At 44.7% G+C, this 133,765-nt stretch overlaps 1 protein-coding gene and 1 long non-coding RNA gene across 2 annotated transcripts; both read right to left on the reverse strand.

Annotated features, from left to right (window-relative positions):
* Positions 1–20,221: 20,221 nt before the first annotated feature.
* On the reverse strand, positions 20,222–32,912 carry LOC132074688 (uncharacterized). Its single transcript, XR_009418632.1, has 4 exons — positions 32,778–32,912; positions 31,449–31,571; positions 25,927–26,043; positions 20,222–25,298 (listed from the first exon to the last, which is right to left on the reverse strand). It is a non-coding gene; the product is annotated as an uncharacterized LOC132074688 (long non-coding RNA).
* A 16,115-nt stretch (positions 32,913–49,027) lies between these two features.
* SYT16 (synaptotagmin 16) lies at positions 49,028–121,661 on the reverse strand. The gene is made up of 8 exons (XM_059474806.1): positions 121,447–121,661; positions 121,227–121,293; positions 88,432–89,058; positions 66,721–66,977; positions 62,455–62,898; positions 61,221–61,410; positions 50,263–50,378; positions 49,028–49,225 (listed from the first exon to the last, which is right to left on the reverse strand). The coding sequence occupies exons 3-8, from the start codon at positions 88,985–88,987 to the stop codon at positions 49,028–49,030; spliced, it is 1,761 nt and encodes a 586-aa protein (XP_059330789.1). The 5' UTR covers positions 88,988–89,058; positions 121,227–121,293; positions 121,447–121,661.
* Between the last annotated feature and the right edge of the window lie 12,104 nt (positions 121,662–133,765).

Below are 133,765 nucleotides of genomic sequence, written 5' to 3' on the forward strand. Positions count from 1 at the left end.
TTAATATAAGTTCACCTCAAAAAAAAATCTAATGTTTTACCATTTTCAGGAATCCTCTCAGGGCAAATGTACCTGGGTTCGTTTCATGGTTGAGAAGTGTTTGCCTCTGTAATAAATGAGAACTTCAAACCCTCCTGCAGCACCTGAGATGAAAACTACCTCCTCTCTGAATTTCTCTCAACTCTATTAGCACACTGCAGCACAACTGTGCTTAAACCTACACCTCTTCCAAGAGCAGACATTGAAGGTCTCTATAACCCCTGCATGAGGTGATTAATTAGATGATTATTCACACACAGAGCTTAATCCCAAACCCAGGGAGACCTGTGGGAGTTTACTGACTAACGACCTGCAACTTGCTACCTGGAGACTCCCCAGAGATTAATTATGTGCTAGACCTGCTCAGATTATGGGCCTGATTTAAAACATTGCTTGGTATTAAGCTTGCCAACTCTTTCTGGTTTTCAGTTTAACGCTAAATGTTTGTGCTGAAGGGTTCACGTTGTTGCCTCAAGAAGCACTTTTGGAGAATGTTCAAAGCCAACTAGCTTAGTGGTTTCCAAGGAGGAAAAAAAAATTAAAACAAGAAAATAATGTGAAGATGTAGGCTTGGTCCCTGCTGCCAGACCTGGTGTCTTGGTTTGGAAAGACAGGAGTCTGCTAAGGAAGGCAGGAGCCTCCCCTGAAATGGAGAATGTTAACCCTCCCCACCCCTCCAAATTGCTATAAATTTTAAATTAAGGGGCTCTCAGGCAAAAATATGGGAGCAGGAAATAACAGCTCTTTAATAGGGAAGAAAAATAAAAGGATAACATTGCAGTACACTAGAACAACACTGACAGAGTCAGAACTCAAGCTGACACCCTGTGGGTCAGGGTGTTGGTGGCAGTCCCATTGGAATTGTGGCTCAGCCCTCCTGCAGTATCAGGGATCCTGTAGAAAAGGGTGTAGTCATCCTCTGAAGATCCAGTGGAAGAAGAGGCAGCTGCTGTTCCTCTGGGGAATCCAGTGGAGAAGCCGTGCAGTTATTCCAGGATCTCCAGATTATATCCGGGTAGGAATGCTTGGCTCCTCCCTCTGGGCTCACATCTCCCAGTGGGATACTGTAGTTCTTATCAGCCATGCAGGGACATTCAATAGCTGTTATCAGCAGACCTCCCCTCAGAGGGAGGAGTGATTGTGATTACTCAGAGAGAGAGATAAGGAAAACTGCCCACTGACAAAAGATAATCTGCCATACAGATGATAATAGAAAACATCTTGCCTTGCAATCTGGAACACCTGAGGAAAAGGAAAGGATTTTTATTTGAAAACATCTAATTGCACGATGTCAGCATGTAGAAAGGGGGCTAAGAGACACCAAGAGCTGTTCTTTCCTCCAAGATCCACATTTGTGATTTTTGGTATTTCAACTCCTACAATACTGAAAGACCCTGTTCTCAGCTTTCATGGAAGGTGATATTTTCCCTGCCACTCCAAGTGGACAGCACCGTGGGCATTTCCTGCTGTGGATGGGAGTGATGGACCTCTCAGTCAACAACCTGCATCAGTATTTTCCTTCTGCCTGCATGGTGTGGCAGGACAGGAGGTAAAATTACCTCTGAAGGCCAAGGTAACTCACTCAATGGCACCTGGTGTCACACAGACACAGAAAGGACACAGAGAGATGGCCTGAGGCAGCAAAACTCCTCTGCATGAGCTATCTTCTCATGTATATACCACTTGAAGAGCTGTCATTAGAATATTTCTGAGGGAGTTTAACTTTCTGAATAGTCTTAATTGGGTCAGTACATCAGGAGCAGGATCAAGGCATTTGCTCATTTGTAACAGAATGGGTTCATGGCGCAGTGGTTTCTGTTTCAGCCTGTGCTTGGCTTCAGTCCACCAGCTGGACCATAAAATCCTTGCAGAGGGAGGATTCTGTTTCAGCAATCCCTTGGGCTGGAATTTGTGAGTGAAGGTTGCCATAAGACCATTGGGAAGGGTAAGAGAGCATCTCTAGAACAGAGCCTGCCTCACAGCTGGCACAGATTACAGCCTGTGAGCAGCCCTTCATCCCCTGGGAGTCTGCAGCTGGGAGAAGTCTGGAAAGGCAGAAATAAGTGTCAGGGATTTCCCTAATAATAAGGTTACTTATCAAAACAAAGGGTCCAAGCTGGCTTCCTCTCCCAGGCAGGAAAAGAGAAAAAGAAGGAGGTAGTGAGCACAAATAGATACAAAACTGGGGCTTCACCAAAGCTGCTCTTTCCAGGTTCTGGAGGACTTGGATTTTACCAAGCCTCCATTTGCACTCTTTAACCACAGAATCCATGTCTGCAGAGCAGAGGGAGGCAAGGGGAGAACATCCAGCAGACAGATTGTCCTTATCCCCAAACAACTAATGTCTACCTCAGGTGCATGGCAGAGATAAAGATCTTCCTGTAGAACACCACTTAGACCGTGAACAGGATTTCTTTTGCTGTACAAGACACTCATATTGGGTCTACATCCTCCCACCAGCCCCAGAAGGCACAAGACAAAATACTGCAATTATTAAATAGAAGATGCTGGAGCTGTACAGTTCACATCAGATACAGCAGAAAAATACAAGGATCTGAGTGTCCTTGCTCTTCCTTTGCTCTTCAGCCTAAATTGTCCACAAACCCCTTTGGTGAGAAAGGATGTTTTCCTAGAAATATGCTGCAGCATTTCACCGTCAAGTGCTTTGCACTTCCTCACAGCATTTTCCTGTTGAGGGCAGGTCACAGGACTGGGCAGACTGTCCTCACCCAAGACACAGGCATCCAGCCCTGCACTGGCTTCAGGTCCACAAATTATAAACTGAACTGGGGAAAAGTGTCTTTCCTAGATTGTCTTGCTGCTCATCTCCCTGACTTCAAAGCTCGCATCTGTCTCGTGAGGTGAGGATGGTTTCTAACTTTAGTTGACCCAAATTACTCCCAGCCTTCCTCTGCAACGCACACCAACACTAAGCCTTTGTCTCCTGCCTTTGATCACTGCATCTGGGAAATAAACTGGTGTCTCTGCAAAGGAAGCTTTACAGGCAAAGGCACAGAGGTGAAGCCCATGGCTGAGTCACTGTCATTAACAAAATGATTCTGCTTGGGAGAGGCAACAGGGGGAACCTGAGCACAAAACACAACTTACCTGGAAGGTGTTGAGCTTTTTGGCACTCCTATCACACCTAAAGGCAGATCCTCACTTCAGGGAAGAGTCATGCTCTGGTTTTCCACAAGGTGGCCCTGCAGGTAGCAGAGACAAGCTTTCCTAGTAAAAAATGATGCAAAGACCTCATACAGCTCTTCTCAGTACTGGAATGACTTTCAACTTCCTCAGGGGTGGGAGACTGGGACATTCTTCCTTTGTATCCTGAAATCTTTCCTATCCCTCCTTGTCACAGTCCCTTCAACAAACACAAACACTGCAAATACTGAATTAACATGCCATTAATCCACCCTTCCGAAAGCATCGTGGTGTCTGGTTCAGAACAGACCTATGAAAATGATGCTTAGAATTAAAGAATTTATGACAGGATATTTATTATTCATTTTTTTCCCTCAAATTAATTTCTAGTGTACTTTGCAGTTGTATTCCTGCTGAGCAGGGTGATTGTGGTGGTTGTCCTTCAGTATAAGGATGATTTTTGGTCACCCTCCACACTTAAAATTTTGCTGACTTAGCCACAATAGCAAGAAAGTAGCTGAAACTCTCAGGGATACTTGTAACTTTCACTTCTGTTATCTCAAAGAAAAATTAAACTTAAGCTAAAAAACACAGCATCTTGCAAAAGGGCAAGGCCATTTTTAAACACCACAGATTAGCAGAACATAGCACAATCCAAGCTTTTGCCTATTCATAGACATGACCCTCCTAAAAAGTGAGAAAAGGAAGGAAAGAAATTTTTTGTTTTTATAAAAAGTTTGAACTCTTAAACAGCAGGATATTATGTACCTGCTATTAAGCTCCATCTGGCACTAACCATGCAGGCAAGTGACAAGCAAAGACAACTTTTTTTGGGGAGGGTAGTGAGGGGTGGAGAGTGGGGGGGACAGACTGATTTTAGAAAAAGCTGTAGAACAAAAAATTTGTTTGAAGTGCTTCTGCACAGCTTTTTTGTGATGCACTTGCAATTTTTAAAACTATTTTAAGATATGGTGGTAAATGTGTTAAATAGGTCACTGTCTGTGTCCAGCACAGAGATAAGAGGCTGTTTATAACTCCAACTGCAGAACTTTGGCTTTTGAGCTCAACTGGTAACTGCTTACATGGCAGGTCCCCAGTGCTTGCCCAGAAGGCAAAAGTTACAGTCAGAGAAAATAAATAAATCTGACTGCTCTCATGTCCAGCCTTGCTCCAGCTCACCAATATTTCTATACATGGCAGCCCTGGAGCTCTGGGGCACAGACACCACTGAGGAGCACATGAGGAGTGGGAAAGGCAGCCCAAAAATGTTAAAAAGCATTAGGCAAGGAGGCAAACTGGATGCTTTTCCAAGAAGATGATGAGAGAAAGTAGGTGACATTTCTGCCAAAGAGGACTTGGGGTCTGCAGCTGTTCCCAGAAGTGACACTTCTTGTTTGATTCAAACAGGAGCTGCAGGAGGGGTCTGAAGGAGACAGACACCCAAGAGAAGGGTGAAGCAGCACCAGCATTGATCCAGCACTGCCTAGGCCAGGAAAAAACTGAAAACCAGAGTGTTGTGATCCACTGAACTGGTATATTTCAGGGTGGGCACGGCCTTGGTATCCACCAAGGAAAATATTCTGGCCAAAGCACGTGATGGAGGAGCTGGCGGAGTTCAAATGTGTTAAATGGCCCAGCATAGAGATAAAAGGCTGATTATAACACAGCTGCAGAGCTCTGGAGCCCAGAGCCACATTTCAGAGGGTCTACTGTCCTGCACAGGTGCTTTTACATCCCACTGGGGTTACTCCCACCTCTAAGCTGGGTTAAAGACTGTGAGTGAGACATGTAGAGAGAGAATTGTAAAACAAGGTCTCTACTTTCTCTCCCCTTGTGCCTCCCAGAGGAATTATTTAAAACAGGATCCCCAAATTCTGTTCTGGCCACGAAGAATCCATGATTCTCATGGCTTTACAAACTTCCAAGGCTTCACTGTGCTTGGTAGCATTTTGTCACAGGCCAGTAGTGGACCATCAGCTCATCTGTGGGCTGCAGTGCACCTTGTTTGCCATCCAAGAGCAGGGGTTTAATCACCTCTCTGATTGCCCAGGAATTAGCTAAAGCACGACCTACCTCCTGTGAGGGCCAGGTGTAGCCACAAAAAGAAAGGAATCCAGGAGGTTGTGTTGCACCAAAATTCTGAAAGCAATGTGGTGCCTGGTCCAGGAATTCCTGATTTAACAAATAAATCCTGTGGGAGTTATCAGAGAGCATGGGCAGAAATACTTCAGACACTGAAACTGAAAAGTTGCAGCTGGTGGCCGAAATAATCTTGTGAGATGTTTCAGAGAAGCAGGACACCAAAGGATGTGGTGACTATGCAGGAACAAGGAATTAGAGCCATAAATCCTCTCATCACATGCAGCCCTCCCTGACATAAAAATATTACAAAAAATACCCAACAGTGATGCCTGTGGGTGGTGAATGCTGTTCTGGGTCTTCACATTTCTGCTGCTCCTCTGCCCTTTTGTTCCTGCTTTTGGGCACAGCAAAAGAAGCGTGGAAACAAATCAAGAATCAGTCAAACACAGGAGGAGAAAAATCCCTGACAGCAGCTAACAGGAAGCAAAACATATGTTTACTGTCATCTTCCTCCCCACATTTGAAAGGCCACCTCACTTCCAAGGGGGAGAAAAATCCTTTTGCTGAGTCCCTTGGAGGAGAGAGGAGCATCTCATCAGCTGGCTGCTGGCTCAGCTCTCAGCAGTGGCTCATTTTCCTTCTGTGCCACCCTCCCCAGGGCTCTGATGGAGCCTGTGATTAATTCAGCTCTTTACTCGAGTTTAATGCTGTTCCACAGTCATTTTGTGCCTGTCGTTTCTCTCCCGTGGCAGAAAGCATCGCATTCTCATGCATGCCTGTGGGTTGTTGTCTCAGATTGATGGCTCCTTGTGCTGTCAGTCCCTGAAACATCCCTTGCACAATCCACAATCCACATCCTGCCCCTGGCCAGGGGATAGCTCAGTCCCTGATGAACAGGAGGGCAAAGAGCCCAGCAGAGGGATATGGCACTGTTGGAACCCTGGATGCTGAGAATTTTAAACTTTCATTACATTTGACCTGGGGCAATTCCAACATTGATTAATATCACTGAGATTATGGGTGTGTAGTTGGTTAGAAGTGTGTGATTGCACAGGGTGAAAAAACTTAGATTTGGGGTTTTAGTATATGGTGATATATGGGAGCTAAGATGGAGAATTTGGGGTGTGGGTTAGATGTCTTTTTTGCACCACCTTCTTCACAAATCTGGGTGATTTTCTCTAATTGGGTGAAAGATGTCCACATTGCAGGTTTTGGGTGATCATAATTGGGTTAGAAGCATAAATAATATAGATGTCAACTGTTTATTGGGTAATTGGGACTTAAATAGCCTTGAACAGACACCATTTTAGGGCGCTTTCTTGACTTGTTAAGGAGAGCTCACATCTCATGAGTTTGTAATAGATAAGGATATTAAACTTCGGAGTGAGACTTCAAAAACAATGTTTCCTGAGTGTTATTCACCCTGACCTTGGAGCAAGAAAGAGCCTGAAATCCCAACATGGGACAGCACAGCAGCCTAACCCCAGAGCCCACAAACCACAGCCCAGCTTGCAATCCCAAACCCACTTGCACATCCCTGCATGGGGACACAGAGGGAGGAAAAGGAGGAGTGAAGAGCAGAAGTACCAATTTTCACTTCTGACACTCTCATTTGAGCACAGGCTGCTGTGTAATCTCTTTATTCCACAAATCAAACATCATCAACAACCCTCAATTTACCCCACAGGGGTGAGCTCTCCTACCCAAGCACAGGGCATGCAGCCAGGTCATTGGCACAACCACCTTACTGGGGCACCAGGAGGTTGTCCAGCTGTGGAACTGGACCCAACTGGAATTCATCTCAGGCTGCAGAACCAGGAGGATTAAAACTGGACCATGCACCAACTTCAAGCAAATGAAAAATTGCATTTCTGGGGCTCCTGTATATAACACAGCACCAAACACACAAAGCAAGGACCACTCCTATGTACTTAATTCCATCACCAAAAGTATAATAAACAGACCATGTATGTTTCCACCACTTGGTTCTCTGGTCTGTTTCTTTTTTTTTTTTTCCCAAAAAGTTCCATTGGCCACAAGATGAACTTATCTGTGGAATTAATTATCCTGAGACAGCAGCGCTGAGAAACAGAAGTGTAAAGCTCTAAAGTGCTTCAAAAATAGAAAAATATTAAGTCTATTTAAAAAGAAATATCAAACTTAAAATATTATATTTTAAGACAAGGGCTACCTATTCACTGTCACACACCAGTCACCTCAGAGAAGAAATTAATCTCACAAGTAAAAGGAGAAAACCTTTCTGAGAAGCCAACCTTTCCCAAATATAGTCCATCTATATTTTCTCCTGTTTACTCCAAGAGAATAAAGGCTTCAGTTTTTAAATTAGTAGTTTTTACTTCATATTCTGGATACTGTTGTCTCCTGGACAGTCGCATTTAGCAGCTCCACAGCACTGTCACAGTAATTTCTGTGTGAAATCAGAGCAGAAAGTACAAGGGACATTTGGTATCATCAGGATTACATAAACTTTCACAGCTGGAAATTTATCTCAGCTGGGATAGGAACAACAGGGTCATCAGGACATCTTTCCATTGTTGCAGAAGATTTCATGGCATTTTCTTTCATTACAAGCTCACACTGAACAGGTGCTTAAAGATTCTCAGAGAGAGAAAGAATACAGGATTAAAGAAGAAAACCCACCTTGATCTGACAAATTATGAGAGTATATGAAACAGAAAGAAAAACAATATTCAATTAGTTGTTACGGGACATTGTGTTTTGCAAAACATCCATACCATGTGGCAATCATGACATGTCACAGCAACACATTCACTTGTTATGGATGTTTGGCTTCAGCTGCTCACCAGAAAGATGGAAGGTGTTCTCATGGCTAGGAAATGAAAGCCAGCTAATTATTACAACTCACCAAGAGAGACTTTTTAGTGGTGAAAAGTGGTATTTATGCATTTATTTCTGAACTATTCGCTTTCATCTCATCGTTTCTATTATTTCCATAGTATCCAGAAGGAAATCTCTCTATTTTATTGACTTTCTACCAACAAATACACAACCACACATGCTTCTTTTACCCTCAGAAAAGCAATCACAGTGGCCAGGAACACAGGTTTGCCTTTGGCATCACATATAGTCTTTAAATATCTGGAGTTTGTTTTCAGTCCTTGACCTCTCCTTAATTTGGACTTGAAAAAATAAAGTTGGCAGCCACAGAATGTTTGATGGCTTCTCTCTCCCACACAAGTTTGGAGAGTGGATATTTTTTTTTTCTTTTTTTTTTCCTAGTGGAAGTCAGGGGAGTTACCAGGAAAAAAGGAAAAGGTTTTGCTTGCTATGTTTTTGCTATCGTTATTAAAAACCTTGGAGCTTTATTGTTACTGTATTTGATAAAAGATAAACAGGAACATAAACCAGTAACCATGTGGAATGAAAAGAACCCTACTGCTTCTTAGAGGGAACATTATATCCTTCTTTGCATCCTTAGATGCTGTCTAGAGCATAACTAGGCACACACCACATCTGTGTTATGTGCCACCATAATTCTGATTTTGGACAGAGCTTTTTCTCCCTCCCTGCATTTCTCCTTCATCCCCAGGAATGAATCAGCCAGTGATGCCTTGTGAAGGCTGACCTAGAACAGAGGCTAGACAGAGTTAAAGAATGAAGCAGGGATTTATTAGAATAGTAGGGAGTTTAAGAAAAAAGTAGGGATTTATTAGGCTGTCACTGTCATATTTTCTGAAAAATCCCTTTGCCAGGATTCCTTCTCCTGGGAAGCTGATAAGGCTCAGAGAAAAATGAAAATAATAATTATCTGATTGATTCTCTTGTGTTTTGCTGCTTTAGAATGTGGTTGGAGACTGTTTATCCAACAGGTGGTGGTTTGGTTTCATGTGAATTGTTTTTACTTAATGACCAATCACCATCAGCTGTGTTGGACTCTGAGGAGTGAGTCACAAGTTTTTCATCATTATCTTTTAGCCTTTTGATGTATCCTTTCTCCATTATTTAGTATAGTTTTAGTATAGCATTCTTTAATATAATATCAGGCAATAATAAATTAGCCTTCTAAAAACATGGAGTCAGATTCTCAATTCCTTCTTCATCCTGGGGACCCAGCAAATACCACATTAGGCCTCAATGGATCCACCTTGGGCAGCACAAGAGCCCAGCCAGGGCTGCACCCAAGATGGACCAAAATGGTCACAAAATGGACAACCAAACACAAAGTCTCTCACTTTTGTAAGTTCTGGTCCATTTGCATGTTGGAGTTAATTGTCCAATTATAGTTTTAGCTTATGAAGTCCCATCCTTCTTGTTTTTCTCTCTTCAGTCCACATTGTTTATACTCTTGGGTCTGAGATCTGGATCATTTGTCCTTGGTCCCCAGCTAGAGAAGGAATTGTTTTGTCTCCCTGCTCTGCGGAGAGCTCACCATCCCCTCATATGAAGCTCAGAACTACACACTAAAGCAGCACAGAATCTGAAAAATAGAAAAGCTATAACCTGAGGCATCACCAGCACCAAACCCACCTGCACAAACTCATCCAAGTAACTAGTCACCACTAAAATGGTTTCTGACCTTGTCCTTGCTCCTGCATTCCCACCACACATCCCAGACCCCATCCCACCCCTTGCACTGTAAGTCTGCACTGCATCAGTGGAGGTTTGCTTCACAAAAAGGATCCAGAATGCCTTGTGACAGCCACTTGAAGCCATCTGAGCTTTACACAGACCAGATTTTCCATGCAGGCATGTTCTGGACAGCATTAGTGCAATAAAGGGCATTCCAGGGGGAGCACAACCAGATCCTGCAACAGGAATCAAGATGAATTTTAAGTATCAGTGTGAAGGCAGACTGTCTCCTCATCAGTCATAGCACTATAAATATTAATCTAATGTTGATTTAACAGGAATTTCTCCTGGTCTTGATCTGCAGTAGCGGCTCCTAGCATGCAGCTTCCAGCTACAGAAGCACTCAGGAATTCCTGAAGTTACATTACAAGGACAGAGCATGATTTCCCAGGTTTGAGATTACCTGATTAACACTGATCTGTAACACTTGGGTGGCCTCAGAGAGCTCTGCACTCACTGAGAGGATGAGGGTTTTGGGACTTGCATGATCCCCTGAGATCCAACACTACCCCAACACTGAGGGTGGGATTACAGACAACAGCTTAAGCAACACTCAAGGGGACAACATAAACTATTTAATTTGCCTCTTTTCCTGCCTGTGTTGTCCATCCTTTCATATTTTTCCCTTTTTTCTTTCAACATGCAGGTGTTTTTTTTAATACCTTTGTGGTAGAGGGCAAAACAGATCTTTTATCTGTGAAGAATTTCATGCCAGAAATTCTGAGCTAGGAAAACATCATATAAGGCAATGAGGAGCTGTTATGAACCCCAATATTGGACCAATATAACCTTAATACCTCCTGTAGCCATCACTCTGGCACTAGCAGCAGCCAGAAGGGGCATGAGGCTCTCCTGAGCTCAAAGCTGCACTCTCTGGCTCCCTGATCTCTTCCACATGTGTCCTTTTACCTCCTCTCTCCAAAATTACCTGGAATTAGCAAGAACATGAAATATTCTGGGTTTGACAAAGGGATCTGCACCCCAAGCCAACAACTTGTCTCCTGGCACTGTAGGGTGATATATCCAGAATCAATTTTGCATCATAGACTCCAAACCACTGAAACAAACATAAAAAGGCAAGAGTCAAGAAAACAGATAAAAAAAGATTACACTCCATACAGGCCAAGAAATCCCTAATTGTTCATGCTATGCTTTAGAAAATCACTTTAGCCCAGGCCTCACTTAGTGATTGCAGCCCCATTTCAGGCCCAGATACCCAAGTGAAGCTCTGATGGAAGGTTTAGAAAAGGCCTTTTAGCCACAGACAGGGAGATCAATCTGTTTAGTCTCAGAAGGGAGAGAGTGGGAGGCAACCTGATTACACTGTCTTCACATGGAGAAGATAACAGGCTCTTAAAAGGGGTTTTTAATCTAAGAGAGCAGCTTAACAAAATGCTCCTGGCTAAAAGCTGAGTCCAGACCAGTTCCAATTGGAAATAAGACACTTAAAAAAAAAAAACTGAATTAAAAAGAAATCACCTTTTTAAGTGGTTGTGACCACTGGGACAGTCCACTTAGAAAGGAAAGGACAGTCTCCAAACCAAGACTGCATGCTTTCTGGCATTTGTCCTTCTGTCACCCCTTAAGGAGCTCAAAAGGGAAAGCCAGTTAAGAATTTACCACAATTTCACCTACCAGCTCCTTCTGAGCTTATCTAAGCCCTCAAAATAGCTCAATTTAAAAAATATATATATTAAATAATCCTTGCTAACAATCACAATGCAGTGCTATTTAGGTCCACATTTACCTGGACTTTAGCAGCATTTGTGCTTCCATCAAAGCTGTCCTTGAAATGAGTGGACCACCCAGAACAGCCAGTCCAATGTCTTTTCACTATGTTAATGCCTTATCCCAGCTGGTTCTTGCCTGCTGTCTTCCCTTTTGGTGTATGTTTGAACTGGAAAAGAAGCTGTCTTTTGCAGAAAAAAATAAATAAATAAATAAATACACACACACACACACACACACACATGCATTTACAGCCTGCTGCAATTCTGTCCTGTTCCCACAATGCAATAGTCAGGAAGGGCAAGAGGGTGTTAAATAAATGCATGCACAGTGGACAGGCTTGTAATTCACTCCATTCGTTTCATTCATTGAATCATAGCTTGGAAAAAACCTCTCAGATCATTGACTGACATGCTCACCACTACACCTTGACCCTAAACACCACACCCACACATATTTTGAGCACCTCCAGGGATGCTGATTCCTTGAACAGCCTGTTCCAATGCCTGACTGCCCTTTCAGTGAAAAGCTTTCCTAATATGCAGTCTAAATCTGCCCTGGAACAGCTTGAGGCTGTTTCCTCCTGTCCTGTCAATTGTTATCTGGGAGTAGAAACCAACCCCCACCCTGGCTACAGCCTCATTTCAGGGAGTTGTTGGGAGTGATGGGGTGTGATGGTGATCACAGGGGTCTTAGGATGAGGGAAGAGATGAGGATTTGACTCCATGTTTCAGAAGGCTTGATTTATTATTTTATGATATATATTATATTAAAACTATACTAGAAGAATAGAAGAAAGGATTTCATCAGAAGGCTGGCTAAGAATAGAATAGCAAAGAATGATAACAAAGGCTTGTGGCTCGGACAGAGATTCCAAGCCAGCTCACTGTGATTGGCCATTAATTAGAAACAACCAACATGGGCCAATCACAGATGCACCTGTTGCATTCCACAAGAGCAGATAATCAATGTTTACATTTTGTTCCTGAGGCCTCTCAGCTTCTCAGGAGGAAAAATCCTAAGGAAAGGATTTTTCATAAAAGATGTCTGTGACAATGAGGTCCCTTCTCAGCCTCCTTTACTCCAGGCTGAGCCCACCCCCAGCTCCCTCAGCTGCTCCTCACGGGCCTCGTGCTCCAGAGCCTTCACCACTCCTGCTGCTCAGCAGTGAGCACTGCTGGCATTGCTCACACCAGCATCACTCAGGACAGAGAGGTGTGGACACCACCACTCACAGCCTGTGAAAGCTCTGTGTGACCCTGAAGGGGTTCAGCAGGAACCAGCAGAGCTGCATGGCTGTTTCTCCTAGCACCTTCCTCCTGTATTTTTCTTCCAAAAAGAAAATTGTGCCATGGGTTCCCAGAGAAATGAAATGTCTCAAAGAATCACAGAATTGTTTCAGCTGTAAGGAATTTAAAGACTACCTAGCTCCAACCTCCCTGCCAACAACAGGGACACCTTTCACTGTTCCAGGCTGCTCAGAGCCCATCCAAGCTGGTCTGGAACACTTCCAGGGATGGGACAGCCACAGCTTCACTGGGCAAACAACTCTGAAAATATGAATGACAGGAGGACACAAGATATCTTATGATATCACAAGATATCTGATACGACTGTCCCCCTTTCTGCAAGGCTTTCAAAGGGAACACTTGGGTGGCCAAGCAGTGTCAGATCCCATCAGTGATTCTGAGGCATGATGCTGTTTGATTTATTTATCAAAGCTTTTATTTTCAAAGGAGTTTAAAGGGAACCCGGTCATCTGGGAGGGGAGGGAGAGAGACACAGAAAGGTGAGTTCACATCTAGAAAGGCCTTTCAGAATTTGAAGTTCCATGAAAGATTTCTTTAAGAAATCCCCAAAAGCTTTCATTGAAGCAGTTACACACTCCCCTGCCCTCCTCCTAGCAAAAAGCACAAACACCAAGGTGTAGAGGGATTTGTGTGCACATGCAAGACCTGCAATCAATGCAGGAAACTTTATCCATGGAGAACTTTCCTGTGGTTTTAACCTGGCAGCCCTTCCTTGCTTGTTCCTCTGTCTTTTCAGGGGAGAGCACATAGCTACATGGGAGGGGGAAAACAACTTTAAATATCACACCATAGTCTGGAAAATACAAAGCACAATTTTCCACCCCAGGTAGTTTCTACTGGCAAACAGTTCCTCAGGAGTTTGTGGAGAAGAGCCACAGGTACAGCAGCCACCATCGGTGGGGAAGGGACCCTGCTGTCACTTGGTCTCTGCACTGGAGCCCCATTCCTCTTTAGACCTGCAGGGAACTTCTCCAGCAGAGCTGCTAAAATAACCATGGGGTGAAGCCTTTTGTATTCTGAACGATTTGCTGCCATCTGTAGTCCAAGCAGAGCTTTATTCAATCCATGGCAGAACTCTATTCCTTCTAGCTGAATTTCTCCAGCAGCCTTTGGAAGCGAGAGCCCAGAGTGGAGTGAGAAAAAGGGGATGGGTCCAACAGGACAAGCAAAAAAGCCACTCTGCCAAGAGTGAATTTTCACCAGGGCAGGCATCCCAAGGGTTTCCCATCTCCAAGGAAGCCCTACCTGAGAGTCAATCATCAAACTTCCCCACCCTGCAGAGTTAGAAAGGGGACAGGCATGGCTTAAGGCAGTGCCTGTCTTGCTGCTCCTGTGTCTCCAAGCTACAGGAGCTCAAAGCTAGAACAGAAATCTGCAAGATCTGTGTGAAGCTGGAAAAAAAAGGCACAACAGTCTGAGCATAGAGCCCTGGAGAGGCACAACTCTTCAGCACACTGTAACACATCTGCAGATAAAATATTTCACTTGTCAAGCTCCTGCTGCCCAACTGCACCTTTCAGTCCTGGGAGTGAAGCAGGAAAAGGAAGCCCAGCCCATTGCCAGGCTCTGCAGAAAGCTGATCCCAAGGGGACTGAGAAGGGCTTGGGTTTGGAGAACAGAGGGGCTGAGCCTCAGGGAACCACTGTCCAGCTCAGAAATAGATGGCTGGGAGTAAATTCAGGAGATCAAAGACCTCTTCATCTCCAATGTCACTTGTATTTAATTTATGTTTTTCAGCACAAAACAAGCTAAAGCTTTATTTTCACAGCCCTGCTATCCTGAAGAAAAAAATCTCCCCTTTCCCTCCCTGCCTTTATTAGAACTAACCACAAAGCTTCCAACAGGAAAAAAAGCACTTTCACTGCAAACCAGTGAAGTTTGCAGCAGATTTCTCCCAAAAGAAAACAGATTCTGCTTTCCAGCCTTTCCCAATTACGCTGGCACAACACATCTCCTGAAGTGACAGGTGCTCTGGGTTTAGAGTAACCTAAATAGAGCCTGCAGGTAGATGCAGCCCTCCAGTGGTGAAGAGAAAGACACGCAGATATGCATTTTGTGTGTAATGAAGAAAGAATTCTTCTCTCTTTTGGTGGCCTTTGGTGGTGCCAATGCACAGAAAACTGCAAATCCAGACCCAGCTCAAGACATCATTGCCAATCCAACCATTGACTTTGTTCACAGGGTTTTAGGATGAGGGAAGAGACGAGGATCTGACTCCATGCTTTAGAAGGTCTGATTTATTATTTTATGATATATATTGTATTAAAACTATACCAAAATAATAGAAGAAAGGATTTCATCAGAAGGCTAGCTAAGAATAGAAAAAGAAAGAATGATAACAAAAGCTTGTGGCTCAGACTCTCTGTCTGAGCTAGCTCACTGTGATTGGCTATTAATTAGAAACAACTGCATGAGACTAATTACAGATCTACTTGTTGCATTCTACAGCAGCAGATAACCATTGTTTACATTTTGTTCTTGAGGCTTCTCAGGAAGAAAAATCCTAAAGAAAAGATTTTTCATAAAAGATGTCTGTGACACCACCCTAATTGAAGATGATCTCCCATCACCTTTGCAGTGAAACAGAGCCAAAACTGATGGTCAGACAACAGATCTGGGACACCTTGGTCATCCAGGCGTCAGGGAAGGTCATCATTCCCTTCCTGCAGGGTCTAATTCTTACCTGCACAAATCAGGGATCATTTGCTGCTTCTTCAGGTTCTTCAAGAAGTGAAGGGTAAGGGGAGCAAGAGCCCAAAAAAGACAACTTCATTCACACCTTTTGGCTCTGGTCATTGTTGTTTTACCTGATGTGAACACCTGGGCAGAGCCTGGGTCACACTCCCATCCATCTTCTCACCACCAGAGCAAGAAGGCAGCTAACCCTTGTAAATTAGAGCAGCTCCTTGCATCTTATCCTGCTCACACCAGACCTCTGCAGAGCTCAGCAAGCAACACACAAGTTACAGCTTCTTAAGAGAGCAGAGGAGAGAGTGTACACCAATCTAGCAAGATCTGGACACTCTCTGGGGCCAAAAGCTAAGGAAAAACTCGGGATGATGCTGCAAAGAGACAGCTTTGTTCGGGGGTGGCCTGTCAGTGGGCAAGAGGGTCCTTTGAGTCCCACCCCACCACTGCACCCTCACCTGAGCTCCGTCAGCTGCTCTACCCTCCTGCTTTCCACGCAGCTCCATGACAGCAGTTTTCCAGCAATCCTCCAATGTAGCAGTGCCATCTTCAGGCCCAAAACCTGCCCTGCACCCCTGGGGAGCAGCGGCCTGCCCGGGGAGGAGGGAACAAGGTGGCCTGGGGGCAGGCTCAGTGCCCAGGGTACCAACATTTGATTTACTACAGCCCTGTGCTGCCTGCAGCTTGCCCTCACTTTCCAGGTGATCCCAGCCTTGAGAACTGCAAATTCAAGATCCATGTGGGCTTTTCCAGCCTCATGACAAGTCTCCCTTCCACCACTGATTTTTTTAATCCCACATGGGACCAGAGCAGACAGCTCTGAGCCAGTCCCTGGTCATGTCTTCACTCAGAGCCATCTCCCAGAACACAAACTGCCAGCTAAAACAATCCCAGGAGCAGAGGAACTCCTTGGTAGCAAGTGCAAGACTTCTGGGAATTGAGAACTTCCAGACCAGGTTTTTTGTACTAATTCTGGTGCTCCCAAACTTCTTGTCCTGGTTTAGGGCAAATTTGGTAGAGAATCTCCAAAGGGGGCCCCTCCAGAAAGCAAACCCACGCAGCCCCTCCCCACAACCAGTTTGGGAAGGATTCCTCAGAGAGAAGCAGAAAGAACCTGTTTATTTAACAGGCACAGCACCCCCCAGCACACAGAATGAACAATACTGGGTGACACCACTCTGAAAAAGATGACAAATTCAGAAAGTCTCTCTGGGGGTGCTCGCTCTGTTCTCAGTCCCTCCGGCACTGGGGCAGCTGCTGCCCAGAGTAGGCCCCGCTGGGCCACAAGGTGCAAACTCTCGGGGTTTGCCAGGCCCCAGCCCAGAGCAGGCTCGAGTGGTGCCAAAAAGGAAAGGAGAAACAGTTCAGGAAGAAATTTGGACTGTTTAGCTAAACTAGCTAATGAGCAGAGGCAAGAGCAAGCAGAAGCAAAGCAGAAGCAAGAGTGAGAGAGCAAAGCGAAAAGCAAAAGCAGCACCATGTACTGCCCTGTCTGTGTCCCACTAGGCTGATAAGAAAACCAAAACAAAGCTTTCACTCTTCAGAGCCAGTCTTGAAAGCACAGAACATAATATCCAGCATGAACAGAACACATGAATGGGGATACAAGCATCATAACATCACCCTAGGACACCTCTGCATTCTGCACCTGTCTGAGCAGCAGCCAGACACAACCTCTGGCTCTCCTCCAGGTCAGACTTGTCTTCACTACCACAGCCACCTGCAGCTAGACCTGTGCTCCTAAAGGATACTGAGATGCCCATTAGCCTTAGACCCAAAATTTTGCAGAAAAAAAGCAATTTACACTAATGCTGTAAGCCAGTGACCCATCTCATTGGGATCATCAGGAACAGCACTCTGATTCCATTATCAAAAGGTGGGATATCCCATGGTGGGATATTTTTATGGGATATTACACTCTACACCTGACCATGCAGGACCTGAATTAATGTCTACAAACACAGTGTAGGACCTTATGGCACTGTCACACTGGGAGCATTTACAGAGTTCCACCCTGCAATTCCATCTACCTACAAAATCCCAATATTTCCCTGGATAATCCACATTGAAATGCCACCCTTGCCTTCACTAGAGAGCTCTGGGAGAGACCCTGTCTGCCTGGGGCATGGTGCATCCAGCCTTTTGGAATGCCATCCCATGGTGCATCCAGCCCTTTGGAATGCTTTCTGTGTGTGGGATTGATGATCCCAAAATTCCTGTGGCTCCCCCCAGCATGGGCTATGAGCTTGTCAGGTGCCCAGACTGTGCTGGGCTGGTGCTACCCTGGCACTGCCAGCCTAGATCCATGGAGCAGCTGGCACAGAACCCAGGGAACCCTGTAATGGGGTGGTTTCAGCACACCTGAAATGCCTGCATGGCCCTGAGCCTCAAACACAGGAGAGAAATTACAGCTTCCCCACTAGGAACAGGGGATTCTGGCACTTTACAGGGAGAAGTCACCTTTTCCTTTCCAGCCATCCTTCCTCTCTCCTGGCAGCAGATGTTTCACACAAACCTCCTTGCAGCAAATTGGCATTGATTTCCACTGAGCAGCTTATGTCCCAAAAAAAAAAAAGACTCCTTCAACCAGTAAGAGCTACAATTTGGCACCACTCAGCCTAACTGTGGACAATTTCCCATCAGTGGCACATCAGCCTGTGGGCAGCAAGGCAGAGCAGAGCCCCTCAGTGGATTAGGAGAGCTGGAAGGCTGCAGGGCTCTGCTCAGCACTCAAAGCATTACCTGGTTTGGCCATCAGCACTGCTTATCTTGGGGCCTGGATTAATTAAGCCCTGAAATGCACCCAGGGTGGGATGTAATGATGAGTTACAGCTCCCAGCTGGGTTCCCTGGGTCCTGTGCCAGCTGCTCCATGGGCTGGCAGTGCCAGGGTAGGGCAGCCCAGCAGCTACTTCAATTCAAAGTGGCTGTAAAGAGCTAAAAAGAAAATACAGCTGAGTTCAGAGCAAGCCCACAATGGTGTGGCCATGGTATTTTCATCAGCTTCTTAAGCAGCAGAGGAATTGGCATAGAGGACCTCACCTTAAGTCTGGAACTGAATTTGCTTTGTGGTAGGATGATCCACATGACCTTGAAAAGATCCGTAGCAGGAAAGAGTTTGCCTGTGATGGACAAGCCAGTGCCTCTGTTCTGGGAGGTGGGAAGCTGCTCCAATGCCTTTGGTTTCCACACTACGGCAGTTCTCCCCACAACTGGGTCAAGGAAGCCTCAGCACACCTTACCTGTGTGGTGAATCCTCAGAGGTGGCAGCTCCTACCAAGGTGTCCAGGTGTCACAGGTGAGACAGCCAAAATACATAGAGTATCACCAAACAATTTCAGAAAGTTTCAAGCCATATAGAGCAACGCAGCATCATTTCAGAAGGCTGCAAGCATCTGCTCTTCTTGTTCTTTAGCCCAACCTTTCATCCCCTCATGTTCATGCATTGCAGCTGTGTGCCCTCTGTTCCCTTTGGTGGTTGCTCAGTGCCCCTGGGCACTCCATGGCTCATTGCTGTCAGTGCTGCTCACCTGCTGCTCACAGCTGTGCCAACTGGGGATGAGGCTGGCCCACAGCTACACTTCCAATTATCACAAACTGTGTGCCTACATCCTGGAGGATTTTTTATAATTTGAAGATATTTGTCTGTGCCAGAGACCCTTGGTCATTCACACAAAAGCAGGTTCAAACTGCAGACATGCAGCAAGCCCATTCTTCTAAGTCATGCACATCCCCAGACCAAGGTCTAGGTATTGATTTTGGTTAAAAAGAGGAGTGGTTCAGAGAGAGGTAAAGGTGTCTGATAAGAAACACTCCAGGGTCTGAGTGGTGACTGCTAATCCTGGCAATGCCACATTCACATGAGGCTTGTAGGGGGCTCAGGATCAGTGGTTTCAGAGCTGCCCTCAGGTTGAGGCATCCAGCTCTTGTCTCCTGATGCAGCAGCTTCAGAGGGGGTGACTGGTGTGTTGCTGTGCCTATGGCACCTGGTTGGGATGTTCTGTCTTTACAAAACTTGGACCTGCAGCCCAGGTGGTACCCAAGTCCTGGCTGGACATGGGGGCTGAAGCACCTGGCCCTAGAAGATGTTTGCTTGTGACTGCCTCAAGTGGGGAAAGCCCATCCTTTGTAAATATTTTTTCAGTATCTCTTCAATATGTTCAGTGTTTCACTTAAGCTTCTTCAAGAAAAGAATTCTAAAGGGTAAGGAAGGATGGTGATCTTTCCATCATAATCAGGATTTTTAGTAAAAAAACCCATTTATCTTAAAGGCTCCAAAAGCTAACTATTTTAGCTTTGACCCTTTGGCAGCCTCTGGAACATGCCCTGCAGAGCATCATTAGGAAAATGGTTCCTTGCAGATTTTGAAATAAAATATATAAACAAGGAAAATAAGAAGGGTCTTGCAAGTTCAGAGGCAAGTTGGGATGCAAACAATGGGATCAGGGCAGGACAAGTGAATGACAGAGGAGTTACCCCAGGTTTGCTCTCTGATCCAAGTCCTTCAATGAATCTGTGGTTATAAGTTTTTTAGGGGATTGATGGAGTTAGAAACTTCTCTTTAGAAACATTACATGCTAACTTGTAAACCAAACAACATACAATCAACAAGAGTCCATCTGGTTCAATAGAAATAGATCTTTATTAATAACATGCACATCATACGTATATTTAAAATACATATACATTTTTTCTACTATTCACTTTAGAAAACAATTTCATAAAAACCTTCAGTCAGGTCCCAGGTAATTTTAAACATTAAAAAGCTTTTTTTTGTTACAGAACCAGTAGGTATTATTCCAATTATTTGGTGTATAATCACCATGTATTTAACATAATGCAGGCTCATGCATTTCAATAGAAATAGGTGTTCCCTTCTCTGCTTTGTCAGTCGTGTCAAATATATGATGATATACTTGACAACACCTGCCACAGTTGCTATATGCAGCTGTGATTCCCTCCTGGGAGCATTCCACAGGTGGTATTTAAATTCTGGAGACAACTTTTTTACAACTTTCTGAGTTGCTACAAGGGGCTCCTGGTGCTGCAGGCAGCCCAGAGCCCAACTATGGCAGAAACCAGAAAAACAGAAATTCATGAATGTCAGAGAGGAAAGCAATCTGAATAAAGAAAACTGGGAATTGGCAGATCCCCTCTTGTGTTCATGGCAAACTGAGGTCAGGGTTGGGTTTCCCAAGGTCCTGCCAAGTACCAAATCAGATCTGGAGAGAGTGCACGGAGATACCAGCGATGGACGGTTTGCAGATTTACAGAACATTTACAGAGGCTCGAACGAGGGTGGGACTTAAGGCACAATAGTCCATATACTCACACATTCATTGGAAAACAGAAATTCAATTTACAGTGCAAGAGAGATGTGTTGGAGAGCTGAAGCAGCAGCTCGGGGTCACTGTCACTGATAACATGGCAATTGAGGGGGAGCTGGCAGCCCCAGCCCCACACAAGCTCGTGCACATGCTGAGCATCAAGCACACAAGGAGCCTCTCAGGAGGCTCTGAGTGAGGAAATCAGGTGATAACCCAAGCATTTACAGGATCAGGGCCCTAATGTCACAGAAGCATGGAATCATGGAATGGTTTGAGTTGGAAGAGACCTTAAAGACCGCCTGGTTCCAACCCTCCTGCCATGGGTGGGGACACCTGCGCTAGGGCAGGATGCTCAAAGTCAGTGCTGGGGCTCTGCACCAGACCCCACCCACACCCACACTCTGGACCCCACCCATGTCCAGCCAGAAAAGCAGCACAAAGAAAACTCAACTCATAGAAACACGAATTACAGCCAAGTGTGCTGCAGTTCCCAGGTGGAAATGAAATGTCCCAAGCCAGTCATTTTCAAAATGATCAGCTCTCCTCACCAAGTCTGTCCTTGTTACCCAGCTCATCTATATTCTCTCTGATGAATATTCCATCTCCAAGGCAACTGAGTCAAAGGGAAGCAAGGACTTTCTTTACATCCAGTGCAAACATAGCCCATATGTAGGAGTTCCTAATGCAGTCATAATAGAACATATATATATATATATATATATATATAAAAATCTATCTCACTGAAAGTTGACCACCTACAGACAGATTCTCACATCAGAAGCCAGAAGAGCTGAACTGTAGCTACAAACCCAAAAAAGAAAAATCACTGTATGTAGCTGTATTAAAATGCTGGTACCCAGTAACTTGGCAACTAAATGTTAAAATCAATATAAGTATATAATTCAAAAGGTGTCAAATATTTTGGGAGTCACTTGCAATGTTATTGCACATTTTTACTTCTTTATCACCCCATAAACTATTTTTAAGCATTCAAATCAAAATTTTCAGACCCACTTTTCAGCAGCACCAATCACTGGGCAAAGCAGAAGGCAGTAAAAACTGAAGCAGACTTAAAGCATGTAGAAAAGTGAACCTTTGATTCAATGCCATATCAAAAAGTCAACTATAAAAAACTCAATTTGTTCTCTAGAAAGAAATAATCCATTTTAACAGCTCCTGGAGCAAGTGAAAATTAAAAAAAAAAATTAGAGACAATGTGTTTTCTTCAAGAAAACAGCACATGAGAAAAACATGAGTAAATTATCATCCTCTGTCCTAGGTAGCCCAAGGAGTTTTGTGACCTGATGCAGATTTTTGTTTGTTATATCTGTTCAGTTATCACAATGCCTTCACAGAGAAGCTTTCAATGGGCAAGAAAGTATTTCCCTCTTTCAGCAGGCAAAGAACCTCTTCAAAGGTGAATCTGACAGGGCCAATGTTTTTTTGTTCAGGTGATGTTAAAGACTTTGATCCTACTGAGCTTTTTTCATTACATTGAAACGTTTCTAATTTTAAGTTAAAAGATTTGTTTATTCAAGCCAGAGCCATCCTATGAATATAAAGAGTCAGCCAGTGAGAGAAAAGAAGCATTTAAGCATTTCCTGTACATGCTGGATCGTTATGAAATCGAGTGAAAATGGACACTAAGAGAAACAAAATTGCAGAACTCAAACCACTTCAGAGTGGAAAATTACATGGTTTGAAAAATCAGAAGACAGGAGCAATTTTCCCTCACCATTCCCCCGGCCCTGGGGTGGCACGAGGCGTTCCCAGTGCCATGGAGGCCAGGGAGCTCCTGGGGGACAATGGCACCTCTGACAGTAGCAAATGGGCCTCTCTGCCAGCTCTTACTGCTCACACTGGGGCTGTCCTACACCCCTGAGCAGCAGCCTGGGCTCTCCCAGCCCCCTGTTGAAGTGGGCACGGCCCCTTCCCACTGGAAACTTCTCAAACCGCATTGAAACTATTTCTCAAATCATGCAACCGGACCAGCTGCATGATTTTGGGCTGGTGCAGGCCCAGGGGCAGTAGGAATCAAACTGTGCACAGCCAGGAAGCTCTGAGGGTGAACTGCACTGTCTGAGGATTGAAAGACAGCCTTTTCTAAGAGATAAGTAAATATGACTTGTCTCAAAGCAAAAACAGAGATCTGAACATTCATCATGACTAGCAGCACCTCCCAAACAGCACTGCCCTGCTTTTTCAGCCTTCCCACAGTATCTGAGATGTTTATATTCTCCAGTTTGCAGGTTATCCTTGTTTTGAATTACACTGCTGACATTAATTTTTTTTTTATTAAAAAATAAAATCTGGATTTTACTGCTTCCTTCTGTCTCCTAAACCTGTACTGACTTCTAACTACTGATACCAGAGTTAACTTTGTTCTTCACACCTTTCTGCTTTTGCCTTTCCTCCAGCACTAACACATGCCTGGGAGCTGTGATGATATGTGTGACACACACGACCAGGGTGCTCTGAGCAGGGTGACAGGAGGAATCTGACACAAAAAGCACATTCCTGGCAAGCCACAGTATTTGTTCACACTATATAATGCTTCAGAAATAGCATCAGCCACATCTGAGCCACAAAGAGCAAAGCCTTTCAAAACAAATAAAAAAATTGGTTCTTAGATATATATGTATATATGTATATATATATATATATCTGCCTCCAGCTGAGTGTGCACTATTATTTGCTGTGTTTTAAAGCTTTAAAGTGGTGATAGTCAGCGAGGCAAAGCCAACAGACCTGCAGGACTTTGACAGGCTTTGAACCATCTGGTGTATTTGTTCAGCAGTTCTGGGATGCAGGTCCCTGACAGCTAATTTACAGACTCATTAATCACATTCCCCCAGATTATAGTGCAATCTCTGCTTCTGGCCCCATGGCTGGAGCATCATCCTTTCCCTAATGTTACTCTTTGGTATTTTCATGACGTAGCTTTGGCAGCTGTGAAACTTTCCACTTGTAGTCATTCCGTTTGCTGAACATCCCACATGCCATAGCTTGTGAAATATATATATTTACATATTTTAAAGTTAATTCCCAGATTGAAATTAAACATTTCACTTAACCTGAAACATTATTACTAGTGCTGAGCAGTTTTATCAGGAGAGCCTCTGAGGTCTTACCATCATCTGTCAGATACATTCATTCTCTATCTATGTTTTTTTTTTTTTCTGCCTTTTATAGTCCACATAAAAAGAAATTGCTGTCTATTCCCTAGCACCAGTGTGAACCTCGGGCCAAACAGCAAATTAGCATGCAAAGAAGTATTCAGGGAAACAACTAGGGAAAGAGGCAAATGAAGTTAAGGGAACACTGATGATGGGCTGAAGAAACGATCTTTCCTGTGAGTCATTCTGGTTTGCATTAAAATAGCAAAGTAGATACCAGCTAAGAGATAATATAAGTAAAAAGTGAATGCAATTATTTTTTTAAAAAAACCAACCCACAAACCCTTGCAAATCTCAGTACAGAGTGTCTGTAAGTAGCAAGCGAGTTCAGTCTCTGAAAATCCTAAGCTAAAGACTGATTCCTTTGGCACTGACTCCTTCATGTCAAAGCAATTCTCAAAGAAACTTTCTGTCTATACTTTTATAGCAGATAACTTGTGTTTTACTCCTCACTGTTAGACTACTCCACTGCTTCGGGGGCTCCCCTTGCACCGGGGATGGCGGAATTTAACTGCGAAAGGGATTGGGAGCATCCGTATCTACACACAGGTGACTTCAAGTGCAGCTTTGTTTCTACAAACCGCCTTGCACGCAGTCTCTGCAGGTTTAGGACCTCTGTCTTGCACCGCTCTGTGTGCACAGCAAGGTGCTTCACACCGGGGGTTAACAGAGCATTATCCAAAGCACCTTCCACTCAGCTCCCTCTCCGCCTCCCGATGATCATCGCAAACACCTCTGCAATCAGTGCCTCACCTCAACACTTCAACAAGCAGTCCAAGCATTCAGAAACAAACATCAGTGGGTCTAACAGCTACTTTTTTAATTCATTTTATAAATAAGCAACTGAGGATTTTGCTCCAGGTGGCTGCTCGTGTAGCCCATGCCGTAGACGGCGCTCTCTGCAGAGTAAGGCACGATGCGATACGAGTGCAGCTCTTCATAATAGAGCGACTGGGAACAGCACTCCTGCACCATCAGCTTCAGCCGTTTTCGTGCGTCAGAGTAGGCAGTCCTACAGCACGGAGCCTCCTTAAAGTATTCATAGCTCTCCCTCTCTGTCTCTAGGTGGATCTTCCTCAACAGATTGTTAATTAATACCGACCTACGGAGATAGGCCTCGGGGTCGTCCAGGAAGCGCAGCTTCTGCAGAGACAGTTTTAGGATACAAGTCCGGTCCTCTGGTAGTATCAGGTGCTGGGGAGTAAATGGGTGGGTCTTTAGCATCAAGGAATGATTTAGGGGGAGGGTTGGGGTCTGGAGTGAGGGAGATACTCAGTTTTGGACAATACTCATGGTAATCTTTCAAGGAATGAAATTAGAGGAAGGATGAGGTCTGGAGTGAGGGAGGTACTCAGTTTTGGACAATACTCATGGTAATCTTTCAAGGAATGAAATTGGGGGAAGGAGTGAGGGCGATAATTTCTTTCAAGGAATGAAGTTAGGGGTCTGGAGTGAGGGAGATCCTCACTTTTGGACAACACTCATGATAATCTTGCAAGGAAATGAAGTTAGGGGGAGGGTTGGGGTCTGGAATGAAGTAGATATTCACTTTTGGACAATACGCATGGCAATCTTTCAAGGAATTAAATTAGGGGAATGGTTGGGGTCTGTAGCAAGGGAGATATTCACTTTCGGACAATACTCATGGTAATCTTTCAAGGAATGGAATTAGGGGAAGAGTTGGGGTCTGTAGCAAGGGAGATACCCACTTTTGGACAATACTCATGGTAATTTCTCAAGGAATTAAATTGGGGGAAGGAGTGAGTGCGATAATTTCTTTCAAGGAATGAAATTAGGGGTCTGAAGAGAGGGAGATACTCACTTTTGGACAATACTCATGGTAATCTTGATGTAAATGTTCTTCTTCTGCATATTTTCTCTTAAAGTAAGCTACTTTCGACGTCGTTAATGTCTTTGGTAGGCCCCGATCAGATCAGCTCTGCACAAAAGAGGAAAAAGAAAAGTCAGTATTGGCCAGGGTGGCTGCAGCATCACAGTCGGGGTGTGCAGGACAAGGAGGGATCCAGAGGGGGTCAACATACAGACTGCAGCCCTCAACCCACTGGAATAACAGCTGAGAGGCTGGCAAATGTGAAGCTGTCTCTGAAACAGCCACCCTGAGCTTTGCCAGCACAGCCAGCCCCTCTCCCCTCTCTGGAGGGACGACCACAGCCCTGGGCACAGGCAGGGTGTCCTGGTGCTACAGCTGAGTGGGTGTCAGGGCAGCCACAGCCCCACGGAGCAGGCAGGAGATGCCCGAGATGGGAATGTCCCTGACCAGGATGGGGCCACTGTGTCCAGGACAGGGGAGCCTGTGCCCTGCTGGGGGGTGTGGGCCAAGGATTGGGGTTTGATTTCCATCCATCACACACGGAGCTCCGTGGCTTCCCTGGAAAACCAACGCTGAGTGCTCTCACTAGATGGTGGTGTTGTCTCAGAAGAGCAGCAGAGCCCCGGTTCAGTGGGAGGATGATGGAGAGGGTTTGTACTCTGGGTGGCTTCAGTTTTGCCGGGCACAGAGGATGGAGAGTCAACATTTGGGATAAGAAAAGGAATTTATTGGGCTTTTGTCCTGTGGCAAGAGCCCAGGGGAGGGGTGTTCCTCCAGAGCTGAACCCTGCAGAGGAGCAGGGCTCTCTGGGCTGCCTCATCTGAGCTTGCTCATCTCCCTGGAAAGGTGACATGGTGCTAATTCAGCATCTTAACAAGGTGCATAATTCCAATGGTACTCAGCCTGGAGAGCACTGGGTCCCTGTGAGAGCCAGGACTGGGCTTTGCTTGGCTATTCACCAGAAAACACGAGGAGACCTGTGCATTTCTGGGAAGCACAATCTCCTCCCACACCCTCCTTTTATAAGAAATTTCTGTTATTTGCTTTTAAATGTCCTTTAAAAAAAAAAAAAAAAAAAAAAAAAAAAAAAAAAACCAAAAAAAACCCCACCAAAACTTTATTATACTGATGTCTAAAGGCAATCCAGGGGAAGAGAGTATCCAGAACCACTTCACAGAATAAGTCAAAGTCAGGTCCTATGGAAAATATTTTCTGCCCCAAATTGGGATCTCTTTATGGGAGCATTTGAAACTTCGATTTTCTGAAGAAATAAAGGCTTTGGTTCCCTGACACAATAGAAAAGCAATAATGTATTGCAGAGCCAGAGCACAGACCTCATGTTGCTGGAAGGATCCTTCCATGGGGCGTGAGGGGCTCCTTGAGTCTCAGCTGCTGCTGGGGGTGCTGAAATACCCACAGAACCATTCCAGGCACTGACAGCATCTCCCTTCACTGGCAGGAAGGAGCAACGTGTCCTCCCTTCCTTCTACATCAAAAACCCACAAGAAGGGGCTGGAGAAGAAATCCCTTCAGTCAGAGGATTCTTGCATTTTCTCACTGAATTTTAAGGATGGAGGTTTTTCATTAAGGATTCTGCAGGTGTGTGCAGAAAACTGACAGGTGGAGTGAAACCCCATTTGGAGTCAAGACCCCTCAGCCCTGCCCTGGGACCCATCAGGACATGGGCTGCACTTCAGAGCAGCATTTCTCCAGGAAAGGGATTATTGCTCTTACAGCGGGACCGCACTGCCAGGCTGTCAAGGTTCTAGCTGCCCTGGACCCTCACACACATCAGAGATGCTCCCAGCACCCAGCTCAGCTCTCAAGGACAAGGGCAGGGCTATGGTCTTCACCCCTCCACTGGCACAGCTGCAAACACAGCTTTAAATTCTTGTGCAGCAACCTCCTCTGCCTACAGCTTTCATTCAAATATTTGAGTTACCCCAGAGCCTGGGCAGCCTGGATATTTAATTACTCTGATATTGTGTTCTCCTAGGTGAAACCTCACTGTGCTGTGTTATCTGAGCACAACAACAAATGCATTCATCTCCCAGTGCCATGGGATAGGAGAACATTACAGCTTTCCTCACACTGCTCTGAGGAAAACAAAGGTACAGACAGATGAAGTGACATTCCCAGAGCCACCCAGGCTGTCAGGGCTGGGAAAGGAGCCAAAGCCAGCACACAGGTAGATCCCTTCCTCAAACCAAACCTCTAAATGCTAAAACACACTCCCTAGTGCTTTTCAGGGAAAAGGCTGGAAGCACAGCCTGCGTGCAGAGGAAGCAGAAAATCACCCTGAATGCAGGGGCAGCACAGAAAATTACAGCATACAGAGCATCTCAGCTCAGTTCTGCAGCTGCTCTAGCTCCATGCAAAACTCTCCCTTGCTGCTCCAGGCCACGGGAATTCTTCTCCCTGCCCCAGAGATGGAGGGTGATGTGAAATTCAGCATCCCCTGAGCACTGCTGGTGCAGGAGACGTCAGGGAGCCAGGACAAGGGAAGGAGCCCTGGCAGCCTGTGGCTGGGAGGGAAGGAGGGCTGTGGGTTTGCACATGCCACGGGCTGGCTGGCAGGAGCAGGCAGAAAAATTGTATTTTGCTGAGGGACACACATGACCATCCTGGCAGTGGGTTCATTGAGCACCCAGCTGGCATCCCCTTTCTGGGGTTATGTTCAGCAGCAGCCTGGGACACACCCCTGGTTGGCTGAATTTAAATTCCTTACATCAGCTAAAGCAGCAAAGTTGTCACAACCCCCTCACCCCAACACCCACAACTCAGTTTAGGAGCAAGAAAGAGAAACAACAACCGAGCAAACACCAAGAGCATCTCCAGGCTCTGTAAGTTTGGCTTGAAATGTGTTCCCAGTTTTAAATGAAAGACTACGTTTGAGGAGCAAAGTCGCCCCAAGCTGCTCAACACCACACCATCTGTCAGCAAATCCCAGCAGCTCCAAATCTGAAGAGCTTGGAGCACCCACTTCCCAGCTCAGCAGCTCCAGGGGCTGTCACAGGTGGCTCAGCTCAGCTCCCCCGGAGCAATGAGTGCTGCCTGCACACCTGCAGGGTGAGATAGAGCTGGAGGCACCCAAATCCCATCCCAGGGCTGCCCAAGAGGAGTTCAGGGTCTGCTCTTGTGATCAGTGCAGCTGCCATCCCACCACTACTCACTCCATCACCATCTTTTTTGTGGCTGCTGCTGGTGCCCACACATCTGTAAGTTCAGCACCAGCTGTGCCCTTGCACTGTGCCCCCAACACCAGCAGCGATACTAAGCCCTCCAGGACCCCTCTCCATGCAGGAGGCTCCCAAGGACCCAGTCTTTCTCTAACCCTCACTGGAATTCAGCTCTCCGTGCCTCTGTGAGTGCTTGGGAGCTGCTTGGCCGGGGTTACAGCCACCCCGGGCTGTAGTAATGCCGCAGTGAATCAGACCCTTGGCGTTTTGTTTAAATATAAACACATTGAATCAGTGCTTTTTGTGTAGAAGGCTATTCTCGCCAGCCAAGTGTTTTGACAGCTCCAGCGAGGTGCTGTGAGTCACTGCCTCTGCCTCATTCCAGCTCAGAGACAGATACATCTTAATCACATTACGTTTTCTCCAGCGCTACACCACAAGTCAAGGCACGGGGCCAAAAACCTCCCAACCAGCCCAGCGCTGAGTCCCCAGCCTGAGCTTTGTCCTTCCAGCCTGGATGAGAGTCGGGAAAGCGCATCCAGCATCCCGGCAGCGCTCAGCCCCAAGCTGAGCTTTGTCCTCCCAGCCTGGATGAGAGTCGGGAAAGTGCATCCAGCATCCCGGCAGCGCTCAGCCCCGAGCCCTGCGCTGCTCCCCGAGGGCTCGGTGCAATTTGCACCGTGGGACCGGCAGCCCCAGGGATGCCCGGGGTTTGCATCCCGGAATGCAGGGCGCACCGGCTGGAGCTGCCATTAGCGCTAATGGGAGTTCGGAGTAGAAATCCCACTCGCGGCAGTGGGGGAATAGATAAAGGGCTGCCTCTGTCTCAAGCTGGGAGCTCTCAGGGTCAGCTTCTCAAGGGTTTTAATTGTACTTTCAACAGAGCAAAATGTGTCTGTTCCTGTTTGTTTCTCCGGGAATGATTGTGGTGCTCTGTGGTGCGGTACTCGCAGAGTTACTAAGCGTGTTTGGACAGAGGGCTGTCTTATCTAAATCGGGTTGGAAATAGATTTATATCGTGGCAACTTCCCGTTTGAATTGCAAATTGCAGCAAAGTCGCTTCACCTGCCCTCCTGCATCGCCCCGGTGACAGCAGCCCCTCCTCGGCATGAATTAATGCCGGGCGATTTCCAGTCTACCCGAGACAGGAGCTAGGACGGGGTTTAAAAAATTATTGAACATCCAGGGAAAAAAACACCTGAGCTTGTGCCTTTGCGTCTCAAACAGCAGAGAGGGATCTGCAAGCCCCGTCACAGAACTTGTTACGTGAGCCCTTGGGAGCATCCCCTCACCTGCCTGCTCCTGCACCTTCCCTGCCTTTCCTCGGGAGGAAAATTCCTCCCTGCCTGCTCAGCGCTGCAGAGAAAGGGCTCGTCGGAATCGATGCTGTTTGGTTGTTGATGCAGACACCTGCAGGGAGTGAGCACGGAGCCGGCCCCGCCGGGCTGGTGACTCAAATGTGCCGCTGCCCTGCAGGGTTCCCATCGCAGCCTGAAGGAGAGCGATCAATATGCGAGCTACGGCTGCCTGAGCCGGAGACCTTCACTGAGCATCCCTTGTGTGCTCAAACATAAACCTGAGGCTCCTGAGCACACAGAAACCGGCCTTTATCATCAGCAGGAGATGTGACTTTGACATGGCAGGACGCATCATCGTGTCCTTGCTGCTGCTGTCAAAGTGCGGTGACAAACTCCCCCGTCCCCAACCTTCAGAGCCCTCGCAATCAGGGGGTGCTCAGCTGAAACGTGCTCCTGCTTTCACATGCTCTGCTGCCGCTTTTCTCCTCTCCCAGGGCGGCACAAGCAGCTGGTCCCACTGTGGGATTCCCAGCTGATCATGCAAAGCTACCAGACCACGGGCAGATGAACATGTGGATCGAAAACACATGCCAGCCCCGGGATTTCACACGGCTGCCAATCGATGGCAGCCCTTCTAAGCATATCGAGCCCCTCTAGCACACCAGCCTTATCAGGCAGAGCAAGCCCCCTTTCACTGCCTCACGGGGAGCTGGGGACCCCCAGCCGCACTCCTGTCTGCTGCCTTTGCACTTTAAAACCGCCTTTTAGTTTGCTGATTGCTCTGCAGAGCTCCCTAATTGCAGATGCTCCCTGGGCACACATGTGTACAAGGCAGGAGCATCTGAATGGCCCTCGTGAGGGCATGAAGGCATGAGACTTAATGGCTGAGTGACTATTCCTGTCTCCCTCCTCAGAGTCCCACTGCTTTCCCCTACAGAATAAATTGATAATTCCAGGTTCACCCCCTTTCGACATTAATCCTGATAAATTCCCTCACTCCGCCCCAGCAGCTGAAGTTTGCAAACTTGTTTGTTACCTGAGGGTGCGGAGTCAGTCTGCAAAGGGTCGTTCTGGGGTAATCTCAGCAGTTCTGGTAAGATTTCCCCCTCGCACGGGCTCAGCGAGCATTTCTGGCAGCACGGCACTGCTGAAGGGTCACCTGCCGTGGTGGATCAAGGAGAAACACTCATGGCTCAGGTGGCAAAATCAGGACAAACACGGCGAGCAGCTGGACCACACGAGGACAAAGTGCTATTTCAGCATCCCCACAGGGCTTAGTAACAGGGATAAATAAGAGTTCTGATGTTACACCCAATTCTCTAACTTTGACCTTGCTTTCTGGAGTCCCTTTCACACATCGGGAAAGCAGATAAAACATTAAGAAAAAAAAACATTTCAGTCTCTCAGTGGTGTAGCTATAATCCACTCAGAGCAAATGCTGCAAAAATACAGCTTGCTCCTCTAAATATCCGGATGTTTCTGGAGCTAGAACATTAATTCTGCCCCAATCACCTCTTAAAATGGCACATTATTTTCTCCATTAATTCTTGTCAACCTCAGAGGAAAGCTAAAGAGCTGCTATTAAAACCATGCCATTATTTTGAGTAGCAGCATTAATTCTCTATCATACACGTTCACACTGCCTGCAGAGCAGCACAGGTCTGGGGAAAGTCAGATTCTCATTTCTCTTTAACAGGGTGCACATTTCAGAGTTTGCCTGACACATTTTCCAGGCTGATGCCTTGCCTTCCGGGTGAAGTATTTGGCACGCTGTAGTAAAAACATGTCCCACTCTCATGGGGGAAAAAAACCACCACAGATACATGTGTATACCTAAACTCTGCACTTTTACACGTGTGTGCCAGAGGCACTCCGACTTTTTGAGCACATGAACGATATTAGACATGTCTAAATGCTGCAAGAGAGAAAGGAAAGGAGAGCTGCTATGTGTGTGTACTCGCGTCTCGCAGCTATAAGACAACTAAATTTAGACAGTTGTGTCATCCCAGAGGATGACAGCATTAACAGGGGATGGAAAGAGGAGCTATGGTTACTTTGCAGAGTTCAGCTCTGACCGTAAAAAGAGGACTCTGATGGAAATGACCTTTTCTAGAGTCCGGCAGAGCAGCAGCACCTCTGCCCGTGGCACTGCGGGACGCGCGGAGCCTCCCCCCGGCTCTTCCCTCTGCCCGCGCTGCAGCAAAGCCGCGGGAGCTCCCAAACAAACGCAAAACTTCCTCTGCACGCCAGCAGCCACCTGCTAAACCCTCCGGAGCGGATCCCGCCAGCAAAGCCCCGCACCACCTCCCTGACACGGCAACAACATTTCGCTGTCCCCGGGCACCGCGGGCTCGGTGTCACTCACCCAGCGAGCCCCGGCTCCAGCGGGAGGGAGCGCTGCTCCGTCCTTCCCTCGCTGCTCCTGGCGGAGGTGGCGGCGGTGCTGCTGGCGGCGGCGGTGGCGGCTCCTGCGGGTCCCTGCAGCCACTGAGGAGCGCATCACCTCCCGGCCGCAGCCCGCGGAGGTGGGTGCCCAGATGTTCCCCGCGCGGATTGGTCCAGCGGGAGCAGATGTTGCCCGGTTGCTAGGAGCGTTGCTAGGAGCGTTGCTAGGAGACGGTGACGCTCTCTCCATCACTGGCGCGACTCGAGGCCGCGGGGAGGGAGGGAGGGAGGGAGAGGAAGGGAGGAGGAAGAGGGGAGGAGGGAGGAGCGGGTCCCCACCGCCACCGGGAAGCTCCGCGCCGGGCCGGGCTGCGGGGTGAGCCGGAGGATGGAGCGGGTGCCGCGGCTCAGAGCGGGACGGGCGGTGAGGAGCTGCCAGAACAGGGAGGGGGGGAGCAGCCCGGGGATGAGGAGGGCGAGGGGACCATAAAAGCTCCCGTCAGGGCGGGCTGAGGGATGCGCGGAGCGGGCCGGCAGCCGCGGAGGCGCCCGGCGCTCGCTGCGGCACTGAGAGGAGAGAGCTCTGCTCGCTTCAGGGAAAGACCGGGAGAAATACAACCCAGTGCCTGGAAGGGCTGGAGGGAGGGGAGTCAATTCGGTGCTGCTGGCAGAGACCAGCTCCTTTACTGGGCCACGTTCCTTACTGGGTCATGACCTTCTGCTCTCTTACTGGGTCATGTTCCTCTTCCCTCCTGATTTATGATTCTCCCTTTTCCCTCCATCAGATCCTGGCCCACTTTTTCCCCTGAGCTTTTGGGATATTCCACCACAGTGCCCTGGGTCCCACCCTGGCACTTACACCTATGATCCCATGGCCAGAAATTGGATTGCTGTAGGATAAAACGCTGCACAGCAATACCACCCAGATCTCCTCTCAAATAAAAGAGCAGGTCACTGTGGGGTAGGATAACTCCTGCATCACAGACAGATTTTACTGCTGAGCACACTCCTTAAGGCAATAGGTGGGATACCAGGCTGAGTCTGCCCTCACAACCAAGGGTCCTCCCAGAAAGTCCCAGAAAAACATTAAAAGGAGTCAGCAAACTCTTACCTGTATAACACAGTGTGCAGAAAGAGGGGAAATCCCTTTTCCTGAAAGCCTAGCTCTGTATGTAAATACTGGCAGATAGGAAAGTAAAAAAAAAAAAAAAAGTATTTTTTAAAAAATACACCAGCTATGTGTAGGGACCTTCCCTGGAAGAAGTGGGTCACTGCCAGAGTGAAAAGGAGTTGCACAACATGAGCTTTTCTGGACAGCCAGATTGGTGCCAATGGCTGCACTGGAGTTACCGGCTCAGATCAGCCCCAGCACCAAGCCTGGGCTTTGGTCAGGACTTCTCTGCAAGAAGAAACATCTCTAGACAATAAATTTTCCTCTGTACCTGCCAGCTGTGTCCATTTCCTCTCAACTACCATGGCTGACCCTGCTGCTCCTGACAGACTCACGTTCATGCCACAGCCTCCCTATCCAAGCACTCAGTCTAGCCCAGAGAATCTCAGAATGGTTTGGGTTGGAAGGGACCTTAAAGATCATTTTGTTCCACCCCCTGCCATGGGCAGGGACACTTCCCACTACACCATGTTGCTCAAAGCCCCATCCAGCCTTACCCTGAACACTTCCAAAACAACCACTGCCACCTCCCATCCTGGTACTAAAGGTGACTCAAAGGCTCAGACAGTGCCAAAAACAAGGCAAGGTGCAATGGGATAATATTCATTTTGACAGCCTTTGAAGCTCCTGGGCAGTTCCCTGTTCCTCTGGGATCTGTAAGATGTCTAATGCATATTCTATCAAGTCATGTCACTGCTGGAAGGGCACAGGAGTTCCCCTCCCTCTGATTGCTCCATGAAGGTTCTGCAGAGGATTTTGAGCCAGGCTTTGTCCTCTTTCCTCTTAGACAGTGAAAATGGAGGCACACTGCATTTGGCATCCACCTGGATCAATATCTCACCTAAATTTGGCATCTACCTGGATCAATATCTCACCCAAATTTTAACAAACTGGGTCTTGGCAAGCCTGAGACTCACCTAGCACATGTCAGTGCAGCAGCCTCAGATCAGTTATTCCCTTGACTTGGATCCCCTGGCTGCATTTGCTACTCAGTGTGCACAAACATGGGCACACACGGCCCCCCTGGTCTCTGCAGCTTGAGGAAAGATCACTCAGGGCCACATATTTACTTCAAATTATCTCTGAAGCTCTGCTTCTTTTATTGAGAAGTCAAATGAAACTCCAACTAATTTCAAATTTGAATTTTCTAGGACAATAGGAAGGCACTAGAATTTAATTGATTTGGATTACCTGCCTTATTATTATGCTGTCAGTAGCAGCAGTTCAGGTTGGTGTAATGTTAAATTTACTGTGAGGTGAATCTGACATTTCTCTACTGCTGAATCGAGGACTTGAGTGATTCTTCAGCTCTTCACAAAGATGTTGTAATTAATTCAGTAACATCCCTTCTGTGAGCAGAGATAGAAAAGGAAGACACAGAAGCACCTACTCCATGCTTAAGAGCTGAATGAACGACAGCATCACTCACTCCTATCTCTGTGGAATTTACTGCAATTTTTTAAAACATTCAAGACAATTTCTGCTGCAAAGACACACCTTCCCCTCTCCTGTCAGCACAAAACCAGGACTTACTAGCAGGCAATAATAACACAGCCAAAAGGTCAGCTGTGTTTCCTCAGCTGGATCCAAGAAGTGTTTCCATCCCCTGATCAGCCCTGAGGAAATTCTTCCACAATCAGAGTGTAGCTGCTTTTCCTTGCCCACTTTCCAAGGGGGCAGATCCCCTGCCAGTGTAAATCAGCTCTGTTCTGCTGGCTCAAAGGAAATTCCATTAGGAAGAAGAGATGCCCCATCCCATCCCATCCCATCCCATCCCATCCCATCCCATCCCATCCCATCCCATCCCATCCCATCCCATCCCATCCCATCCCATCCCATCTCCTTCCTCCTGCCATGGAAGCTCAAGAAATCACCTCTCTCCTTGTCTGGAGAGGGATATTCCCTTCTGCCTGGTCAGGAATCACTGCCCAGCTGACTCACACACTGTTTTAGTGCAGCAGAAATTAAACAGACCCATGAGCTGGGACCAAAGTCTCTATTGACAGGGATATTATTTGAGAAGATAAGATTTTAAATGTGTGCTGCACAAGATAAAGCCTGGACAGGCAGACAATAGAAGAGCAGCTTTTTCCTTTCATTTTAGTTTTTCGAAAGCAGGATTGCCTGACATATTCAGTGCTATAACAAATGCATGTTTTTAAATGGTTTAGAGCAGTTGGAAATATAAAACCCTGGAACATTTGCATTTACTTTAACTGTCTCACAGAATTAGGGGAAAAAAAATCAGTTCCTTCATTTCAAATTTCAGTTATGTCTTCGCAAATCAAGTGTTTAAAAAACTGAATTAAATTAATGTATCCTTTTGAATTCAAGCACCAAACATTCAAAAAATGTATGTATAAAAGCACCAGCCCTCCCAGGCTGCATATACCTACACAGGTGCTGCATTTCTAAACACAGCATACAGAAGGCATTTTCAAAAGATAAAATACACCCAAAATGTTCTGCAGTTGTACCTGAGAAGTTTCAGATGTGAGGAGCTGCATCCTGGGCTGGGTCTTATCCTTGGCCTGGCCCACTCAGACACAGACCCTCCAAAGCTCTCCCAGCCATTGGCTTGTCACAGCAAATGAAGATGAGTGGCTCCAGTTTCTGGAACCTGTTCAAGCCTCCCAGTGGTTGGCCAGCCTCAGAGGGACCAGATGCCTTGGGAGGCTATTCCTGCCTCCATCTAAAATGCAGACAGCTCTTTCTGTTCTTTCTGTATAGAACACTATTTTCCACCTCTATCTTCCAACTCATTGCACAAGAAAATATGTTATTTTATTTTTTTTATTTTACCTTTTTACATTTGAGAAAAACTTTTTAAAACCTTCTGAAACAATCTGGGGAACAGCAGAATAAATGAAGTTAATTTTCCTACATATCTGTGCTCTTTACCCCCTACACTGTCCCCACATCCCCAACCAAATTCCACCACATCCCCTTGGGCACCCCCAGCTCAACCAAAGGCAGCTGGAGCTGTCACAATGAACCAGCCCACCAACCCTTGGCCATCAAACCCACTCCTTTCTGCTTCTCTGGAAATGATCCCCTGCCAGCTGACAAAATCTGTGGAAGCATAGCTGCCTTTGAGACACTTACCCTGCTCTCAAATGTGATTGAAATTGGCCAACCTGTTAAAAAGTGATGGTGGTGGAAGAGAGACTGGCGAGGAGACAGATGGCAGACAGCTCAGCTTTAGCCTCCACTGAGCTGATTGAGAAGTGGGAATGCTTTCACCCTCTCGTGAAAAATGATATCACTCTTTTGCTGAAATTCAAAACTTTGTTTCCTGACATTAAAAATGTGACTTTTCCAAGTGGTCAAAATTAGGATGAAAAAAAAAAAAAAGAAAAAAGGATGTCTTGACAAAACAGCACTTGGTGCTTTGCCAAAGGATGAAGTCATGCTAAAGAATTAAAATGCAGCTGGAGGAAGGACAGGATAATCAGAACGATAAAACACAACACAGCCGGGGCCCACACGTGCTCGTGCTGAGCAGTGCTGTCCCAGCAGGAGCAGCAAGTGCAGTGCTGAGCCCTTGCATTTGCTGTACACAGAGCACAAACCTGAGATTTTACTCCCAAATTCATGGGCAGCCTCATTTGGGCCAAGCTGACCAGGTGCTGGCACCAAGACTGATGGCCCAGCCACCTCTCCCCAAATCCAGTGCCAGCAGCTCCATCCTGGTGTGTGCTGGGCTTACATGCGGTCACAGGCAAGTCTGCCTGCAGGAATGAAACCAACCCTGGACTGGTCAGCCCTGGACTGGGAATTAGCCTGGGAAAACCCTCCTGAGGCTGAGGACACTGCCACAAGGACAGGGTGAGGCTGTAGGAACAGCAATGAGAGCAAGTGTGGTGTTCCCAGCAGTGCCCAAATCCTCCAGAGCCATCACCAGCATCCCTCAGCACTGGGGTGTGGGATTCACATTCTCTGAACCTGAGAGAAGCAGAGAAAATAATGATCAAAAAAATTCTTACCTCATTTGCTGCTCCTGTGTTTTGGAACATGTGGAATGTGTTGGAAGATTATTTCCCTGAAGGAATTTACTTGATTGGACTGTGGTGTGAGTGTTTAGTTTTCTTGACCAATCTCTGCAAGCTGTGTCCTGATGGTCAGTCAGAAGACTTGGTTGAATGCTTGTGCAGTTTCAGTTTAGATGTAGTGTAATGTAGTATAGAATAATATAGTATAATAAAGTGATTAATTTGCCTTCTGATATCAATGGAGTCAAATCATTTCTCCCTGCCACGGGGGTTGCCTTGAATCCTATACTGGGGAGGAAGGAGTATGGTGAGCTGGTGGGAGAGGTGAGGCTGGTTGATTGGGCAGGGAGAATTTTAAGTGGTTTTCAGAAATGTATGGGGTGAAGCAGTGTTAGGATAACCAAGCCAGGAAAACGCTGTCCTGGCCCTGGCTCAGACCCTGGCAGCAGCACCCACCTGAGCTCCCAAACCCCTGAGCAAATTGCAGGCAGTGCCTGGCTCTGCAGATCCCCCTCTGTGCCTGGAGGAGCTGCTGGGGGACTGATGCAACCCAGAGCAGCCCCCAGCCCAACCCCTGCAGCCCCCACCAGCCCTCTCAGCTGAGCCTGGACACCCACAAACATCAGCCCTTAGCAGAACATGCATTTCATCCCAGTTTTCACCAAGGAGGATGAGTTTTTCCAAACTCCCTAGTTTCTCTCTGAGCCTCTCATTTCTCCACTATCTTTTAGATGAAGGGCCCTGGGTTGGGTTTTCTGTGTCCTCAGACATGTCTTGTATCAGCTGCCTTTGCTGAGGTTTCCAAGCACTGAAGCTACCAACTGTTGCCAGAAAAAGAAACTCTATTTCAGGCCTGGTCCTGGAAAGCCAACCCTGTGGGTGCCAGCAGGGCTGCAGAAATCGTGGTTTCTCATGTCTCCCTCAAATCTGCCACTGCTATTCTGAGAGGAACAAACTAACCCCAGTTCAAAGTCACCAATCTGGGAGTTTTTTAGTTTCTATCGCTCTCCATCTTAATGTGGGCAGAGATTACAACTGCAACCTGCCAGAAGTAAACCGCTCACAAATACATCATGACCAAAGGTAGATGCAAAGAAAAGCAGCCACCAGACACTGACACACCCTTTGTTGGCCCAGTTTCACCTCTCCAGCTCATCATTTGAGCTCTTACCTTCACTTCCACCAAGTGGCCACCCCAGCTTTGATGGGGGCATCCCTCCATGTCAGGAGCCAGGACATCCCTCTGGCTGTCCTGAGCAGCCCAGACCCTGTCAGGGGGCTCAGAGACCCTGGCACAGAGCCCAAGATGCCTGTGGAGCATGGCATGGAGCAAGTTACCAACCTTTGATGAAGATCTGCAAGCCATGACAAATTAAGTAGAGTGATAGTGAATTTATCACAAGGTGAAAAAGCAGATTTTGGGGATTTTAGAATGGAGGTCCAGGGGGCAAGATGGAGGGATCTGGGTGTGTCCAGCCTTTCTCCTTCTTCTTCTTGGCCTCCATCTTCTGCTGTGATGTTGGCACTTTTAGATTGAGTAGAAGCTCACTGTCTAACATAGGTGATGGGTATTGGAAAGTAATTGTAAACATTGTACACGTGGTTTTTAGTTAAAGGCATAACACTGCCCTGGGGGCAGGCAGAGTGCCTGGACTGTCTTGCTGAGAGGACCTCAGCTGGACAGGAGAAAGAATTTTATAGATAAGGAACAATAAACAACCTTGAGACTGAGAAATGAAGAGCTCTGACTCCTTCTTCAAGCATTGGACTGGGGAAAGAGGCTTTTAACATTTCTCGGGGTCACTGTAACCAGTGAGAGACCCCAACACCTCCATGTCCCACACACAGAGCCAGGATGGCAGCAAGGCTGGTGTCTGCACACTGCAGGGACACTGGGGACACTGACTCCATGTGCCAGCACATCCCTCGTGGGCAGGAGAAATGCTGAATGCAGGAACCACCACAGAGGGGCTGGAGGGACTTCTCCCCCAGCTCCTGCCAGGGCTGGATGGGGCAGCAGCGAAGAGCAGATGTCAAAGGCACAGCCAGCACTTCTCCTTCCCCACACAGAGTTGGCTGGACAGCTCTATGTAGAGGGAAGCAGAGACATGATGGTGATGCCTTAGGGTTTAGCTTTTATATTTTTCAGGTCCTGTACTGCTTTAGTGTGTGACTCTAAAACTCCATAGCCTGTCAGCTGCTTTTCTCCTATTTTGTTCAGATAAAACAATTCCTCTGTAGGCCTGAAACCTAAGGACACCTCATTGTTTCAGACCCCAAGAGATGCAAAAAACACTGAACTGAGGGGCAAACCTGGAGTAAATTGTTTCATTACCTGAAACTGTACTTGGAGGATCAACCCCTGTTATGGAAATGGACCAAACTGGTAACTGTATGAAAAACTTGTGACCATTTTCCATCCTGGGTGTAGCCCCTCAGAGGCCTTGACTGCCCAAGGTGTCCCTAGTGAAGGCCTTCAATAAATACCCACTTTTATACTCTTAATTTGATCTAGCCTCTATTTTAGCCACTCTACAGCATCAGTGGGACATGGGAATCTCTTCAGCCCCTGGAACACCCCATCCTGCTGCCACAGGGCCCCTGTGTCCATGTGGAGGGACAGGGGGACCAAGGGCAGGGCAGACACTTCCCAATCCTGCCAGTCCTGCATTATGCACCAGGCACCTGCATCCCTGCTCTGAACAAAGCACATCCCCCTCTCCTGGATGCATATTCACTCCTTTCTGCCACAGAGAGAACAAAAAGGAAGACAGGCTGGGTTTGCATGTCTACATGAGCCATCTGCTTCTCTTTTATTGATAAAACCTGTAACAGCAGCATTCTCCATGACAAAACAAGACTGTTTCTAAGGTGTGGACAGCTGTGTGTGTGCAGGGGTAGTTTCAGCCCAGAATTCTGCAGAAGCTGGATTTAATGCTGATTTTTTTTCCAGTCAGATATCATCCAGACATTAGTATTCCTAACACAGCATATAATTAGCAAGAGGCAATATATTGTATGATCATGCACGTTAGCACTTAAGTAAAATAAAAAATGTTTCATTGTCAAATACATGAAAAGCTAAGAATATACCCACACTAGTTTTCCAGCTGAATATCTAAGCATCTTTTCCTTGTACTTTTTATCTTTTTATCACAGTTTTGCACTGCAGATATCTCTTTCAATCCCATACCCAGCAAGTGAAACAATGCTCACACCATCCCAGCGGACCCTCACCACTCAATGCCAACCATTCAGTAACTAGATTCAAGGTACAATTTTCAGTGCAAATCTTTGATCTTTACAAAAGTGAAAAGGACATATAAATTTGTTTCTTATGTAGGAAAAGTTCTCCCTTTGTAGATTTATTTGCCATAAAAATAATTCATCATTAAATGGAAGCTCTAGAAGCCTTGCCTTTGCACCAACAGAAGTTAAGGACATTGCATTTTTATTAATTTGTCTGTATTGTTATTTTTTAAAGTAAACAATTTATAGATGAATTTTGTGCTTGTCCAGAGTGGTTGTGGATGTGCTCAAGGCCAGGTTGGATGGGGCTCTGAGGAACCTGGTCTAGTGGGATATTACACATGGCAGGGGTTGGAGTGAGATGGTTTTTAAGGTCCCTTCCAACCCAAACCATTCTGTGATTCTGTGATCTCAGGCTGGGAAAGGGAGCTGAGATCTCCATGGTGCTCCCTCAGCCACAGGGCTGAATCACTCCAAACACCAGCCAGCTCTCTGTGCTGAGGAGATGGCAGCAGAGAAAGGAGAAATATGAAATGTTCTACTAGAGAAATGTGACATGTTCTACTGAACACCAGGGGGGAGGTGCAGTAGGAGACTCACAGCTCTGTCCTGTGGCACCAAGCCCCAGGAGGGACATCTGTGCACCCACAAAGCTCCTGAGGGGAGCAAATCCCACCTCATGGAAAACAAGGAGGAAACAGGACAAGGACACACCTCAGTGTCCAGCTGTGCCCACAACAGAGACAGCAAAACCCTGCCAGGGATGGTATATTGTTCCAATATAGAAAGAAGTCAATACACACTAAAAATAACTTATTACATACTGTGTATTTAAATCAACAGTCAAATATACATTGAGATGTGCTTCATGCAAACGCCCCGTGGCACTCTGCCATAAAAACCATTTTTTATATATATACACACACATATAAATGTCACACAGTATTTAAATGCTAAGTCTACCAAATGATTAGTCCATTTACTCTTCTTGACAAACAAAACTCTCTGCTGGGAAAAGTCAATGAAGTTACAGCTGAGAACAAAGCTCAGCAAGACACAAACCACAGCAATGCCAGCAGAGGAATACAGCAGAGATGTGATATCAGTTTAATTGGAAAACTTGTGCTTGAGGTGCCACAAAGTGATAAGGGACTGGAGGACAGGTTTTATCCTGAGCACCATGAACATAAAATATTGCTACCAGGCACTGACCTGCCTTGGACCAGATCTCTGCAGATATTAATGAGAGGGTGGGAAATGCAGTGGTGGAGACAGCATGAAGGAAAAACACCTGGAAAGTGCTAACAAGACATAACAGGGATGAGGGAAGCTGGAAAAATTATATTATTTTTTTTCCTGGTTGTTAATGAAGACATAAATTTGCAATGTTATCCTAAGAGAAATGAAGGGAGAGGGAAGTATTTGGCATGAAGTGCCTTCCCTGAAGGTCACAGCTAATTAATGGTTGTGGGGCTCAGGAAGAACCCTGCTTTTGTGTGAACACTGAATCCTTGTTCCTCACCCATGGCCAATATCAGCTTCTTGTCTTTTGTTTCTCACTAAGATCAGCCCACACTGGGAATGACTCTACAGGGGCCAAACAGCCTCTCCAGAGTATTTGGTGTCTATTTGATGTCCCCCATCACAGCCAGAGGAAATAGAAAAGCAAGGAGGAAACATCCTTAGCTCCTCACACCTGCAGCTGCCAAAGCAGCTGTGATTTCTGTTACAGCAAAAAAAAAATTGCTTTCCAATTTCCTTGAGAGATGAGCAAGTAACAGTTCTGAATGGAGTTTCACAGCTCCTGTCTGGTTTTTGTGCTTCTTCCTCAACTATTTCCAACCCCAGCTGCCCAGTACTGACTGTGACTCAGTGGCCATACAGGTTTTTGGTGTGTGAGATCAGACTCTCACAGCCTACCTGCATCACTACCTGCAGCTTCCTTCTGCTCCACCAGTGATACCTCAGAGGATTCAGGGGTTTATGCTCCTGTGATAGGCAATCCTATGCAGGTTCCCAAATTAAGACCCAAAAAAAGTCCCACCACTGGAATTTTGTCTGCCTTCTGCCAGAGTTAGGTTTTCCCTGCTCTAGGTGTAAAGACCTGGATAGTGACAGAGCTTTGCTAAGGTTGCTCAGCTTTGCAGAGAGATCTCAAAATTCATCCACCCAGGACAAACTCAGGGGCAAAAAAGAGGAAGAAAAATCTCACCTTCAGCCTTTTGTTTTGGAGGAACAGCACATGGAGAGCCCAGCCCAGAGCTCTCCTCTTACTCCTTCATTTGTATAGAGGGTTTGTATGGAGAACAGAGGGACTGTAATGCCAAAAGTGATGAATGGCATCTACCAAGTTTTTTATTGAGGCTACAATATTGACCTATATCTGCTTTACAAAGGTGAAAAAACATGGATAGCTGTGTGGGTTGAGCAGGAGCATCTTCCTGCTGCCAGCTGGCAAACAGCTTGGGGATTACAGCATGAGGATTAATAGCCTTTGTCATTTGTAAGTGCAGATGCTAACCTTACTCATATGACAGACTGATCTTCTTTGGATTCTGTGCCTGTTTGCTGTTCCAGAAAGATGACCTTGGGCTGCTGTGAGAGACAAAATATTTACACATTCATTTCTTAGGGCCCACAGCGTAGGCTGCAGGGAGACACAAGCTCACTCTGCACTGAATAAAAAATCTGTGTGTGCCTCCAGCAGAGCTGGAGCTCAAGAGTCAGGCAGAGAAACTGGGTTTCAGCTCAGGCTTGATGCCACTGCAGCATGGCTGTGCTGCTTTCTGGAGTGAGGAGTGAGCAAATTCCAGCTCTAAGCAGCACAAGCACACCAAGAGCCTTCCCCTCCTGCTCTATCCCCCACCACCTTCCCACCACTGCCTGGGGTTTTCATTTCTTGCATGACAGCTTGTTAAATCCTCACCAGATCCCAAATAAACACCCAGACCAGCTCTGTGGAATTATCTTGGATGCCTTTCCAAGCTTTAGGATCTGTCATCTTCTGGCTGCTTGTACCACAGAAGCAGATGAGCTCAGAGCCAGCACTGCTTCCTGGGAGATGAGAATGTATTTGTTGGGGTATCACATGCTGGAGGGAAAAACCTGCCTCATTCAAAGTGTGAGCTTCTCTACAAACCCTGGCTGCTTTGTTTCTCCCCCTCAACCCATATCTGCAAACATCACACTTAGCACATTTTAAATGGAAAGAGGATGCACCTGCATACTAATTCCTGCAGGCTCCGTTGTCCTTTTGCAGAGCACAATGCCCGTGAGAGAAGGAAGAAAGCAAATACAAACCAAGATCTTTCTTCTGTCATTAACTTGGTCCACATGGAGGTGAGCAGGTGTCACTCTGTAAATATTTAAGTGCCACAGCCCAACCAACAAACTTCAAACTCTACAAGTGGACAAGAGAACAGGAAGGCAAGGTCTTGATAGTAACATCACGATTTTGGGATGGGATAATATGATGAAGAAGGCCATATTCGTTGCTCAGCCTTTCAGTCCAGTTTTCATGCTGAAGGGCAGAAGGCACGAGAGATGAGAGAGAGAGGCAGAGAGATGAAGTGCTGTGATCACACAGATTAAAAATGATGATAAATATGGGAGTGGAAAGCAGGCACTGCAGGCACGCCAGCTCCAAGGTCACTGCCAGCTCCAGCTGAAGGGGAAAATGAAATGCCACCAGAGGAAAAGCCTGCTCCTCTGCCAAGCTGCCACCTTCAGCTTTATGCTGGGAAAATGATCAATAGCAGCTGGCAGCCTTTGGATCTGTGCATCCAGGAACTTCTAAGGCCATCCATGACTGAAGATCAGTCGGCTGTGTAAAGCACCAAATAACTCCTCAGGATCTGCAGCTGCTAAAAATACACCCCAGCATTGTCCACCTACCCGGGAGCTGCACAGCCCTCACTGCCCCTGGAGGGAAAGGAGACAAGGCAGAGCAACAGGAACAGGCAGGCCACAGCGGGGTCCAGCTAATTAAAGACACTGGCAAAAAGGAAACCCGGACAAATCAAAGGATGTGGAAGATCATCCAGATAAAGCCTTTGCAAATGGGCACTTCACAAAGTGAGCAGCCATTGCTGCGGCTCAGTGGGCTAAAAAAGGAGCTCATTTCTGTGGGCATCAGCTGAAGATCACCGTTATTATGGGGAGTAGAAACACGGTGAGATCACTCTGTTCTGTTGTCAATAAACATTAAAAAGGAAAAAAGAAAATAGCAGCAGAGAGCTTGGCAGGACGGGGCATGGTGGCTGGGGAGAGAACAAGGAAAGAACAGGCTGCAATCAGCTGAACAATGCTGCTCAAGATACAGAGATGGATCCAGGGCGCTTGCCCATAATACTCTGGGCCAATTCAGTTAATCCTTTTTCACATTTTCAGGCCTTTTTTTTTAAAGAAAATTCAAATAAACTATTAGGAGATTGCAAACAGTGGTGTCAAAAGGGAACAAATCATCTTAGAAAACATGAGCGCATTAGGAAACATCCATAATCTAGACCTGTAAATTCCCAAGCATCCCAGAACCAGGTTATCCATTCCTATCCTGCTCCCTGAAATCCCCATGGCCTTCTCAGAGCTGTTCTCCCCACCTGGAACCCCACAGGAGCAGAGAGCATCAGCATCCAGGGGAGCACAGGGTCTACAGCAATCCACAAGTCAAGTGGCAGTCAGGATTCCCAAGTAATGGAAAACCTCCTGGAAATCCAGCCTTGTCAGCCATTTCCAGAGGAAACAAGGGGTTAAAGCAGTGACTAAAAGGGCAGTGGTGTTTACAGAAGAAAGACCATGAGCACAAGCCCAGCCTGTATCAATATTAGCAAAGACTAATTCAATCTGTCAATGGGAAGAATTTGCAGGAGCTTTGGAATATGCCAGAGCTGCTGCAAAGCCTCCATCTCACAGACAGTCAATAATGGAAGGAAAAATAAACCACAAAAGCAATAAAAATCCCAAAATATGAATAGAAAACATGAGTACCCCCAGCACCTTGTTCACCCCAAGATTCCTGAATTTCTCCCTTGCTTTACTAGGAACATAAAGAACCCCACAAAAGCACTTCTCAAGGCATGGATGTGCCAAGAGGTTTGGCAGTAGCTCTAAAAACCCAATGGTCCCTCTGCCACAGCCCTTGCCCCCTCCCTCCAACATTGTTTGACAAAATATAAGAGTAAAATGTAGCAGCAAGGATGCAGCAACCTGCTTCCCTTGGACAGCAAAGTTTTAACACATGCTTAGGTATTGACTTACTCTAAGTAAGCCATTTTCCCTTGCTTTTCTCTGACTCCAAAAACTCTACAATGAAATTATATATTAAAATTCAATTCCCTTAATGCTATATCTTCAGAAAAGATCTTAATGTGAAAACAGCATGGAAGTCCAAACCCAGTGTACCTCATTGTTTTTTTAAATTATCTTTTTCATTAGGTTTTTTTTTTAATCATGCTGTTATAAATCTGGGTTATCTCCAGTTCACTGCTGAAATGTATTATGAACTTACACTTTTTCCTTAGCTAATCATGAAGCATAGGCAAGGCTTTGCATGTTCAAGAAGTTCTGAACAGAATCTCAGTAAGTTTATTACACCCACACATTCCAGGTAATAAAAATTAATTATAAACAATTGCATATCCATTTTATGCAGTTCAGGACAAAAAATATGTAGAGATTGGAAAATAACTAGAATCAGCCTTTTGAATTGGGCTGTTTCCTCTACTTTTTTAATTTTCCCCAGCAGAAAAGTGTATGATAAATGAAATTCTATTCTGCTGATTATCACTCAGATGTTCACTTTTCTTGCATTGCTAATATAGCAGCTTTAACAGTGCAGTCAAGAACACATTTGCTGGATGAGCTGCATTTGGGTTAAACCCTGTTTTGTGTTTCAAAGCCCCAGTAGTGCAAAGCAGACATGCCAGCTTATCTAGACAGTGGAGGAAAACCCTCCTGCATAGGATACCCAGCAGTCTCCCTGGAAAAATGATGCTCAGACAGGTGATAAGAAGGTACAAGAGTGTGGTCTGTAGAATAGCTTGTATCACCTGTAGCAGAAGTGCTTCTCTGTGCAGATTATTCTGTCTGCCTCCTTGGCCAGACAGAGCCTCTGTGACACCAAGTGATAACCTGTGAGTGCCCTCAGGGCCTGTCTAGCCTGGATGTGACAAAAACCAGCACCAAGGACCAATCTTGGTCAAACAGCCAATGCCAAAATTTGCATTAGCTAGATTTGCACAGCACCATTGAAGCAAAGGAAGTGGCTGTGGTGCAGGAGGAGGCAGAATTTGGTGCCAGGTCTCTGTAAATGGCAAAAGCAAACCATGAAGTGACTCAGTACAGACAAGGCTCTTCAGCAAAATATTTCCTGTGTCTTGCTGTCATCAGCAGGAATGGAGGAAAGACAGTCCTCTCCTAGAGAGTGTGGGGAATGAGAGATTGGGCAGCTGATAGCATTTGGAGATCTCAGCACCTCACTGCCTACATTCCACTGAGGAGGAACACTCTCCTTTGTGTCACACACAGCACTGCAACAACAACCACTTAGCCAAGCAGCAGACTGAGACACATCCTCCATCCATCATCTCCATGACTTCAGCTCCCAGAGACAGGAAAAGAGATTAAAATGGAAAAGGACAGCACAGTCTGAAAAGTCACCACGTGACAGTGTCATCACCTCATCCAGCAAGGCTGCCCCTTGCATTGCTCTCAGTTGGAGGCAGGAAGCACAATTCTTTTCAGCAGAGCCAGCAGCCCCTCTGGATCCCATTCCTGGCCTGCAAGAGAGCTCCTTCCCCAGGTTAGGTGACATGGTCTGGCATCCTCTGCTGCTCAGCATGCCAGAACCAGTCCCCTTCCATATCCCAAGGAGATATTACAGGAGATTTGAAGAAGAACCCTCAGCAAACTGAGTAGTGCTTTGCTGAACCAGAGAAAAACCACAGGTCTGAAGGCCTCTCCTGTAATGCTCACAGGAATGCTTTTCTGAATGAACCTCAGTTCTAAAAATCACATTAACACATGGGCAAAACAATGCAGAAAGGAGTGATTCAGGCACAAAGGTGGCTGTGCAGTTTGTTCTGGTCTTTTTTTGGTATTTGTGATGACAGAAACCATAACTTCAAGTAAACATCTAAACATGCATTGTATAATGCAATATAAAACTGATGTTTGTTATCTCTTTGCAAACCTATGTGAATGCAGGCTAACAGGTGCCTAATTAAAAATACCAGTAGTATTTAGTCCTTATATCAATTGTTAGTACAGGAGAACAGTAGGAAAGTCTAGGCACTTAAAAGTTGACAGAGAATTCAAGAGTGCTTTCTCATGCTGCCTGAAAAATATATCATCCAGTCTACAGTGGTATCAAATGCTTTTTTCTAGGACTTAGAAACACAATAATAAAAGGGAGAGAATGTGCTCTGCATGCAGGTTAGCTTTTCTGTGAGCTATCTGCGTGGCAAGAATATTTGCAAACTTCATTAATACAAATAAGGGAAAAGGGGGAAGTGAGAGTTCACCCCAGAAGAAAACAGCATCACATCAGAATCAGTCTGTGGTGATTAAGCCTATAGAAAAATGAGCAAGACAATGTCCAAGGAAAGGATTTTCCAAGTATTCCCACTGCTTCTCACTAGGGTTATGTCGATGTAGAAAATGCAGGGCAAGCTGGTAAGGCAAGAACTAAACTTGCTTCCCAGGCCTTGCCACCTCTGATACCCATGCCTGCTGCCACTGAGGGGGCAGGTGAAAGCTGTGTGCCCTGCCAGAGCTGGATTCTGCTGGCAGAGATCAAGGAGAGACAGCCCTTGGTGCCCACTAGGACTCCAGCAGCGTGTGCCACCTGCAGACCTGTGTCCCCTGTGCCTCCCTCATCTCCTGCCAGTGGCTCTGCTCCTCCTCCCCGCTGCTGCTGTGGCCCAGGGAGATCCAGCCCAGCATCTCCTTGCGCTTCAGGCTGCGCCTGCTGTAGATGGAGATCAGCAGGGTGACCTCAGAGAGCTGGAAGAGGGCGACCTGTGGTGGGGAAGATGAAACAGGAAAGCCTTATGAATATGATTGTCTGGGAAAAGATTTTGAAAATATGGAAACAATAAGTGAGATTGAAATGAAGGCAAGCTTTGAGATACCTCAGTTACTGAACAACTGGAAAACAATGGTGTGCCCAGCTGGAGGTAATCCCCTTTTGATGGAACAACACCCTCTGCTTGCAGACAGGCCCAAGGGTCAGAGCAGACCCTGCCAGCTTGGGCAGAAGGGATCCAAAGAGTAGTTTTTAAGGTTTAAAATGTAGCACAGTACAGTAATGTAATGATTTTTATAGGCTCTCTGTAATCACTATAGTATTTAAATATTGTACTGTCACTGACATATTTTATGAAAAATTGTTTTTCTAGGATTTTTCTCCTGAGAAGCTGAGAGGCCTCAGAAATGAAATGTAAACAACAATTATCTGCTGCTGTGGAATGCAACAGGTGCATCTTTGGTCTCATGTGGTTATTATTAATTAGTGGCAAATCACAGTCCAGCTGGCTCAGACTCTCTGGTCAGTTACAAGATTTTATTATCATTCCTTTCCTTTCTAGCTTTCTGATTAAATCCTTTCTTCTATTCTTTTAGTATATTTTTGATATATCATTTTCTTTTAATATAATATATATAATAAAATGATAAATCTGCCTTCTGAAACATGGGGTCAAGATTCTCATCTCTTCCCTCATCCTGGGACCCCTGCGAACACCACCACATCATACTGGATTGGTTAGTGACAGTTAGAATATTCAACATAGAAGAAAGTTTATTGTATTGTAACAGGAACCTTGCTCTCTGATCCTCTCTTTTACTCTTTCATCCTCTTTTCCACGCTCTTGCCTTCTCTCTCTGTACCACTTCTCTTTCCCTCTCTCGGGCCTAGTCTGAGCTGTGGCTGGCAGCTCCAAGCAGGGCCCCTGCACCCAGGCCCTTTGCAGTAAATCACAATTTCCATGATCTGGCTGCAGAGATCTCTCATCTCCATCTGTCCCAACCCTCCTACCCCCTGTTGCTCCTACGACCTGGAAGATGAAAGTCTCCTTGTAGACAGGGTTGGGCTGTGCCCGGCGGATCGAGGTCTTGCAGCGAGACATCTCCTGACCCACCGAGTTGCGCAGGCAGAGCTTCCCATAGGTGTCTAAGACAAAAAAATAAAAGAGTGAATTACATGTTTGGGGCAGGTGAGAGGCTGAATGAAAGTCCCAGGCAGTCAAAAAACACCCCGAAAAACCATCCAAGCAGAGCAGTTTAGTCTGCAGTGAACAGCAGATGAGGGCTGGATGGCGCTCATGGTAAAATCCATGGGATGAGAAGCAGAAGATGAAAGCACCTTTGGGATTTTCTCATATTCAGCTGAGGAGAAAAGAAAACTGATGCATGTTTCAGCCCCACTTTGTTGCAGTGTATATCACAGTTGAGACAGGCATAATACACAGAGCATCACCATACAATTTCAGAAGGCTTTAAGCATTCCCCCAAACAGAATAACACTGTACCACATGAGAAGGCTTCAAGCATCTGCCCATACAGAATAACATCATATCACTTCAGAAGGCTACAAGCATCTTCCGTTCTTCTTTAGCCCAACCTTTTATCCCCTCCTGTTCATGCATTGCACCATGCAGTGTGCCCTCTGTCCCCTTGGGAGGTTGGTCAGCACACCTGGGCATTTCATGGCTCATTGCTGTCAGTGCTGCTCACCTGCTGCTCACAGCTGCACCCACTGGGGATGAGGCTGAGCCACAGTTCCACTCCCAATTACCACAACCTTTGTACCTACACCATCCTCTTGGAAAGAACAGGATATCAGGTACCCAGTCCTAGCAAACCTGTCTAACCAAAACCATGAGCATCTCTATGGATTCTCCACTTCAAATGGTGTCTCCACCTTCCCTTCCTCTCCCTCACAATCAAGCTTCATTGGGGCTGTCTTACCCAGGCTTCCCTCAGCTGCCCTTGCCTCTCCACCACTATCTATTTTTTGGGATACTAAAAAATAAGGGTCTTGAAAAAGAGGGAAAAACACCCTGCAGAAACAGTGAAATTATTTGATCTCCCATAACAGTTTTCCAAAATCTCATATTACTTTTTTGGTAGACCCAAAGTGAATTTTATTTACAATTTAAGTCCATACAAGGAGTAAAACATGCTTAGCAAATACAAGGAAGGGATGGTCCAATTTAGTGCTGCTGTAAATTTACTCTTTAAATTCCTGCTGCCTCCTGTATTAATCAGTTCTCCTGTATTACATGGTTGCTAATACTGTGGTGTCAGAGCTCCCAGAGCTCCACAGACCCAGCTCAGTGTAAGTTTTCACCTCGCTCTGCACATGACAGTGACAGATTGCTTGGCTAGACAAGTCCTCTGCTAACCTCTCCATAATCTGTGCCTGGGTTCCTGCAAGTGAGTATTATTTCAGAGTGTGCTGAAGATGGGAAATAAATAACAAGCCTCCATCTCTTGTCTGCAGCATTTCTACCCTCTCCTGTTCCCGTTTGATGTGCTATTTTACGCACTTATCTGCTGAGCAACACAAGGTGTGAAATTGCACTTCAGGTGTGAAAACACTTCCACGTCTCCAAAGCAGGGCTTCCCGCTCCTCTCAAACTGTTGCCCTGAAAAAGCTGTCAGGAGGCTGACAATCAGGGAGCAAATTGTGAGCCTGCACAGCTGTACAGCTATCGAGTTACTGCGGGGAAAGTTCAGCCCAGTCATTAGCTGGGGGTGCCAGCTTGGCTCCCAGCACAGCGCTGGGGATGGAGAGGATCTTGCCAGCAAAGACCAACTTGTCACACAGAAAGGGAAAGCTCTGATTCGATTTCCTGATTGTGTCTGGGAAGGAAAAAACCCACTTTACTGAAAGGTGTAATTTCCACTAATTTCCACTGTAATATTCAGTGTTGAGGGGCTGAAATCTGTAACAGCTTCAGGCTCATCAGGAACACAAAGCCTGAGAGAGGACCCTCTGTTCCAGCTTGACTCAATGTAAAAGCAGACACAACTCCTACAGTATTTGTAGGGATGTCTCTGTACTTGGCACTGACAAACCACTATGTGCACTGAAGCATTCCTCATGTGTAAGTCCTGGCTGCTGGTCTAGACTGCAGGCAGCTCCCTGAAAATAAAGATAAGTAGGGGTTTTATGGACTTTTTTTTTCATGTATTCATCAGGGGTTTTTTTTGGTTTTTTCTGAGAAGGGGATTTCAAAATTTTGGAAGAACTCCACCAGGCAGATTTTTAAATACAAACAAGCAGGTAATTAGTACAATTCTCTGTTTGAATTTCAAAATTTTTCTTTCTTTTCACAACCATCCTAGCATTACCTTCTAGTGCTATTTTAGGGAAAGGTGTCCCACACATGCCTGCATCTCTTTTTCTAGGAAGACAGGGAAAGCACTGAGGTCTAGATTTTACTTTTAGTATGCCTTGCTGTCATACTTCCTTCTGACTTTCACCAGTTCTGGCAGCTCAGGTGGGATTCATCACACCTAACTGCAGGCACATCCATCTGAACAGTGCCCAAAGGAGTTAACCAATTCATAGTCCAAAAAGCAGATGCCATAATTCAGCACAGATCTAGCAGACAGTGACACCAGACGATTTAGGTGTTAACGCTAAAGCAAGTGCCACAGCTAAAGCACCTCATGGGATACTGTTTCAGCATGTCCCAGTTAATTTTGCAGGCAGTGAATGGATGAGAGTCTTACAGCCATAAACTCTGGATGTCACACCCCTGACTGAGGCCTCAGCTTCTGCAAGTGAGGGACAACACAGCTGGCTTTGAGGAAAAATGACCAGCACACCACCACTGAGTTAAAGTCAGAAAAGTTGGCTTTTCTTTGATATATGTCAGATTTCTACATAATTCTGCACCAAGACCCCATCTGTTCAGTACCAAGGTGGGTGGGGATTCTGCATGTATCCTCTGGAACAGGCTGGAAGGAGACTGTGCTCAAGGCAGAGCTAATACCAGGAGCCCTATTCACCCCCAAGAAAACACAGGCACAAAGCCAGTGCAAGTCACAACTAAATCAGGCTGCAAATTCTCCTCAAGTTTATTCCACTGGGTGTATTTTACCAGCCAAACGAATCAAGCTTGCCTGAACAGAAATAAAAGAGTAGGTGTGGATCATATATTTAGCATCTGAAATTTGCTTTGCAGAGTTGGTACATATGAGGCTGAGCTGTTATTCTGCTTCACTAACTAAATTTTAAGATTGTAGCTTTCCCTTCCTGCATTGTGCTCTTTGCAGCTTCTTTTTGGGTATCTCATCAGAAAACACAGCTTTTCTTGTGATCCACTCTGGCCCTCTGGGATGGAAAGCTCTCCCCTCCTGTTGACTTTGCCAAAGAAAATCCATCCCCAGTTACACAGTGAAATTAGTGTAGCTACAGCAAGGATGAACTTGACGATTTACTGAGGAATGTATGTGTAAGAGCATCTATTCATTATGAAGGCAAACATTTTCCACCTAATTACATGCTCAGGTTCAGTAATGGCCTCATTACCGTGTGTCTCAGCACTCTGTGCTCTTCACAGTGTTTACTTTTGTGCCACCTCCATCAGGTACAAAAGGAAAAGAGATTAGGGCTGACACTCTTTAAAATGCCTAAGTGCTCACCTTCTGCTTAGGCACCCGTCTCACTGACACGAGGAAGAGGGAGACCTCTAAATATCTGGAAGTGTCTGAGACTGCAGCTTGCCCACGGTTACACAGAAGTCTCTGTGAAGATTCAAGAACAAAGTCTAATTCTGCCAAGACCAATTTTAGCATGGCATCTACCAGGCTCTCCTTTCCATGCAGGTTTTGGGAGAGAAGTTCTTGCTGCATTCGGAGCATTTTTGCTCTGATCTCATCTTGCCTCTCTGGTATGAGTGGACTGCACAATGTCCACGTATACATAAAGTACCAACATCTCAGCATTTAATATCAGACTGAAAAGCACTAAATCAAGAAATGCTGCAATAAGCCAGACACATTTTGGGCTAGTGCTGCATCTTCTTACTCCAGAGGGTTGGGCAAACCTCTCCTCTGTCTCCATCAACCATCAAACACCTCTGGAGAGTTCATCTGCAAAGGCAATCAGTTTTTCCAGGATTCTTCTAATGACCCATTTCTGTCATGATTCTTCTGAGGGAACTAACTGATAATGACAACTCAGGGGAATAATCAACTGTAATTTATGCATTCCCGTTTTTGGAGCAGGGACCATAGTGAGCAGCGTTCTGCTTTCACTTACACTAAGCACCACCATTATTATTAGTAAAGCTGACCCATGACCAACAGCACTGCAAATACAAAAGCATCCAACCCCCCTGCTTGAATTTATATTTAGAAAGGAAGTAAACAACCAAAGACTCCTGACCCCTCACGTCTGAGGACTGCAGGGCACCGTGCAGCGCCGTGCGGACTTTCCCACCCGCGCTCCAGGCGAGCCAGCTCATTTCCAAAAGCAGGATAACCATGTCAGCATGCTGCAATCCAGACTAATAACAGCCACAGCAGAAGAAAGCCTTGGGCCTGGAGCTTAATTTCCCCCAGCTGGCAAGCCCACGCTCCCAGCCTACATAATGAACGGCAGCACTGCGTGGCAGAGCAGCCCCAGAGCTCCAACTCTGTGCTGCTCTGTACAGGCAGCCCCATGTGAGCTCTCAGTCTGAGGCCCACAAGACCATTAGTGCTGCCTTTGCCTCCCCTTTCAACCAGCAGTGGGGCAGAACACTCAACATTCACACTCTGAGCCAGGCTCAAGGCAGCTGGATCAGTAAAATAGCAGGGAGGAGGATTAGACCGAGCTTTTGATCCCAACCCCATGTCATGAAAGTCTGGATTAAGGCAGTTTATGGCCGACTCTATAAATCATACAAGGGCTGGGAGCTGCCTACTACATTGCTGAGAAGCCAACTTTCCTTTCCCTGTTCCACCAAGCCTCTTCTCAGGTTCCCTCTCCCGGGGCTGGCAGCTCTCTCACAAGGGAGAGGCTGGGAGCTGGCAACCTTCACAACATGTGAGTCATCAGAGAACAGACCAGCAGCTCCTTTAATTTAAAATGCAGCAGAAAAGAATGCCCTGGTCCCTGGAAGCACTGCTTGGTCTGAGAGGAGGGAATTGCTGGCAGCAGTAACATGTAAAAGGGGCAGGAGATGAGGGCTCCCTGGAAGAAACTGCACAGGTGTCTCAGGAAGGGAAGCTCCTCCTGGAGCACCCAGGAGCTCAGTGATTCTCCTCTGCTGTCTCAACACCCCATGTCCACTCCATTTCACAGCACCTGCCCTCTCCTGGGACACGTGTCAGCTGCAGAGCTGGTTCACACCTGCCTGCACTCCCAGCCCTGGGGAGGTGCAGCTCCAGCCCGGGCTGACACAGCCACAGCAGAGCACAGGCACCTCTGGGGATGCACAGCGTGACTCTCCTCTAAAAAGGGCATTTCTACCCTTCCCACATCAGTGCATTGCTGCTGCCTCAGAGAGGGAGTTGGGGCTTTACCAGGGAAAGCAGGGATGCACAGCTTTCAGGGATGCACAGATGAGCAGAGCAGGGAGGATACACACCTGCCCAGCAATGGGAGCAGCAGGATGTAAGGATGCTTAAGCCAGGCTTTTGTCATCTGCAGCAGCAGTGCCCATGGGCATGGTTGGATTACACAGCCTGTGATCAGACATCCTGAGGCTCAGCAGTGCCACTGCAGATTCCCACTAAACACTCAGGTCCAGCTGAAATTTGGAATTAGGATGGTGCCACTCTGCTAGAAATGGCTTTTTTCTTTTGCCTGTTTTGGGAGGGGAAGAATTTTCTTTTTCACAGCCATCGAAGTGGGAGAGCATCGCCATCCATCCACTTTGTCCTTTGATTCACAAAGATCTTCATTTCTATACCCAGCAACTGTATCATGGACTTTGCTCTCTACAGACCTTTCAGAAACGTAAAGCTATTGAAAACATTACTGAATAACCATGCACTATCCCAGCATGTCTAATTATTATGGAATTTCCCCTGCAAAAATCTCACAGTTGCTCCTTGAAAGTCCCTTTTTCACTTGTTTTGAGTGTGGCATTTATTCTCCTAAGCCTACTCAGTCCCAGGTCCCATATGTGGTGGGGAAAGCTGTACCCAGCCAACCCATCCAGCTAACAGCACCCAGTAACACACAGAGCAGTAAATCCATGAAAATATGGCACGTGCTCCTTCTCCCAAAAATACTCTCAAATATCCAGTGATTTGTGACTCAGGAACTTCCTCAGCCAGAGGCTTTGTATTTAACAATCCTCTGTGGAACTTTCTCTGTGGATTTCTCTGTGCTGCACAGAACTGAAGCAGGCTTCCAGCATCCATGGCATTCTGTAGGGAGGAATTTGACAGCTCAGGTGAAGAGCTGTCTCCTCTCCAGAACCTGCTCCTTCCTTGCTTCCTTTTACCATCCTTTGGTTTTGTATTAGCGAATTTCTGTTGTTAATTCACTTTCTCAATGACACTTAGAGACCTCCATGAGTCCTCCCCCACCTCCTTTTGTTGCAGCATGTAAGAGGCACAGTCTATTCAGCTGGAAGCTGCTCCCATTCCCCTGATTGTCTCCAACACTCCTCACCACATCTTTCCAGTCCTGCCATGTTCTGTTCGAGCAGAGGAAGACAGAACTGTACACGGTGTTCATTTACAAACACCAACTTTCCATTTTGTCCACCTTTAACTTTGGGGGTTTTTTTTCACTACTGTTGGTGACCCTTGAGTTGACATTTTCCTGCAGCTATTTACCATGAGCCTAATATTTCACTCCCAAGTGGCTCTGAGTCCATCCTGCTCACGTTTGAATTCCACCTGTGTCCCCATGCAATATCTTACACTCATCCCCACTTCCTCTTCCACCTCACTGCCCAGCTGCTCATTACTGAGACATCCTCCTGGGGCTCCTTGCATCTGGCCTCATCTTTTCCACCCAGAACAAAGCTTCCTCAGCTGTTCTTATTATAGGCTTATTCCAGCTATATTCATGGATGGGCAACAAGAATGTGCACAAGGAGAGGTGGTTTTCTACAATCTTACTGTCACTGACTGGCAAGCAGTCAGCAGCAAGAAGCTCCATTGCTCTGTTATCCAATGTCTGGAGGACTGAATCCAGCCCAGCTTGCCCTGGCACAGATCCCTCCTCTATTACTGATGACATGGGAACATGAATCACAAAGCTTTAGGAGCTCAAGCAAGTTCCCTGCTCAGAGCAAGATATGCAGGTTAAAAGTTAATTTATTTTATTCAGCTTCTTGGCCTGCTTTGAAGTAATTAAAGGAATTAACCTGTGCCTTTGTTCTCCAGGAATGTAACGGGGATAATAACTTTCTTCTCTCAAAAAAAAAGCTGATAAAATAAAATCCATTAATGGCTTCCAAGCACTCTGATCCCAGAGCAAATAGGATCCTAATTTAAAGATCCTAATTTTCCTATGGGAGCATTTTCTGTACTTGTTGGCATTGTTACCTGTGGCTCAGGTAGATGTTTGTTGTCAGACAAGTCTTTACTTCAAGCACTTCTCCTGTTCCCCATAGAAATCCTGATAGCTTGCTCTCTCCCCTCCTGTCTTTTCCAGTATCAGTGCCATTGTATTTGTTTAATGGGGTTAATAAGCTGCTGGTATAATAATGATCATGCACGGATGCAATTATTATGTGTGATTAATTCTGCAGCTGCCAAAAAGCTTGGAGGACTTTTCTTAGGCGAGGGAATAACTTCACAATAGTTCTTCTCACATTGCATTGCACACAGACATGAACCCCAAAAGAAATGCAGCAGGGAACAGAAGGAAGGCTGGATTAGAGGAGACAGAGCTGCCCCCAGCAGAGCAGCTGATGAAGGTTTAGCATCACATGGGCAGACACATTTCTGTGCTTTGTGTTTATGCACTGGCTAGCTCAAATAATTCCTGGTCCTTCACTGTGATTCCAAGGTATTACTTCCATGCACATTGTATGTAACTGGTAATAAATTTTTAAAGACATTTCAGGCACTGGTGTAGGCTTCTCTTGTTATTTTTCTTTTTAAATAAACACCCTTTAAACGAACACACTGCATTTTGTTCCAAAAAGATGCAAGACCACAAACCAAAATACGAACTCCTACAAAGTGCTAGCGCAGGTTAATGATTTTTACAAGAAGCAAGGAGAATGGGGTGCACAGACATAAGCCATTAGCACTAAAATACCAACAGTGTCCACATCTGACAAAGCTGTGGATGCTTTTCTGCACGAGGCTTTTTGGCATACCCAGATAATTTACGGTCCAGTGCTGGAGCCACACTCTTGAGTGCTCTTAAGTGCTCTGAGTGATAATGGATCTATTTGTGTGATCAGGGAATGCAAGCTGAGGCCTGTAACTCAGCATGTTCCCCAGAACAATACCTGGACACTTATCTTTGACCAAACTGTTCTTAAATCCCACATATGTGTCCTGAAGAGAAGGCACTGCCTGCACAATTTAGGTTTCTGTAAGCTGCCCAGCTGTTTTCTAACCCATTTATTACTCACACAAGCACCCATGGCTTTGACATTTACCTGACTCAGTTTAAAGGTTTAAGTGAAGGAGAAAACGTGCCCAGGAAACATTGAGACATGCACTATCTCCTTTTTCTTCTCTATAAAACCATCTGTTCCAGCCTCTGCAGCCTTAAACACCTAAAATCACCAATGCCCCCATCCAGTTCCTTGTTGTGCACACAGAGAAATCCCTGTGCATGCATGCCAAGAAGGCAGCACACAGGGTGTGGGTCTACAAGTGGCAGAGAAGAGGGTCAAAGTGGGCAAAAAGCACATCTGGAGACTTTGCTGCTGTTCAAAACTCCTTTGCCATTCCTAGAAGCTGACAGGACCACATATGGGTCCTGCACAGGGTCTGTGTATCCAGGGCTGGGAATGGAGAGGAATTCTGCTCCTTCAGTCTTACCATAAATGGCTGCCCTGAATAGCAGTTTAGGCTGGCTGTTTAAGTGTTCCACAGCGCTATTATATCCAAAATTTCCATGATACTTTAAAGAAATCATCCCTGTGAGCCTTGAACAGCAGAACTTCAAATAGCACCTATTTAAGAAAACACAAGGACTCTTTGCTCACCCTCCAGAAAGGGGCTCAGCAGTTTTAGCTTCAGTTTGTGAAGGACTTATTGAGCATCTCATTCAGCCAGCAGCATGTTTGAGACAGTAACAAACTGCTCTGCAGTGCCTGGGGGTTATCAGTGAAGAGCTACTCCAGCACTGAGACAAGAGCTGCTTTCCCTCCTTCTTTTTAATTTCTTTCAGTTTCTGCTTCACTGGGTTTTCTTTTTCTCACCACACTACTGGGGGCTTTACAGGCACAGAAGAACAATTCAGAAGGCAGAAGCAACAATGTGACTTGGAAAAAAAGAAGCAGATTTTGATAGGTTCAGAGTTTGCCTGTAATAATTTATGGATTTCTGTGTTTCACTTAAAAGTTTATCTAGCACTGAGAGACACTGGTCTGACACTGGTCTGTATGATCTGGAAACAAAAAGGATGAAATTTTCCTTTATGGGAAAAAGAAGTGGGCATTACAGTTGCCAGAAAACTCATTTGGATCTATATTGTGACTATTTTAATTTCATTTCTGAGAGTAAAACTTTAGGATGTATCTACTCTGCAGCATATATAAACAGGAGAGCTTTTCTGCTGGGGCATGGTTGCCTTAGTCTACCTTTGTTTTAAATTACTAAAGAAGATCCCAATTTAAAACCTTTTATTAAAACATGTCCATGCAAACAAGAACATGCCTTTAAGAAATCCACATGGAGAGGTTTCCTGTCACAGCTAATAAAAGACAGTGAGGGCTGCACAGGCTGGGGTCAGGGGTTTTACTGTTGCACAGAATTTCCCTTAATTCTCAAGGGATTCACTGATGACAGATTATTTCTGTAATCCGCTTAAGTATAGTCTAGTGTAAAATCTAAGTTTTCACATCCATGTACTGAAATATTTCATAAATATTTTTCTAGACCTGAACCAAAGAGCAGAGCATCTTGCAAAAGCCATTTCAGTGTTCTGCAGCTCGAGATACTCTGTCAAACCCAGAGAAGGCAAGGAACTGCCAAAGGTTTACCTCCTTTGACAAGCAGGCACACATCACAGACAGCAAACAAAAAGGTTGTTTCACGTTGCCATCAGCTGCTGGTTTCAGACAGGAGGCAAAGGGACAGCAGGAGATGAATGGAGCTCTGCTGTTCAACCCCTGAGTGAGGCAACCAGCAGCAAACTGTGGCTGTGACTCCATCTCCATCATGGACATTACCAGCACCATCCTTCTCCAGGACTCACCATTGTGCCTTCTGCAGCTCAGGCACCGACTAAACCTACTTTAGGCAATTTTAATTTTTCCCTTTGGGACTGGATGAAAGGAACTGAGCTTTTGCAACAACCTTCAAATCTTCTTTCTGCAGAAGATTTCCTTGTGCAGCAGTGGAGAATTCACAGCAGGAGGATCCCCAAAGGGCCCAGAGCAGCAGCTCACCCAGCACTCAGCAGCACAGCAAGGGACTAAACCAAGTGCAGCCTTGGGAAACACTTAATGGCACCAGGCAGGGCCCCTGTGGGTCACATGGTAACATTCAAACACTCGGAAAGTGTTTTTTTTAATAGAAAAACACTTGGAAAGTGTTTTTTTTTATTCACTTTTTTTATGAATCTGCTGAGAATTCTGTGCTTTGGGTACAGCAGCACTTTTGCCATAATCAGATATTGTAAAGGTATGAGCAATAAAGAAGATATTCAGGTATTATTGTCTCATCAGCTGAGCCTTCAGATGATTCCCTCCAATTGCCCTGTACTATTTATCAGCACATGCATCTGAAATAATACTTAATTTTCAATCAGGTGCTCTGCAAGGAAACCCAGCTCAGAAATGCTCTAGCTGAGCACCTTGAGGGAGAAAATAAAAAAGCAAATTTTGGCTCAAGGGTGCTATTTAATAGCAGTGAAAGTACTTACCAGGTGGCCTATTAATGGCAAGGTTTCTGAAATGGCTGCCTTTGATCATCTCCACTGCCAGCCTCCCCGTGGTGGCATTGTATGACAGTCCCACGAGCAGCTCTGGCACCCCTCCATGCGACAGGGACTGTGTTGAGGAAGCGCTATCACTGTGAGAGATTGCTGACAGACTCAGCTGAGAATCTGCACTCTGCAGGGAAAGAGCACTGAGAGAATCATCAGGACATTCACCACCCCTTCCTCCCCCCCCCTTAATTTGTGTCTTGTGGCCTTGTTCAGTAAGATCTCTGCTAAGAAATTACAATAACTGAGAATTAATTATGCCGGGGCAGCAGAAGAATCAGAGCGTCACTTTTACAAAAACACATCTCTGAACCTTCTCTTTAAAGATTAGGAACCCTGAGTGAAGTGTTATCACGAGTGTAAATCAAAGCCTCTGAGATAAGCAAACATCCTGCTACACTAATACTCTGTACATCTCCTTGATAATGGCTTTTGGATGGAATACACTTTTCGGTTTGGCAGTTTTTGGCCATGTACTGTGCATTTTATTACTTTCTTTCTTTGCCACCACAATGCTTTTGCTATTCTCCACTTCACCTGGAGTAGGATGATTTATTCATCTCACGTGCACAACCTCTCTCTGAGCTTTTGTAGACAATGAATCATGACAGAGCTCATCTACACCAATTGATTGGCATAGCCAGAGCTGGATACAACTGTGATGTGTGTGGAAAATTAAGAAGCAGCACAGCCAGTTCCTCTTCACATGACCCAGCTCTCCGCTTCCATCTGTCATGTAGGAGAACATTACTAAGCATTTCTGGCAAGATGGAAACTGCACAGTGGAGATCCACAAGCTGGTATCTAGGGCCAAATGAGGTAACTTCTGCACTGGGGTGCACAAGAACCACTGCCCTTATTGGAATTAGGACTAATTATGCCTTGGTGGTTCCCAGACCAACCTGGGGTATCTGAACGGTACAGCATGTGGTGAGTCATGCAGATCCACAAGATTTTGTGTGAGCTTGCTGCCTGGGCTGTTAATAAAACACAGCTTTGCACAGGGAGGAAACACCCTGAGCTTCCCCTGTCTGATAATTTTTAAGTGACAGCAGGTCAGACCCACCAATCACACACTGACAGCCCTGAATGAATGAAAGGCTCCAGGAACACCATATTCACCAAAAAACAAACAGTTTTATGGAGTCCACCTATCCTTCACCAAACTTACACTCAGGTTACTCCGTGGCTCCAAGAGCAGTGTCACCTTCACCTCCCCTTCCTGGCTGATGCCCCTCAGGTAGAAGAGCTGCTCCCCCATCATCTTCTCCCCAAGCACCTTGTGCACGGCGTAGAGGCGGAAGCGAACGGCGTGGCTGCTCAGCTCCTCTGGCTCCAGCTTGCTGAAGGTGATTTTGTCCTGGAAGATGGGGATGGGTCCTCTCTGCACACTGGTTTTGCCCCTCTGCTTCTTGCCCGGCATCAGAACTGCGTGCACCTGCCAGGTGTTGACGCCACTGCGGTCCTTGTCTGGGATGTCCCTGGCCTCCAGGACAGTGGCTATCAGCTTCTGGCTTGCGGATTTGTAGGTGAAGAGGACATCCAGGTCACCACATTTGCAGATGGGCTCGTGGGCACAATGGTGAGCTGGCACACTGTTCACTTCGTTGTGTTCCTGCAAAGGGAAGGAAGGAGTAAAACCTCCAGTGGAGTTCAACTGCCTCTGTGGTTCCAATTCCAATTAAAACAAAATTGTTCTCCTCACTTTAGTATATGCAGTTGCTGTGTGAAATATGGATCCAAACTGTTTCTGGAAGGGCCAAAGATAGTTAATTGCCTGATTTTGAGTAATAGTTCCCATACGCTCTAGTAAGCAGCAGCACTTGTTGAAACATTTCCAACAAAAAGTTTCATTAATATTTAAGTGTTTTGCAGGAGATGGTTAATTTGGCAAACATTCTACATAGAGAAAAACTAAACAAAGGGATTTTTACATTTCATTCATGTCAATATTGAGGCACTAGCAAAACAATTTGACCTACTTTAACCTGTTACTTCGAACATACACTGGAATTGCTTTTCAAGGTGGAAAATTTTTTACATTATTAAAATCAAACAATTCAGCTGAACCTGCTAACTTTTTTGATATTTTGTTCTGCTAGAAATTTTTTAAAAATTAGGCACTATGTTTAATATGAAGAGGAAATCATCATGTCAGAATTTCTTGTAGAATGGAAATTCCATTTCTAGATGCTAACCCATAATTCAATACTTTTCCTACAGCTAAAGCAATGATAATGGGGATAAGCAGTCTGATTAAATACATATTGATTCTTTATACCCTTCTAAAATCTCCCAAGAGAAGCATCTGTTCCTTCTGTTCAGTTTGGGTACTAATAAATTCAGAATAAAAATTCAAAATAAACAACCGCAACATGTGCAGACCAATTCACACACAGTCTTTTACCTACTTTTAAAACAAAAACCATCTTGATAAAGCAAGATAAAACCATGGATGCTCACCTTACCTTTTGCTGAGTGGGTGTGTGGGTTTCTGTTCAACAGTGCTTTTTTATCTCAGAGCTAGAATGTGCTTCATATGATAAAGGGGTTGCTATAGTGATCAATGGCTTGTATTTAAACATGAGTATACACTGTACTAGGGAAAGATTTTCAGTTAATAGCCAGAAGGTGAATTAAGGCCTGTCACCAGCATCTGAGTCACCCTCCTCCTCAAACATTTATCTTCTTTTCACATTTCAAGTAACACTTCTTTCCAGCACAGGAGTCTTTTTGTTCAGGGAACAGATGATGGGCCATGGGACGTCTGGTGTTAAGTCCCTTCAGAAGCGTCTGGGTGTCTCAAACAGGGCCTCCGATAAACATCAAAATTTTTGTTTACTTCCTGTCAATCTACTTTTGAAGTGCCCAGATTCATCTGCCATGACATGCAAAGCTCCAGATTTTCACATTTTCAGAGGTGTTTAAGACTTGAACACAAAAGTCCAAGTGTGCAGATTAGAGACCTGCTGTTGCATGTCTTGCAGATATAATGTCAAAGGGAGAACAACACACAAAATTACTTGCTTGGCTACAGAAACATCTTTCTGTATAAACAGCAGGCTGCTAAAAACAAAAATGCAAGGCAGGCCAGGTTGCCTGGAGAGAGCATGGTGTTACAAAAATGTTAAGTGCTCCTGTGTAGCAGTCAAGTTATTTCTGTCTGGTTGATGAAATAATTTTCAATACGTGATGGGGTTGGGCTTGACTCATATTTCCCTCCACACTTTTATCTGTGCATTTGCTGTTGAGGAGATGGAATCAAGGCACATTTAAGGACTGCTGCTAAGGTCTGGAGAAAACCATGCTTGAGGCAAAACTTGGCTTTCAGCTACATGTCTCAGCTGGAAAATGTGAACTCCAGTGCATCAGCACAAACCCACAGGAATGAAAATCCAGTAGACACTTTCCTGCCCCAGCAGGGCTGATATCATCACCTTCTGGCAGTGTGTAAGGCAGACTGAAGGTCAGATATCTGCATTTTGACTGAACAGCTAGAGAAGATTTGGATTTCAGGAAAGCTCAAATTGTGCTACTAGAGCAGTGGCCAGACCCAGTGCAGAGAAAACTGCATGAACTGGAAGCAAGAGTGAAAAAGAAATGCCAAACTCCTTCAGTAAGCTTTCCATGGGAAACTAAGCTTTGGACACCCCACAGCCTGGCCCTTTCTGAGAGCATTGTGCTATCCAGGACTCATCCCCATGGAGGTTTGCTACATGCCTACAAATCCTCCTTCTGTGGGAGTCATTGACAGAATTCCCCCCTGCTTTCAGAGCCCAGCTGAGCCACAAGTGATTTGTGAATGTGTTGGTTATACAGACACTTGAACTGAAATGCAAGCAAAGATTGGGGTTTAGGTACTTCATCTGAATTTCTTTTTTTCCCTCTTCCCAGCACAGTTATTGAGAAGCTAAGCCAAGAATCCTGATTGATACTGCACATCTAACCCGGTCATTCAGGACAGCCAACATCCACTTCACTAAGTAAAATAAGTCCATTTCTGCCAGAGAAACCTGAAAGAGCAGCTAATTATGGACAAGGCTTGAAATGGTACTTGTGGTTCCACTGCAGGGGCATAAAATTACCATTTCTGTCTGTAAAGAGAAGTCCTTTGAGTGGAGCATAATAACACTTGGACATTTCTGGCATGTCAGAACATTTAGTTCCTGCAATAAAAAGTCTTTCATTAATCTACACAATACCTTTGAATGAGAAGCTGCTTGTAAAAGATAAACTGTGTCTTGGGCATTTCTGCTCCAGTATGCTGGAACCCTTCTTTGCATTTTTAAAATGTAGACACCAGGAGTAAAATGGGCCATGCATTTCAAAGAAACACAAGAGGACACTGGAGACACTGCAGCACACGTGAACCGTGGCAAAGCAAATCAAACATGGAAAAGGAGAAACGAGCCTCAAATGGGCAGGCAGTGTCAGAAATACAGCAAAGAGAGGGCAGAGCTGCTGCCACACAGAGTTCCCATGTGGGGTGTAGTGTTTTGTGGGACTGGGTTGTGCAGAAAGCCAAAATGCTGCTCCAAACACCCCTAAGGGCTGAAGCATCTCTCCAGCTTTGAACTGGCTGCTCCAAGGATAAGGACCTTCCCTCAAAGCCTTGCTGCTCACAGTCTGATGGAGGTATGGATTTCCACACCTGTCTTTTAACTCAGGCAGAAGATATGACCTTTGTGCTGTTATTTTAATATGTCTGATGCAAGCTGATATTTTTCCAGAAATTTAATCCTGCGGTAAGATAATGAAAATCAACACATCATGCAGAGATATTAGGAGAGAAAAGGGGGATGCAAAGTCGTCAGGTGTTTATAATGCCTTAAAATCCAAAATGTTTCCTTGAGGATTCAAAATAAAAATGCAGAACTAAAGGAAAGCAGACTCAGGTTCTCTCCTTCCCTAAAAGTTTGCCTGGTATCAATGGGGACATGATTACTGTCACTTGAGCAGGTCACAGGCCACCCCCAGCAGCTACCTCCAGCTTTTCAGATTATTCCCATTGTCTAAGTCATAGAAAATACCTGGAAAAAGACACAGATCTGACCCAGTGACCACGTACCCTGTCCTGGGACACACACCCTGCACGTACAGCCAGTGACCGAGCCCCGGGCCACCACTGAGAGCTCCTTGATAAATGCCAGTAAATGCTGCTGGGTAGCCAAAGCTCCAGTTTCAGTTCAGACACTGCAGCCAGAAATCAAGCAATGAAAGCCTTTCTGTGAATTAGTGTTAGTAGTAAGAGGTAAAATACCAGAAAAAAGGAGAAACACAAAGAAGAGGTGTATGGTCATGCACACAAGCACACAGGAGTACCATTACCTTGTGCTGTGCTGATCAATTTTTCACTTCATTTCTCCTCTAACCTTTTTTGGCCCCCAATACCCTTCGAAAGCTTTCAGTGTGTGTGATAAATGACAATCCAGCATACCTCAGGGCTCCAAGCCGATGAGCTGTCAGTAGCATCATTTACTTCCAATCCCTGGTTGGCAAATGCTGTGTCCATTTCCAGGCGTCCTTCCCTGTGTGACTGGATGACACCATCCCCAGTTCTGGGCTCCATCCTGGGCCCTTTGTGCTGCCCAGTGCCCCTACTCCTGGTTGTTGTTCTTGAATCAACAGATGCATGGTCATCTTCACGACAGGAGAGGTTGTCTTGGTAACTCAGTTGGCTTAGTCTATCCAGATCTAACAATTTTCAGCAAGAAAATAATTTCAGAGGGATTAGAGCAAATTCCTCCCCCTTCCAAAATGTGCTTTTCTCTCCTTTCTTTTATTTTTTTTAACTTTTCCCTAATCCCAAGTGTTTACAATAGATAGTTTCTGTTTCCTGCAGGACTGAACCTGTAAAGAAACCAATCCTGTTTAAATCAGCATTTGATGGAGGGGACATGGCTGTTTCTCACCCCTTACTGAATTGAGAAACTCATTGCCTTTATTTGAAAAAGTTATCCACAAAATTCAAGTGGAGTGTTTGGGATATTCAAGTGCAGCCCCAAAGGAATCTCTTCTATGAAAACACTAATCAAACCACAGAAAAGCACAGCAGAGGCCTGATGAACAGGTATCACAATTTCCTCCTGTGCAGGAGGAGAAGGAGTGACAGGAGTTAGCACTGTCCTCAGGAGCATGGTGCTGGTGAGGAAGGCAGCTTCACAGACAGAACAGAGAGCATTACCCTCTCACCCATCCCTGAGAGCTTAGTGAGCAGCTCCAAAAACCAACTGGGAATCTCTAAATCTCATGCTTGGGCTGAATTTTCCTCCCAAGGACAACAGAGGGGAGATGTGCTACTTAATTTCCTAACTGCTTTTATTAGTTTTAATTCATCTTGTCCTACACACATGGGCTAGAGTAAGCTTCATTAATGAGAATAAAATAATTCACACCACAGATTCCTTTCCTACACCACTGAAATCTCTGTTAGGAACACAGGGTGCTTTTCTCTACTTGAAAGCACCAGTAAGAGCTCTCTGGATGGAGCAGCACAGATAATTACATGCCCAGGACACAGATGAAAATAACATCATGATTTGGCCTTGGATGTGTTCTGCAAGCACTTTCAGAAGAAAAACAGGGACATTCCTCCTCCTAATGCATCTCATGATGAGCCTTGCTTCAGGAACACGGAAAGAAAATTCTGCCTCCATCTCTTTCAAATAAGGAAAAAAGCAGTGAAAGCAGTGAAAGAATGAGTTGTGCTTCCAGACAGCTGATGACAGCAATGAAAACATAACAATTTCCTTTGCAAACAGAGCTATTTGGGGTTTGAAGGTTTCACAGAAGGAGGTGAGGTTGGAAGGAGCCTCTGGAGGTCATCTTGTCCACTCCCCTGCTCAAGAAGGGCCATTTGTTTGTTCCTATGAAGGTCACTACTAAAGAACAATTCTTTTTCTCAAATTTGGTCTCAAATTCAAATTTTAAAAGATATTATTAATTACTGTGTTTAATTAGCTTGCTTTTGTTCAGTGAATCAATGTTTTTATGCCCTGTCTGATAAATGAGATAGAGAATCTGGTGGCATGGAGGAGGCTGAGGTGCCCAACAACTTTTTCTGTCTCAGTTTTCACTGCCAGTTGCTTGTTTCACATCTCTCAAGTCCATCAATCTCCAGGCAGGGGCTGGAGGAATGAAGTCCCACCAATCTCAGGAGAATATCAGGTTTGAGACCCTCTGAGGGACTTGAAAATCCACAAATCCATGGCACCTGATGAGGTGCCACAAATTTTCCAGGATCTTGAGGGAACTGACTCACACAGGAGAGACATGGATCTGTTAGAGCAGGTCCAAAACAAAAAAATTGCTGAGGGCCGAAACACCTTTTGCATGAAGACAGGCTGAGGTTTGGGGTTGTTCATCCTGGAAAAGAGGTGTCAGGAAGAACTTATTGCTGCTTTTCAGTACTTGAAGAGGGATTACAAGAAAGATGGAGAGACACTTTTTGCCAAGGCCTGTAGTGACAGGACAAGGGTAATGTTCTGAACTGAAACAGGTGAATTTAAGTTGGATATCAGGCAGAAATTCTTTGCTGTGAGGTGGTGAGACCACTGGCACAGGTCGATCAGAGGAGCTGTGGGTACCCCAGCCTTGGATATGTTCAAGGTCAGGCTGGATGGGGCTCTGAATAACTTAATCAAGATAGGGGGGACTGGACTAGATAAATTTCCAAAGTCCCTTCCAACCTGAGCCTTTCTATGATCCTCTACACATCCCTCTGTCTTAGAACAAAAAACCCAAATCTTTCTGAGTAGAAGAAATTCTATGTTTGGCCTTAGCAGCAAATGCACTGCTTCTGATGCTTATCTGCTCCACACACACAAAATTCCAACAAGAGGAGTGGGGATTATACTCAGGAAACATTTCCTGCAGGTGAACAGCAGTCCTTGCTCCTGTCCTTGGCTGCTCTTTCAATTTAAGAACTCAGAAATTAGGAGAATAACTTTATCCCCTCTCTTCAACTGTGAACGATCTCCACTCTCCCTCCCAGTAAAATGCTTCAAGCACAGGCACTTCAACCAACAAGTCTGAGAGCATCTCACAGCTTCATAATTATGGTCCTCTTCCTCATGGGAGATGGTCCTTCAGGAGCAAAGAGGGATCCAAATTCATCTCTCTCAAATTCCAGGTGAGTGCTCTTCTCACTCCCTTCTGAAATGCAGAACCCATCTCTTCTCCTGCTCCTCATCCTCCCACCTGGCAGACCTAATTCTGAACTGAGAGCCCTCATTGTCTCACCTCTGCCCTGGGCAAAAAGTCTTGAGTGAGGGTAGAAAGTAATTTATTTTATTTTTTTTTTTCCAGTACTCCCCTTCCTCTCTACAAAGTCAGGAAACAGAAAGAACTCAACTTAGGAGCACAAGCAAGAAATAAAATAACAGAAATTCCACACATTTACTGAGTCTGAATGGATCCAGGCCCTCCTTAAGGCATTTAATTAGCAAGCCAATGTCTAATACACATTTAAACAGTGGGTCATCCATCAAAGCACACACCACACAGCAGGCTTTCAGAATAAAATGCTTCTGTAGTAAGAAATTATCCTCACACAATTGTCTTGTGGGTTTGACTCCTGCTGGGATAATATCTAGATCAATAATAGAGGAATTTTCAAAAACTACATTAAAGCCATAAAAGTGTCCCCATAACAGGAGAACTCCAGAAATATATTAATAAAGCAAGTCACCTCCCTGAGACTCAGGCACAAAATGAATGTGTTAGGAAAGCAAAAAATGTAGTATTCAGGGGAAGTAAGGAAAAAGGTGATTCACCTAAACCAATCAGTGAAACAGTCTGGCTTTTTCTTTAAATTTAAAGCAGTTTTGGTAAGAGATAATCATGTATAAATACCAGTATTAGATTATCATTACAGGTAATAGACCAACTATAGAGACTAGAACAACTACACCTCTCCAATTACTTCCCTTCCAACATTATATTCACAAAATAAATGTTGAAAACAAAAGTTCCTCCTGTAAAGGAAAAGGTCAGAGCAGTAAAATGCCTGTAATTTACCTGAGAGATCTTTAAGGAAGAAAATGTCAACCGTCTTATGAATACCTGACATGAATAAACAGCACAGCATCGGGGACAGAGGTTGAGACAGCATTATCTGAACTTTAATTAGCCAAGAGTCCCTGCAGAGCAATAGCAGACAGTTCTAAGATTAAGGACAAATAGTACTGTACAATGAAAAATGTGATTTTTCTTAAGAATCTCATCTCCCAAACTTTCCCTTTCAGGTCACATGTTCACAATCCTGGAAGGAGGCAAGTGGAATACTGGTAGCAGAAATCACCAATGAATCAGTAAAGTCTATGTTCAGGGTTGGAGAACTGGGTGTGAAAATAAAAACAAAACAACTTTCAGATGAAAGGATGAGCATGACCTCCCAGTAGAACCCTAACAGGAACTGGGATATGGAAGCCTCTCTCCAAAAATACAAGGCATGTTTGGCACATCAAACACTGAAAACCAGGCTGGAAAAATATTGTGCAGTCCCTCCTCACTCTGGCAGGCAAATGTTCTGGCTAATTTACAGTATCTGTCTTTTTTTTTTTTTCAATGACACAAAATCTCTCAGTTCTATGAATCATTGTATTGTGCCAAAGGAATGTCCTGAGAGATCTCAACACTTCCTGAACCCCACTGCCAGAGTTAAAAGATGGGGACTGGAAGATCTTACTAAATTAACACCACATAGTTCATTAACCAGCAAGAAACACAGATGAAGAATTTATGTGTGCTTGTTACCTATGCTGACCAAGGGAGTGTTTGCTATGTGAACTCTAAGGAATCACTTTGCTTCCATGCAAAAAAACAAATTTAAATTACCAAAAAAAAAAAGCATGTCTTTTCTTTGAAAGAAATTAGATCCTTTCTTTAAACTATATAAAAACTCATGATGAAAGTTAAGAACCTGTTTAAATATAGTCCAGAGGAAGAAAGGATTTCAGTATGGACCTGGGTACCTCTGGACTTGAAATCCTCCTAGCTACAGCAGTGATTTTTCAAACCCCTCTTCCCATAAGACAGCAGAGCTATAGCTTAGTGGGTCTGAGGAATATTTGCCCCCACAGAGCAGCAATTCTCTTGCCTGGCCCCTGCTACAGCCCCAGTTCCAGACCTGCAATGCCATTGCACCCCTTGCACTGAGATAAACCCACAGAGAGACCAGGCAGTGCTCCTGCCCCTGGTAATTTGGAGATTAGCCACCAAAAGGGTGCTAAAAAACTTCCTAGAAGAGCCTCAAAGGAGCAGAACCATTATGTAATTACCATAAATCTAAACAAAAATGGCCTGTAAATTTTAGGGGTTAAGGAGAAAAAGGATCTTAAATTTCAAGTGACATTATGCAATCAGGCCAAGATTGTTTAATTTACCACATGCTGGGTAATAGCCTGAGAAGGCTCCATGTTTCCAGAGCTGAAATAGGCTCTTTATTAACAGGGTGATTTGCAGAGAGGCTGTGGGCAGAGCTGGCATTCCAGCCTGTTCAGCTCCCCAGAGCACCCTCCAAACCTTTCCTTCATGCTGTCTGCACTCCAGGATCTATTCAGGTTACTACAAAGATTTTTTAACAGGTGAAAAGTTAAAGCTAAATGAGCCCAAAGTGCAGACTGTCACAACAGTGAAAACAGAACCAGAGGGTCAAGGAAACTCTCCTGTAAGAACACAGCGAGAGAAGACTGCCCCATGCCAAGTCTGAGTGCGAGAGAAGTTCAGGGTTCTCCAAGATGCTCAGCTTTGCTCTGTGCCAGAGTTTGCTATAGATTTTGGATTATGTAAGAAATGAAAACTACCAGCAATACGTGTAAAACGTCTGTTAAGAGTACACAAGGAGAAGAGAAGCCTCAGACAAAGTCTGAACATGCCATGATTGCAGTCTGGACTCAGCACTCCCCAAAAGTCCTTCATCCTTCCCACCCAGAGGATCTGCTCAGCTGGAGCAGTGTGTGATACGCCCTTGGGGCACAGGGATGGCTTTACACCCACAAATCTTTGTTTTGTGATCATGGCACCAGCTAGGTTCCTCTGAAAATAAAAGTAAGAGCAACTCTGCACCATGTTGTACCAGAAGAGCTAGATGGAGAGATCTTCAAATGATCTAATTGGGGGGTGCACTAAATTCAAGCAATTATATTTCAAAATTAAAACATTCTATTGAACTAAAAACAAAGGGCACTTTTATGGCTTTTCCCTCTAATGAACTTCTCTGGATTTTAGAATGTGTTCAGGCCAATTTTCTAAATAGCTATGTTTTTAAATGCATTTCATCTGTTTGTATAAAAGAGTCATTACATTAGTCCATGGAAGATCATAAAATTCTTCCCTTCTGTGCCATAAATTTTTAGTTTCTGTCATTGCCTGACATTTGGTGTATGTGCTGGCAAATGATACAGCATAATTAATCCAATGTTCACCTTGTGTTTGTGAAGTTGTTACAAAAGGAGACATTCAGCTTCTGCTGAAAAGCACGCTAAAGAGATGACTTATGTGGCACAGATAAAAAATAATTACAACCAAGTCCTGCAGTCTTTACTCTGGAAAAATTTCCAATAAAAATCCATGAGAACCTCTGTGGGTTAAGGAAAGAGAATTCAATAACAATATGCAATTAATGGAAAGATTTTAATGGACTTCAAAAAGTCTTGGACCTGGATGCTTCCCTCTAAGTGTTTTAACTGCAGGTAAAATCAGGAAATCAAGTTTAGTAAGAGACAATGGAAGAACTAGGACTTGTTCTCCACAGCAAAAGAACCTTTCTGTGTTGAGGCTACAGATCTCAGACTCCAGCTTCTGGAACCCTTTTCCATGCAAGCAGCACCTCTGCATCCAGACACCTCTGTCCTGTGCTCCTGCTGGAGGGCAGGTGCCTGAATTTGGGTCTGCACTCCACACCTGATTTTTTTTCAGACCCTTCTGATCAAAAACCATGTAACCATGACACAGAGGTCTCAAACTGCCTGATTACATTGTGGTTACTGCCTGAAGATGCTGCCTGTTCATCCTCCCCCCTGTATGTGTTCACTGGGAGAAAAACACAAACTCAGGCTTTAGCCAGCTGCTGCTCCTGGCCAAGAAGCCAGAGGACACTTCTGACCCTCAGGTGCATCCTCTGGGGAGAAAAAGTCTCCAAGGATTTCAAGAGCATGAACATGAGAATCACCGGCTTCTTCAAACCTCTGGAAAGTTTGATGGTGTCATATTGTATCAGCAACATTTACATGTTATTAGACCCTGCTCAACTCTGCCTGTTAACCTATTCTTTTTTAATGAAGATGTTGAACAGAGAAAAACACAAAATCACAACACACAGAAGTGTGGTGGTGTTTGAGGGTCCCCAGGATGAGGCAAGAGATGAGAATCTTGACTCAATATCATAATATAATAAATCAGCCTTCTGAAACATGATGTTAAAAGAAAATGCTATACTAAAACTACACTAAAAGAAATAGAGACATCAGAAGGCTAGAAAAGAATGATGATAAAAAACCTGTAACAGACTCAGAGTCTGACACAGCTGGCTGTGATTGGCCATTAATTAAAAACTACCACATGCTGGGTAAACAATTCTCCAAATCACATTCCAAAGGAGCAAAACATGGAGAAGCTGAAGCTTCCCAGGAGAAGAAATCCTGGCAAAGGGATTTTTCATAAAATATGACAGTGACACAGAAGAACCTTGTAAAATCATTTGCTTGTGCTAAGACAAAGTAGTAGACAATGGACTGGAAAAATTTTTCCTCCTTCCATTCCCCTTCAGCCCCTGCTAAGGTGGGGAGAGAACTTTTGTGCAAAAAAAGCAGCTCAGATATAACCTGCTCAGGGTAGCATCATGAACACAAAAACATGGCACGTGGCTAACAGGAACTGCTGGCTCCATCTGCCAGCAGCAGACGAGCTCTGGAGACCAATGTAAATTATAGCCTTTAAAAATGAGGATTATGTGCTTGAGCACATCCCTGTGCTGCCATCACATGCATGGGGCATGGCTGTACCCTCAGCAGTGCTCAGCACCCTGCAGGTGGGGGAAGGAGTGTGGTGTTTGTGAGGGACCCCAGGATGAGGGAAGAGATGAATCTGACTCCATGTCTCAGAAAGTTGATATATTATATTATATTATATTATATTATATTATATTATATTATATTATATTATATTATATTATATTATATTATATATCATATCATATCATATCATATCATATCATATCATATCATCATAACATTAACATAACACTACATTATATTATATTATACTACATTATATTACATCATATTACATTATATTACACTACATTATACTATATTATATTATATTACATTATATTAATACTATACTAAAGAAAAAGAAAGAATACACCAGAAGGCTTAACAAGAATGAATAATAAAAACTCGTGACTGACTCAGTGAGTCTGACACAGCTGGTTGTGATTGGTCATTAAGTTAAAATAATACTCATGAAACCAATCAAAGATGCACCTGTTGCTAACTGATCTCCAGACCACATTCCAAAGCAATAATATAATTATTGTTTTCATTCCTTTCTGAGGCTTCTCAGATTCCCAGGAGAAGAAATCCTGGCGAAGGGATTTTTTAGAAAATATGACAGTGACAAAGGAGGGCTCAGGACCTGCTCTGTATTCTTGGCCTGGCTTGGTGAGGATGGGAACACAGAGACATTTTGCTGATGTCCCTGCCAGCAGCCCCAGGGGAGCACAGCAGGGTGCTGGGAGCAGCAGTGGGACACAGCAGTCACTGTGCACACCTGGGTTTGTGTGTGAACAGCCCAGCTGGGAGCAGGGTCAGGCCACAGCTCGTTCTGCAGCACCAAGGGCAGGATTGGGTTGCCCAGACTCACTCTGATAATCTCCATGGCAAACCCCAGCAGCTGAGCAAACAGGGGGAGAGGGAGCCTCTCCTGTTTTGGGAGGGAAAGCACCTTCCTCCACCTCAAACCTACATCAGCCTCAGGCGAGGAAACAGGGACCTGCTTTTACACACTCTGCTGGGTCTATTAAAATCTGCAGGATAAATTTAATGGCAAGTGCTGTCAGAGCTCCATAAATGTCCCTGCTGCTGCCCAGGAGGCAGCACTCCTCTCCCAGGACACAGCACCGAGCCCAGCTGAGCCCAGCAGGACCCAGCTCCGTTCATGCCCCCACACTGGTGGGTCTGACCCTCTGCTGTGCCACAGTTTGACCACAAGCCTGCTCCTTCTGATGGAAAAGTGGTCTCAACTGGAGGAAAAAAGCTCTGTTCCTGCTCTGATAGAAGTGAAAAACTTTTAAACATTAGTTTGTAAATGGTCGGTGAACAGCTGTGATAAAATTTGATTCCATTTATGTAAGCTATTAAAAACAACCTTCTTTGAAATTTTCTTGGATAAAAATTATTTCAAGCTGTAACGAGCCCATGGCCTAAATTTGATGCAGTCAAATAATCAAAACACACAAAAATATACGTTCCTTTTCAGCCTAATACCTGCATTTCTACCTGAAGCTCTACCAAATGTATCTAATTGCTCAGCAAATGCTATAAAATTCTATTAATATGTGGATCTCTTTTGGGTGATTAGGATTAAAATAAAAAAGTATCCCAATTTAACCAAAAGTCCACATTTCACTCAACTTCATTAAAATCCTGAGTAAAATAACATTTTTAGTAATTAAATCACCCCTTTCACCATTTCCTCAAACAACTGTAACATTAAAATCCTGCATCCATGGGCATGATTCAGTAAATAATCAAAACACATAAGAATAAACATTCTTTTTCAGCATTTCTACCTGAAGCTCTACCAAATGTATCTAATTGCCCAGCAAATGCTATAAAATTCTATTAATATGTGTATATCTTTTGGGTGATTAGGATAAAAATAAAAAATTATCCCAGTTCAACCAAAAGTCCACATTTCACTCAACTTTATAAAAATCCTGAGTAAAATAACATCTTTAGTAATTAATGCACACCTTTCACCATTTTCTCAAACACGTGTAAGATTAAAATCCTGCATCCATGGGCGTGATCCAGTCAAATAATCAAAACACATAAAAATAAACATTCCTTTTAAGCCTAATACCTGCATTTCTACCTGAAGCTCTACAAAATGTATCTAATTGCTTAGCAAATGCTATAAAATTCTTTTAATATGTGTATATCTTTTGGGTGATTGGGATAAAAATAAAAAATTATCCCAGTTTAACCAAAAGTCCACATTTCAGTCAACTTTATAAAAATCCTGAGTAAAACAACATCTTTAGTAATTAATCCACACCTTTCACCATTTTTTCAAACAACTGTAACATTAAAACCCTTTGTCCATGAGTGTGAGGCTGTAAACTTCGATAAACGTGCCTTAACATAATGTGAAATTCCGATTATTACAAGGAATTTTGCAAAGGCCACATGGATGCAGGACTCCTGGACAGCTCCTGTCAGGGCATTAGCCTCCTATAAAACACAGCAGAGCCCTTTTGCCAAGAGAGGAGGAGGAGGGTGCAGGGATGGAGGAGAGAAGCTTGGCACGGTGTGATACATTATTGGCTGCTTGACTTTGATTTCGACTTCCCCAATCCCCAAGGCACGAGTGCATCACTTGTTATGACAGAGGCTGCTATTCCTCACAAACATTTGGAAGCACACAGGCTAATTAAACTGTGGCACTGGGGAATGTGCAGCAAATCTGCCTGATGTGCCTGCTGCTGCTGCTGCTGAATCGCTGCCTGAGCAGCGACAGCTCCCTGTCAACTTAATATCTCTGTATTAATAACAGTAACTTAACCCAGGGGAGAGGAAAACGAACACCATTCAAACACACAAGTGGCCTGATTAGCAAAGGACAAGGGGGAAGCATTTTCTGCATCACCATGGAAACTTAAATAAAGGGCCCGTAATTACAATCTAAATTCTGGAAAGATAATGAATACATCTTGAGATCTGCAGATGTTGTGCAGCATATACGTATTTCTAGCAACTTCAACTCAATTACTTCTATGCAGCATCTGTTTTACAAATCAACTTCCCACTGCTCATAATGAGGCATGTGGGATTTTTTAATTTTTTTTTTCCCAGAGGAGACAGTGGGGGAAGAAGAAGGGTGACCTCTTTTTTCTGGCAAGGTATTTCAAACCACCACTATTTATTTAGAAATTTCAAACACCCAGTCAGTTACAAAGTTAGCTTACAGGCATCCAAATACACCAAGCTAAAATGCATGAAATAAATAATTCAAGAATTTGCTGCAGTGTTACCAAGTAGAAAGAATAACTTATCATTTGCTCCAAGCTTACCCAAGAAAAAAAGAAATTACTGAATAAAATACATCATGTAGGCGTGAAATATAGAGGTACTGCACACATCCTGTCTGCCTGCTTGTTAAAAAACAACAACAACAAACAAGACTCATTTTGTCTGAACAATGGAAACTTCCAAATGCCAAATTTCTGGTTTTCCTATACATTTAATGCTGCCTTTGGGCATCCACTTTTTCTTAGAGATTTTTGATTCTGCTCTATGGAAGTCAGTAGAGAGTTTCAATGGGAACATCACCAAGCCCTGAAGGAAGCAGGGATAGTAACAAAAAAATGCATTTGATCACAAAACCAAGACAATATCAGTACATCTATGCATAATGCAAACACTCAGAGCATCCCAGGAGCACTCATTGCTGTGTTCTTTGCTCCTGCAGAAGCAGTCACACAGGCCTGGCCTTAAAATTTTCATGATCAGGATGACAGAGAGGAACAGAGCTCCTACCTCAGCAAAACCCAGAACTGTGCACAGAAAGAAAAGCTTTTCTCTGGAAAAATAAAAAAGGTCTGTGGCAAACAAGGGACTTGTTAAAGCTTCTCAGAAAAAGGAGGAACATTTTGTTCAGGGAGGAACATTTTGTGCAGCAGCACACGTGGAGCTGCTCCTATCAATTCCTGGGGGGCTGCAGCTCTGTAGGAGTTTTCAGTCTGGAGCTTCATCCTGCTCTTGCTGTCAGCCCCTTGAACTGGGAATTCAAATGCACAAAGCATCAACCTGCCTGATTCAGTATTGGCTAAGGAGGAGAGCACCCAATCCAAGCCATTCCCTTAGATCCCAAATGTGTTAAAAAATGCTGGAGCAAACCCACACTTCTACACAATGGCAGGACACCCCTGACAAACACCCAGTGGTCATTTACTGATGAGCAGGATTGGATTTCTCTTTGCACCATCCCTGTGTGTATTCAGCCCTTCCTGCCACGTCTAACAGCCAGGGAATATTTGGTGTCCAGTGCTGAAGGGGAGGATTTCCCCCCTCTGCTCAGTGTCCACAGACAGGGCCCTGCTTCTGCCTCTCCATCTGTCCTCACTCCATGACCAAACCAACTAGGAAGCTCCCCAAGGTGAGTTTATTTGGGTGTTGCATGTGATACAGGTGGAGAGAAACACAACTTGGAAGCCTTTATACCAAGGGATATTTACAACAAAAATAATGTTTAAGAAAAGAGAACAAAACAGCAAAAAAGAGAGTAATCAGAAAAAAAAAAAAAAAATTTTTGGCTCCAACCACCTCTACAGTGAAACAACACAGCAGTCAGAACACTACACCCCAATTCTGCACACAGCTGTGCAAAGAAATAGAGGACTGCCCACTGAAAACAGCATGAAAACCAGCATATTTCCCTGTTGTTCCTTTCCTACTCCCAAAATTGGATTTTAAAAATAGGAACATGGGATTCCACGTCAAGCTGGCTCTCACTGTGCTGCCTAAGGTTCTTCCATAGCTGTAGGAAATGGCAGCCAAGAGACTGAACCACAATCATCCCTGATTTTCCCAATCACCTACTTTACATCTTACATGTGGAGCAAAAATGAGTTAGGCTTTATTTATTCTACTGGGTTCTATTAGCACAGGCCCAGGATTTGTGCAAAGTGGAAGAAAAAAGGAGATTACACACTGTAGGAGACAGTGCTAAGCCAGGAAAATCCCTGGTGTGGATGCAGTTACATCCATGAGTCAGCCTGCAGGTCTCTGAGAGCTCAGGTTGGGTGGTGTGCAGGAAACATGCAGCTGCAGAGGCAGAAAATCCCTTTCTGTCAGCAGATGTGCTGCACTGGGGACTCTGCAGGGCACAGGGGGAGCTGAGTGTGCTCTGGGGTGTGGGGCTGGAAATGGGCTCAGAAACTCAACAAACTGCTGGATGCTGAAGTAGAAAGCACTGTCCTTTCCTTCCAACAAAAAAAAAAAAGAACTTTCCCCTCACCATCATTATTTCCATAACCATTTTCCTGGTGGTTTTCATGCCACAATGGGTTGAATTCCCTCAGGTTACCCCTCCATCATTTCTTCATTTTGTTTGTTTGGCTTGGATATGAACTTCCTCTAGTGCAAGTCAGTCAGTTCCTAAACCTCCTCCAGTATGTTTAAGGAAGTTTCTTTGGATTAGGACTCATTGCTTTCATCTAGCAGAAATCAAACTGGTCAAAGAAATATCCAGAAAACTCAGGCCACTGACTTTGCTCCTCTCTAAAGCAGTTTCACCACTCCACACAAGACCCAGAGTATGCACATAGCATTTAAACCATCAGCTTCACACCCACAGGGCTTTGTTTGCTGATCAACAGTGTGGAAATGAACTCCCTCCAAAAGATATTTGTTTGGATTTGATACAGAAAACAACTGCACTGCAACAAGGCAGATATTTATTTTCCCACTGATTTTTCTAATTGAAACTTTGTTTGCTGCCAGAGTGTTGATTCACCAGAGTCCCCCCCCCCCTTTATTGTAACACCACAGCACTCCTGGGAAAATCACCAGTTTTGGGAGCAGCAGTGGGTGGGGATGTGGTGCAGCAAGGCTCACTGGGCTCAGGACTGAAGCTGTCCCCCAAAAGGCACAATCCTGTCCTCTGCCCCTCCCCTCTTCCTTTTATTTTGGTTTTAGCAATCACATGGCCAACTCACCTGGCTCAAAAGTAGCAGGGAAGGGGCCGCTGGCCCTTGTTGGAAGCAAGAAGCTGGGCTGACTCATGGAAACAGCTCAGCTGTGCGATAGGGGAAGGATGTTGTATTTCATCCTCTTCTATTTCAGCTGCAGTTTTACTTCAATAAGTGGCAATTGCAAAATTCAGGCCCAAGGAGTTTGTAGTTACATTATTTATGGCAGTAATTCTAACCCCCAAACTGACCTTGAGACACAGAACTCCAGCAAACCACAGGGCTCTCATTAATCCAAACTCAGGGCTTTCTCTCCAGCACCACCAGTCTCATTATTTGCTAGCAAATACTCCCACAACAATTATGCTGTATGGACTGTGCAGGTTTGAATCCCTCTCAGCCTGAGGAGGTAAATTCCTCCAAACACCCAGCTTGGGGGCAAAGTCCTCATGAGTCCCTCCAGAGATGCTTCATCTCACAGGGGTTCTGAGTTCTCGAGTCAGAGAAGCACCTGCCTGGACATGAGGGAACTTTCAGGTGGTGCAGTGATGCCATGAGACCAGCAGCTATTTTCATGGTCAGGGGAAGGGATTTTCTATAGATTTGGCTATGTACTGATTTAAGATTCAACCCAAGCCATTCTTGTTGGTCTGCAGATGGATACTGATGAAGTGTCCCTGAGTCCATCTGTGGAAACTGCATGAGAATCACACAAACAGCATGTGTGGAGGGACAGCCCAACCACACCTTCCTCATTACCTGCAAGACCCCCAAAGCCCAACAGTGACATTTCCACACTTTAAAACTACACAGGTTTACCCCCATGACTGTAATCTCCATATTTGCTTTCATTGCAGAAAATTAATTTTCCTCTTGGTTACTAAAACTACTTGAGGAGTCTGTGAGGCCACTCCAGGTCATTACAGCAGCCAAAAATTACCTGGGCACAGGGAAGTCATATCCACACCCCTGTCTGACAAAGGGTGAAGATCAACACCAGCTCACCTTTTGGCAGAGTGACCCCATCTTATATAAGCTGTAAGCTTATTATTATTAATATTATTATTAGTGGGTTTTGTGCTGTAAAGCATTGCAAGGAGGAAACAGGGATGGATTACCTCTGCTTCCACCAAGCCTCTGTGTGGCATTCACATTCTCTGAAGAAATCCCTTCACCCAGGGTTTTTCTCCTGGGAATCTGAGAAGCCTCAGAGAAAAACGGAAACAATTCTTATCTCATTTGCTTCTCCTGTGTTGTGCTCGTGTAGAATATGTTTGGAGATTGTTTACCCACAGATAATTGTTTCATTGGATTCTGGTGTGAGTTGTTTTCACTCTTTCACTCCAATCAGGGCCAAGCTGTGTCGAGACTCTGGAAAGAGTAAAGACTCTTCATTTTTTGCTTTTTAGCATTTAGTATCTTTTCTGTATTCTTTAGTATAGTATAGTATTCTTTAATATAATATAATATAATATCATAAAGTGATAAATTAGCCTTCTGAGAACATGGAGTCAGATTCATCATTCCTCCCTGCAAATACAACACCCCTGCAGGCCAAGCTGGCAACAACAAAGAAAAACCACACACACACAAAAAAAAAAGACAAACAGTAGTACTGTTTGTGTCAGCACACAGAATTACTATGTTCCAGCTCTGCACAGAATGCTGCTAGTATTGCCTGCATGTCACCTCCACCACAACACAATGAGATCATTCACACCTGCCTCGCCTGTAGTAGGAGAGGGAAGGTGAGGAGGCAGGGTTTCTAGGAGAAAGGCAGCATTTCCCAGATACTGCCAAGATGCTGTTTATTGGTAAATGAAGTCTCTTGAGTCCTAAACAACCTTCCCAGAGGAAGATAGAGTCGCAACTGCCATATGGAGAGTGGGATGAGGATGTCACTTAGCGAAATGGATCAGAAAATACATGCACAAACACACACGCTCACACACAATTTGTTCTGTAACTGCACAGAATGGCAAAAGCCATTTCATCCTCTCAAATAAATCCTTCTCTATACAGCTTATGCAACCTTCTAGATGACAAGAGCAGATGACAAGTGCTCCTGAGCAGAGCATCCTTCCCCATGCCCCAAGAGGGAGATGGGCACAAGGCAGTTCTGCCCACCAGACAAGGAACTTGGTGAAAACCCAAACCTACCTCTGATCTCCTGTGGCCTGACAAAGACACTATGCCTGAAATCACTGACTGAGGATGAACAGCAATGCTGACAGTCCCAGTGAAAACCCAAACCCCTGATCCCCTGTGGCCTGACAAAGACATTGTGTCTAAAATCACTGACTGAGGATGAACAGCAATGCTGACAGGCCTAAGACAGAGCTGGCAATGGTACCACATTTGAGAAATTGTGGTTTGAACCACTGTTTGGCTTCACTTCCCCAGCTGTAAAGCTGACAGGCCACAATCCACCCTCCTTCTGGGGCTGTTGTGTTTTCTCACCCCCACACACTCTCATCCCCACATCCTGCATGAAGATCCCTCATAATTTGAAAATCTGAAGAGACAGAACTGCAAAGGAATACTCTAAATACAAGTAGGAACATTGTACCACCTTCTCAAGGACAAAAGTCTGTGCACAAACACTTGGAGTGGTTCTGAGTTTCCCAGAGAGAGAGAATTCAATGCAAACTCACGTCTGCACTTCACTTCAGAAAGCCAGGGCTGGCATCACATTCTTCAGAGAGCAGATGCTGTCCCCAGTCACGTTTGTGCTTCGTCCCACTCGAGCTGCCAGGAGCATTTTCTCTGAAGTGTTTTTGTCCACTGTCTGCCTTTGCTTTCACCCCCTTATTCTTCAGGGTGGTATTGATTCAGTGTAGCCTCTTTGAATGTCCTTCTTGGAGTACCGGCAGTGATTTTTATAGGGTTACATTCTGGTTAGAACACTGGCTGGCTCCATACCCAGACAGGTGATAAAATTCATAAACACTTCACTTCTCAATGTGGAGACTGGCCATCTATCTATTTTAGTCTCAAGTTCAAGCAGAAATTTAATTTATCACATAATCAACATCACCTTCTTAAGGGAATTCTTTGCTGTATGGGTTTATAGGACCTAATGAAAAACTCACTTCTTGCCTAGGATTTCCTGCCTGTATGAAGGGTCATTTACTGAGGTCAGGAGTATTCATATAGAGCAGAAAGAATAATTTCCTTTACTACAGAAATTACTGGCAAAAATCAATGACCCCTGTTAAGCTGGAGGCCAAGGTAAGTAAATGCAATAGTGCTCTCTAGATTTAAAAACTCCCAGAGCCTCAGAGGTGTGCTTCCCCTCACACACGTGCTGAGGAAAACTAGCCAGCCATCCAGACAGGGGCTGTCACACTTCCTAGCATTCCAAGGCCACAAAAATTATTTTAGTGCAACTGGAATGCAGCCTTTAGCTGGCACTGAGTTGTCCAGTTGATGGAGGAGAAGAAATCTCTAAGGACTTTTTGCAGTGGAAGTGCTGTGCTCACCTATCCATTACAGCAGGGCTGTGAGCAGTGCCAGACAGCCTGGGAGACTTCCACCCCAGCACTCACTCCTGCAAAAATAGTTCAGCTCTCACTCAGAAGGCTCAGCTCTGCCTGTCCCTGTGCCTTTTCAGGGCAGTGTCTGCTGAAAATGAGAACTTACTGGTCATTTGGCTTTTTGTTTGTAAAGGACAACACCCCAGGGGGAGAAGTGAGCTGAAGCCCTTGCTTTCAGTGCATACTCATAGCTGTTTGCTTTTTCCATTATTGCTGTTTTTCCCTTTTAGATTCATGCTGGGAAGCAGAAGCACTGGCCACCTCTACCCTTCTACTTGCAGTGCACTACTTTCAGATGTGGTTTCTTGCTCCTCTGTTTGTTGGTTTGGAATTTTTTTCCATTCTCAAGCCAACTGTGCAATGATGGATCTGGCAGCCACCCCCAGTCAGCTGAGCAGCAGCATCCCAGCCACAGGGGGATGCAAAGCAAAGGCTGCTCTCTCCCTGCTCTGTGCTGTGAGACAGCTCCTCTGCCACAGACACTGAGGTTAAAACACTGAGGTTAAACAATGGACAAGGCTCTGAGAGGCTGAGTTCATCTGTTTCTGCAAAATTCACAGCTACAGGGTTTGCCACTGGTGGCAGCAATCTGCACACACAGAACGCTCTGCCTTGCCATCATTGACTTCTTAAGCCAAACGCCTGGCACTGTAATAATTCCTGCTGAGCCACCTTCTCAGTATTAAACTGTGGATCAAAAGCATACAAAGTAAAAAAGAAAAAAACAACCAAACTTCCTTGCATTTGTTTGACAACTTGCTACAACTTTACTACCATCATTTAATTGCAGAGCAGCACAGGGCAGCACTCAAACCTGCACCCCATGATTAACTTGCCTCACGGTGTCTGATGGACATTTGACTTCAAAACCCAAGAATTTCATTGCTCAAGCAATTTATTAGGTCCCTAAGCCTAAAATAGGTTTTCAGTAATATGTGTGCTGCTTCAGAGCCTAAGAAAATCTACTCTGGGAGCCAGGAAACGTTTCCTAAGAGGCAAAAATGGGATCAAAAACATATTTGATAAAAAGGAGAAGGAGTAATGATGGTTTTTAACTATAGTGTTATTGTATTTCATCTCAGAAGCATGCTGTCAGTTTAAGAGAAGGGAACATCTATTGGATTTTGTTTTGCATCTCTTTTAACACAAAATTATTCTCACCTAGGGCTGCAGGGCTTTTCCCCCCTAAACCAAATAAACTATATATTGGAATGACCTTGTAACAGGTTTCTGTGGCTCTTTAATCACCAGAGGCTGCTAAATGAAGCATATCTATTTTCTCTGTTACATTACTATTGGCAACCAGATCTTCAGTAAGTGCCCAGAAATATTTCCATGGCAACAAAAAGCATTCAGCATTGCTACTGTTTTGTGCCAATTTAGCTTTAAAATATTCTATTGTGGAGAGAAATATGGTACATTAAGTGAAATAAAGTCAAGATGCAATGTTCTGAAAAGAATACAAGGATAAACAGGAAATACGTATTTTGCAGAAATGAGGGGGGAGAAACCTGCCAAATGGGAGGAAAAATGTTCAAAGCTCATTTTGATGCTACTGAACAGCTTTGCTGAATGTCAGCAAGTCCATGTGTCACTTACATTGTCACTTAGGGTTAGGTAAAAAGCTAACAGAAATAAGGATACCTCGAACATCTTCTCTTGATCATTTTAATCCATGACTGAAATTTTAAGTTGTCAGGGTATTACAGCCTCTCTGCATGTCTAGGTTACCATCAGAAGAGTTCACACTCTTGATGTTAGAGAATGAATCTAAAGGAAAAAGAGGAAATAAAGAGCTGAAAAATAAAACACAAAGAGCACGTGTGTTTTGGAAGTGAAAGTTCACTTAGAAGAGCAAAACGAGTTCTTCCACATCAAAGGGTGTGGGGAAGACATTTTCAAATCACAGTTCAGCACTTTCTCTCCCATTATACAACTTCGTTCTGAGAGAAAAAGGTATCAGTTCCCAACCCTGTAACCCTCAAACAGCCAACTTTTGTGACTATGAAGTCTTGAGACCATTGGCTGGCCCTTTGTGCAGCACATTGCAGAGATAAAAAGATTAAACTCTGTCTGAGACCATTTGGAATGACATTCCCTGAGGTGCAAAAAGCTGAGCAGTGCTCCCTGAAGTGCCTGGTGTGCAAGCAGAGAGCTCTAGGAAGCAGCACTGTAGGTGCTGGGGGCTCCATGGGGCCAACCTTCCAGCCCACAGTGGCTCCAGGAAGGTTAGGGAGAAGGAAAGCCAAAAAATATGGAGAGAGTCAAACAGCAGCTTGACCAGGACCTGCTCTCACTGGGAGAGATGTCCAGAGAGACCCTCCCTTGAGCTGCAGGGATGGGTCACTCCCACATCTGTCTGTCACTAAGTCTCTCATCAGGAAACTCCATCTGGTTCATCACCTACCCCTAAGAAATCTTTTTCTCAGAGGTCCCTGCAGGTGACAAAAGCTCTGACCAGGACAGCAGCTCCTTCCTGGGCTCCATTTCCCTGAGAGCTCGCCAGCTTTCATCCACCCACTGTGAGCAAGGGACAGGGACAGGGAGCTGCCCTGGGAATGCTGCCTTTGGACCCGCTGAGCCCCAGGATTTGCTGTGGGTTGCTCCAACAGCCCCTCCTGAGGCTCAGAGCTGCAGGCTCTGCAGGTTGTGGCCTAGGACAGTGTCACTGTCATATATTTTCTGAAAAATCTCTTTGCCAGGATTTCCTCTCCTGGGAAGCTGAGAAGGCTCAGAGAAGAATGAAAACAATAATTAGCTGATTGTTTCTCTTGTGTTTTGCTGCTTTGCAATGTGTTTGGGGAGTGTTTATCCAACAGGTGGTTGTTTGATTGGTTTCATGCGAATTGTTTTTACTTAATGACCAATCACCGTCAGGCTGTGTCGGGGCTCTGGAAGAGGTCATGTGTTTTTCATTGGTATCTTGGTCAAGCCTTCTATAAGTATCCATTCTCTATTCTTTAGTATAGTTTTAGTATAGTATAGATTAGTATAATATAGTATAGTATAATCTAATCTAATATAAACCTTCTAAGAACATGGAGTCAGATTCATCAATTCCTCCATCATCCTGGGAATGCCAAAATACCACAGGGCAGCACTTGTCCAGGAGGATCCACAGCCCCAGCACCCCCTGAATGGACACTTTGTGCCCTGCTCCATGATTTCTGTGGCCACACTGGTCACACAGTCCAAGCACACACACAAACCCACCCTGCAGCACTGGCTCAGTGCCCATGGATAAACCCTGGGGCAGGATATTGCCCAGGCAATGCACAGGGGTACCAGAAGGGAGGGACAGGGCTCCAAGAGATTCAACTCTGAGAACTGGCAATCTTTCATTTGGAATACTAAACAAGCAGTCCCAGTTTGGGAGGCAGAACAGCTAGACCAAAAGAGCTTTTTAATTATTTACTCCCTGGCCATAACAGAGTGAGAAATAGCAATAAAGAAAAGAGCTAATTTTGCAGTCATTAAAGAGCACCATCAAGGTTTATACCCTCTCAGTCTGATACTCCTGTTAAATACAAAAACAAACAGGCTGATCTTCCACAGTCTGCACAGAAAAGGCTAAATATGTAAGACTTCCCTAGAAGCCAAGAGTGAAGAAAAGCTCCTGGTCATAATAAAACAGACATTTTCAAGAGCATTTACCACCTGCTTAAAAAAAAAATTAGATATTTGAAGCCAAATTCTGTAGATCCTCAGTGAGCCTCAAGTTCTTCATCAGTTCCACATTACAGAACCCAGTTCCCCCATCCTCCTTCCACCCTCATTCCCATTCCTAGGATGTTTGTTAAGAGCAGCTTTGTGCCAACAAGACCCAAGGATGGTGTCAGCAGGACTGCAGTTTCCCTGGGTGTAGTCAGGACCTGTGCCACCATCAGACCTCTCTCTGTGAGCCAGGAAACCTCCAGCCAACGCTTGTGGTAACACTGAGCGAGCACAAGTCATGTGGCTGACACTCAGTCCTGGGCACAATCCCCTGAAAACACTCCTGCTGTCATTTAAAGATCAGAAGTCATAGTTAGGCCTATTTAAAACTGAAAATATCAAACTCCGTTCTCCTTCCCATAATCTCCTGCCTGCTGTCTCTTCAGTCTTGTTTGAAAAGCCTGTGGGGGCGGTGGGAGGGGAGGAAAGTGATTTGGGAGCCTTTCATCCATAAAATCATGAGATACGGCTGGCTTTTTAGTACAGCATTTCACAGCACATGGCACAGTAACATCTTGAGATTCCTGGCACAAAGAAACAAGGTTTGAGATTACATATATATATAAATATATATATATATATATCTTTAATAGCAATGACGCAAAGGCAGATGGTTCTCAAAGCGAAGGCTTAAGGCTAAACATTCCCTTTGAAGGGTCCTGCTACCAGAAACTGAACAGGGAGGGAAGCAAAATACTCCTTGCTACAGCAGCAGGGCCTGATTGCCTTCTAATACATAGGATTGTCCTCTAATACACAGCATTTCACCCCAGAGATCTCCAATTCTTTCAGTGAGATTAGTCTCACAAACAAGGGAAGGGTTGGAAAGGTTAGGATTTTTTTTTTCTTTGGGATTTGGGGAGTTTTATTTTAGCTATGGGAAACAGAGACAATACAGAACACACTGAGCAGATTAGCAACTAAATGAAACCAACAGCAGAAAGGCCTGGGTAATGCAGTCAGGGTGGTGCCAGCTGCTTACCTGCACAGCGTGCCGTGCCATTGGCACTGTGCAAGGAGCCCCCCAAGCTGAGGCTGTGCTCATGGGCTCCCATCCTCCAGGAGGGCTCACCTTCTTCCTCAGCAATGGGAGGAAGCCGATCAGGAGGCTGGAGATCCTCACTCATCCAGTAGGATCCATTGGCTGTCAAGGTCCTGCTGCTTTCAGTGCACTGCTCTGGCAAGGTGCTGGTGGTTTTAACCCCTTTGTGCCTCTGTGGATCCATGTCAGAGCCTTGAGGGAGGTTTTGTGAAGCAAGATCAGGGCCTCCAATGTAGCTGTCATCTCTAGGGTAGAAATAGTCCTCATCCCAAAGGTCCAGGTCCTGTTCATCATCTAATTCTTCAGAAAAATCCTCATAAACTCCTCCATTATTCTCCAAGTCCTGGGTCCTTTCTCCTTCTGGCTTCCGACCCACTCCACTCAGATTCAGCAGAGAGGCAGATATGGAGTCTCCTGCTTGCTGGATTGCTTCATATACTTGAGACATCCAAGTAGACAGTGGCTGGAGGAAATTGTGAGCAGCCTCAGAAGCCATGTTTAACACTATGCCAGTGTCTGGTGATCAGTTGTTCAGCTTTGCCAGCATGTCACTTACAATTCGGGGAGCTACAGAATAAGAAATTACTGTAAATTGCTTGTCCATCAACACCTGTCGACACACTATCTATGTGAGATGACTAGAACTGAGAGGGGGAAATGGAAAAAGCACTTCTATCCATTGAGAATGCTACCAGAAATCCAGAAATGATGGACAAATTGCCCATATTCCTGCAGAGATCTGGAAAGCTTTTATTCAATTGCTAAACCTAAGATAAAAATAAGAACACAGAACCTTGGAACACAAGTAACTTTTTGAAGTGCACATGCTCTGGTTACAGCTGTCAACAGACCTGGGGGAAAAAAGGTAAAAAAAACCTGTAATCAAAAATCTCAATTAACCTCCTGTCCCAATTTCCTTAGCATCAGCATGAACAGGTGAGAAAACTGAAGGGAGGATAATTTGGGGAGAATTACGTTCTGAATGATGAAAATGACAGGCCTAAAGCTTGCAGTAGCAGCCCATGGCAGACAAGCATCTCAAAAGCTTTGCTCCAGAAAATCTATGAAGAAACTCTCTCTGCCCATAGCCCAGAGCTGTTTTGCCATTCACAGAAATGAAAAAAAAAAAAAAAGCCAAACAGAGGAGGTGTAATATTACAGGTACAAAATTACTGAGAACAGAAGCAAGTTCACAAAAGCACTGGTGTCATCTCAATATGATGCTTTATCAAAATTCATCTAAACTCTAAGTAAAAACATAACTTGCAGAAAGTTAGCATGCCTTTTTGCCCAATATACATCTTCCCACAGCATCACAAGACAGACATTCTTTTAGGAACTCTGAGAAGGAGAAACCTTCAAATAGGATGATGGGTTTAGGAAGAACGAATTAAATAGGTGCAGATTTTAGACTAGAAGACAGCTAAAAAGAAACTTCAAAATAAATATAAATGTCTTGTTGAATTGAGAGGTCTAAAAGCAATCAAAGTATAAAAGGGTAAATATGGTGTAACAGCAAGAAAATAAGCTCAGCAGCAATGTGCATTACCTTCTGAAATGATCTCCAGGGAAATGCAGTGGGAATTTCAGTGTTGTGGATTTTAAATGGAGCTAAGGAGATCCCACTTTGCTTGGTGAGCAGCTCCTCTAGACATGAGATCAGTGACTTAGAAAGACTTTAGCTTTTAAAACACCTGTGCCAAATAATTTTGTTCAGTGATGTTGATTTATGCTGCAGACACTTCCAGCAGGTTTATTGTCAGCTTCAGCTTGTGCTCTGAATTGCAGCCCTAACAAGGGCAGTAAATGAATGTGGGTTACTAAAGGCATTTTAAGAGCTGTGGCTGTCACAAACTCCCTGGGCTCAGGGCACAGACTGTTCCAGCACCCATCTGGCAGCTCCAGCCCTCAGCTCAGCCCCTGGGATCCAGGTAAAGCTCCCTGCCATGCATTAAATCTTTGGCAAGGAGCAGACAGTGCCACAGCCTCACCTCCCAGGTGAGCAGTTCCTTTCTCTGACCCTTTTCTTTCCAACTCTGCCTTTGGCAAAGCCTCTCTGCTTTGTGCAATTGATTTTCTCAAAGACTAAAAGAGATTACAGGCTCCAAACAAGCCATTTGCTGCATAATGTGGATTGGCTACTGGTAAATCACAGCACCAGAGAAGTCACTGGGAGAAGATGGTACTTTAAACAGGGACATTCTCCCAGGCATGGAAGAGCTCTGGTGGTTAAGTGCTAGATACTGGATACATTTTTAACCCGGCATTTATTTACAGGCAAGAGCAAATGAATCTCTGGTTTCTGTTGAAAGGAGAACCTCACAGTGCTCTCCCTCTGTCTCATGGCAGCAGTGGCCCTCAGAGGGATGCAGGCATCCAGAAGTGATAGAGATAAAACATATGGGTGCTGAAATTAGGTGCTGATCTGTTCTAAAAATCAACAGAACATAGCCCTCTGATATTTGCATGGGCAATAATTAGCTCTTCTTGCTATTAGATTTTGGAGCTAACACCTGATTGCTCCAACAGAGCTACCCCACTTCTGGATGGCTGCATCACAGAGTGACACAGGGAGGTTGGTACCATAACCATAAAGCTGGAGGCAGCTTTCAAGGCAAGATTTTGCTTCAGTAAGAAAAGTAGAGCAGTGATCTAGACCCACCTGCAGGGCTTGGATGTGGTCACTCAGTCAACTGAAGCAGCAAATAGAACTTGAACATGAACTTTCATATAGCAAGCAGCTGCCTGTAGGTTGTGGGGAAACATGATACATGCACATGTACACACATGCACAACTCTACCAAGCCTGGGACATTTCTTTGAATCCTAGGAACCCCAACAAGTGGTTTGATTTCAGTTTATAGACAATAGATGTGTATTTCACCAAAAAATGTAAACCATTTTGCAGTAATACCTGCAACTCACGCGTGCAACTTGCAACCCAGTGCCTACACAATCTCTAGAGGCAAAAGCAATGTCTTTTCCAGGGTGCCTGACTCTGCTTCACCTTTGCTTTGCTTTTCCTACCATCCTCTTACTAAAGACTCCAGAGTCAGTGATATGCTGAACAACTGGAGTTCAGCTGAATTATAAATGGTTTATTTTTGTTCTTGCAGCAGATGGGTAAAACATGTAACAAGCTGCAGACAAGTTTAGGCGGGCAGCGATTTCACAAATTCACCAGAGGATCAAAGGGGGCTGCGCTGTGTTACAGGCTTGCTGTTTCCCAGGAGCTCTCTCCACTAATTAGGAGACACTGCTCCAACAGCATGTTTATGATATATTTCACAACATGGCCTTTTCAACATAACGGATTTTTACTTTTGATTTCTCTAACAGTTTTGACTTGCATTAGAAGAAGAAAAAAATAAAAGCCTTAAAGAACTGAGAGAAGCATAAAATGTGTGGGAAATAGGAAAAAACATCCATTTCTTTTTAAAAGTATTCATGAAACAAGAGAGAGGGAAAAAAGCAGTTTAGCAAATTTACTTCAAGTTCCATCTTCTAAAACCACCCATAAGAATTTTCACACCAAATCACATGCAAAACTCAAAGTGGTTAGGGTTCTTTTTTTTTCCCTCTCCTGGAAAATCAGATAGCTAAAAAGATCAATGTTAAGCCTCTCACAGAAACCATCATAACCTTTACTACAATCTATATTCCCTTGTCTTGATAAGATCATTATTCCTGAGTAGCATTCCCATTGAGAGGTGCAATTACTATATTGCTAAAAAAAGTAGACTATTACCAGAATTTCAGACACGACCACAATGAAGAGGTTTGTAATATTCCTAAAGTGTCTTTCAATCTTCTTGATAGGTAGGTTCCTAAAAAAAGTGCCATCAGTTGTGCATTTCTTAATGTTTCCTTTATTCAAGCTGTTGCAGGGTGTAGGCACAAACTTCCTTTTCTTCACTCTGTTTTTGTGTGGCCCTTGGAGAAGTTTTCTACCAAACCCCTCACTTACAGGCAGAACACAGGCTGAAAATGGGTTCTATCCATGAGCAGGAGCTTTATTTGTGTGGATGTTGAAGAAGAGCAGTGTGACTGACCCTGCATGAAGCTTTGCCCAAATTTAGGGGGACAACCTGAAACAAGGTGTGAATCTAAGCTGATGCCCAGAACATCAAGGATCTGTGCTAAAGGTAAGGACATTTTGCTGTTCACAGAAGGGGGAAATAAGGAAGCCTTGGAGAGAGAAGATTTTTTGAGCTACTGAAAACTGTAATGAGCCTGATGTTCCTTTCAGGCTAGAACCAATTAAAATACACACATAAAATAGCAGAGGGTAGATTAGAAATGTACTCAGATGAAGGCAGGCAGCAGCAACACTGGGCCAAGAAATCCTCTATCCTGGTTCTGGGAACAATCTGGACTCTCTGCTCCCCTTGCAGTTGCCAGAATTGTATCTAACAAGATGGTGGCAAAGCCCTTACACTCTCACCAAACATTACTATGATGAAAATGTATTTCCAGCTGAAATTGTCACAGTGCCAAGCCCAGCCTGTGCACTTGAAACTGTTCAGAGGGTTGGAGCTTCTTGCAGAAGTGTTATGAGGGAAGTTCACAGACAGTGCCCAGAGTTCACCTCAGCTGTGAGCATCACTACTGACCAAACTGCCCTAAGGGAAAAACAAAACAAATACAGAACATCTGGTACGTTTTTGGCCTATTTTGTGCTATAAAATTGCTATTTATGTGGTTGGATTTAACACACAAAGAAAGAGAAGACAGAGGCACTTTCCAAGTGATTATGTGCTCTGTGATAATAGTTTTCAGCTGGTGAATCAGAAACTCCAGGGCACTGAAGGAAAATCTAATGGTTTATGCCAATAAATTAGACACATCTCATTGGAAACATTCACGGGTTACAAATCAACACAGCAATAAAGCCACTGCTGCAGAGCCCTGGTCCTGCAAGCCCCAGAATGGGGGAGAGAAAACAAAGATGAGCTCAGGCAGACAGCAATGTACCCGGCTGCACGGGGCTCAGCCCACGCACAGGAAGCCTGCAGACTTATTTCTCACTCCCAAATCATCTCATCTCTTTGCAGGCAGCTCGCTAGTGATGCTGTGCCAAATTAGTTGTAAAAATTGATGCCCAAATGACAAAAGTGGTTTTGATCAGGATATTTAGCCCCACGTTGTCTCCTACTTTCTTTTCATTCCTTTGTTCAGTGCTCTCCTTTTGTCAATAACAATGGCAAAAATTTACTGATCTTCACTGCTTCAGTGGGATGGGGAGAAGAGGAAAGAGGTAGAAGGAAAAAAGGAATTATGCAAATGTGACATTTATCGTTCAGAATTGTGGAGCTTTTTTCAAAAACCCAAATCTCTCCATCATACAGAGTATGTGATGACAAATTCAAGCAAAAAAAAAAAAAAGTTTCTGGAAGACCAGGATTCAAATATTTTGCTCAAAAGCTCCTGCAGCTGTGGGGATGAGGAGCTGATGGTGATTTCCTACACTGACCTCTTCATAACTCCATTTTTCCTAGATTGTAAGAACTACTGAAATCAGAGGTGTTCATCTCTTGTAAATCCAGGGCACCCAGAGAGCAAAGGATCTGTGAATGCCCAGATAGATATTATTGCCACCAAAATATTAATGCAAAACCTGGGGGAATTTCAGGAGAGAAGGTGGCAACATCTCCCTGGCCATAATATTTTGTTTGGATATTCAGGTGAGCCAGATTTTGACTTGGCACTGGTGATAAATCCGGAGTCACTCCATGAAGGCAGTCACATCCTTCAAATCAAAATAAAGCCCTTTGCATTTAAAGAGCTACTTGTCACCAGAGGCACAAAAAAGCCCCTAGATGTTCCATGGCTGCACAAAAAGCAGCAATGAATAACTTCATTTATACTTCTCCAGCCGAGGGTTACATAAAGGGCATAAAGAAATTCACAAATCGTTGGAGTATTAGAAAAGTGGTGTTAGTAGTGGCAACTGTGCTCTTTCAGGCTGAAAGAGTGAGAAACATCTGTAATTACTGGATTAGGGGAATGAAAGGAGAAACCTGCAGTCAGAAATTACAGCAAGTTCTGTAATTGAGCTGCTGCCATTCTCCAGCTTGCATGAAGATAGAATAGCCAAAAGGAAATCACAAGTTCAAAGGGCTGGAGAAACACCAATTTACACCAGCACTCCAACCCACCCACCTGTGCTGTCAAGCTGCTCCCTAGAGCAGATCCCATAGACTGCACCCTGCCTGCAATTTTGCTACCCAGTTTGCAGCAAGTGAACAAACCAGGGTCAATCAGAGCAATTACTTGCATGGAAATGAGCAGTGGGAGAGCATGTCTAGCTGTTTAACAAAATGAAGTTATTTTAGAAACATTTAGAGGAGTCACCCAGTTCCTGTTACTCCTTCCCCCACGCACACACTCCACCCTTACAGAGCCTGTGGGAATTGCTCTGTGTGGACCACCAGGAGCAGTGCAGGCAGTTTGGGAGACAAAAACACAGTGGATGATTCCTGGTAATCCATCTTTGTGTGCACATGTGGCTGAGTGTCCTGGTTTAGGGCAAATCTGTGAGAAAACCTCCAAATGGGGCCCCTCCAGAAAGCAAACCCACACAGTTCCTGCCCCCACAACCAGGTCAGAAATGATTCCTCAGAGAGAAGTGGAAAGAACCTGTTTATTTAACAGGCACAGCATCCCCAGCACACAAAATGCACAATACTGGGTGACACCACTCTGTCACCACTCTGAAAAAGATGACAAATTCAGAAAGTCTCTCTGGGGGTGCTCGCTCTGTTCTCAGTCCCTCAGCGCTGGGGCAGCTGCTGCCCAGAGTAGGCCCCGCTGGGCCACAAGGTGCAAACTCTTGGGGTTTGCCAGGGCCCAGCCCGGAGCAGGCTCGAGTGGTGGCAAAAAAGGAAAGGAGAAACAGTCCAGGAAGAAATTTGGACTGTTTAGCTAAACTAGCTAATGAGCAGAAGCAAGAGCAAGCAGAAGCAAAGCAAAAAGCAAAAGCAGCACCATGTACTGCCCCATCTCTGTGTCCTGCCAGCCATGGGGGAGCGGCTGATAAAACCCAAACAAAGCTTTCACTCTTCAGAGCCAGTCTTGAAAGCACAGACCATAATATCCAGCATAAACAGAACACATGAATGGGGATACAAACATCATAACGTCACCCTAGGACACTGAGTCTGTAGTTTCCAACTCCCCTCACTTCTAAGTCAACCACCAGTCCAGCCAGAAATGCTGGGAGGCTGAGGGGTCACTGGCAAAGCCCAAATTTAAAGGAATTTGGAGCCATAGATCTGAGCAGGCAGTTGTCCCTACTGACTTAGGAACTGCTCCCTCAGCTACTCTAATCCTCCATTTAATTCAGCTTGTTGCAAACCAGGCTCATCCAACATCAGTAGTAACAATCCAACTGTCCCATGGCCACTCACTCCTCCTACGTGCCTCTGTTGTAGCAGTTGGAAGAAAAAGCTACTTAGGAGAGCAGCTTCATATGGGCACTGAGAAATTTCCCTTTCACAACCTTCTCTCCTTCCTGCCACAGGTTGGTCAAGGAATCTGAGCTACATATCCCAGCTGGGTGACAGGAACAGCCTCAGGCTCACTCTCAATCTGCCCTTGCTGAGGACAGTGGAGCTACTGGGTACTCAGCATCAGAAAAGGACCAGCCACAGCTGTGTTTCTTTGGAGAAGTATACCCCTGAGTTTTCCACAACTTTGGAGGAAGCCAGACTGGTGCTGTCACACTCACCCACGTTTCTTATTTCTAAACATGAATCTCTGCCTCTGCTGCATGTGACAGTCCCACTCACTGCATGTGACAGGTCCCCAGGGCCCGCCTGGCCCCAGGCAGCACTGACAAGGAAAGGCAGCACCCAGGCAGCCCTGCTAACATTCCATCCCTGGCTGAGTGTTTGAGGTGTTGATGCCTTCCCCAAAGCCTTGGCTAAGGGAGATGAGTGGTTTATATAAGAACTGCATCTCCATTTATTTATTTTAAGTGTGCAGCTAGCCCTAGAGGCTGGAACAGTGGCTGTGCAGAACAGCTTGAGAACATGAACTGAAAGTGCTCTTGAGGCTGATAAAACAAAAGGAAAAATGAAAAAAAAAGAAAAACCTACCTTCCAACCTCATCATATTTATGCTGTTTTCACACATCATGAGTACATCTTCAACAAGTGTTCAAGGCAAGGCACAACTGGAATATTTTCACATAAATCACAGTGTACTAAGCTACAACTTCTTTCCCAGTCTCAGGTGACATCATTATGAAAAGACTAACGTGTAGAACAAAGAGGAACCTTCACTCTCTTGAGCCACAGCACTGAAGCCTGTGGTTGGTTACAGCTCTTTGCACAAAGGTTTGCCCAGCATTGTCACAGGTACCTGTGAAATTCACTTCACCCATGAACCTTTGAAGTAAAGGGCTCCCCAACTCCATAAACACCATGTATAGGAACATCACCACCTCCTCTCAGTCTCAAAATCCACACTATAGACAGGGACACCAAACCATCAAAACATCAAAAGTTCTCCCATGAGACCTCAGTGACTTCTCTCAAGCCTCTGCTCAAGGGAAATTGCTCCTTCCTTATGCGGAGAGATGATTCAAGGAGCAATTTCCCATAAACTCTGTCCCAGTGCCTGAAAGACCCCAGTGCTGTGAGGAACCACTCCAGCTGACTCTAAAGAAAAGGCAGTTCGTTTTTCCTTCACTAAGGAGTTCTGCACATGACCTCTATAAAGGCTCTACATCACTCTGGAAAGACCAGGACTGCTTCATGCCACCCCCTCTTCCTTCTGCACATGCTTTGGCATAGCCAAGCAAGCTTGATATGCTCTGTGCTGCCTTCCTACCAGGTATGTGCTTACCAGCTTCTCTACCCTTGCAGCCTGCTCTGAGCAGGGCCAAGTGCATCCTAAATGCAGGTTGGCTGTGTCCAGATGAGTTCCAGCCCTCCCAGTGAAGGGACTCCTGCAGCTGAGTGAGAAGAAACCAAGGCAGCACATCCCTGCTCCAGAGATGGACTGATCATTGAGATCAACAGTCAAGAACAGGACTCACAGAAATCTAAAGTACCAAAAATCTGCCATCCCTTCTGTCCCAGTAATTAAGAGTCTTTGTCTTGAAGTCTCCTAAAAGGTTTTCAATGAAATCTTCATTTTCACAATGATCTTTTCCTTATCTTTCTCCCTCCATAGAGACACAAACTGTGCAATTAAAATTAAATCAGGAACAAACCAGCCAGATGTATCCTAGAGCCACATTGATGAGAGCGCCTATTTCATTCTGTCACTTGCCTTGTTCTGGGGTCAGGCTCTATACAGGAAAGCAAAAACAACAACAAAAAAAAGGCTCTGACATTTTCCAGTAGATTTTCTAAATGTCACCCTGCACACCTGCAAAGTAGACAGATTTCCTCATGTATCTCTACTAACTCTCTTCTTCATTGGTAGATAACTCAAAACTCAGCTGGATCCAAGGGCAAGAGGGGCAGCTCATGCACTGAACCCAGGCACCCCTTCCCAGGCCACAGCCTTCATTCATCTGTGCTATTGCATTTGGGTGTTCATCCTGTAGCAGATGTCACAAAAAGTAATGCAAAATGCCTTCTCTCCTAATTAGATAGATATTGTCTAAGCACTCTTAATTCCAGATGTGGAGAATCAAAAATCTTTCCACAATTTGAGAACGTAGAACTGGGAAGAGCAACCCTTAGTGGGCTGCATGTTAAAGAGCAGCAGAGTCCTTGGAATCAGGATCTCCTTGCAATATGCACAGCTCAGAAGAAAGGAGTTGAAAAGAGGAAAAGTGAGTGCTAACCAATGAACTGCATGTTGCAAATGTTCCCCCATCCTGCTCCTTCCTAACCACCAAAGCCATATTTCCAAATCTGAAGCAAACTCTTGCTTGTCAACACTCCTCTTGGGAGAGCTCCCTGAGGGTGCTGGAAACAGCCTTCCCTGGCTTCCCTGCCCAGGCTCAGCCTCCAGGTTTCTACATTCGCCATATGACACACTGAGTTAGCCCAGGGTTTAATATATTCCCTCATGCTGCTGTCCTTTAAAAGCATTGGCATTTCCTACACACAGATTCCATATTGACTTTACAAGTACCAAGACACCACGGTGAAATTTAAACTAAATATAGAGGTGATATTTTTAAATAACTCTCAGCTCCAACTCGCCAAGCCGATTTTATTTGAAGGGGAAAAGCAGACTCGAGCTCTAAGCTTCCATTGTAATTAATGATTACAACACATTCCTCTGCCTTATCAGATTTAGCACCTAATTAAGGTACGTGGTATTTTTCTTGCACTGCACAGCTGTAGTTAAAGTTGACTTAGTGTTTCCATTATAAGCCCATGTTTTCAAAGGTTTATCACTCAGACACATGAGATTTAGTCTGAAATGGAAATTACCATCGAGAGTGTCAGCTGGGAAGCAATTTCTTGTCCTTCAAAACCTGGAAGCAACAAACACCAAAAAAAAAATAAAAAGCAAGCCACTCTGTTTATTAATAATTCACATTTTAAAAAGCATTGCAAATACATGTTTACATGATAGCCTGTGACAGCTCCATAGAATGTCAACACCCACACGCTCCTGGGAGATGTGTCATCTTAAAAACTGAAATAAAAGCCACATTTTTACACCACTTGATGGGAGGCAAAGAGAAGGGGAAAAAGATTTAAAAGTAATATTGATGAAGGAAACTTATAAAAAAACACCCCATAGTCTTTGTTTAGAAACACTGAAGTTAGGACTTTCAGTTGAGAGGGGTGTGGGCTGGACTCATTTCAAGTACCATTTGTACTTGTACCTTTTTGGTGCCTGTCCCTGGCTCACTAATGAATTTAGCAAGAATTAGTCCCACTGAGCTCCTACCACAGATGGCATCCAAGCTTTCAACTGCCCATGAGCCCTGGAGTCTCAAAGTGCAGCCAGATCATGTCCTCAGCCAGGCTGAGACACAAGGGAAAATGAACAAAGTATTGTATGAGCTCTGTGTTTTGGGATTGTGCTCTTCTGCCATTGGATTTAAGACTGAACCATTGAGAAGCAGACCCTTCAGTTGGGAGACTTCTGAGGCCTCCTCTTGGCTATCTCAGTGATTGTACAATTCTGACGTGCAAATTTACAAGGGAATACAGGGAGAAATTATCAAATTCAGAGTGACCACCATTAGCAGAACAGATGCATTTTTGATGGCTGAGAAAAATTAAAATGTTCTTTTTCTAACATAATAAAATTCCCAGCTGTTGTGACTCCAGGACTTATGGGTTTACCCAAGACATAACATTTCCAGAACACAACAAACACATGAAGGAGCATGTAACAGCTCCTACAAGGAGGACAGGCATATCCTCCGTGAGCAGAAAGGCACAACTGTTACTCAGAAACACTCACATTTTGCTCCTCCCTGGATAAACAAAACACTCCCACAACAGACAGAGCAGGGAGTGGGCTTCTTTCCCCAGTGTTGACTTTCATTTTTCAAGACATTACTCCAGACAACAAGAATAATGGGAACATGGCAGTAATTGCATATCCTCATGATCAAATTTGCGAGGTTATTACCCAAAACCCTACTGTTTTCTACACAAACAACCTGAGAAACAGCGAGTGAGCCTGTGTCTCTCCTCCCAGAAGACTCTGTACACCAAAGGCAGTGTAATAAATACTGTGACACTCACCAAGGCCTTCATGAGCTCTGGACTTTTCTTTGCAGTGTTTTCTTCACTCTTATTGTTCCAGGCATGGGAGCTCAGCTCTCTCTTCACAGCAGAGCTTCTTGTTGATCAAGTGAAAGAGGACTGCAGGGAGGATAATGAAGGCTCCCACTGCAGACAAAAACCAGTGGCATCAGGAGTAACGAAGGACAGAAAGTCAAAAAATAAATCATGGGCACAACCAGGAAAAACTGCCTTGGGAAAATGTAGTTCAGAACAGCTGTATCCATGGCTCTGCTTCCCCATCCTCTCTGCAGAAGAAATGGAACTGAAATCCACCAGAACTTGGGCTTGGATATTACATACATTTAACACATTGATCTGGCCTGCTAAGGATGTACATCACACAGACTTGGTTCCATTCTGTCACAGGATGAATTCCAGCGCAGGAAAGACACCAGCTGATTTTAATAAACTTTTGTAGGAATTCAGAATTCCACCAGCTCCAAGAGAGGCACTCTCCATCTGTACTACAACAGGGATCCAGCCAAGAAAGGGTAGTTGGTCACTAAGGCCCCAACACCTCCTTTGCAATTTATGTATTTTCTTTAAAATAATCAGATTACACATAATGGTACTCACTAACTTCATTACATTGACTAAGAACCAGGTTAATGTATAGCCTGTAATCCTCATTCACAGCTTCTTTACCCTTAAGTAAGAAGTATATTACTGTACCACATAATTATTTTCTGGGGGGAAAAATAATCATCAGCCTCCAGCCCAGGTAATTCAGTTTAGTTCCTTGGGTGTCAGGTTTGGCCACAGGTGATGAGCACAGTGGTTTTGCACTAGCAGATGTCCCAGCCCTGTACATCACCATCCCTATGTCAAACTGTAAAGAAACAGTCTGGTTTCAATTTATCATGTTCTGCCTGTACCACTGGGTCTGCAACAAACCACAGGCGCCAGCAAAAAGCTTTTAAAGCCATTTCACCTCTCTCACACATATCAAAATGCCAAAACAACGGACAAACACTACATACATCACTTGATGTGGATGGCAAGGGCACACGTGTCAAAAACTTTCAGCGTCATCTGCAAAAAAAATTGGTTTTTATTCTGGTAATTACTTCACCAAGAAGGGGTGAAGTTCAGCTGCTCAATTCAAGTCAAAGACCCCATAAAAATGAAACATCAGCAGCATCAGTGGCACACCAGGGATGCCTGTGATTACAAAGCTGCAGCTCACAGATGAGCAGGATGAAAGGATGTAAACAGAGCCCTGCCTGTGGAATATCCAGCAGGGAATTTATAAGACTTGACTCAGCAAAAGACTTGGGCTAGAAGAGCTACACTGACCCGAGTTACAGCCTTGACAGTGCACTGTATGACTGCTACTAAAGAGATTTTAAAACCTTAAATGAATACAAGCCAGCATGTTTCAACTGGAAGCAAAAATCAGCAATGCATAGCAGCAGCCCACATGCAAAACAAACTAGTGGCTGGGACTGAACCCAGAGGAACACGTGTTGCACAAACTCTGGAGGTGGCTCTGACCCTCCTCATCCCAGCCTGAGGAAGGAGCAGAAATATGCACTGAATCACAGCAGCTGAAGGGACAACAAGGTGAAGTCTACACTTCCCTTGCTCTGTTCTGCACGGGCACAGACAATTCACAGAATGGTTTGGGTTGGAAGGCACTTTAAAGATCTTCTAGTTCAAATCTCCCTGCTATGGACAGGGACATCCTCCCCTAGGATGCTCAGAGCCCCATCCAACCTCTCCTTGAGCCTGCCAGCATCTGGTGCCACAATTTCCCTGGATAATTTGGCCAGCACATTGTGACTGTGTTCATAGGGGTCTGAGGATGATGGAAGAGACGAGGATCTGACTCCATGTTTCAGAAGCTGATTTATTATTTTATGATATATATATATTAAATTATGATATATATTAATTTTATTATATATATTATATTATATTAAAGCTATACTAAAAGAATAGAAGAAAGGATTTCATCAGAAGGCTTACTAAGAGTAGAAAAAGAAGGAATGATAACAAAGGCTTGTGTCTCGGAGTCCAAGCCAGCTGACTGTGATTGGCCATTAATTAGAAACAACTCTATGAGACCAATCACAGATGCACCTGATGCATTCCACAGCAGCAGATAATCATTGTTTACATTTTGTCCCTGAGGCCTCTCAGCTTCTCAGGAGGAAAAATCCTAAGGAAAGGCTTTTTCAGAAAATATCATAGCTACAGCACATCTCAGACCCATTTTCCCCTCACACCTCAACCCAGGGAGCAGGAGGTGGGAGTGGCTGAGTGAAACATTGACTCTGGCTATTTTCAGCTGCTGAAGTCACCATTAAATGGCTGCTGGAGCCAAGGATAAATCAAAGGAAATGGGTACAAATCAAAGTAGCCATAACCCCAGAATATACATTAAAGCCTGGCTGCATCCCATCATGGACTTGCCCTGTTCTTGAGCATAGAATAAGCAGGAAAAAGGATAATGCTCTACCTTATATATAAAACACATGGGATCCCCACTGCTCAGCACACAAGAGGGTGTGTGCAGCAAGGACACCACTGTTACCATTTATTTTATTTCATAAAAATTTCAGTGAGCCCAAAGACATACCAGTTTCCCCTTCTCAGACAGGGCACAAGCAAGCCACCAGAATTTTTAAATATAAATTATTCAACACATGCTCTGAAATGCTACACAAGCCTCATCTAGAGAAAATCCTCAAAGTGCTCCTTTTCCCCAACAGACCTTCAAGTACCTGGCAAAACCACAGAAGAAAAATCAGATCTTTGACTAGACAGGCATCCTGAAGGAAAGCTTGGAGACAAATGATCACCTGCCATATATTTGCTCTGAAGTAACTCAGACTGGCACAACAGAGTTATTGCCCTTCTAATTCTTGTTTCCTGGTCAGATACAGAGGAACAAGAAAGTAGTAGCTCAGTGACACAGGACTTGGAACAACTCTTCTGGCTTCCCCTACTGCCTGGGGCAAAAATATAAAAGGCAACACCTATCAGAGCTCACCAAAGGTCCAGCATCAGCTTCCAGGAAGAAGTTTTCAAAGCCAAGTACTAAAAACTGTCCACAGAGAGGGAGAGTTGGGAACATAGGCAAGAAGGGACTGCCCAGACTCTTCCTGCATGGAAAAGACCAGCAAGGCCTCAGATCCCTCACCTCCCTCCAATATGGGCACCAAGCAGCTCTCCCATCCTTCCCAAAATCAGTCTGTCCACATACAAGGAGGTGACTAGGACTTCTACAGCACAAGGCAAAACAGGTCATGTATCCTGTCCCATGGCTTTATGCACAAATTTCCTCTTTTCTCAGCCACAATATTCATGCCAGATACCAGAGGTTTGTGCCACAATGTCTGTGAGGGAGGGCTGGGTTTGCACCTGAGCACTGCCTCACACTGCAGCTGGCTCCAGCTGGAAGCTCAAATCCCTCTGGAGGGGGGCACATGCTGGCAATTTGCTTCTCCACCATCAAGAGAAAAACACCTGCACCTGCCTGCAGTCCTGATGAGACCTCCCAGCCCTCAGCTGAGAGGCTTTCTCTGCACGTTTGAAACTCTCAACTAAGGCTGTGCCTGGGAAATGGCTGCAAAACTGATTTGGAGCAGAGCTCTGCTCTGGCTTGTGGTACCTGTGTCTGGGCCTGAGTGGTGCTAAGGAGGAAAAGTAGCAGAAATGCACACACACACACATTTCCACACAATTCTGTGCTGCAACATTGCTGGAATGTGCCACATTGCTGGAATTTTCACAGGTAAAATGGCCATCCTTGCACCAACGCATGACAGACTGTGCCTGGAGTGACAAAATGTGACACAGTAAGGCATTCAGCTCTTGGTCCAAACCCTGGGAGGTGCTGACCACCACATGCTTTGGGACTTTCAGCCAGGATCCTCCCCCATCTACCCATTTTTAAGCCAAGAAATTACTTCCATGGACACCTTTGTGCAGTGCCACAGTGAGTCCTCTCATTCTGCTGCTCTGGTTGAGAGCACAAGGCAAGAAATGGTGTTTGTCTCCTGGCAGGCTGAGGCCACACATTCTTTGCCTGCTGCTCTAGAACAAACCAGAGGTGCAGAGTGAAGGGCCCTGAGGTAGAAAAGGGACCAGAAATGGAGGTGAGGTCAGCAGAAGAAATCTGAGAGAGGACACAGGGAGCACAATGCATTATAATGCTGTTCCTGCTCCAGCCTCTCCTCAAAGCCACATCCACACTACAAGATGACTTCAGGGAGAGTGTGTCCAGAAGAACAAGAGAAAAGTGCTGGCCATAGTGTTACATCTATTGAATCCAGCTGGGTTTTGGGCTTGTAGCTGGTTTCACAGCAATCCTGCCACCAGAGCTGGCCTCTCCTGAGGGACCAGGGCCAGGGGAATGAACACAAGAAGCTCCACAGTAGATTCACTTGGAGAACCTGCAAGTAGCAAGACCTTAATCCATTCTGCCGTGCAAGGGTTAAATTCTGCATAAAATACCATTCCAGACAATAGCTCTTTAATTTCATTTGATATCAAACTTCCTGAAAAAGGAATGTTTACTGGTACTTTTTAATTACGAAAAATAAAAGAAACCATAAATTGTCTGTTTTGCTGTCTGTGCTAATTACATTTCATTATATATTTGGAGTAAGCTATGATTTTCCTGCTGGTTCCCATGACATTTTTCATTATCAGCCACTAATTGTCTAGCATGCACACTGCATTGTGAACCAAGTAGGCTGGTGCGTGGGCAGAAGTTCCAGTGAAAGCTGCAAGGCAGTACAAGTGTACATTATTATTATTACTATTATGATGTATTAGAGAGTTTCCACCTACTTGCATATCTACATATCCTCATCCCTATCAGCAGTGTCACAGCAAAGCCCAGGAGTCCATCCTTGTGCTTGGCAAGGCTCAGCAAACACTGAGAGGAAGTTATGTGGGATGGGATGATGGCAGCAGCCCCACTGCAAGGACAAGTTCCCTGCTGGGTGCAATGGAAACACCAAGCAGCTTTCTCAGTCACTTCCTCTACTCTGTGCCCAAAGCACATGGGGATCAGAATCTTGTCACTTTGCCCACCCACAATCTGAGGTTATCAAGGAAAGCAGTGCCATATGTAGGTTCCTAAAGGAGCAGGATAACTAATGGGATCTTTCTGAGACAGCAGGGCAGAAGAAAAAGGTAAGGGGTTTTCAGAAGCCGTGGCTAATGCTGTATCCATTATAGAAAAATCTCCAACAAATCCCCATTTATGCAAATCCAGAAAGTGCCACAAATGGTGAAGCAACTCCTTGCATGCAGCATTTCATAAACTCAGGCTGAGGGAAGCTGTAGGTGCCAATTCTTCACACAGCAAACTGCAAGAACATGACCACTGCTTGTCCTTATCAGCCTTGGACAGGTGGCAATTCTATTCATGTGCACCACACACACAATACACAAACACTTCAGAAATAAATGTGTGCTTTCACAGGATTGCAGCTCTCTCCTGATATCTATTTCAAAGGAGACAAAGCCCAACCCTTTCCCACAGCACTGTGAGGGAACAGTTGTATAACTCCCCCTTTTCTCGTCAAGGTGATCCACAAATACATTATCAGAAATGCAATCAGACCACACTCCCTGCTGTAGCAGGAGTGAAATTCCCTTCCAAGGCAGGAGGACTTGCCCTGCATAGAGGCTGGGTTTCACACACTTTATTTTTATATGCTGATTTACAGATAGCAAAAATGAGGAGGTTCACCAGTCCTTTTATATAAGGAATATGAAGAACAGAAAGACACTTATGACCTGACTATGCCTCTCTTTACTTTGACTGCCAATTTTTTCTGCTCAAAGGGTGGAGGAATGGGCCCACTTGTAGCTGCTGTTGATGTATTTGCAGGTCATCTTCAAAGATTTAAGCTGCCCTTATGGCCTCTGACATAGGCATGCAATTTTAGAGGACTCAATGACAGTAAATCAACTTCATTTCCCTCTCTTCTATCAACCTCAAAGCCACCCAAACACCTTGCAGCTTTCAATGCATTTATCCCCCCAGCAGGTGTCTGAAGCAGGGAACCACCAACACAACTGCCCCACAGAACAAGAGCCATGGCACAGGCACAACCCCAAAGGGTGGAAGTTAGACCCAAAAGAACAATCAAGTTACATCCATCTATATAGGCATTTCAGTGCTTAGAATTACGTCATGTTTCACCCCAAAGCTGAGGCTTCATCTGGAGATGACATCATGGTGACAGTCACAGGACTCCAGGCATCTCTCCTCAGTCACACAAAAGCCTCAGAATTGGCAATTTTTTCCCCAAAACTGGGGAGCTGCATCCTCTGATTGTCTAAGTGGTGCAATCCAGTAGAGGGGCTCAAAACCTTCAGGGCACACTGAATTGAAGGCACATCAGGCACAGCAGGAGACACTGAGGTATTTAGCAAGTGCTCTCCCCTTGGAAATGGAAGGCCTGAGATGAATTCTGCCTTAAATCCACATTTTCCTTTTCCCAGTACCATGTCCAAGGTGCAGACTAGAGGAGGGCAGCCTCTGCCCTTCAGGCTCAGCTGTGCAGCCTGCACTGGGGCCAGAAGTAGCAGCAGATTTGATTTTTCTCAGCCTGCTCATAAGAGTCAGACTCAGAGTTGAATCCTCAGAATGCAGTCTGGATTTCACTTAGAACATGCTATAGATAAATGACCAAAACACAGACACTGAGAGGGCAAGCCTCAAAGCACCCAGCAGCCAACCTGTGAGAGCCACAGGCCCAGTTTCAAAAAGGCTTTCCCGGAGGCCACATTTTCCACCTGACAGAGGCTGCTCTGTGTTTTGCTGCATATGACCCTGTGGCAGGACTTTTTTCCCAGCAGCAAAAAACCCATCCTGGCCTTGAGCAGTGCTCTTGATGACATTTGTAATTGAGCACACAGGGTTCTGTGAAACATTATGCCTTCAACAAAAGGCACTTTTCAGCTAGAAAAGATGAAGTATTCGTTTTGCTGGGTGTGTTTCAAATGAGTGTGGAGCACTATCTCAAGTCCACAGCCTCTGCAAACAATGGCACCTGAAATTCTGCATCCAGTAGAGGCCTCATTCCTCCATCTGTGAGCAAACACACCACAAACACAGATGGAACAGAAATGTATTCTGATGGACAGGGACAATTCACATGTCTGGTGGACATCCAGGGTGATCCAGAGGTTCCATCATCAGTTTTAGTAATAACCATAAAAATGGCTCCAATTCAGCACAGAATTCAAAATTCTTTGAAGTTAACAGGGCCAGGGAGACTGAGAATTTGAGCAGCACAGAAATTGAATTGTCATTCATGAGCTGAAAGCTGGGCCCCTCCATGTCAGGGCTGGACAGATTCGATGGGGACAGCTTGAGGAACTTTTGTGTTTGTGGAGTTCCCCAGACAGAGGAAGGAATGATGAATGTGACTCCACATTCTTGAAGGCTAATTTATTATTTTATGATAGTATATCATATTAAAGAACACTAAACTATATTATACTAAAGAATTCAGAAAGGATACTTACAGAAGGCCAAAACAATAATAATGGAAACTTGTGACTCCTTCCAGAGCCTCAACACAGCTTGGCCTTGATTGGCCAAACAATTCACATGAAACCAACGAACCAATCACCAGTTGGTAAACAATGTCCAAACATATTCCAAAGCAGCAAAACACAGGAGAAGCAAATCAGACAATTATTGTTTCCCTTTTTCTTGGAGGCTTCTTAGCTTCCCAGGAGAAGGATCCTGGGCAAAGGGATTTTTCCAGAAAATATGACTGCCACAAGGAACCTCACACCCATCCAAGGCTTGGTCCTCCTGGCCCAAGGTCCCTGCCAGGGTTGTCCCCAGGGCTGGGCCCACAGCTGAGGCAATCAAAGTGAAACCTGCAGCCTCACAACTGCTCATCTCAGTTCTTCTCCAGACCAAGGAAGAAAAATTAGAACCAGGTAGAAAATTACTTTCCCAGCCCACAATCTATGGCCTCACACTCAAAAGTTTGCTCTGTAGTTTCTTCTCCATCTCAACATTCACTCTAATCTCTGAGCTGTGACAAAATTCTCAGTTTTGCACTGTGGAACTATTTTCCATTGTAAAAGCAGCTATGACCGAAAGCAGTGAGCTACCTTGGAGGTCAAACCTCCACCTAAGGCATAGAAAAGCAAGAAAATGGCTGTGGTGATAATGATAAATACTACTTAAATTAGAGCAAATGAAAGAATCTAGTCCCTAAAAGCCAATCTCCTGCTGCTCAGGGCTGTCATGTTAGAGATGAGAGCTGTATTCAAATGCAAATAAATCAAACAGGACAGAGGTCTCAACTTGCCCCTTCCACATATCCTTTGACTTTCCATCCTCTGGAAAAACTACACAGTAGCAGGTGAAAGGCTGTTTTTTGTCACAGGCTGCTCAGAGGAGAACTCCATCCTGAAAGAAGACACAACCTGGGTCTAAGAAAAATTTTTCTAGAAGTGCATTATCTTGAAAAAACTATCATTTAAACAGAATTTAATTGTCCAACAAGAGCACCTTTTCTCAGAAGGTTCTCAGCCTGTTCTCCCTGTAGTAGGTTTGTCTTTGATGGTGTCCCAGGTTTGTTTTCAGTCACAGTGCAACACAGAGATCACAATCTGATACCTTTTGTCACAGCTGACACCAAGACTGCCTTGCTGGTAGGAAGGGAAGACTGGGGCTGTCAGTCTGCCACCTTTCTTGAACACTGAAGTCACGCCTTTTTTTTTTTCTTTTCTTTAAGACAACTTCTTTGTTGCCATGGTATCACTAATGCAGTATTTTGAGACAGGGAAAGAAGATAACTGTGCAGCATCACAGTGACACATCTATCAGCTGCCATCCTCTCAAAAAGGATAAATAAGAATGCCAATGCAGACTTTTAAAGGCTCCTCCACCCTTTAATTTTTTTTTCCCTTCACATACAAGTCACTGTCTATAAAGTTCATGCCTCGGTTTTATTATAGAGAAGGTCAGAATTTTTCTCACAGCAAGGAGTGTCTGGAGTTATTTCACAATTCCTTCTCTTCTCCCTGTGCTACATGACACCAGCTGAGGCCAGCACTCAAGAGAGAACAGCACCTGCATGTTCAGAAAATGCCAGCCTGGCTCCCCATGTCAAACCATGCAGTGACTCTTTGCAAATCTTGCTTGTAACTAATTTCTCCCTGAGCTAAGAGGGTATCCACTGGTGAGAATAACTCACATTTATCTCCACAGTGAGAGAAACATAAAGGAGCATTTTGATGGTGTCTTCTACACTACCAGCTTTAGCTTCCTGTGATCCTGTAGCCTTGTAGCCTTTTCTATCACTGCCAGAATTATTTCAAAACAGAAACCTTTAATAACTTAGCAAATTAAGGCCTGACACTCAGCACAATGGCATTTCCCTCCTTGGCTTGTGAGAACATTGAATCAGGTCCTTTTCAAAATTTCAGAGGTGGCTGTGCTCACCACTGGCACAGTTCTGCTGTGTGAGTAAATCCAGGGAACAGCCACAGTGAGAAATGCTCCTGTCCCCATGCACTCCCTGATTTGGGATCCAGATCAACTAACAGGCAACAGGAGACAGAGTGGCTTGATGAGATTTTCATCTCCCAGCTGCTACAAAAGGAGGAATAATGTAATGAAATGGAAACTTTCACAAGCTGAATTTGCCAGGGCTTCTGTAGCAGAGAAGGGAGCAGAGAGCAACAAGCAAAGCAGTGACAAAAGGTCAAACTGGAAGGACCTCTGATATGAGTCAAGAATTAAACAGTGAGCACAGAGTCCTCTAGAGAATTAAAATAAGTATTTTACATTTGGGAAAGAGAGGAAATGGGAGGAGAGGGGGGAGAAAGGGGGATCTTAGTTGCTGTTTCACTTACTTGAGGGGATAAAAAAGAACAAGTTGTCTCCACTTGGAATTGAAGTGCTCTCACCTCTTCAAAGAGGAACCTAATTGGGACCTTTATGCTCTCATGTTCTTATTTCTCTCATCCACAAAACCTTGCTCTTAGTTTCACCAATTTGACCCAAGGCACAATGACTCATCACAGCAAAAGGCTGGACAGCAGCTTTGGGTTTTTTCCAAAGACCTAAATAAACCCTACTCCATCAATTGACCAAGGACAGCACCACAGTAAACCTCTCACTGAAGGCTGTGTGTTGCCTTGGCAACCTGTCTGATCTCCACTGCTCCAGGGACTGGAAATGTGCTGCCAACAGGATAATTTAGCTAATCAAACCAAATCTCTTAATATTTAGATGATTTCCCATCTGCGGAGAGTGGGCTAGGTGCCAATGGAAAGCAGGGCACCCTCTGAACACAGCCCTGGCTCCTCCTTGACCTGTTATTTGTTGGGTCTTTGTAGGCCACAGACATCTCCTGGCAGGTACCAAAGGAGCAGAAAGGTGATAAGAGACCACAACCTCACACCTGCACTCAGCACATCCAGGTACGGTGCCAGACCCTCACAGTATCCATGCCTCAACCCCTGACCTTGGGAATTAAAGTGAATTCTCCAATATTGGCATCACACACCCCCTTGGTGCTGCTTGCTTTGAGCCTTCTGAAGCTGCTCCATCCCTTTTCCAGCTCCCATTAAATACATCCAGGCAGCAGCAGTGGCAGACTGCTGACCAAAATGAAAAGGAGAGACAAGCATGTGCCTCTCAATCTTCCTTGATCAGGGGCTGCTGCAGTCAAACTGCAGCACAGAACACCTGCTTTTTTCTAAAACTTCTAATTGGCAGGGCTAAAGGAGCAGCTTTGGTAGCTAATTTTGTCTTCAAAGCATGACCAGCCATTGATTTTTATTTTTTCCAAGGAATAGCCAGGTCAACCTTTATAAAGTTCCCCTTAAAGGTTTCTGGCCCCTGCATTTAAGCCCAGCAACAAATCCAGATGATCAGTCTGGCATTTAGCAAACCAAGGGGACATAAAAAGAGACATGAGCAGCAGTGGGGAGAAAGAAGTGTTCCACAGTCCTGCAGAGACAAGAAATTCTGTGTGGTGCTGATAAGATTCACACCCATGAACAACTAAACCAGTTTCCATCTAACAACCACCAGAGCTACATCACCTAAGGTGGCCTGAATGTGACCTTTCCATGTTATTTCCAAAATAAATCAGTGTTTGGGCAGCAGATGTAGCTTTGGCATTCAGGTTCTCCTTTCCTCCCTGGATCATTCTTTACAGCACCTCGGAGGACACGAATCCACAACTCTCCAAACCCAAAAGCCACAGATCCTGCATAGCTGTGCCGAGAAACCCTGATGAAGGAGGAATGATGAGGAGGACTCCATTGATACCAGAAGGCTAATTAATTATTTTATTATACTATATTATTCTATACTTCTAAAACTGAACTTGCCAAGTACTCAATTCTGCACACACTGCTCTGAATCTCATGATTGTCAGCCAACAGTCCCAATACACACACCTGATAGGCCAAGGAAACAAAACCAAAACCCATCACTTTGGGTAAACCATCTCCATATTGCATTCTACTTCTGCACAAACACAGGCACAGCAAATGATAAGAATTGTGTTTTCTTTCTCTGTGGTTCAGAGAATGTGAATCCCAGAAATATTCTTGAGAAGAATTATGCCTTGCTTTTCTCTGTGAAGAGAAATGTGGCTACAATCCTGCATGGAACTTCATTCCACACAGGTTATTTGCTGCCAAGTTAACTTCTGGTGTAGTTACAATTGGGATGAGGGATCCTCAGGTGGTTTTTGAGCTGGTACAGAGGATGTAGAGGATGTCTTCACAGCAGAAGCTGCTCCACCACAGCTTTCTGGGACCTTCCTGAGAACAAAATACTAGCCACCAGCCTCAGGCTCTGGCTTTTGAGGAGCAGGATGGAGGAATTGTTGGCATTTAACAGAGAGGCCTGAAGCAGAAGGCTGCTGCTCATAAAGCAGGGTGTGATTTCAAAGAGAGAGAGTGTTGTGGAAGATTTCTAGGCCTGATATGGACCAAGCGACCCACACCCTGAGAAAATATGTTCTAACAATAACAAAAGCCATTAAACAAATGCCTGTGGGGGGAGAAAAATTGTCAGCAGTTTCTAGAGTCATGCATTGAGTTGAGCAATTACTGCCACCTTTTACCATGGCCCTGGGAACATTTCTCATGTTTCTCTCTCCACATGGGTATAAGCCAGTTACTAGGGCTGCATGGAGAAAGGAAGGAACTTAAATCATTGCTCAGCTAACCCAGGGCTCTGTGACAAAGGGGAGGCAATGAAATCCTGCAGGCACAAGGAAGAGGGAAGCAGAGCTCATTTTAAATGGCCTGGAGAACAGCTCATTCCCTGTGTGTGCCTTCCCAGTTCATTCTTTTCTAGTCCAGGCACTCCTCAGTTTTACTGAACCTGAGTTCAGCCAAAAACTGGAAAGCTCAGCCAAACTGAATGAAAGATGAACTCTGGTACTTATGCCTGAAATATCTGTCTCTACAGGACATGGAAAACCAAAAGGAGAGTGGCCACTGATTTAGTGGGGAGCAGGAACAATCTCAGAGAAAACAGCTGTTGTAAGTCACCCTCCATAATTCCCGTGTAAAAACAACATGCAGGGCAGGACCCCAGCACTTCAAAACCTGGGAAGGGGCTTTCTCCAGATGGAAGGGCCTTCTCCAGATGCAAGCAGCCACAAAGTTGTTTCAGAGGTTTCATTTGCATTAACAGGTTTCAAAGCATCTACCCAGAGTTCCTTTCTAGCAAAAGCTGTGATGTCCAGCTGTTCTCAGGGATAAATGGAGAGCTGTGCCACTTCAGAGCCAGGAGGAAGGAAGAGGGGAGGCAGATAGAGCAGCTCTTAGCCAGAGCAGATGCAATGGAGATGGACTAAAATAGATTCTGTGCACTCCAAGGGCTTCTGCAGCACCGAGGCTCCAGCCCACGTGAGCAAACATCCACACACACACTCTGCAGAACACTTGACATGAAGGACCACAGGAATAAAGTGCAGCCTGTACCTGGGATATTTTCAGCCTCACTGAGCCAAGCTATGGAATCTATTTACTATTTTATTGGAATCCCTTCAGCTGTTTTGTCCCCCAGACACCATTAAGTTCCTTTTTTTCTCTGAACCTCAGTCACAAACACCTGCAAGCACCCATGGCTTCCCTTGCACAGCAATCAGGTGTGCCCTCTGCTTAACAGGAATGCAAATACTTTGCACTTTTGTTACTCATTATGGATCTAGAATTACAGTCTACTACTGCCTTAAAATAAAATCTGGAATAACAGCAGGAAACAGAACAATGTCAAAGTAGAAAACAGAAGAAAAGGCTTACTCCTATTTAATTCCTTGCCATTTCCAAGGTCTTTGTATTTTAAGAAAGCCAAAGCAGCATGCAAATCCAAAGTTAGAAGTGAGGGTAGCATAGGATTTTCGTTTCAAACTGCAATTATCTCAAAAGTAACAAACTAGGGAAGCTGTCTTCTCACCAAGAAACAGCCCCAAAGCACTCCAAACACGAGACTTACCTAATCACACTTACATAAAGCAGCAAGATGAGTCAAACCAGAAATGGAATTTCCCAAGAAAGCTTTAAAATATGTTGTTTATGAGAAAAGTCTTCATGGGACAGTCTGCTAAATCCTTAGAATCTGTAGTACTCACACAAGCTTGGCAAAGCTGAAGAGAGGCACAGTCCTGAGTTTGAGAAACAAGAGTGGTGCTGGTGTTCTTGCCCTTTTCTCTGCATGTGCTTGTTGATTTAACACCCCAAGGAAGAAGGAACTCTGCTGGTTGGTAAACATGTGACAGCCACCAAAGGAATGTGAGCCAGGGAAATGAGATAAAGCAGCCTATGCCACTTCCTAAAGGGGATATTTAAATACTACTGCCTCACCTTATGAGTGCTAGGTCTTTATTCAAACAGTTATCTTGCTAACAAATTTACCTAAAAAAAAAAAATTGTAATTCATTTATCAGGAAATTGGAAGTGATTTTCTCTCCTGCACAGAGATACCATTTATTACTTGGGCTTAAATTCACAGTCTGGTAATAAGTATTTTGGATCCACTTTGGAAATGTACCTTTCCCATCCTGGATTCTCACAGATTTGCAGTAAAAGGGTCAAGTAAGGATCATTCATCCAAAGCAAAGGGAGCAGCCTGCCCCTGGCCCTTGCCATGCTCAGCCAGTCATTGCTCCCCTGAGTTCTGCTCACTCACCCTGGGGCCAGACCCTGCTCCATCTCTGGGGCATCCCAGGCTGGAAGGGCAAAGCTGGGCCAGCAGCTCTGTGCTTCCCAATGGGTTTTTACACAGAGGTATAAGCTGGGTTTGGAGCAAAAGGTGTAGACACAGCATTGATCCCAGTGCAGCCCTTGTTAACCTTAATTTTGAGGAAGGCTCTGTGTAAGCCTCATATACCATGACAGCACATTATCTGTCTTCCCTCTCCACACAACTGCTACTTTGAATGTAATTTTGAATCCCAGCATGAGAAGGGTCATTTTCCTCCAACATTCAGGGCAAATCTCTCTTCAGTCTCTGCCTGCAAAAGGTCTCTCTGTAGTGAAACTGAAGCTCTTCCCAACAATTCATTTATTGCTGTAAAAAAATTGTTTCCAGCTTCTAGAATACCTGATGCTCCTCAAAAACAGCATGGAAAAGTGATAAAATAAAACCACACACCTGAATCCAGCTGCTCACAATGCTCAAAACATGAGAAAGGGTGGGGAAGGTGGACAGAAAATGAGGGGAAGGAAGGGAGCACACAGAGGTGGCTGCTCACAACCAAAAGGCTCCTGGCCTCACTGCCTGCAGCAATTTATAAGCTGGCTCTAATCTGCTCTCAGCAGTGTCTTGCCTTTCTAAGGCAAAATGCTCCCTGAAGCAATTTTCTGCAGGTGTTCCTAATGCAGCTCTTTTTTCCCCCAAAAAAAAAGGAAAAAGAAAAGGTGTTCTGATGATCTTGTTGCTAAAAGCTGTTGCCTGGCCCATCCCCCAAAAGCAGTCCAGACTGGCATCTTCAAAATAAAGCTTTTTAGAAAGAGCTCAAGAGGAGGAAGAAAAGTCCTTGTTGGGCAGACCTCAATCCCTTGGACTTGCATGAGTCTGGCCATGCAGAATCCCAATGGATCCCAGCTGGAGAGGGTCAGGTTCCCTGGGCAGAGCTCTGGTGAGGAGCCACATGTGCCTCCAGCAGGGCTGTGCCCAGACTCTCAGGCTGTCCCCTGTCCCCATGGTGACACTCAGGCCTGGCTGATGAGCCAGAGCAGGAGGTGATGGCCATGGAGTTGTTATTGGTGCTAATAATGTCTGTTATTGGTGCTATAATGCCCGAATCTGGGAAGAATAATTGGCATCTGGCTCCATGATACCAGAAGGCTAATTAATTACTTTATTATACTATAACTGTATTGCACTAACCAGAGCTATCACTAACTAACTAAAAAACTTGTGACTATCTGCCCAAGAATCCCAACACCCACACATGGATCCAATTGGTCAATAAATCCAAAACACCATCACCAGAATCCAACCAAGAAATTACCTTGGGTAAACAATCTCCAGAACACATTCCACATGGGCACAAACACAGGAGCAGCAAATGACATAATTGTTCAGATCATTCTTTTCTCTGCTTATCTCACAGCTTCTCTCTGTTCAGAGGACATGTGAATATCACAAGTTGTGGCTGAAAAAATACGTGGGAAACACCAAATCTTGTTATGTCAGACTCATCACTGGAGCCAGATGAGTGAGCCACTCCATCCATCCATTGCCCAGGAGCCTTGAGTGAGCCACTTCATCCATCCATCAGTTGTCTAGGAGGTTTATGTGAGCCACTTTCATCCACCCATTGCCCAGGAGATTTGTGTGATCTGCTAAGCCAAGGGGAAATTGCCCTGCTGATTTAGAATGAAGATGAGCAGAGCCAGGCTGCCTGCACAGCTGGGCACACATGTCTGTGGGTGCCTCATTCCCTGTATTTCCAATGCTGCATGACTGAAAATAAATGTTCAAATAGAAACTCCAGAAGGGAGGCTATGAAATGAGTTGCCAAAGAGAAAATAAGGCCTCAAGTCCAATAAGGCTTGCCCAGGTTTACTGCACCAGAGTAGTTGCTTACTCTAGACTTCTTCCCAATGATTGTTTTGTTATTCCCTTACTTTTGAATTCTTCCCTTTTCAACTTTCTCTGGAGCCCCTAACATGTTTTCTGTGGAAATAAGATGCTTACCCTCTTCCATTCAAATTTCTCCAGAATTAATCAGGAGTCATGAATTCATCAGGTCACATTTATGGAAGGAAATGAGAGACCATACAAGTCTCCCACTCATGTGCTCAGCTGCCCTTCTTCATCTCCCACATCAAGTTCTTACTCTCCTTTATTCTTGAAACCTTCCTTTACGAAGTTGCAATGTGGAAAAAAATGTAATCCAGAAATAATAGCACAACAATGTTAAGAGAATAAACTCTCATCCTTGTCACCTCAACACTGCCCTTTCTGTGGTTGTTTTTATCCTGAACTGTTGTGCTAAAAGAGCTAGAGCACAATTGGCAGGAATTCAAACACATTTTCAGATGTAGTCAGTTTTTATTATTCTTTGTCAACCACCAGCTAAACTGTAGATATACTCCCTTTATGTCCCACTAAATGTCAAGCTGGTATTTTTAAAACCCAGGAAATGTATTTCACATAAACCTTTACACCATTATTCCAAAGATCAAGCATCCTCTCACCTGGGAGCCACTGGAATGGCTGTTCCCCCAGCAGCAGGATGTGTTTCTGGCTTGGCCAAGCACTGAGATCCCTCTCAGGCATCTCCTGTCCTGAGTCTGGATGAGAGATCAACCCTGACACAGCCCAGTTATGCCAAGAGTTTTAATGCTGGTGTGGCTGATTTAATTCCCTCGTAGAGCAGCAGCCATGGGATACCTGCTACCGACCTGATATTTAGCAGGCACCATTCTCATTGTAGCTCTTTGCAAAACAATTATTGCTGGAGCATTTTCTGGAGGTAAACTTGGCTGAACAAAGCATGAATGAGCAGGGAAGGCAGGATGGCAATAAAACTGCACACAAGCAGCAGCAACTCACACTTCTACTTTGTTCAGTACATTAAGCCTTCCTCAACATTCTCTAGACTTGCAAAAAAACCAAATACATCTACTGCTTGAACTTTAGGTCCAGTTATTCTCCCTTCTCAGTCCCAAGTCTTATTCAAAATAAATATAGGAGTAAAGAGCAAACTGCATGCAACAGAGTCAGGTCTCTGAGTCAGGAGCCCCAAAACTAGAAAAGCTTATGAAACAGAGCTCAGGGGAGTGAACTCCTCCTGCCAAGGCATGAATGTCTGAGTGAAACATCTCTGGCACATCTTGCTGAGGTCAGACAGGGTCTCCCAATACTCCACTCCTCTGGGCCAGCTGGAAGGAATGTGCCTGTGCTGGATGGGTGTGGAGGCAGAAATATTTGCACAGCACATTTCTGGCCAAGTCATATTCACCTGCTGGCAGGTACAGGTGACAAAGCCCTAAAGTCCAGAGGAGGAGGAAACTGCCTTAGCAGAAGCAGTGTTTCAATTAAACATTTGTATGGGCACCACAGCATTTCCTCACTAAAATTTCCATGAAGCAGCACAGACCAAGTGCCTGAAACCACACTCGAAAATTAACTGAAATGAGCCATTAGCCACAAACAAAAGGGTTAGCTTCACCTAGAGTCCAAAATACCAACAAAATCCACATGGCCACTAAGCCTGTAGTAGAGAAATCTGACCTGGCTTGAAGTGTGCAAAAAAAGTAATTGTAGATTATCAAGCAGTGATTTGGTCAAATAATTCCCCTGTGGCTATTCTAGTAGGTCCTGCCTGATGGCCAGGCACTCACTGTCCTGTGTTTCTGTACACATCACAAATGGATTTTTAGATCCAATTCTGACTTTCACCCCAGGCTTGGACCTCATAGCTCACTTATTCCAATCAAACAGTTTCCCACTAATTTAACAACCTCTGAAATGCATCTAAGAGGTCCTGTTCACAGGAATTTACAGAAGTTTCAGGAGAACCTCAGGGTCTCTCTCACAACCTGCATTTATTCTGCTGGTGGGAAGAAGGAAAGCCTGGAGCAGCACTCAGTTTAGTGAGGATACCCAGGAATTACAAATTCCTGGCAAATCAGCCCCTAAAAACAAAGCAAGCAGACAGGCCAATTCAAACTCCACATGAGGTGGATTTCCAAAAAAATGTCAGTGTACACAAGGGTGGTTCAAGTCTACTTAGAGACTTGAAAATGAGTGGCAAGGATTTTGACTTTCAGATTTAAACTGAGTGATTTATTTTTTTATATATATAAAAAGAAAAATTCAGCATTAAAAGAGATTGACAGAAATGCAATCAAAACTATTGCAGTTGCAAAGGAGATGAAAGAAGGCTGGAATTCCCCAGGAAAAAGGTAGGTTTTGATAAATGATAAAAAAATATGATAAAAAATGATAAAAAAATCAAGATAGTAATGATAAAAAAAATTCAAGAAAGAAATTATCACTGCTCTTCACCTTACAGCCAGTCACAAACTGCTGTGTCAACATCAAGCTAAACAGAAACACTGTAAATTACACAAGACCAGCTTGCAAGCAAGAATATGGACAAGAACAGACCTAAATCTCCAAAAATGCAAACAAAGTCACAGGCAATGGCTGTATTTAGATCAGGAGCCCAACAGGAACACAAATACTGAGTCAGCACGTGGGTTAAAGCAATGTAGCTTGAGAGATGGGACAAACAGAGCTGGAATACAGCAAAAGCCACCACTCCACCATGGAGAGTGATACAAGAGGGAAATGCCCTCCTGACAGCTCTCTTGACAGACATGAGGGAGACAGACCCAAATACCCCAGGAATTGAAAAACAAAAAGAGGAACCAGCAAACAGCAACATGTGCACCAACTGGGAACATCACCAAATAAGAGGAAAATGCCTCCAGAGTGACTTTAGCTAATTAGAGCCCTTGCCTTGTACAAACACTGCAGCCTAATCCCAGCCACACTGATAAGCAGCAGTGTCAGGCTGGAGGAAAAGGAGCAGCTGCTCCAATACACAGTGAAACCATTTGGGGATGCAAGAGCAAGCACAGGCAGCCAAGAAGGAGCTCAAAGAACCAGGACTGTCATTGCAAACCTCTGATATGGCACAAGCACTGTCACCTGTCCATGCTCTGCACTCCTGAAGGGCAGCCAGGGATCTGCCTGGGGCACACCCTGGGTGCTGGAGCTCTGGATGCTGAGAATTTGAGACTTTCTGTGCTGACAGACTCTGATTCCCAGGAGAGTACTGCATTTGACCTGAGGCCATGGAGAAGGCTTCAAAAATTGAGTGATAGCACTGGGATTGTGGGTGTGTAGTTTGACCAGAAGTGTGTAATATCACAGGGTGGAAAACTTAGAATTTGGGGGCTTCAAATATAGTAATATATATGGAGCAAGATGGAGGTTTTAGGATGGTGGCTCCTTCTTCTTCACCTTTTTCTTCATGGGTTTGGGTCATATTGTGTGATTGGACAGAAAAGTCCAAATTGTGGGACACAAGGGATTAGTTACTGGGTTAAAAGTGAAAATAATTTAGGTGTCATTTCTTAATTGGACAGTTTAGCCTTAAAGGACCTTATAACAAGAGATAGTGAGGCATTTTGTGCCTTGTTGGTGAAAGACTGCAGAACTCACTGCTGTGAGACTGTAACATGGATAAGAAAAAATAAACATCTAAGCCTGAACATGAACTATTGTCTCAAGTGCCTTCAATCCCAGTCTCAACAGAGGCAGAAAAAAGAAGTATAAAACTGGCACCTGGGGTGCTGGGGAAAGGAGGATGCCAACCCAGCCCAGCTCCAGCCTGCTCTGAACAAGACAGGAAGAGAGCAGGGAAATAAATACCTAAACAATGGATTTTAAAGAACAGTTCTCAAAAACTTTCAGGAATGCTGAAGAAAGACTCAGATGCATTGGGGAATGTTCACACCCCAGAAAACACAGGGAGTCCTCGTGGCAGTCATATTTTCTGAAAAAATCCCTTCGCCCAGGATTTTTCTCCTGGGAAGCTGAGAAGCCTCAGAGAAAAAGGAAAACAATTCTTATCTCATTTGCTTCTCCTGTGTTGTACTCACATGTGGAATGTGTTTGGAGATTGTTTACCCACAGGTGATTGTTTAATTGGATTTCTGTGAGTTGTTTTGACTCTCTGGCCAATCAGGGCCAAGCTGTGTCAGGACTCTGGGAAGAGTCACAGGTTTTCATTATTATCTTTTTAGCATTCTGTAAGTATCCTTTCTGAATTCTTTAGTATAGTATGGTTTAGTATTCTTTAATATAATATAGTATCATAAAATAATAAATTAGCCTTCTGAGAACACAGAGTCAGATTCATCATTCCTTCCTTCATCTGGGGGGAACCCAAATACAATAAGTCCTCACTTTAGAGAGAGACCAACTACTCTTCCAGAGCTGGTGCAACTCCTCTTATATTGAGCTGGTGCAATATTATTATCCAACAGCATTGAAAAGAAAATAAAACAGTGAAAAGACAGCCACAAGACTAATACTGCAGAAAAACATGCAGGGGGGATTCACCACCAGTTGCACAGGTAGTTCAATTCAGGATTTGACTGGAAGACAAACAAAGGTTGTATTTTCAGTGCTAGCAACATGCTTTAGGTCATTGAAATGACAGAAAGGTCTTTGAGAGAAAGCCAAGCAAAGCAGGCAGCTTCAGCAATACAAGCACCAAGGATCATAAACAACGAACACAGCAGAGGTGAATGTGTCTGAGCTCCAAATATCAAACAATATGGAAGCAATGGAAAAAGTCAGCTGATGATATCCAGGGTGGTGAGAAAAGGAACTAAAATAAAGTTGGGGTACCTTAAGAGACAGCCAACATTGCCCACAGCAATTTGGTTTATTTAATTGAGTTAACACTGGTAAATAAGAGGTTTGAACATTTGTTAGAAGAAAGGGAACAGATGTGGTTTTCTGGAGCATCAGAAAAACTCGGCATCAACCAAACAAGAAAAGTGCAGTTTGCTTACCCCCTTCCTGCATAAAAATGAAGTCAGAATAAAGCTCAGAGGACCAGCAGAGAGCTCATAAATAGGCCTGGATGGAGAAAAAGAAAAAACAATTACCCCCATGTCACTCCTGACAGGATTTCAGCAGTGGCTTTGTTGCCCTTGGGATGGTGCCACAGTCTCCAGCTGCATCCCTGCACTGCCCTTTGCTTCAAAACACCCCAGCACAAAACACACTCACTTAAATGAGTTTGGCTATGCAGGAGGAGCAAGTGCTTGCTGATGTTTATTCTGCTTTAATTTCATCTTATTTCACAGTGCATCTTCAATTTAAAGCTCTTAATAGATGTCAGTCAACATCACTGAACAGCTGTTAACTGCTGCAGCTTGGCAAATGAGAACTCAGCTCAAAAATCAGGTCCTACATTCCAGCAGTATCAAACTTCAGAAGTTATCTAGATCAAAATTAAGTGCATTGAAAAAAAATACTTTTAAACACTGAAAAATAGGTTTAAACTCTCTTGTTTAGCCAATCAGTTTTCAAGGTATTTAAATCCAAGGAAAGAGGACAGATTTCAGCTAAATTTTAATACCGTGGTCAAACTCCTTAGTTTAACTAGTTAAAGGAGCTACAAAGCTTAGTTTTTAAATTACCATTTAATGTAGCTAAGTAAAGGAATTTTTATTATGTTTCAGAGATTATAGTAATTGAAGTTTACAGTAAATTCACAGAGTTCAATAGAATTAACTGGCTGTAAATCTCAGAGCCTAAAACTGGTTTGCAGAGTAGCCTGTAAGTGATTCCCAGACTCTCTGCAAGGTGCCAGCCATGGAGAGAGCTGATTAGTCAGCCATTGATTAATTGCCTGCTGCATTAGAGCCAGGGTCAATCTACTCAATTAGGTGAATGTCTGGTGGAGATCAGAGATGAGAACCTGCAGCAAAGGCTTGAGCACAAGAGGAGAATGTTCCAGCAGCTTTTCTTCCCTGCAAGGACCTGTGTCCCCCCGGCAGCTGCTCTCCAGCCAAAGCTGTGGACCATGGAATCCCCGACTGGTTTGGGTTTGAAGGGGCATTAAAGGTCATCCCATTCCAACCCCTTCCATGGGCAGGGACACCTTGACTAGACCAGGCTGCTCAAAGATCTATGCAGCCTTTAACACTTCCAGGGGTGGCGTGTTGTCTTATATATCAAGAGTTCTATTATCATTATGGTGCAAAGATTCCATACCACCAGAGTTTCACACCTCCTCGATGTTTCTCATAGGCAACTCCTCTAAGCACTGACTGTTCCTGGTCCTTGCAGCAGCCATCTGACTCCAGATCCCACCAATCCACTCCTTTATACCACTGTTCTTATTGGCTACAGGTGTGGCCTGTTAAGATCAGGCCTGCTCCTAATCTTTAGCAATTGGTCCAGCTGCAACTCATTGGGGGATAAGATTACATTCTGTACCACCTTCATTTGCCCATACTGTATCCCCCTGCAATTCCCCCTTTTTCTTTTAACTACAGAGTTGCAGCATTTCCAGAAGTACATACTTAACATTATGACATATTCATCTATTTCATTTAGAACTAAGAGTTATACAAGTGTTCAAACAGCATATTATAGTACAGATATGTATATTTCTAAATTTTAGTTCCATTCCATAGTTTTAAAAGTGCTTATCTTCATATTTAACAAACACTAATAGCTGTAATTGATATATTTTGCCACTAGTTTAGTATTCAAGTCCTGTTTCCCCAGATCCACAGGGTTATATGGTCAAATCCTTTGTGGTCTAAATCCTGCTTCCCTGAATCCACAGAGCAATATAGTTTAGTAGTCAAGTCCTATATCCTATATCCCAAGTCGGGGTCCCCATTGGTTGTCTTATATATCAAGACTTCTCATCATTATAGTACAAGGATTCCATACCACCAGAGCTTCATACCTTCTCAGTGTTTCTCATAGGCAACTCCTCTAAGCACTGACTGTTTCTGGTCCTTGCAGCAGCCATCTGACTCCAGATCCCACCAATCCACTCCTTTATACCACTGTTCTTATTGGCTACAGGTGTGGCCTGTTAAGATCAGGCCTGCTCCTAATCTTTAGCAATTGGTCCAGCTGCAACTCATTGGGGGGATAAGATTACATTCTATATCACCTTCATTTACCCATACTGTATCCCCCTACAATTCCCCCTTTTTCTTTTAAGCACAGAGTTGCAGCATTTCCAGAAGTACATATTAACATTATGACATATTCACATCTTCTTTCAGCAACCTCTGCCAGGGCCTCACCACCCTCACAGTCAAGAATTTCTTCCTAAATCTGCTTTCTCTGTTTGAAGCCATTCCCCTCCTGTCCTGTCACTACATCCAAGGCTGCACGCACTGTGCTGCCACCTCCAAACAGGAGAGGCTGGAACTGCTGTGGGATAGGAGAGACAAAGGGGAGACACAGCAAGAAGAGGCTCAGTGGAAGACAAAACCCAGTGGGAAGCTGTAAATCCCTGAATATGAGAAGCAGGAGAATGTCAGAAATGGTGCAATGTGTTTAAAAAACTCCACAGATAAAGATTAGTTTAAAACCTACCAGATTGTGACACTGTCCACAGGGTGACTGGGTATGGAGACAGAAATAAGGAATGATTTGGAACTAAAGTTATTCCACAGAGACTGGGAAATGGTCTTGACAGGGTGCTGAAAACACTGCATTTTTATACATTATAAATAACTAGTTAAAAACCTGTAATAGAAGAGCAACTTGTCCCCAGCAACACATGAGAATGGCAATTCTTCAACACCCTATGGAAAAAAAAAGAAGCCCACACAAATCTAAGTAATAAACCTGGATTTGAAAAAGGAGAACTACATAAAAATCAGTGTAGCATTACGATGAAGTTGGTGAAAGGCAGAAATACTTCAGGAGACCATGTACAGGTACTATAGGAAAGCATCAAGACACTTGTTAATTCAAAATATTATAAAAGGACCGAAAAAATCAATTAGTTGATTGGGATTGAATGGTTACTTAAGGCAATTACTGGTAGTAATGCCAAAACCAGGAAACAACTATCCTTCAGAATGTGAACATCATGTTCAGAGGAGGAAAAGAAAAACAGATGGTGAACTTCTGTCAAGTTCAATGTGGAATCATAGGAGGACAGACCGAAAAAGCAACTGTGGTCAGCAACTTTCTAGTGGCATAAAAAACTTAATTACAGCTCCTTTTCAAGAGTAGCAGAAATTGGACTCTTTTCTGAAAGCTGGTGAGGTCACCAGTGATGGTGGACAAGGAACATTGATGATGATAAGCCTAGAGTACCAATTTTTGCACCAGTGTTACCTGCAGAGAAGCTGAAGGATGTAATTCAGGACTATTTTCACCCAGAAAAGGGATCTTGGTGACTGCCCAAATAGTTCCTTGAAAATAGCTCAGTGCTCAGGAACAAGGCAAATACAGAAACATTATGAAAATTAGTGAGACCACAAAAAGCATTGCCATTACAAATTCATACTGCTCCCCTTTCTTCACTGGAGTGTAGAAGTCTTAAAAGACTTCCTAAAAGACTTAAAAGATTTAATAGCCCCATCACGTTATAGCACCATGCTGGTACAGGCAACTTGGGTAATGAGGGGTCTGCAACAGCTTCTGCTCAAGGGAAAAACTTCATTTTGTCAAATAAAGAGGTAATCATGGGATCAGAGCAGATGGAGAGGTAACAAAACAGGGGTAAAAGTGTTATGGAAGTGGCAAATAAGTAAAAAATTGTAGCTACACCTTTCTAGAGAACAGCTAGAGGGCAAACAACAAAATGAACAGGTACCAGGTACAAATCACAATGCACAGAAATAATGTTTCATGCAACACAAAACTATGGAGCTCACTGCTGCAGGTGCTGCATGGCCTGGAAGCATAAGTATTTCAAAAAGCAAACAGATATATGGGTTCACCATAAGCCATCAAACATGACCTCTGGGTTAGAAAGTCCCGAGCTGCTGATTGGCAGAAACTGGGAGCACAAAGGCAGACTCTGCTCTTGAATATTCTCCCCAGGTACTTGCTACCAGCCAGCATCAGGGACCTTTGCTTGGACACAGCACAACCACTCTTCTGGCACTGCACCACAGATTGCCTGTTTCACTTTTAGAATTATTTTTAAATTTAAAAATAATCTAAACCCATAGGATTGCAAGCTGTTTTTACAGTTAACAAACTGTAAAAATATGAACTGCTTGGTTTGCAGCTTTCACTCAGTAAATCAAAGAAAATAACTTTCTTCAGTAGCTTTACCTGTCCAATAAACCTTTCTGAGCATTTGCTTTAGGTTCAGGGGCAGCAGTCCCAGCAGGAATGGTATCTGAAAGATAATTTCCACTGCTCATCACCCAGCAATAAACAGAGGACCACACGACCCAACTGGCCCTGCAACTCACCTTTACAAGATTACCACAGATATTCCATTGTCACTGCCATATTTTATGAAAAATCCCTTCACCAGGATTTCTTCTCCTGGGAAGCTTCAGCCTCTCCATGTTTTGCACCTTTGGAATCTGATTTGGAGAATTGTTTATCCAGCATGTGGATTGTTTTTAATTAATGGCCAATCACAGCCAGATGTGTCGGGCTCTCTGAGTCAGTCATGAGTTTTTATTATTCATTCTTTTCTGGCCTTCTAATGTCTCCTTTCTCTTTCTTTAGTATAGTTTTAGTATATCATTTTCTTTTAATATAATATAAATCATAATATAACAAATCAGCCTTCTGAGAACTTGGAGTCAATTCTCATCTCTCACCTCATCCTGGGACCCACAGCAACACCACAACAATTGGCAACCACATTCCGTAATTCCAGCTCACCCCTAAGCCAGGGTGAGGCATTAATCTGGGGCATTTTCTTTATTCATGCTGGTTTTCCTGCGGTGCTCTCAGTGTCTGCCAGGCAGCTCAGGGACAGGTCAGCACGCTGGTCACGGATCCTCTGCCAGGAGGGCAGAGCCAGCTCTGGGCTCTTCAGCACAGGAGAGACAGGGAGCTCCTGGAATGGTTCCAGCAGGGGCTACAAGGATGATTAAGGCGCTGGATGTTGCACACATCTTTTATGAAAAATCCTTTCCTTAGGATTTTTCCTCCTGAGAAGCTGAGAGGCCTCAGGGACAAAATGTAAACAATGATTAACTGCTGCTGTGGAATGCAACAGGTGCATCTGTGATTGGTCTCATGTGGTTGTTTCTAATTAATGGCAAATCACAGCCCGGCTGGCTTGGACAGAGAGCCGAGCCACAAACCTTTGTTATCATTCTTTGCTATTCTATGCTTAGCCAGCCTTCGGAGGAAACCTTTTCTTCTATTCTTTTAGTATAGTTTTAATGTAATATATATCATAAAATAATAAATCAGTCTTCTGAAACATGGAGTCAGATCCTCGTCTCTTCCCCAATCCAAGAACCCCTGTGATCACTGTCACAGATCTTCTCCCTTCTGAGGAAAGGCTGAGGGAGCTGGGCCTGCTCAGCCTCAAGAAGAGATGGCTGAGAGGAGAGTTCATCGCTGTATTCAAATATCTTTAGGGTGGGTGCCAAGAGCATGGGCCAGGCTCTCCTCAGAGCTGAGCAACAGGACAGAGGCAGCAGGCAGGAACAGATGCATTGGAGTTACACGTGAACGTGAGGAAGAACTTCTCTCCTGTGCAGTGACTGAGCACTGGAACAGGTTGCCCAGAGAGGGTGTGGAGATATTCCAGAACCATCTGGACACAATCCTGTGCTGTGTGCTCTGGCATGGCCCTGCTGGAGCAGGAAGGTGGGACAAGATGACCCCCTGAGGTCCCTCCAACCTGACCCATCCTGTGCTCCCATCTACCAGGACACCAGAATCCTCTCCTCCAGCCTGGGTCTCCTCCATCCCAAGGATAAACACTTAATTTGTTTTTTCTCCTGGCCAGGTAACATCACTCCAGCTCTGGCAAAACAACTTCTTTCTTTCAGGCTCCCCATGTGCCTGTGAGCACCGGGACACTCAGGAGACACAGGGAGTTTCCTGGATGGGCTTTGCTGCCTGATGGAGAGGTCTGGGAACCATGCATGGAGCACCACTCTGTTGGAGCCCAGGACATCCCTCTGGCTGCCCTGGAGGACTCGAGACCCTGGCAGGAGGCTCAGAGACTTTGGCATGGAGTCAAAGACACCTGTGCCTTTGATTTTAGTCAATGGAAACAATTACCAACTTTGTGTGAAGATTTACAAGCCACAAGAGTTTGAGTAGACTGATAGTGAATTTATCACAGGGTGAAAAAGTAGAATTTTGGGGTTTTTAGAATAGGGGTTCAGGAGGCAAGATGGAGGAATCTGGGTGTGTTGTCCTGTCCTTCTTCTCCTTCTTCTTGTCCTCCATCTTCTGCTGGGATGGTGACACTTCTGGATTGGTTTAGAGTAGAGACAGACTGTCTAACATAGGTGATGGGTGTTGGAAAATTACTGTAAATAAAGTACACGTAGTTTTTAGTATAAAAAGCTAACAGCACCCCAAGGGCAGGGACTGTGCCACAAACCAACCTGCTGGAGAGATCTCAGCAGACCAGAGAGGGAATGTCATAGATAAGAGAAAATAAACAACCTTGAGAACCAGAACCGACGCATCTCAACTTCTTCTTTGGTCTCAGGGCTGGGAAAAAAGAGACTTTCCAACACCTTGGGGTCATCTCAACACCAGAGACCTCATCACCAGCTCAGCCCTGCCCCACTGGCTGGTACTTGCCCTGATGGGCATGGAAACCACAGAAGCCTTGGTCCATCTTCACTGATCCTCTGTGGGTCTCTTCCATCTCGTGTCATTCTATGATTCAAACCAGTCCAAGAATGGCCATTGAATGTGGGGGAAGGGAAGCTGGAAAACATCTGATTATTTTTTGAATGAAAAACACTCAACTTGGAGAGAAAGTCTTCATGTCAGCCTAGATTCCTTTGACCTTTATGGCACAAGTAGGAAAACGTAGCCAAGTAGGGGAAAAAGAGATGGGGAGGGGAATGGGGATGGAAGGAAAAAGGTGAGAAGGTAAACTACAAAAGGAAAAGCAATTGGCAATGTATTCCCCCTCAACTGGGTGACAACAGTTCAGCTTCCAGCTTTTAAAAGAGAATTTTCTCCCAGAAAAATGACAGTATATTTTATTTATCCTTTTCTTTGATGCTGCCAAGCTTGGCTGCCAGCAAAATAAGTTTTGAATAAAAATGTTTTGACCAGTTTTGCCTGAAACACTCAATTAGTGGTGAAGGGCAGAGCAGGAATTGGTCGAGGAAGGAAAAGAGACCAGCAGCTGGGCAGCAAACAAAGCCAGGCTGGCAGAGAAGCTGGCAGCACTCAGGCCACCAGGCACCTGACAAATCTGTGTCCAAGATAAAAAAATCACTCAAGTAACAGCTCAGATACAGCAGCAGGTCAGTCACTTCTCAATCCTCAGATTCACCCTCTTCCTTTCTCTAATTCTCTCTTTTATTATATAGTGCGTATTTCAGGCATCTCTAGCTCGATGCTCCGTTTGCTGGCTGCCTGACAGGTCTCAAAAAAGCACATCCAGAGCAGCTCTGTTTAATCTTGTATGAGGAAGGTGTATCACTTAAGTAACTTTTTCCACCCCTCCTTTTCTGCAAGAAAAAGGGGAGAAGTTGGAAAGAAGAATGACAGAAATGTTTCAACCTAAACGGGAGCAATTTGCATGCAAATGAGGTTTTTCAGGTGCCGCAAAAGATGTGGGTGCCCTGACAATCTGAAGGGAGGGAATAAAAGGAAGGGTGAATTTGACACAAACACTGTCAAGTGATGAACCTGAAACTTTTCGTTTCCTCACTGGGGCAAAGTGTCCTGGAGAGAGAGTTTCTTCCTTACCACCCACGTATTTATTTTCATTCTCATTGGCACTACCGTTGTAAGGAGAAAAATCTATTTCTTCTCGTGTTTGTGCACCTTCTCAAAGCTCCTTACATACAAGAGCTACAAACACAACATAAAAGCCGGGACAACTGGAGGTAAACCCAGGTGGGAAGTGGTTTAGTTGCAGAACTTGATGAGAAAATGAGTTTATACAATCCATAAACTAGCACCAGAGTGCAGAGGAAGAGAGAATCTTGTCATGTCCTAAACAGCAGCCAGGCATTATCAGCAATAAATCCCAAAACTGTGGGGGCTAGCAGGGGCACAAGAGGGCTGCTGAAGCTGCTGAACACAGAGGAGCTGCAGGACAGACAGCCACCGGCACTTTAGCTCAGCCAGCTCCTCCCAAGGAGTTTCTCCCCCAACATTTGTTGTCCATACAGAAAAATCTTTATGCCCCAGAGCTGGCACTCCTTGTGGTTATTTGTACTGCTCAGAGAGAAGCCCTTCAGAGACTGACTCCCATGGACATTTATATTCTCCTGGCAGCACTGAAGTAATATTTTGGGGAACCTGAAGGCACCAAGCCCTGTGGCAAGGGATACCACCGCATTTGGGACCCCACATTTGCTGCACAGCAGCAATGCAGCCACACCATCAGGGAGTGGCTTAGCTTGGAAGGGAACTTAGGGGTCATCTTGCTCAACCCCCCCTGCCATGGGCAAGGAATCTTTCACTAGACCAGCTTACTCACAGTCCCACTCAGCTGGTCTTGAACATTTCCAGGGATGGGGAGTTCACCACTGCTCTGGGAAACCTGAGTCAGTGCCTCACCACACACAGAGGAAAATTTCCTAATTACATCTATTTTCAACCTAGCCTCCTTCTCTTAAAATCCATTCCTCCTCGTCATGTCACCCACATCTTTAGGAAAATTCCCTCTCCAGCTCTCTTTGAGCTCCTTTAGGTACTGGAATGGCCCCAAAGGTCTCCCTGGAGCCTTCTCTACTCCAAACTGAGCAGCCACAACTCTCTCAGCCTGTCTTGATGCGCTCCAGCCCTGTGATCAAATCTGTGGCTTCCTCTGAGCTTATTCCAACAGGTCAGCACATTTCTTGTGTTGGGATCATTCAAACCAGGTCTGCCATACACAGGCAGACAACATTTTCACTGAAGCTTCCACATCACATTTAACAGTTTTAACTTATACCTGAAAACACACAGAGAGCAACAGAAGAAAACTCTCCAGCTTTGCCTTCCCATGGATTCTGCACAACAGACCTGCTGTACCAGGAGATCAGCAATCAGGTTAGCAAACATGCCACAGCTGCCCTTCACTAAAACAGACACACATCTGGTCTTGGAAAACTTTTACTTAGCACGTTTTGCAAGTGCTCATTTTTCCAGGCTCTACTTCCACATTCCCGGTATTTTCTAACGCAATTTACCATCACTGCTCTCACAAAGGAATTACACCCTTTCTAAAATAATTCCAGGGCTGTGTGACAGATCAAAAACCAGCAAAATGCATCAGAGCAATTAGTGGTTCTGCTGCCTTTATGGCTCTGATTGGAATTCTGGTCTCCAGTGAGGAAATAGGGAGGCTCTGCATGCGGGCTCCATCTGCCGGCACGCCGCTCTCCCGGCCCTGCTCGGAACATAGTAAACTGAAACAAAAACCTACACAGCCATCAATTACATCTTCTTCCCTCAGCCTATGAATTTCAATAAATACACCATCTGTTCATCTTCTGTGTGGGAGTTCAGTCATCTTCTTGGCAGCAATATTATTCTAGAGCAATTACCTGTGTCTTTATCACCTATCATTGTGCTTCATCATCTTTTCATCATGTGTAAAAACCAACCACTTTATTACTACAATTTCTGTAGGCAGCCCGGTCCTGTTAGTTACCATGGAGATGATCTGTCAAAAGAAGTCTACATTTAAAGAAGTAAAAGCTGTGAAAAGGAGGAGGAGAGAAGCACAAAGAGCCTGAAATGAACTTGTTTGTCTAAGTCAGAGTTTAAGCACAAAAGGCACATCTCAGGCAGCAAGGCTGAGATGCCACTAACAACCTAGTTAGGGATCCATCAACCTGCCAATAAAGAGGATGAGTCAATGGCTCACAAGCATTACAATATGCCCAGAGGTCGGAGACTTGGCTTTAATCCCTCAGCCCAGCCCCATGACCCGCTCTTAGCAAGGCTCATTTCTTATTAAGATAAATCAAAAGATAAAGCCGGGGAGGGAGGACAGGCTGGGACAGGCAGGCGGCAGTGGCAATTCCCCCCTCCCCACTGGCAGCCACAGCACCACAGTGACTCTTACATCAGCTGCACTACACTTTTTACCCATTCCTGAAATCTCCTGGAATTAATCTCTTCCTTCCCCAACTTCACTCTGGTTTTGCCCCACTTTCTCTCACCCCTTCAACGGATTCCTGCTTAGCTCTGCTCTTTTGCTCCTTCCCTCACAGGCTGCACATTGCTCTCCTCTTTCCATAAACCATACACACAATTGCAGCTGTTCCACCTCTCTCTTTCCAGATTCCCACATATTTTTTAAAAGCAGCTGTCAGTGTCAACTATTTACAGATGCTTGCTCCCTCGCCCACCCACATACCCTCCCTGCCTTCACTTCATGAAATCCTTCTCTTCCCTTTGAATTTTTTTCATCTCCTCCAGCCTTCCAACTCCCATCCTTCCAAGCTGTAATTGCTCTCGTGTTACTGCAGGAAAAATATTAGCAAAGTACAAAGGACTTGCTGATGCTCTGTGTTTGCAGGATGCGTCATTAGCAGCCTTGAGCTGAGACACGCCGGGCTGCAAAACTGCTTTGGCTCAATTCACCCTCCTATCCCTGGAAGAAATAAGCAATTTCAGAGCTATCCAATTTGTTTAATATCAAGTACACATGCAGTGAGTTTTAATGGTGGGGATTGTCATTCTGAATTGCAAGGGAACAAAAAGTGACCACCTCTATTCGCTGTGCTCACAGCTACCTCCTGTAATTGAATTTCCACGGTCTTGCAAATCACAGAAAGACAGTTAGGGAGGGAGATAACGTTTTCCAGAAGTTCTCCAGACTTAAAAGCACTTTAATTTCTCCCTGCCCACCTCAAAACTCAAGTTTCCTAAGTTCTAAGTGCCCATACCTCCCATGGATTTCTGCCTGCAGAAAGCTTTCTATGTTAGGTAGCTGAGTCCAAAGAGCCTCAAATTAGGGTGCTGTAAAATAGGAGGGGGGATCACAATAAAACATTAATCAGGAAAAGAGAGTGATGAAAATTAAAAAAAAAATCAAAAACAAAACCAAACCAAAACAAATCACACCTAAGGCTGTATAAGGAATGTGTTTCCAGAGTTCAAAGCAGAAATCTCATGGACAAAACAAAAAATATCAAATCTGAAAAAAATCAGCGTGTGGTGACAAAATATGAACTAAGCACTTAAAAAATCCACATTCTGATCCCATGTCTAATTTCCCTTGAAAATTTATTACGAAGCAAAAGCTCTTCCCAGCTGCCCCCTTAGCAGAAATGCTGCTGAAGAGAGACTGAAACCACAGACAGATCAGACACTGCAACAGCTTCAGTTGCTGAGGAAATGGCACCCACACACTCCTCTTTATCTTTAAAGATGTGGGCCTTGTGCTTCCTCTCTCTCTCCAGATACCTTTTGCAGGCAGGTTGAGCTATCAGCTCCCATATGGTGCTTTACCTTCTGCAAGACAGGTCCAGGGAAAGTCACATTCCTGCTCTTTAGCTGTGCTGCTGCACAGATTGGATGGAGATGGAGAAGTGCCTAGGCTAAAAAGTGGTTTCCAGCATCCTGGGCCAACTTGGGCTGTCGCTTGGTAGGCAAGCTGTAGAAACTTCTGCTTCTGCTAACCTCATTTCCTCCAGCCAAGCCTTGCAGACAGGCTCAGTGGATGCTGCACAGCATCTCTGTGCCCTTGCAGAGCAGATGCCCTCCACCAGCAGCATCTGCGCTGCCTCTGCCCTTGGCAGGAGCTGGCAGAGAGCCGGGACAGACGCTGGCTCCACTTTTCCCTCTGTTTCCCCACAGGTCTGCAGGGACAGCAGGAGCTGTGCCCACAGGGAATGCTGCCTGCCCTGCTGTGCTGCTCCTGGGGCTGCTCTGCCTGGGGCAGTGGCACCCCAGAGCACCCCACACAGCCACCATGGGGCACTGTTGGGAATTTAGCTGACTAGGGACTGGAAAAGTACAAGGCCGTGGCTAATTCCAAGTCCTGCACCTGCAAGATAGCGTGTCCTTGGGCCTAGCTGGGTATGATAACAAGTGGACAGAGAGACGTGGGAAATAGAGAATGTAGGCCCAAAGGAATGAGGAAGAGTTGATGGTATAGTTTAACCAATGGATTGCTTGGCTTACAGAATATTCATAAGTTTATTACTTGCTGTATAAGTGTCTGATGCTCTCTTCAATAAACGGAGCTTGCTGTTGACTCATATTGAGTGTCCGAGTCTCCCCTCACCGACAAATGGCTCATCCCCGACAAAGGCCTCATTCTGCAACAGGGCACTGAGGGCAAGGTCCTCATCTGCCACTCCCGTTCTCCCAAACCCTCAGCAGCCTTGCAAAAATTGCTGTTTCTGCTTTGCTTGAGCAGAAAAATCTGCTCACTGACTGTCCCCAGCCAGGGCTGTGTGCTTGCACACTGATTTTCCCTCTCTGGGGC

Source organism: Ammospiza nelsoni, chromosome 6 (assembly GCF_027579445.1).
Source record: "Ammospiza nelsoni isolate bAmmNel1 chromosome 6, bAmmNel1.pri, whole genome shotgun sequence".
NCBI lineage: Eukaryota > Metazoa > Chordata > Aves > Passeriformes > Passerellidae > Ammospiza > Ammospiza nelsoni.

Coding starts and splice junctions, on each gene's coding strand:
- SYT16 (XM_059474806.1), bottom strand. CDS start 88,987: ATGGCTTCTGAGGCTGCTCACAATTTCCTCCAGCCACTGTCTACTTGG. Junction 61,411..62,454: donor AGCCACGGAGTAACCTGAGT/GTAAGTTTGGTG, acceptor CTTTCCCTGCAG/AGTGCAGATTCTCAGCTGAG. Junction 49,226..50,262: donor AGGAGACTTTCATCTTCCAG/GTCGTAGGAGCA, acceptor TCCCCACCACAG/GTCGCCCTCTTCCAGCTCTC.